At 38.6% G+C, this 144179-nt stretch overlaps 5 protein-coding genes and 4 non-coding genes across 12 annotated transcripts in view; 8 read left to right on the forward strand and 1 right to left on the reverse strand.

Annotated features, from left to right (window-relative positions):
* Positions 1 to 13557: 13557 nt before the first annotated feature.
* On the reverse strand, positions 13558 to 14505 carry LOC116408597 (lysophosphatidic acid receptor 1-A-like). Its single transcript, XM_031896216.1, has one exon. It carries the CDS (start codon positions 14503 to 14505, stop codon positions 13558 to 13560), a length of 948 nt encoding a protein of 315 aa, XP_031752076.1.
* Positions 14506 to 19650: 5145 nt separating this feature from the next.
* On the forward strand, positions 19651 to 57806 carry ypel2 (yippee like 2; the record flags this gene model as incomplete). Its single annotated transcript, NM_001102689.1, is given in 8 exon segments — positions 19651 to 19795; positions 26836 to 27158; positions 41589 to 41632; positions 45940 to 46048; positions 48096 to 51082; positions 51083 to 51236; positions 51770 to 57204; positions 57241 to 57806. Coding segments are annotated over 4 exon segments (360 nt in total).
* Positions 57807 to 70982: 13176 nt separating this feature from the next.
* rpl23a (ribosomal protein L23a) lies at positions 70983 to 76323 on the forward strand. The gene is made up of 5 exons (NM_001005109.2): positions 70983 to 71019; positions 72303 to 72483; positions 74680 to 74856; positions 75064 to 75133; positions 76260 to 76323. Exons 1-5 carry the CDS (start codon positions 70995 to 70997, stop codon positions 76272 to 76274), a joined length of 468 nt encoding a protein of 155 aa, NP_001005109.1. The 5' UTR covers positions 70983 to 70994; the 3' UTR covers positions 76275 to 76323.
* Positions 71375 to 71445, forward strand: LOC116409367. Its single transcript, XR_004221808.1, has one exon. It is a non-coding gene; the product is annotated as a small nucleolar RNA Z17 (small nucleolar RNA).
* Positions 72616 to 72690, forward strand: LOC116409368. The gene has a single exon (XR_004221809.1). It is a non-coding gene; the product is annotated as a small nucleolar RNA Z17 (small nucleolar RNA).
* LOC116409355 lies at positions 74928 to 74993 on the forward strand. The gene has a single exon (XR_004221796.1). It is a non-coding gene; the product is annotated as a small nucleolar RNA SNORD42 (small nucleolar RNA).
* Positions 75327 to 75392, forward strand: LOC116409356. The gene has a single exon (XR_004221797.1). It is a non-coding gene; the product is annotated as a small nucleolar RNA SNORD42 (small nucleolar RNA).
* A 7520-nt stretch (positions 76324 to 83843) lies between the features above and the next one.
* On the forward strand, positions 83844 to 113835 carry dhx40 (DEAH-box helicase 40). Of its 2 annotated transcripts, NM_001197226.2 has the most exon segments (18): positions 83872 to 84054; positions 85340 to 85537; positions 85858 to 86003; positions 87260 to 87379; positions 89314 to 89544; positions 91679 to 91745; positions 96290 to 96421; positions 97700 to 97799; positions 97973 to 98059; positions 98149 to 98331; positions 99253 to 99333; positions 99954 to 100111; positions 101528 to 101642; positions 102953 to 103061; positions 104277 to 104371; positions 107018 to 107087; positions 108970 to 109198; positions 112771 to 113835. In NM_001197226.2, coding segments are annotated over 17 exon segments (2235 nt in total). In that variant the 5' UTR covers positions 83872 to 84054; positions 85340 to 85353; the 3' UTR covers positions 112899 to 113835.
* A 20191-nt stretch (positions 113836 to 134026) lies between these two features.
* The window catches only part of cltc (clathrin, heavy chain (Hc)), a 64478-nt gene continuing 54325 nt past the window's right edge, over positions 134027 to 144179 (forward strand). Inside the window, exon 1 of one of the 3 annotated variants that reach the window (XM_012956840.3) lies at positions 134027 to 134567. In XM_012956840.3, coding sequence (XP_012812294.1) covers positions 134526 to 134567 — 42 coding nt within the window. In that variant the 5' untranslated portion in view covers positions 134027 to 134525. 3 annotated transcript variants of the gene reach the window in all.

The following is a 144179-nucleotide window of genomic DNA, read 5'->3' on the forward strand; positions in this document are numbered from 1 at the left end:
CACCATTGAAAGAAATGGGACCTGCTATCCATAATTCTCGGGACCTGGGGCTTTCCGGATTAGGGATCCCCTACCTATACTACATAATACACACTGATTCCTTTCGTTACTGTTTAACACCCACACGTCAGAAGCTAAGCTCTTCGCTACTTGTCCCGTCTGCTAGCCCAGCTCGACTGTAACGTGGGGAAGAAGGCATACCCCTTTACAGGACAGACAGTAGTGCCAGATCACTCGGAGAATGAGGGTTGAGGAGTATCACTGCTCTATTGAGGGGTAAAGTCAGGCTTGCTGCAATGATGATGTGTAAAGTTGGCCTTGTCACACAGGGTACTTCTCCCACCATGGGTTCCTGGGAGAAGCTTTTGCTGATCCAGGGCTGCACAGGATTCCGCAAAAAAAAAACCATGGATAGAAGTGGATATCGCTGTCTCTCCTGAGTGGTAAAGTCAGGCTTTACAATACAGGGTGCTCCTACCAACATGCAAAGGGTGTTAACAGCTTAGCATTCTGTGCTCTTTCCCATTTACTAGTTGTCTCCCTCATTTCTAATTCAGTACATCTGCTCTTCCCCAGTCTTTAATTCTGTGCCTCTTCTTCTCTTCTCTAAGGTGCAATACATTAGTTCATACACAGCATTTACAGAAAAGGGACCTGTTATCCAGAATTCTTGGGACGTGGGGTTTTTGGGATAAGGGATCTTTCCATAATTTGGATCTCCCTACCTTAAGTCTGCTAAAAATCATTTAAACTTGTTGGGTCAGTAAGTGATGCTGAATAGTTTGTTGTATGGAGTGCATCTCAGTGGTCTACATTATGACACATAACTCAATGGTCTTGTTCACTGAGTATATCTCAATGGTCTGGGTCAGCGAGTGCAGCTCAGTGGTCTCTGTCATTGAGTGCACCACAATGGTCTGTGTCAGCGAGTGCAGCTCAATGGTCTTTTCCGGTGAGTGCAGCAAAATGGTCTGTGTCAGTGAGTGTAGCTCATTATTCTGGTTCATGGAGTGCAACTTATTGTTTTGGTTCATGGAGTGCAGCTCAGTATTGTGGTACATGGAGTGCAGCTCAGTGGTTTGGCTCCGCGAGTGCAGCTCAGTGGTTTGAGTCAGCAAGTGCAGCTTAATGGTCTGGGTCAACGAGTGCAGCTCAGTGTCCTGGTCAATTCAGTATAGATTCCTGGTCTGGTTTAGTACACATAGCTCAATGGTCTGGGATAAAAAAATTTTGTTCAGTATCTGGGTTAGTGAGTTTAGCTCAATGGTCTTGAGCAATGAGTATAACTTAATGGACTAGGTCAACGAGTGTGGCTTAATGGTCTGGGATATAGAGTTGCAGCTCAGTGGTCTGGTCTAGTGAGTGTAGCTCAAGTGTCTGCGAGTGTTGCTCAGTCATCTTGGTCAGGAAATGATGCTGAATATTCTGGTGTATTGAGTTCAGCTCAATGGTCTACTGTAGGCATATAGCTCAATAATTTGTGTGTAACTCAACAGTCTGGTTCAGCGAGTATAGCTCAATGGTCTGGTTTGGTGAGTGTAGCTCAATGGTCTGGTTTGGTGAGTGTAGCTCAATAGTCTGGTTTAGCAAGTGTAGCTTAGTGGTCTGGGTCAGGGAGTGTAGCTCAATTGTCTGGTAAATGGGGTGCTGCTCAGCGATTTTGGTCTGGGTCAGTGAGATTAGCTCAGTGGTATAGTGTTTAGAGTGCAACTCAATGGCTTGGGGTGTTGAGTGCAGCTCAATGTTTTGGTTCATTAAGTATAGCTATGTTGTCTTGTTCAGTGTGTGTAGATCACTGGTCTGGATTAGTGAGTGTAGATAAATGGTCTTGGAAAGATTTTGGCTCAATGGTCTGGTTCAAATGATTTTCGCTCAATAGTTTATGCCAGTTAGTTTAGCTCAATGATCTGGAATATGGAAAACTTTTTGTTCGTAATAAGTGCTTTAAACCAAACTCTTTTTGCCCCAAATGTAACGAAACTGGTGTTCATTTATTCCACTACCTATGGTCTTGTCCAAAGATTGGTAACTTGTGGAACATGGTGGAAAGATTCTTGAACCACAGTTTGAATCTAAATATAAAGTTATCTCCTAGTTTCGCTCTATTACACATTAAAAAAAGAGTAGGTGTTATCAAGCACAAAAAATGTATAAATTATTATTTTTGTTTATGGCTGCCTCTAAAAAAGCATTATTTTACTATTGGTTAAAAGAGGAAACCCCTCCTATAACAGAAATTATTTCTTATCTTAATCAGCTTAGCTGGCAAGAGGCCATCAAAGCAAAAACAAGTGAACCTAAATCCAGGATTCCTTTTAAAAATACATGGTCATTTTTCTTTAATGCTATAGATATAAGTAATAAGGATCAGATTTATAAAATGCTGCATATATAGATTTTTTTCAATAATTCACGAACATATAAGCAAATTATCCTTGATTTTGCTCTCTAGGAAACTTCTTCGTCTTTATGGGTCGATTTTGACATCCCACGGCATTGACTGCTGATTGGACTTCAGTCCATAAGAGTGTTTTGCAAGCCATGGAAGTGCGCTGGGAATCCTTACCAAAAAGCTTGGCCCAGTGCTTTACAACATTATGGACTAACGCAGTGTTTTCAGCAAAACAAAAGCAAACACCCCTATGGGCCTTTTCAGAAAGATGTGGATCGAGGGGTACTGCAGAAGGAGTTGAGGCACAATGAGTTGCTGCTGAACTGGGTCCCTGACCACTCAAGGAAGAAGATCTTGTGCAGAGTGGAGCAGAATGACCGGTGCCTTGAGCAGGACAATGCTGACCTAGGACATTAGAGGGATCACAGTCTTCCTTTTAGTTCCGTGGGCATTGTGAAAAAGAAATGCACACTTGCACCCAGTTCAGCAGCATCACAAAAACAAACCACACCTGTGTCCTTTATATACCTCACTAATTAATTCAGATTGACGTTAAGACGTAAGCTAATTTTCACACTAAGGAAGTGAATGTTAATACGCCTGCATTCATTTCCTGCGGCGACAATTCTCATTATGATAAATAAGCGTAGTTGCTGCTAATAAACGCCTGTGGAGTTGCACGAAGTATGGCGAAGCTTCACTTCTTAGTAAATGTGCCCGCTAGAATCTTTTTGGTATAACTTTGCAGATTTTAAATCCAGCCCAAGGTGGATGCAAGTTCTCTTTGTGCATTTTGCACCCCTTCATTCTCTTGCACTCATGTCTGGGTCAGTGGTTCTTGATACGTACAGCTAAGGGAACCTGAAAACTATCTGTAGCAGCATTGCCGCTATTGAATAACCCAAATTCTTCAATTAGATCTGTAATATGACATTTGAAAGATTCAAGCACTATTCACAACAGTTTATCCCATATTTGGAAATGATAATTGGTTTTAAATGTGTATCTCTTTCTCTTTAGTTTTAGGGTGAAGACACACAGAGCTACTAGTAGAAGCTACTTGTCATGGGTACTAAAATAGACATTGTGTGTTTTAGTAGAGGCAATTCTCACTATTGTATGGCAGGGTATTTTCTGGCGTTTAATAGCTCATTGCCTCACTAGCCACAGAAAAGGGCATTATTAACACTGTATAGTATAGCTCACTGGAAATTACACCATCCCCACCCTGACAATATTAACACTGCATTAAAGGAAACAAACATGGCATTTGCATCTGAAAGTGTACTATGCTCAGAGCTGCGTTAGTAAATGAGCCTTATAATGTTTTTAATGTACTACATAACCTACTCTGTTGCATTTTGCTTATATTGCTTACTAAAGAAAGATTATTATTATTCTCCAGGCAACCTATTTAACACAATTATCTGCCACAATTTATCTACACACTACACAGTATCCATAATTTTCTGTAGATAGCAGAGCTAGTTGTGCTAGTGCTAGTTGTGGATAGGTGCTTACAGTACATTAGTCATTGAACTTTATTGCACATTAAGTACGTAAGGACCCTGACAGACGATATCATACGTCAGCTTAAAGATACTGAAATCTTTTTCTCTGCATTAAATAAGCCAAGCGACACTCAGGTTAAATTACCACATTATTACTTTGGCCTCCTAAACAAGCACAGAGCATGGACATTTTAGGAAATAAGCTGGATGAGCCATGAGTGGTGTGGCTGGAAGTTAAAATGAAGGACTATTGGTATTGTTCAAATTAATATTTTTTGCTGTATATAGGATTAATTGTGACTGTAAATAAATGTTCTCTATTATCTAAGAAAATTGCAATTTACTGGGGGTAGGTGCCAATTTGTTAGCCCAAGCCTATGCTCTTTATAAAAAATGACACCAGCCCGGGGTAATTTGCCTCTTACACTGAACTGTCATTGGTACTATTTTTGTGTGGCGAGATCGAGTGGGGCTAATGATGAGCAAAACTGGCTCATTCATGAAAAATTCTCCTGGCAAAATTTTTTTAAATACATTAGAGTCAACAGAAAAGCAATATCTATTTCAGCTTTTGAGCTCTACAGTAACAATATATGGCTCCAATTTAGAGTTAGAGAAGCTCCTTTCCGCTAAGCTATAACTGTTCTTTATTGGGCCCTATGTTGCCAATTATTTCCAAACACTGCACCTGGACAGCTTCTTAGATAGACAAGGGAAAAGCTCTGATGCCTTTGATAGATGTGGAAGGCAAGGGATGCAAAATTATTATGGCAAAATGACAAATTTTGCTACAAAACTGCGCTGAGAAAAAAATTTTCCTTATTACAAATATTTTTTATTTTGCGCAGTCTATCTATTTTGCCCAGTTTAATTTTTACACTGAACTGTTCCTTTAAGTAACAGCTAGAGGGATTGCTCTTTTATTATAACAACAAGAAAATGTGTTTCCAAGCATGAAAAAGGTTAAAGCAGAATGCAGGGAGTTGTTAAAAAGGACTTTGTTGAGGACTTTCGAACAACTTCTCCCTAAGGCTGGTGGCACACAGGGAGATTAGTCTCCTGCAATAAATCTACTCTACCATGGGCGACTAATCTCCCCGAAATGCCTTCCCACCAGCATGGATGTATATTGCTGGTGGGATGGCATACGTGTTGCTTTGGTTTTCTGAAGTCGCCTGAAGTTTCTTCATGAGGCAACTTTGGGCATCTTCAGAAATTCTAGGAGCCATTTGTCTCATACTTCTCCCTGATAGCTCTTCAGAACTTTTGACAGCTGGCTTCATGTTATTTACAAGAAATGTTCGATTCTGTGCTCCTATATGCAAAAGGATGAAAACTGCAGCTGTCTGTTTCTCATCGAAGCTTCTTTTTAAAAGCTAAACAAAGCAGTTTTTATCCTTTCAGGTGAAGGGGCACAAAGCCAAACATTCCTTATAAGCAGCATGGAGGCAGCTGTCAGAAGTTGCGAATGGCTCTCAGGGGTAAACATACATTTGTAATCACTTATTTCTGATAGCGGACAACTTTACAAAGTGGCAAAATATTTATTTTGGTGAGCTTTATATTTTTTTGGTAAGTGCCCATTAAACCTGTTAATTGAGTTTCTGAGGGGAGCACGCCAAACGTCATAGACAAGCTCATTGTCTCACCCATTCTTTCCTTTACAGCTGGATGTCTGTAAGTGCCACTGGCCCTTGGGTAAAAATGAATGGTGTATGTCCCTGTTAAACTACGTGCAAATTATTTGAAATTAAAGGCCCAGTGGATTTCCTACAGTTTTACGTACTGTATATGGGTATGAGTATGTGAGCTTGAGTGTGTGGGTATAAGAAAGTGAGAGCATGAGTATTTAAGTGTGTGAGTATGAGAGCATGAATATGAGAAGATTATTGTAAAGAAGATTGTGTGAAGATTAGTGTAAGAGTATGAGTATGTGAGATTGAGTATGAGAATGTATGAATGCAAAAATGAATGGAGATACATAAAAGTGCAAAACTTTTTACATACTTTTTTGGAAAGAGATCTGGAAGTAAGTAATAGATTCCAAAAGTTCTCTTATAAACTAATGGCACGTTGGTATCGAACACCTGAATTACTCAATAAAGTGAATTTAATTCCATTATTAATTCCAGGTTGCCAAGTTAAAGTCACAATACTATTCATCTATTTATATATTTTTATGTTTTTTATATGTTCATAAGCTTGTTACCCTCCCCTTTTTTTCTTTTCTGTATCCTTTTAAAGATAAATAATTTGAGGCAAATGTAATATCTATTGCACTGACATCATTGAACTGAAATGTGATATGTCTATGGTGTTCAATAAAGTTGAATTAAAAAAAGAGGAAGTATGACTATGTAAGTATGAAAGTGTATGTATACAGTAAGAGTATATGTATTAGTATGTGAGTATGAAGGTTTTAATGAAAATTTGAGTGTATATGAAAGTATGAGCACGTGAGTATGACAGTTTGAATATCTGAGTATGAGACCATGGGTGGATATGTAAGTATTAGTATTAGAATGTAAGTATGAGAATGTGTGTATGAGTATTTGAGTACAAGAGTAAGAGTTGAATATGAGATTAAGAGAGTATGAGTATGTGTGTGTGAAACGTATGAGAGTGTGGGTATTAGCATGAAAGAATTAGTAAGTTTAAGTATATTAGTATAAGAGTATGAGCACCAGAGTAAAAGTATGTAAGTGAATATGAGTATGTGAGTATAGGAGTTTGACTATGAGTATCAGAGGAGTATGACTATGCAGGTATGAGAACATGAGTATATAATTTTATGACAGTTTAAGTATGTTAGTATTCATATGACAGTATGAGCATGTGAGAGTATGAAAATGTGAGTATGAGAGTAAAGGACTATGTATATGAGTTTGAGTATGTCAGTATGAGAATGTGTGTGTGAATGTGTATGAAAGCATGAGTATATATTAGTTTGAGTGTATGAGTATGCAAGAGTGAATATGAGAGTGTAAGTATAAGAGTACGTATATGAGAGAGATTGTGTGTGTGTGTGTGTGTGTGTGTATGTAAAAGTACTAGTATCAGTATGTGGGCATGAAAGTATGAGTATATAATTATAAGAGTATGTGTGTAGGTATGTGAGTACTATTATGAGAGAATTGGTATGTAAGTAGAGTACAAGTATGTGAGTGAAGTATGATTATGCAAATATAAGTGTAAAAGAGTATGCAAGTATGAGTATGTGGGTATAAAAGTATGAGAGTACGAGTATAAGAGTATGAGAGTAAGAGTATGGATATGTGTGTGTATGTATGAAAATGTGAGCATGTCAGTATGTGATATGAGATTATGAGTATGTGAGTATTAATGAGAGAGTATGATTATGAGTGTGAGCATGAGACTGTATGTGAGTACAGGGGTGGCACAGCACCAGGGATCCCAAGGTATGCCCCTGGCTGCAAGACAGCATTGCTTACATCTTCCCTCAAAGGCATTAAGTGCTAGGTCAATGTGGAACTGTGTACTGAAATAGATGCACTTTCCAAAATTAAGGATGACTTCATGGTTTTGCTTTTGTACTTGTTTTATTTGAATCACAATCAATACCAACACAAGATGAGAATATGCTCTGCAGCTGAACGCTGGATCTATTTAAATAGCATTTAGAAGAAAGCATCAGAACCAGAGAAGACTGTAACTGACGAAAGATGAGGACAGACAAAAAACCAGAGAAGGACAAAGGAACCAGATAAGAAGCAAACAGAATGAGAACTGAAGCAGATATACAGACAATTAGCTTACCATGGAACGGTTTCATCACATTCTGGGAGCTGACATCAGGTGGTGAGATGTTGTGACTAGTTAAAAAGGTATTCTGACCAATGGTCATACTGTCTGATAACTTGTTTGTCTCCTGGATTTATATTACTTCCGTACTTTTTTAGATCTGAGTTGCTGCTGAGGCTTTTTTGGCAGTTAGGTGGCAGAGAATTACTTAGGGCTCTTACAAACCTTTTTAGATGTGTTCCTATTCCTTCAGAAATGCAAGAGTTAACAGAGTCTATTTATGTGGGATTGGAGCGGTACCTGGCCATCCCCTTGAATAACCACTAGTTTGAACAACATGCAAGTTAGGGATCTCTAACAGGTGCAACACAAGGTGGGACCCTCTACTTTTCAACTGCCTATGGCAAGCGTTTGGGTACAAGGCTGCACACAATGCTGCATATTGCACCTGATTCAGCACAAAGTACAAAGTGCAATTTTGAATGTGTTATAATTTAATGAAAGGTTTAATTGCATACTAAACTAAATTGACATACTGTGTTGATCTATATTAAATCCCTGTTTTCAATGCATAACCGCTAATCTGCCTTAGCACTAATCAAGCAGAAAGAGCCATGGCTTCCTAAACCTATAACACTAATCATTCTGAAACCTTTTTTTCTTTTAACCCTATCAAACCAAAATACTGCAAATAACTGTACCTGAAATTTTTAAAACCAGTGGTGTTACTAGAAGTAAAAGAGACTCACAACAAAATCATTTTAGAGCCCCTTGAACTTTTTAAATAAGAAATGAAAGCAATTAAAACTGCTTATTAGTCAGTGCCCCCTATATCTCATGACCCTTCTGTTTGGTGGTTGCAGTGTTTGCCTCCTCTATAGTTACACCCTTTCTTCAGACTGTGAGCATAGGTGGAGGGTGAATTTTTTGTTTGGGAAAGCTAAAGATGGGCCATTACAGAAGCCAGCTTACAACAAATTATTTATTTCAGCTAGTGATTCAGCCTTTAGAACATATACAGTATAGTGATTGTGGGATGAAATCTGCAGCAAAAGTACAGAGCCAGTGAGGTTCTTAGGTAAAAATTACAGCCTGCAGAAACTTCATGTCAGTCTTCCTTTTTGTAATGTCTTCCTCTCCCGTTCTGCCTACATCTGTGGCTTGATTGGTCAATTTCGCTGTCTGTCAAGAAAGCTGCACTCTGACTGGAGAAGCCACAAGAAAAAAGATCCAATCAGAGTGCAGCTGATTTCAACAGAACCGGAGCTTGCAGGAGCGCACGGACCTACTCAGATGTTAAAGTAGCAGCGTAGAGAAAGTCAAGAATAGAGTGAGGTTTTTTCCAATGTGCTAAGCAGGTTTGGGGCTTAGCCTCCCCTAGCCTTATTGAAAATCCGCCTATGATGCTACACTTAAATGATAACAATGGCAAAAATGCCTGGTCAGACATGGACTTGTAAATGCCTACTGTAGCTTTAATTCCTAATCAAGGAAAAAGATATCTAAAAATAAATACAAAAGAAGCTGTTTTAACACCTACCAAATTGGGAACTTAAATCTTTGCACTTCAAGTTTATTTTTTATCGTTAGAGGAAGCAAATTTACCAGTTCCCAAAATACCCACTACAACACTTTTATCCTTTGTCTCTAGTATGTAAGGATATGTTTTATATACATGTATAAAACTGAGAAAAAGAGACCATGATCTTTAAAATAAGTGTTCAAAGTCTATGTGAAGTATTTATCTTAATGTCATTATTCCATCAAGTTATTCCAGTCAGAATCTTGCTTTAGTGTTAACTAATGCAATTATCTTAGTGACTATAACCTGAATTGCTACTGATGTTACCTGTAATTAGGCAGGATTATATTTTGAACCTGACCCATTTAGGCATATTTTGTTGTCACTTCTGCCACCTTCACACAAATATACAGTCTGGTCACAGCTTCATGTGTGGTTTCTTAAAATTCCAGGGGACTGTACTGTTTTAAGAAAAAGTCTAGTTTGCAATCAATAAACTGTAGCAAAACCAGTTTGGTTGAAGTGCTTGCTAGATCTGGCCTCATATCTGGCAGTAGCAAAAATTATGCCCTTTAATTGCCAGTAAAGGTATAACGTCACCTAGTCCCTTACTTATCCACCTATGCACTTTTGTGTATATCATGAAACATTGAATTCTAGGTCAATATTGAAAAATAGATAATTCAAAATAAAGATATGGCAACTCCAAAAAACAGGAAAGTCAACCATTCCAGTTCACAACACTTCAGATCCATTAAAGGATAACTAAAGCGTAACTAAAGAAGTGTAATAATGTTGTACACTATGTTTTGGGCTTATGTACCATACCAAGGCAACCACAGCTACTGTCTGTTACTGTCAGTTATCTGAGTTTAGTGACGTATACACAATGAACTGTATATATACAAATGTCACAATACAAGGCTGATTAGTAAATATTAAAGATAATTACTACATGGCATCTCAGAAACCAATGCAGTTAGCATCAGAATTTAATATGCACTGTAGCATCAGATGCACCTCATTTTCTTCTTGATAATTTGCAAAAACCCCTAAGCATAGCTTCTTAACAGCTGCTTTCCAAGATGGAGAGCTCCTGTGACAAGTTTGAAGTCCGAAATCACTGCTGTTATTTAGTTGTTGAAACCTTAGGCTGATGCAGTAAGTAGTTTATAAGATATGGCATTTTTAGCCATATTCATTTTTAGGGTTTAGTTCTCCTTTAAAGTCCCACCTTTTGCTTAATTTGATCACATGTATTGCAATCCTTGGGCTCTTTCAAGTTTAGTACAGCATCTTAAGCATATCTAAGAATTATAGTTTACAAATAAAAACCCCTGGTGCCTATTTTCTCATTTAACCGTGAATTTCTCAGAATAGCACTACTCTATGATTTTCAAAAAGGTTAGATAATAATATCACAAATAGAAAAGGTGAGGCAGACAGATGCATAATGAAATGACTTAATTGGTGCCACCCAATAATTTCTCATTAAAGTATTGTAAGCAATAAATACATCATTAACTGTAGGCCTTGTTTTGTCAGGAGCCAAAAAGTTTAGCTTATGGTTTCTGTTATAGCATGCAAGTTCATGTAACCCTGTACGTTCTTGGCCGTCTCCTCCTCTTCATGTCTTTTTTAAGCCATTCACACCCACTGCTACCTCTCCGGTAAAAGCTTTATATCTTGCAGCTCCTTACCTCTGGAATTCCTTTTTTTAAATTCCTCTGTAGGAAACACTCTAAACAAACTCAGATCCTATCTTTTATAGCATTAGAGCATTATCTGGTCCAGCATTGGAACCTAAGGGCCAGTACCCAAACCACTTTTGCCTTTAGCCACCCAGGGCTGCCATCAGAAATCACGGGGCCCCTCACAACAAAATTTTCTGGGCCATCCTCCTCCCACGCCCTGCCCCCCAATGGCCCCCTTCCCAGTGATCCCTCCCATCAGTACAAAGGACACACAAACATTGGTAGCCAGGGCCCCCTAATACATTGGTGCCCAGCAACAGTGCCCCCCTAATATTTTGGTGCCAAGCAGCAGTGCCCCCCTAATACATTGGTGCCAAGCAGCAGTGCCCCCCTAATACATTGGTGCCAAGAGCAGTGCTCCCCTAATACATTGGTGCCCAGCAGCAGTGCTCCCCTAATACATTGGTGCCAAGCAGCAGTGCCCCCATAATACATTGGTGCCCAGCAGCAGTGCCCCCCTAATACATTGGTGTCCAGCAGCAGTGCCCCATAATACACTGGTGATCATTGTGCCCTTCAGCCCCCCTAATACATTGGTGCCAAGAGCAGTGCCCCCTAATACATTGGTGCCCAGCAGCAGTGCCCCCATAATACATTGGTGCCCAGCAGCAGTGCCCCCATTATACATTGGTGATCAGTGTGCCCTTCAGCCCCCCTAATACATTGGTGCCAAGAGCAGTGCCCCTAATACATTGGTGCCCAGCAGCAGTGCCCCCATAATACATTGGTGCCCAGCAGCAGTGCCCCCATAATACATTGGTGATCAGTGTGCCCTGCAGCAGTGCCCTAATAATACATTGTTGATCAGTGTGCCCTGCAACAGTGCCCCCATAATACATTGGTGATCAGTGTGTCCTGCAGCCCCCCCTAATACATTGGTGCCAAGGGCAGTGCCCCCCGAATACATTGGTGCCCAGCAGCAGTGCTCCCCTAATACATTGGTGCTCAGCAGCAGTGCCCCACTAATACATTGGTGCCCAGCAGCAGTGCCCCCCTAATACATTGGTGCCCAGCAGCAGTGCCCCCATAATACATTGGTGCCCAGCAGCAGTGCCCCCATAATACATTGTTGCCCAGCAGCAGTGCCCCCATAATACATTGGTGCCCAGCAGCAGTGCCCCCATAATACAATGGTGCCCAGCAGCAGTGCCCCCATAATACATTGGGGATCAGTGTGCCCTGCAGCAGTGCCCCCATAATACATTGATGATCAGTGTGTCCTGAAGCCCCCCCTAATACATTGGTGCCAAGAGCAGTGCCCCCCTAATACATTGATGGCCAGCAGCAGTGCCCCCCTAATACATTGATGGCCAGCAGCAGTGCCCCCATAATACATTGGTGGTCAGTGTGTCCCACAGCCCCCCCCTAATACATTGGCGACCTGCAGCAGTCCTCTTCGGCTTCTCTAATGACTCCTCTGGCATCTTCAGCAGCATCTTCGAATCCTTCACGGTTGACGCCTCTGCACGCCTGTCTCCACGCGAATGGAGACAGGCCCTTTTATAAAGTTGCGCCCCGTGCGTATGATGTCACCCGTACACGCGGGGCGCAACCATTCAGATGACCAATGACAGGGCCCGGATTTTATTAAAGGGGGCCAGAGCGACTAAAAAAACTGTAGGACCGCCAGGCCCCCTTTAAAAGTAAAATTTGCCCGGGCCAGGGACAGCTGTCCCCGCTGCGCCCCCCCTGATGGCGGCCCACACAGATGGTAAACTCTAAGGGGTAGGGAAAAGCATGTAATCTCAATATATTTATACTTGTTTATTAAAACACATTTCCTCCTGTTATGTACGTTTCTATATTGGAAAATTGTACAGCCCTGTGTATCCTAGTGGCACTTTAAAAATGAAGTTATACATACATATAAATTTACAACATTCCAGTAAGTTTTTGGGGATCATATTTATTCTTGATTACATAAACTCTCCAAAGAACTAGACAATGTTTAATTACTATAAGTATATTTTCAATTTTTTTTCACTTTTTATGCCCCCATCTAAATCTAATACTTGCTGATAACCTTCCTTGCTGCTGGTCTTTCTGGGCATGCTACTTCACTGTTTAGCACACTCTGAATATGCTTTGAAATATTACTGGGAGCCACTGGGAGGGGCTGAAGGCTTGAAATCTGTAACCTAATTATATTTTAGCCTTTAATTACCATTTAAAGTAGAGACAAGAAGTCTCCTTCACATTTATTACTTCTTTGAGCATATCATGGTTACTTTATTTGCATATTTCCATCATACATTTCAAAATGAATTATCATTCAATGAAACATATTAATACCAAATACAAACAAAGTATACAAAGGTTTTGCATTGTACATGTACAAAACAACTATCTGCCACAAAACAGCTATAATTAGCTTTATTAGTATGCTTTTTCACAATAAAGCATGACCCTACCTTATATCACTATAAAGACTATACTGTGTATGTTTTTGTAGTTGTATAGTGAATAGTAAGATCATCTTTTCAATGTTAAATAAACTTAAAACACAGTGTTTGGTCCAAAATGAATACAAGCAATTGATTGTATTGAACCTAGCTTTGAGTCAGGTCCAAAAGCAAAGGTATTTTCTTCTTTAAAGGATGATAGAATTTCACAAAATCAGATATTTGCATTTGTCTCGGCTGATATTTGATTGCTTGATTGCTTGCACTTGCAAAACATGAAACTGTCGCCTAGGTTTTTTAATTTGAGAGTGTATATAATAGGATTACCAATAGAATTTAGCGTGATCATCGTAGCACTGAGGTTTCGGAACACAAATGCATTTTTCCGCAAGTCCTCTGGACAACTTGCAATGGTGACATCCCAAATGACTCCTCCAAAAAGAGGAGCATATGATATAAGAGCTAATATCCAGATGAAGATGCAGGTTCTGGCTACCTGCATTTCTGCTGCTCTGTGGGTACCATTAAGCTGTCCATGAGCCTGCATACAGATCTTCTGCTTCCTTATCTTTAAAATGATTCCAATATAAGTAATCAGAGGAAGAACAAATGCAATGACACAGTTAGGTACAGAAATAAATAATAAATAGTCAACACAAAAAGGTCGATAAAGAGTAGACACATTGCCATCCTTTTTCAAACAATCCCATCCCAAAAGTGGCAGTGAACCAAAAAATATAGCTATTACCCAGATGATGAATGCTGCACACAAGATCTCCTTTCTGGAAACACCACAGTTGCGTCTTTTAACCCCAGACACTGTCAAATAGCGTTCTATTCCAATACCAACTAAATTGTATATTGTAGACAAAACAGAGATAGTATAAGCAACATATGCAAAAAGGACTTCCCAAGAGCCAAATATGGTGCTATCTGGATCAGTAATGAACTGCAAAGAGATCCAAAATCCAGATAAACTCACCAGAAGATCTGATATAGCCAAGTTGCAAAAAAGAATGAAGATGGGATGAGTAAGCTGTTTTGACAAAGTTATAGTAACAATAACAGCACAGTTGAAGATCACTGAGACCACATTAATAAACATTTGGGGAAGTCCTAGTGCAAGGACAACATTGGGATTCCAAATATCCGAGTTATTCATTTCATCTAAGGAGCAATTTAAAAAACGGCTCATGATCTCCCCACGTCAGGTATGTCAGACACAATAACGTAGCTTTCAGTCTTTCATTTCACCAATCCTTGGTTTAAAATGATCACTATTACTACCCAGTCTGCCTTATTTAAGACATGCTCCTAATTAAAATTAAACATTAACCACGCATATTTAAAATGTTTTAAAAATGTACTAAATGGAATTGCAATTTACAGTTGCTAAGGCAAGTGCTATTAAGCAATGTAGGTTTTATCATTTTCCCCAGCAGTCCTTATCTGAAATGTGAGTGGCTTGTTGCACAAGAGCAGGAAATTACTTTTTGCTAAGCTTCATGTTGTTATCACTCAAAGGGAAAAAACAAACTCAATTAATAATAATGTACATAATTAATTAGCAAGTGTCTACAAGTATCATTTATTTTATATCCTTTCACTTAAGGTCCCCATACACGGTAAGATCCGCTCGCTTGGCCTAGGGCGATATCGGGGATTTTGAAGTTAAAAAAAAAATAATCCGATCGTTTGGCCCTGGGGCCAAATGACCGGATTATGTAGGCGGCAATGGGGCAGTCGGTTCGGGGACCGCATCAACGAGCCGATGCGACCCCGATCCGACTGAATCTTTTAACCTGGCCGATCGATATCTGGCCAATTTCAGGCCAGATATCGGTCGGCCAGCCTGCTCGTTTCTGCCCCTACACGGGCAGATAAGCTGCTGAGTCGGTCCGATATCGGCAGCTTCTATTGGCCCGTGTATGGGGGCCTTTACAAAGCACAAAATATAACATCCCCTTATACCATTGAGAGATAATATAATGGTGCATATATACTATATTCTCAAAAGTGCCCAGACACAGAAACCTGCCTGTCCAACATCTCTTTCCATAACCAAGGGTATGAAAATCATGTTGGTCCTGCCTTTGCAGCTATAACATCTACTTTTTTGCCTAGGCTTTCACCATGCCAGTGAATTCTTCTTCCATTTTGCCACAACAGCATTAGTGTGGTTAGGCAGTCATGTTGGGGATCAGTACTGGTTCAGTCAGTGTTTCAGTGCAACAAACAGGTGTTCAGCTGGGCTGAAGTTAGGACTCTGTCTAGACTATAGTCAAAACATTCTATTAGACAAAATATTCGGAGGATCGTACCTCTTGGAGGAGTCCAAAGGCAAACAATGCCACACCATATCCAATACACATGTGAATAAACTGAATGCAAACAATTGCCTATACTTGCCAGTCAGGGAAGATACTTCCATCACTGTCACCCTGAGGCAGCCTACCTGTGAGACCTCCAGCCCACTAAACTTAATTTTTTTGTGCTCTTTAGGGGCAAGGAGGGGCCACCTCACTAGCGCAAAGAGCATAATTGTTCTCTCTGCATTTAACATTTTTTCTTTATTTTCTTGGACAACTTCTTACCAGACTAAACATTATTTCTGCACAATTTGTGTAAATGTATGTAAATTTTCTTCTGTCACTGAAGCCTTGAGAATGACATGTTAACTTGTAAGACATGTTCTGCATTTAAGGAGTTAAACAGGACCTGTCATCTCATTTAAGATTTTCTAATTATTTCATAATACACAAGTATGTGGTTAATAACCTATAAACATTATAGTTTTGCTAAAAATAAAAATCCTGACTATCAGGTTTTTGAAAGCTTGTACTTTCTACCTTGTGTGTGTCATCCTTCCTACCACTAACAGAACATGTAAAACTGACTGCCCTCATATTATGGCAGCTGCTTGATTGTACAGGAAATCTCAATTTAAACCAATCTGCTCCCTATACCTCACAAAGCACATCACCTTATCATAATTTCTAAGTCTTTAAATGGATACTATTATCCCATTTTCTTACAAAGGTATTTCTGGTAGTTCTGAAGTTAACACCATATAGGTCCATTACCTATATTTTAAATTAGCGCAAAGCACCCAAACCAATTAAATGGCTCCCTTTCCTACAGTGGTATCACTGAGCATGTTTTGGGTTAATTTCATACAAGGAGTTGCTCAATAACAGAGGTGATCAAAAATGTTTAACCTGTGTCTCAAAAGAAATAAAGTTTCGATTATATGCTGGTGGGATCACAAAAATGGTGTAAAAATGAGGGAAAACTTTCAATCAATTTACGTAAAATTGAGGTTTCATTGTATTTGTAAATGTATTGCAACTAAAAGGAAAATACAGATAATACTTGAAATAGCAAATACATTTAAAAGTAGCTTTAATACAACATTGAAAATTCTATTAATATATATATTGAAAAGCTGTTTGTAGGTATTTTGTGTTCATTATAATATTGCATTGGTTTTTGGCCTTTCATTCCCTTTATCACCTTTAAATAGGGGAGTGGAGTTTAAAAGACATGGGGTGTCATCTCTTGTACTATACTTTGTGTGAGGTTATGGAGGGCTTGCTTAGGAGATGCATTCAAACTTGTGTTTTATCACTGCAACTACTTTGATGTTTCTGCTTTCTTAGCATTTCATTGAAGAGAAAAGTTAGTAAGATAACATTGTTCTGCAGCCAAACTGTCTGCGATGCCCCCCTGTCTCTGGGTCCCTACCCACATACTGAGTAATCCTGATATAGTTAAATAAATAGCCTATTCTAAGCTACACAGTTACTTAGGCAGTAACAATGTTGGCTTTGAGAATGCACAAGAATTTGGGCTGCTGGTATGCTTTTCATGCCAAGGCGGCATTAAGTCAAAGCTAAGCCCCCATTGGTAGTTTAAAGATTAAAGCAGAACCAGGCTTTCTAATATAAAAAAAAACATGTGCCCTAGTACTTTGCCAACAGCCAAACAATTTCTGTATGGTAATAATGCTCTAAATGTTACATCAGCTAATCAGCATGATATAGAGGTGAACTTAGCTAGTACAAGGTTATGTAGATTTTTTTATGTGAAGTATAAGAAGCCAGGATGGATGCAATCACCTTTTTTTACTCCCACAAAGCAGCAGTTTTTCCTAGAATTTCAGTGTTTTTGTGGTCACTAGGGAAAGTTGCTCTGGAACCAGTTGCGGTGATGCGCCAAAATCAACACCACTACGCTGAAAGTTTACTTAGTCTAGTTGGTGTCATTTCAGTGTAAAAGTTATGTGTGCAACTGATTTTTTGGGGCATCTGCGCTGCAACTATTGGTGAAAGGCACTGCAGGAACCCTGGAGCTAACACATGGATCAGAGGCTGCCGTAGCTCCACGGTTCCCCTGCATCAGTGGTCATAGCAGCTGTGATTTGACAGAAGTTAGAAAGAAGGCAGTGGCGCAAGTGTTCAGGAGTACAAGGAGCATGTCTACCTTTAATGATAGGGGCAGACATAATCTCTGAATTCTGACAAATGCCATAGGGGCTGCTGTAAATTGCCATAGACAGTCCCTATTGGGCTGGTGGGCCTCTGTGTACTTAAAATGCCACGGCTCATTTTTAAACCCTGTCCAGACCTGGACTGATGTCTACACACAACTGACTGCAGTAAATTTTGCTGGTCTGGAGACAGTTGTAAATTACCCCTATAGCAGTGATCCCCAACCAGTGACTCGTGAGCAACATGTTGCTCCCCAACCCTTTGGATGTTGCTCCCAGGGCCAAAAAAACCCAGTATAATGCCAAACAGAGCCTTCTGTAGGCTTCCAATCAACATAGGAGCCATCAGATAGCCAATTATAGCTCTCATGCGCACCTCCAGGAACTTTATTCATGCTTGTGTTTCTCTCCAACACTTTTCCCATTTGAATGTGGCTGACGGATATAAAAGGTTGTGGATCCCTGCCCTATATGATGACACCTTTTCTGAAAAAAAAAAAAAAATACCAGCCAGGCCCAGACTAGGATTCAAAACAGGCCCTGGCATTTCAAAGTACACAGAGGCCCAAACAGCCCACCCCCACCAGACCACTAAATAGTAAATGTCTATGGCATCTTAATTAGGCTAACGTATTAGGGGTGAAATGAAGCTCTGTCTTCAATCAATAAAACCAGAGATTTTCAACTGTGAGCCTGGTGTCACATTTGATGCTCCAAGATGGTGATCCCCAACCAGTGGCTCACCAACCCCTTAGATGTTGCTCTTGGTGCCCCCAAACCAGGGGGTTATTTTTGAATTCCTGACTTGGTGGCAAGTTTTGGTTGAATTAAAACAAGATTTTCTACCAAATAAAGCCTCCTGTTAGCTGATAGGGTGCATAGTGGCTGCCTAATAGCCAATCACAGCCCTTATTTGGCTCCTCCATTAACTTTTATGCTTGTGTTGCTCCCCAAGTGTTTTTATATTTGACTGTGGCTCACGAGTAAGAAAGGTTGAGGACCGCGGTCCAAGCTATTTTTTCAGGCCTAATCTTTCTAAGGACTCTACTACAGCCTTTTTGTAAAGCAAAATCAACTTGTGTTCCGTTGTCAACAACCCTACACAATTTGTATTTTTGCACAATTCTCCCTAGTTGGGATATATTGGTGCTGACTGGCCCACAGCAGCGTGGTGGGTTCTCTTCCGCACTATATTAGTCCTAAAGACATATAATACAATCTGTAAGGCATCCATTATTTTTATAAATACGGCCCTCATGCATAGAAGGCTACACTGAATGAAACCACACACAGTTTTTGCAAAACCGTCCTATTAAATTTGCCAGCAGTGCACAAAACTGTACAAGAAGTATAACTCATCACTTCATTCTCCATAACATAGTATTAATGCGGGACAGTGAGAGTTGTGGGCGACACATAGCCAAGGTCTAAGGCCCGCCGCTCCACGCTTTGTACCGTAAGGAGCCTTAGACAAAATATCATTAAAAAAATAATTTTATATGTGTATTGCCAGTGCAACCCTAGCAGTTTCTAAACAGATGGAAATTGTGAGGCGCACGTTTAGTAAGTTCTTTCACCTCAGGGATCCCATGCTGGCAGTGCTACCAGCCCGCTCATTGGCTGACTCGCTCTACAGCTGTTGTCTCCCCGCTGCAACCTAACCTTATGTTTTGGTTTTCCGACAACTATAACAAGTAGGCGGGGAAGACACGTTTTCATGCATCCGATTGGCTCATAGTTACAATGGGCAGTGACCCCGTCTAACCAGTGGGAGCAGTGTTGCTATCCACTGTCTAATACGTATAGGTGGATCAAGGTGTCACTTATGTGGTGGCTGGTTCGGTTGTTCTGCTGCGAGAACTGCAGGCATTAGAGCTCAAATGCAGATCTAGCTGGAGAGTCACTTTAGCTGCGTGAGCGATTCTCCACTGGTTGGATACTTTGTAACATCTTCTTGCGCTCAGTAAGTTGCTGAGGCGTTGTGACGGCGTGTGCATTATTTTGCAATCTACATTTAGAGTTGATGTGCTGCTGTTGTGTGAGTGCGCTCGCAATATCATATGTATCTGGACAGTGCTGCATTCGGGTCATGGTGGAGTGACTTGTCAGCCAGCAAAACATGCGCAAAAGAATGACAAGCTTCGGCGCCCCAGCTGTTGGGAACAACTCGCCTTAGCCTGTGCCATCAGGTCCACTGTCTGGTGGGTTGGAGGGACGGCATGCTGGAAGTTGTAGTTCCAAAATAGGTCGAGCAGCGAAGCTTGTCTTGCCCTTGTGGTAAACACCCTGTTGGATTGGTTGGCATTTGCTGCGCATACAGTATATATGGAATTTATGCCCCTAGGAGTCCCCTTGGAGGGCCATGGCCATATAAAGGCAGGAGGCCGCAGGCTGAATGCTTCTGTACAGGTCGTGGGGTTCCTAAGTGACTCCTGATATTCTCATATTTTACAACAGGGGGTACGTTGTTTTAATAGAATACACAAGTTTCAGTAAGTCATGTGACACAAATCATTAGAACAGTACCTTGTATAAGGCTATATTTTGCAAAATGTATTGGCTGTTATACAGTCCTCTTGTAGTTCTCATTTCCTGTTGGTGGAAAAGTCATAGACTGGACTAAATATCAGGGAAGCATAAGAGTGTTTTGTAAGAAACTCCGTTTTTTTAGTTCTGTCTGAAGATGGTCATTTTAAGATTCAATTCAAATTAGGGTCCCAGTCACTTTGCTATTGTTACATTGTAGACAGACATTTAATCTGCTCTGTTTGTATTTATTAGCTTATATGTGGGAGTTGTCATAGTGCTTACTGTGTTATAGCAGACTACAAAGAAACCATGCCTCCAGCAGTCATGTTATTATGGAGAAAATGGTATAATGTTTGCATGGTGTTACCAAGCAATGATTTGAGAGAAGCCTCTGTTAGATATGGGAGTATCCTTGGTTTACTCCCCAGAAAAGTCATACAAAATTGAATGTCTTCAGAACAAATAATCTATCTATATTATGCCTTTAATTTTCACTTCCAGATTTAGTGGTGAATTTGGTTTGTGCCCAGAGAAGAAGGAAATAGTTACTGTATGTTAAACATATAAACTATATAAACTTACATAAACTATAAATTATTTAAGATAATAACAGTATTCCAAATAGTTGTAAGGGCTGGCCTGTGGTAAACAAGGCATACTGATTTATATGCTATTCAATTATATGTACTATTTTTATTATAATAGGATTTTGCTCAGCGATGCTGTTGCCTATATGGCAACAAGATAAAATATTCTTTTTTCTTTACATCACTTTGCATTGTTGTGTTTTCAAACACTGTTTTAAAAATAAAAGGGAAACCAGCTAGTTATGTTATGGCAACAGGGCAAGCTGACAAGAAACAAGGTAGTCAAACAAGAAGGCCTGTTCTGTAGATTACATTCCAGACATGCCAGATCAGGGCAGTTAAACTCTGCATGCTGCCCATGGCCTATTTGAAAGCAGAAGCAAGAAGGAGGAAATCTAGGGGGTTGCAAAATTAGCTTTATCCATGTGACAGTGTTATTTACCAACACATACTGAAATGGGAGGAGTTTTCCCCTGAACAGTTTTTAAGGCGGAAAAGGGTTTTGTATAATTCACAGCTTTTAGTTACAGTGGGAAGCTTGTCTGCCTTAATAAGTGTGTGTTCTTTGCTTGACTCTCAATACAGCTTCAGTCCAGTAAATTATGTGTAGCCTTTTTATCCCTTCCTTAAATAAATATAGGCGTTAACAGCTGCTTGCCTTGTATAGTAATGATTGTAAGCACTGAGCTGGTAGTGCACTCTGCATTTCAGGGTCATGACTAAGGTTGAATGTGCTTCATTCAGGCACCAAACAGCAACTGCAGCTTTTGAAGGGTATTTTGTTTGGTCAAGCAATTTGCTTTCTTGTGTGGCCCCTCAGACTGCTGCCTTTATTGGAACACTTGTGTGACATAAATGCTTTCTAAAATCTGAATGGTACAGAACAACCTAATAACCAGGTATGTGGCCAAAGTGTATACAGCTATCCGCATATGAAGCCTGTGAGTCAGACTCATTGGAAAAGAAAAGTTCTGCATGGAGGTGGTTTATTATTGATCTTTGGAATTGCTTAGAAATTCATACACTTCATGTACAGATAGTTTTTGCCTCAAGAAGGGGATGTATTATCTTTTGGGTCAAATTATCTCCAACATATTCTGCAGTGTTAGGTCTTGAACTGGGACTCACAAAGAACATTGTTGGGCTCAGTTGAATGAGAGAAATTAGAGAGTTACAGATGAGAACAAACAGCTGAGTTGCAGAAACAGATCCACTATATAAGGTATCAAATGTGTAGAAATGAAATGGGTGGCAAAGTAAACAAATAAAACTTCTTTGCAGGTACTCAAGAATGTTAAGTCGGGTGAGTGGCAGTGCCCCTGCAGGGTGTTAGGGGGCGTGGCCGGCGGGGGCACCCCCCAGTCCAAACCTGAATGTGTTATTGTATAGCCTTAACTTTTTATCCATTGTAAACAATTATCACACACAATGCCTTAACTGGTCTTCAAATAAAGGGGGATGATATACTATAGGTAGCCTATGGAGCTTCAACCTTTTCAGATCTACCACTCCCAGCATTATGTTTTATGCGGAATATGCATGAGTGAGTTCTAATTTTACTGTAGCTGTAGTGTTAGGGGTTCCTAAAAATAATTTGATATATGCATCAGCTGGAGGACCTTCTAACTGGAAGTTTATATCTGACCACTTAAAAAGGGTATTTTGAATAAGGTGGGCCTGCTTTGCTCTATTTTGTCTTTACAATAACATATTCCCACACAAAATGTGGGTTTATTTTTAGCGTGATGTGAATTTTTTTTTTCTCTTACAAAAATTCTCAGAAAGTCTGGCCACTGTTTGGGGGTAAAGTAATAGATACAGGTGTTGCCAGATCTCTGCTCCTGGTTATAGAATAAAAAGCAGCATGCCGGACTAACTATAAGTAAGCCCCTCACAGGCTGGTGGAACTTTTTTTATGTTTAGCTTTTCTATTCTGTGAAAAAGTGGCATAACTAAAACTTACTGGGTCATAAAGTGAGATAATTTAAGGCCCTCCTATACTTAAGGACTAAGTGTAAGGTCACACAGGCATATTGTGGATCAGCACAGGCTGACAATACACCCGTATACGCTGTGTGCACTTGCACCTGAGCAGATTCAGTTCTTCTGGGTGCAGGCACAATTAAACGATTTTTCAAGTGTACGAGTGAATTGTTAGTCTGCGCGTATACGGTTCAACTCAAAATTCAAATGTCTGGTGCAAAACATCGCTAACATGAATGTAAAATTTTGCCATCTAAAAGCTTGCAAATTTCTATAGTCAATGTCAATGGGAGTTGTCCTAGGCAAAGTCAAGCTATATTATCAATTCAAGATATTCAAGTTTTCAAGTTTTATTTGAGTTTGCAAACTAGAAAATTCAAGGTATTCCAGTTTATTTATTCACACAAGTTTACCACATTGATAAATAAGCAAGCATTCAATATGTGAGTTTAATCTATTCAGAAAAACAAACTTAAAAATTGATAAATAAGCCCATTAGAGTTTCTGTTGTATTGTTATTTGCAAGTGTACATACGTTAAAGCAAATAGTACTTCTAATCTTTATTAACTAGGTAAAGGTCGGTGCAATAAATTTCTCACTCCTGTCTGAAAGTTGAATTGTACACTGGCACACTGACATATTTTTGGTTTCACTTCCTGCTTCATGTTTTGTTTGTTGTAACCAAACCAAACTCTTGACACACCATGTACACAGTAAATAAAATGTAGTTTGTGTTTTTCTCAGGGCAATATTTTTTCTAAGTTCTGGCAGTTGGCATTATGTATGTAATCATATTAATCAAATGTAATTATATTATATTGTAAGAATAGTTATAATGTATTTCTAGCAAAATCATACAGTTTATTCAGTCCGAGAGAAAGACAAATGGCAGAAGACTGTCAAAAATTGGGAGTCTACTGAACAGCTGGCAACAATAAAGCCAGAAAGCACAGGGAAGCCGGATAAGTATATTAACCTCAGAAGATTAAATAGGGTGACCCAGTAGTGTGGCTAATTTTATCAGTGTAAATCTTCTTGGTGACTGGATGCAGTGCTGATCATTGTAGTTAATGCATAGACAGCTGGTGTTGTGTTCTATATTCTTACTATATTTGTGTCTGCTGAAAGGACTGTATTCTCATTAACGTCATAATATTTAATACAGTAGCTGTGTGTCCTGTTTCAGCTTACTGAAGCTATATATATACATATATGATATATAAAATATAAAATACTGATGGTTTATTATTGTATCATGGGGGAAAAGGGGGTATAAGTGTGTACATGTATACATGTAGGGGGTCATAAACCCCCTCCTAGGCAGTGTGCAAGTGCAAAAATAGGACACTGCATTCAGGACTACTAGGTGGCTGAGCTTCTACCCCCTATGCAAATTAGGGAGAATTGCTGCAAGTTTCTTCTCTCCATCTTGGTGCCAAGAAACATGTAGCTGATGAATATAGTGTCATCTGTTTGGCAAACTTTGCATGCTGCCAGTTGCTGAATTGCCACAGGCTTCTGCGCACCCTTTCAGAGCACAGAGATCTGCTACTGACCTCATGAATATAGCGCTGCCTCTGTTCAGCTGCTCTATATTTATGAAGAGCGGTAATAGGGGGGTATGTAGTTTACCCCAACCCATCCTCTACACGTACACTAACTTGTGTGTCATTCAACCACCAAGTGCTGCAGACTGCAATGGGGTGCTGTCCAGGCGGGCAGTAAGGAGAGGGCTGGCCTGCATCTGCTGTGCTGAACACCTTGCAGCCATTCACCTAGGCAGAAGGGGTAGACTGTTGTGCTTTTGCCTGGAGGATCTGTAAATGATTCCTATATAGTTTACAAATCCCAGACTTCTTCCATAATATTTTGTTATGTTGAATGATGGTTATACGTTTAGTTCAACAGAATGAGACACATGGGGGTAAAATTGGCTGGTTTGTAGGAACTATTTGTGTGCATAAATTCAACATCGCTCTAGTTTTAATTTCTGATTTTTTTATATTCATTAATTTTAAAGCCAGTTTCTATTCATCCCATGCACTGTGGTAGTGTGCAAGGTTTGGTAGGTTGTGGGTGCAGTGTAATGGGATGTTACTAGGTTGAATCGTGGTTCTGGTTATGCAAGCCATTTTTTTTTATTTTTTATTTTTTTTTAAATTCGGGGTCCTATCTTCTTGTTAGCAAGGCCCTCAAACCAGGGGACGAGGAAAGCAATAATTGATGGGGAGATCTCTGCCTCTACCTAAGTGGCATGGGGCCCCCTGATTCCTTATGGCAGCAGATGTTTTTGGAGAACCACAAGTCTTAATTAGTAGCCACATAAACAATTTAATTGAATGCCCTGGCTTGGGGTTTGTGCATGCAGAAAAGGAATTTCTGACCACAGACTTTTCAGAGACTGCACTAGAAGCCCATGATGGGAGGAAAATAAAACATATTTGACATAATGTACGCTTCCATAGTTAATGAGGCACAGACATGTAATATGATGGTTGTATCTATCTATAGTGTCTGTTAGCAATGAGTCAATGCAATTCATTATCCCTGTAAGGAAACCTATATTTACAAGTATATTGCATATGTAAAATGCAGTAAAATTAAGAAATACATTTTTTTTTTTTTTTTTTTTTTAATACAAAGTTTTCTAGATTAAATTTTATTTCTTTACATGCTGGCTATAAGAACACAAAAGCAGACGGTCTGTCTTGATCGTTTTCCTCTGTGAAGTCTGATGCTGCGTCTCCCCAACACTGCTATTGTTTGTGCTATTGTTTTCTTTTCCAGTCCCTCAAACAGAATGTTGTCCTGCATGAGGAAAGTGATTGTCCCTGAAATGAATACATAACCAGTATATATAGTAAACATATATATATATATATATCATTAAATATTGCCCTTTTCCCTTGATCCACCATTTAGTAATGGGCTGTGTGCTCCCTCGGAGATCACATGGCCAGAAATAATGCAGATCTAACTGTAACAGGAAGTAGCGTAGAAGCAAAAGGCAGAACTCTATCCATTAATTGGCTGATGTGACCTAGCATGTATGTGTGCCTTGGCTTGTTTGTGTGCACTGTGAATCCTATGATCCCAGGAGGCGGCCCTTAATTATGAGCTTGTTTATTTAATATATTTGTAGAGACCTACTGTACATTGTTTGGCGATATAGTTATAGTTTTACTTTACAATACTGTAAAACTAACATCTGACTTTATTGAACAATTTTTTTGATTGCCTTCTTTGTCTGAAAATGTCCCAGACATTGGCTGTGCCCACTTGGTATGAGTTTAGCAGACAACTGCTTACCTTGTGATTTCAGCTTCTTCCTATTGCTGTTCTTGGACTTGAATGAAAAATAGTGTAGGTAAATGGATCTATGTACAAAATAATCTCTGGAATGATCTGTTGTCTGCTGTTTTTGGATATAAATCTGTATGATTCATGTATACACCCAATTATTCTATAGCACTGCGGAACATGTTGGCATTTTAAAAATATGTTATTAAATAATAAAATAATTATTATAATAATGATACTGATAATAATAATGATAAAAATCAAGATCATAATAATGCAGGTATGGGACCTGTTATCCAGAATCCCTGGGGCCTGGGGTATTCTAGATAAGAGATTTTTCTGTAAATTGGAGGGACTAGGCTTTTCTGCAAACCCTGGTGATTAGAATACACTCTTGCCTGCATTTATAAATTCAAGGATAACTGTGCAAATCCTATATATTTTTCCCATGTAATATTAGTACTTCAATCCTAGTAATATTATATAGCATGAACTGGCACAGCAAAAATGTATTGATGGTTAAGCATTGCATTGAAATTTTTTTAAATTTAAACTTCGGTACTTGATTACTGTCAAAAATTATTTGTTTATTTTACCCTGCAGGTCTCTGGCAAACTGTACCAGTAACTGGAGAGAGTGTTGTGATTAAGAAAGATAAGTGTATTCTTCAGTGTGTGGAGCCTGCCCCCACACCCTTAACCTGCCAAACCACGGCCTTTACCTGTGTGTTCCGGTGTTTCCCGTGCGATCCATCCTGCGGAAGCGCCTCTTGGGCCACTCCAGAATTCAATCAGCGCTCAGTGGCTCCAATGGTGAAAATGACGAGGTCCAAAACTTTTCAGGCATATCTTCCCTCCTGCCACAGGACATATAGCTGCATACATTGCCGGGCTCATTTGGCAAATCATGATGAGCTCATCTCAAAGGTAAGATACTCCTGTTTTTTCTCATAATTGTATTTGGAACAAGTTGACAGTTTTTTTTGTACATCAAATTGGGCTATCCGTATCAGCGGACAAAAGTATCGGTATCCAAGAGAGTACTAACGGGGCAGGAAGCTTTTATTGTAATTATAGCTTTATCTCTTTTTATTGGTAGGTAGTTCAGCTGGGGCAATAAAATAAATAAAATTGCTGCATGGTGCCTCATCTTGCAAAATTGGCAGCACAGAAAGTTTTAGTAAATGTTTTTTTGCAGAGGTTCCCTATTTTTATAACTTGAATATTAAGCTAAATATTTGTATTGACTCAAGTTAGTGGGAACTATCTGCCAGTGATAATAAAGTATCTGTCACCTGTCACATGGGCTGTAACCCATAGCAACCAATGAGGGACTGGCTTTTTTTCAGGCAGCTGCAGGTGGAACAATGAAAAAAACATTTGATTGGTTGCCGTGGGTTAGTGCCCAGGTGCGAATTAGCCTAATGTTATAAATTAGCCCCATTTAGTATAAAATCCGTTGCCTTTTACTGTTCAGAAATACCTGAAGTATAGTAAAGATGCACTGAATAATGGATTTGGATCAAAATATGGCAGCAATAATGCATTTTTTGCAACATTTGTATTTGGCAGAATCCCTCGTGCATCATGAGCAATTATGACTCACTCCTCATAGGTTGCAAGATCTTTGCAATAGGGACCTTATTTCAACTGTGTTATGATACTCCCAGCACGTACATATTTATTCTCACTGTCTAATTTGTATATATACAGTGGAGGAAATAATTATTTGACCCCTCACTGATTTTGTAAGTTTGTCCAATGACAAAGAAATGAAAAGTCTCAGAACAGTATCATTTCAATGGTAGGTTTATTTTAACAGTGGCAGATAGCACATCAAAAGGAAAATCGAAAAAATAACTTTAAATAAAAGATAGCAACTGATTTGCATTTAATTGAGTGAAATAAGTTTTTGAACCCTCTAACAAAAAAAGACTTAATACTTAGTGGAAAAACCCTTGTTTGCAAGCACAGAGGCCAAACGGTTCTTGTAATTGATGACCAAGTTTGCGCACATTTTAGGAGGAATGTTGGTCCCACTCCTCTTTGCAGATCATCTCTAAATCCCTAAGGTTTCGAGGCTGTCTCTGTGCAACTCTGAGCTTGAGCTCCCTCCATAGGTTTTCTATTGGATTAAGGTCCGGAGACTGACTAGGCCACTCCATGACCTTAATGTGCTTCTTCTTGAGCCACTCCTTTGTTGCCTTTGCTGTATGTTTTGGGTCATTGTCGTGCTGGAACACCCATCCACGACCCATTTTCAGTTTCCTGGCAGAGGGAAGGAGGTTGTCGTTCAGGATTTCACGATACATGGCTCCATCCATTTTCCTGTTAATGCGAATAAGTTGTCCTGTGCCCTTAGCAGAAAAACACCCCCAAAGCAAAATGTTTCCACCCCCATGCTTGACGGTGGGGACGGTGTTTTGGGGGTCATAGGCAGCATTTTTCTTCCTCCAAACACAGCGAGTTGAGTTAATGCCAAAGAGCTCTATTTTGGTCTCATCAGACCACAGCACCTTCTCCCAGTCACTCACAGAATCATTCAGGTGTTCATTGGCAAACTTCAGACGGGCCTGCACATGTGCCTTCTTGAGCAGGGGGACCTTGCGAGCCCTGCAGGATTTTAATCCATTGCGGTGTAATGTGTTTCCAATGGTTTTCTTGGTGGTCCCTGCTAATTTGAGGTCATTAACTAACTCCTCCCGTGTAGTTCTAGGATGCTTTTTCACCTTTCTCAGAATCATTGACACCCCACGAGGTGAGATCTTGCGTGGAGCCCCAGAGCGAGGTCGATTGATGGTCATATGGCTCCTTCCATTTTCGAACAATCGCACCAACAGTTGTCACCTTCTCTCCCAGCTTCTTGCTAATGGTTTTGTAGCCCATTCCAGCCTTGTGCAGGTCTACAATTTTGTCTCTGACATCCTTGGACAGCTCTTTGGTCTTTCCCATGTTGGAGAGTTTGGAGTCTGCTTGATTGATTGATTCTGTGGACAGGTGTCTTTTATACAGGTGACTAGTTAAGACAGGTGTCCTTAATGAGGTTGACTAATTGAGTAGAAGTGTCTAACCACTCTGTGGGAGCCAGAACTCTTAATGGTTGGTAGGGGTTCAAAAACTTATTTCACTCAATGAAATGCAAATCAGTTGCTATCTTTTATTTAAAGTTATTTTTTCGATTTTCCTTTTGATGTGCTATCTGCCACTGTTAAAATAAACCTACCATTGAAATGATACTGTTCTGAGACTTTTCATTTCTTTGTCATTGGACAAACTTACAAAATCAGTGAGGGGTCAAATAATTATTTCCTCCACTGTATATATATATATATATATATATATATATATATATATAATAAATACTCCTCTTAGATAAACACAACTATGCAGTTAAATTATTTTGCCTGTGTAGTATAACCTCTATAGAATTTGTCATTGACCATTTATAGAAAAACTTTAAATTCCAGTGTCCAGAGCCACAGAATAGGATAGTTAGTAAGAAAAATAGCAATAAAATGGGAAAAATATTTTTATCAAATTACATTTAAAAGGACTTTATCTCTAAATTCTTGGAACTGATATATTTGTTCAGTCTTGTGGTAAAGATGTGTTTAAATCTGTCATTACAAGTGTGACGTGAAAGGGTTTGAATGAGCTTTTACAGTACCCCAGGTTGTAATGGTACTGTAATAAATATTATCAGTTTTGCATTCTTGACCTTACCACTGGTTGCATTTTATTGGTTAATTAACCAAATAATGATTGTTTCAAGGTCTTTAACGTATGATGATGGTCCTTGTTCCCAAGTGACAAGATTACATTCAAACTCACATTTGTTGATGGGTTGTAGATCCCTTTTGTGTGTTCTGAAGAACAGTCCAAAGTACAAGTCAAGTCAAATCACTGGGTGGGGCATTGCCAATGTGTTTAACTGTCTCTCTTCAGTGAATATAATTGCCTACCATCATATTTGAAATCAGATTTGAAAAGAGCAATGGCCCCAGCCCTATACCTTGGAGATGTGCCCCCATCTCCATGATCCTCTGTGCCGTCCTGAATAGCGACGTACAGTAGGGTAAAAGTCAGAACCACAGTTACTTTTTTTTACTTGTAACTATTTTAAACCATATCTTTGCCAAGAGTCTTTGATCTAACATGCCGTGGGTTGCCAGTAGAGACACATCACAGCATAGATCAGAGAACAAACCAGAAACAAAAAATGTAGTGCTGGAACTATTGTATTTTAGAACTAGCGTCATAGATTTTACAGTTTGTGGCAATTAAAGGATTAAAGACTTTGCTTATTTAAGTTGGACTTTTTAACACTGTGAAACAAAACAATCCATGATATTGTTTTCTCAACATAATTTACATTTTTTATTTAGCAGTCTATTTAAACAGCTGTTGCTATAGAGACAAAAAGACTGCGTAGGTAGGACATAGAAAAGCATGAGCTGTAAATGTGTTCACCTGTAAGATAATAGCTTTGAAAAAGGACAAATAAGGATTTTGTCGTATATATTTTTTTTATTGGACATGATACCTGAACCTCAGGCCACCCATTATCCCAAAGGTGCTGTTGGGGGAAAATGACATCCACCCTAATGTCTATATATATATATATATATATATAGATATATATAGATATATAGATATATAGATATATATATATATATATATATAGATATATATATATAGATATATGAGAGAGAGCCTCTTTAGAGTGCAAACCTTACTGATTCCTTCTCATTGCAATCTGTTCTACATACAGTGGCTTGCAAAAGTATTCGGCCCCCTTGAACTTTTCCACATTTTGTCACATTACAGCCACAAACATGAATCAGTTTTATTGGAATTCCACATGAAAGACCAATACAAAGTAGTGTAGACTTGAGAAGTGGAACGAAAATCATACATGATTCCAAACATTTTTTACAAATAAATAACTGCAAAGTGGGGTGTGCGTAATTATTCAGCCCCCTTTGGTCTGAGTGCAGTCAGTTGCCCATAGACATTGCCTGATGAGTGCTAATGACTAAATAGAGTGCACCTGTGTGTAATCTAATGTCAGTACAAATACAGCTGCTCTGTGACAGCCTCAGAGGTTGTCTAAGAGATTATTGGGAGCAACAACACCATGAAGTCCAAAGAACACACCAGACAGGTCAGGGATAAAGTTATTGAGAAATTTAAAGCAGGCTTAGGCTACAAAAAGATTTCCAAAGCCTTGAACATCCCACGGAGCACTGTTCAAGCGATCATTCAGAAATGGAAGGAGTATGGCACAACTGTAAACCTACCAAGACAAGGCCGTCCACCTAAACTCACATGGCCGAACAAGGAGAGCGCTGATCAGAAATGCAGCCAAGAGGCCCATGGTGACTCTGGACAAGCTGCAGAGATCTACAGCTCAGGTGGGGGAATCTGTCCATAGGACAACTATTAGTCGTGCACTGCACAAAGTTGGCCTTTATGGAAGAGTGGCAAGAAGAAAGCCATTGTTAACAGAAAACCATAAGAAGTCCCGTTTGCAGTTTGCCACAAGCCATGTGGGGGACACAGCAAACATGTGGAAGAAGGTGCTCTGGTCAGATGAGACCAAAATGAAACTTTTTGGCCAAAATGCAAAACGCTATGTGTGGCGGAAAACTAACACTGCACATCACTCTGAACACACCATCCCCACTGTCAAATATGGTGGTGGCAGCATCATGCTCATGCAAATCTGGCTTATGATACCTTCTATAATCTCTTTCATTCAAGGTTCTTTTATAAGCCTATTTTATTTTCTGTACCCTCATCTTAAAGGACAAGTCAACCCAATATGTATATTTTAAAAAAAAACCTAATTCTAAGAAACTTTGCAATATACATTCACACTAGTCGCTTTCTTTGACACATGTGTCGCTGTTTTTAATGTGTGCATATTTTTTGTTTACACACGCGTCAAAATAATGAAAGAAAACCTACGCAAACATCAAAAAGTGACACATGCATCAGAGAAAGCGATGCCCACATTAAAGAAAACGATTCCCACATTAAAGAAAGTGATGCACGTGCCAAGTTATTGTCACGCAGAAAATTCTTTCACCGTTTGAATTATTTTGCCCATCCCTATTTATCAGTCCTTTTCTGTTCCCTTCCCTGGTGGCTCTGGCATTTGAAAATGTTCAAAATTGGTAACAATTTTACACAGTGTACTTTAATTTGTAATACATGTAGCTATAACTTCCTGCAAACGTTACATATCATATTGACTGTGCATGCCGTTAGAAATGAATGCATTTCATTATAATCACATTACTTTTTTCATAGGATAGGCAGTAAGCACAGGGCCTTCATCCACTGCTCACTAACCTGCACATCTGGGAAACTAACAAGTTAGCAGATGGGGGTGGGGACCCTATATGCCATCCGCTCCTCATGAGTACAGCACAGCCCAAGAGTGCCAGAGTGCCAAGTCTGCAATGTTTTCTTTTTTTTTTTTTTTTCATGCAGCCATTGAGACTGACATGTTAGTTATAGTAGGAATGTAGGGCCCACATTTGCAAAACATATATATGTGTGTGTGTATATAGGGGGTCATTTATCAATGGTCAAGTTTTTTTTTTTCTCTCTCTGTATTCAAGGGTTTTTTTTTTTTTTGCACTTAAAAAAACTCGAATTTGAGTAATGATTCGAAAACTTGAATGTCTGGTATTTAATTGAAAAAAAAAATCGAGTGTAAAACTACGCCATCTAAAAGCTTGCAAGTTTCTATAGAAGTCAATAGGACTTGTACTAGGCAAAGTCAAGCCATATGTTCAGTTTGAGTTTCCGAGTTTTATTTGAGTTTGTAAACTCGAAAATATGTGTATTCGCACAAGTCTGCCACATTAATAAATTAGCAAACATTCAATATGCAAGTTTATTTGATAAAAAATAAGCCAATTATATTGCTGTCTCTAACCCTATGGTAATATACTGTGATTTGGTAATAATTTATATATAATCCATATAAAAAGAATGCAGGGTCGGACTGGGCCGCTGGGGCACAGGGAAAAAGCCTGGTGGGCCCTGGCAGCCCAGACCCGATCCCTGTCGCCACATCCCAGCTCCCCAGGTGCCCCTTCCCTGACACATTTCACTTACATGCGCTCAGGGGAGGATGTCGGGTGGGGGGCGGGGGATGCGGCCTTCTGAGGCACTTTGGGGGTGGCAGTCCCGGTGAGCCCTGCAACCCCAGTCCAACCCTGAAAGAATGTTTTACATATTTCTCAATAAAACTTGTCTTTAGAGTGCTGTACAAATCTGTTTGTGTAAAGATGAGACCGTATAAACCATCTTAGAAATATTTAAAAGCTAAAAGCACCAGTGTGAGAATGTTTAGTATTGGGAAATTTTTGGATAAGGGGTCTTTATGTAATCCAGCACGAATATTTGCAGTTTAGTTACCATTGAGTATAATATAACGTTTGATTAGTATAGAGAAAATAAATATTGTTCAAAAATAAGAACTGTTTTCTGAAAAAGCGGAAATGGCGTTCCCATAGATAATTGATCCATTTTTGTTCTGAAACCTGCCCCATATGTGCACTGACTGGTGGAAGGCTGTGGAGCAACGCTTTCTCCACCAGAATGCCATGTGTGACACTAGCCTTACTTCATTTATATTGAAGAGTTTATTTACTGTACCAAGAATCAGCAGGTACTGAGGGAAGTTACAGCTGAGTGCTAACAACAGCACTTCAAATACTGTATTATATGGATTCATAACCAAAGTTGGAACAGTAATACATAGTGGATCAGTCAACAGCTTTTTCATGCTCAACTCATCCTCTCATCTCTCTAACAAGATTTTCATCATTATCTATTCAGAATCCCTTTGTACTTTGTGTGTTTTAAGCTGCTCAGATAACTGTTCTTTCATAGGTTATTTATAAATAATAACCCAGCTGCATGTCACTTTCTCTATCTTTCCTATTATTTTCAAGTAATTGTGATTTATTTTAATTTAACAAACTAATTTTTCAAAATAGTGAATGGATAGTTTCAAGCCCAAGTTTTATTCCCATTTAAATTACTAGTAACATCTTTATTTATTGACCAGTAAAATCTTTATTTATTTCTTTAAAGATTAAAACACTTTGTCCAGCAGCTGACCATAAAGTATTTCTTTGCTGAAATAGTCTTGGACTATTATTTTGCCAGTGCATTGTGTAGATAATGGTACATGAGGTGATTTCTAGAATTTTGTCTCCTGGTTAATTTCCTACCTGGCAGGTAAGCAACAGAATCACTCAGCTTCTGTTCAGAATCGTTCATTCATTTGAATTGCAGTCATCTGGAGTGGCAGGTCAGATATAAAAGCACAAGACCACAGGTCGAGTGCTTTTATAAAGGTTGCGGGACTCCAAGAAGTACATAGTGTAAGCCCAGTCTTGTTTCCTGAATCCTGACAAGTTTGTCTACTTGCACTGCTAATATTATTCATGGCGGTTTCCTATCTACTGGGGTTACCATTTGGGCGTGTAGTAATGTTTTACATCTACAGTATACTTCACAAACTCCCTTTAATATGTTAAGTAATCCATTGAAAACAATCCAGGATAAAGGCCCTGATTAATGCTGCACTGATAGTTTGTCTGAGAAGCTTGTTTTTGATGTGACCACAGCCTTGACAGTAATGCACAGTAGAATTTTTAATAATAAGGGTTTAGTATTAATATGGCGCACTGGCAAGTTCAGCCAACAATAACTAAATTAACAAGGGTTACTGATTATAAATAGAATCAGAGAGCACTGCTCACAGGTGCATACAATCTACAGAACAGTTCCATAAATACATGCAGACTGTGGTCTGACTGGCAATACATTGATTGGAAACAGGGCATTTTTTGCCAGCCGTCTCCATTGCAGCAATCAAGGAGAGAGTTGTTGTTGACGATTAGCAGTGGCCATTAGCCTTGAATGATGGTTTGAGTACATTAACACCATGCATAAGGAATTTCACAACTGCTTCACCATGGCGCTGAGTTTCAACTTTGTTGACCTACTGTATTTCCCAGACTAATGCTACTCAGACAGATTAACAATGGTGAGGCTAAGGATTTTCCATCTACATGTCCTTGCTATAAACCTGTATGATCTAATCTGTCTGTGCAGCTTAAAGGCATGTAGTATTACTTATGAATGATGACAAGGTGCTAGCAAAGTACCTTGAGATTTTATTGACGCCAAAGAAAATCTGGCTTATGATACCTTCTATAATCTCTTTCATTCAAGGTTCTTTTATAAGCCTATTTTATTTTCTGTACCCTCATCTTAAAGGACAAGTCAACCCAATATGTATATTTTAAAAGAAAACCTAATTCTAAGCAACTTTGCAATATACATTCACACTAGTCGCTTTCTTTGACACATGTCGCTGTTTTTGATGTGTGCATATTTTTTGTTTACACACGCGTCAAAATAATGAAAGAAAACCTACGCAAACATCAAAAAGTGACACATGCATCAGAGAAAGCGATGCACGTGCCAAGTTATTGTCACGCAGCAAATTCTTTCACCGCTTGAATTATTTTGCCCATCCCTATTTATCAGTCCTTTTCTGTTCCCTTCCCTGGTGGCTCTGGCATTTGAAACAGTATAGCACAAGCCAGCAGATTGACAGACCTGCCTTGCTGGAGGAGACTGACCGTTGCAACATTGTTGGGGGGGTGGGGGGGAGGGAATGAAACTCATGTGCAGTATGAAGCAAGGAGGGAAAGGAAGGGAGAATACCTTTTTAGAGATGGCTGCCTGTTCTAGAAAATGTGAAGTAAGTGTGACTGAGTAAATATTTGAGGTGAGCCAAAAGTGTGGGGTTTTTACTAAACAATAGGAGGACTATTGGGCAGTATGCTTTTTAAATTTTGACTTGCATTCTCCTTTAAGGTAAATTTTATTGCTACCTGGTTACCTAATGGCTCCATAGACTGCAGTGTATGACACTGCAATCTGTTCTATGATCATTTAGTATGTCGGCTTATTGGCTCACTACATGGAATAAAATGGAAAGTGCTTATATTACATTTAGACAGTTTTGTGCCACTGTTTCACTGGTAAGGTTGCCACCTGGCCACTATTTTACTGGCCTAGCTGGTAAAACACCTGCTGGGGTGGGTATTCCAAATTTACTAGTAGTATTTACTAGTATGTGTTAGCTGGTAACCTCATAATATCCATTACAGCCTCGCTGGAACTCTCAGATACACTGTAATACACTGCTAGATACTGCCATTTAAACATACACTCCCCATCAGCTTAAAAGAAAACCCACAGGCCATCACAATTTCTTGCCTCTATTTAAATCACCCCAGAGTCAGGAAAAAAGTGTCATGCATGTAGGATTTTTATAACCATTGTATATGCTATAGGGAAGCTGTAAGGTATATACATAATTTTGTCAGCAAGGTCATACTTGCAGAACAAAAGGATCACAGATTATGAAGGCAACAACTCCTCCAGCACCATAATTGCAGTTCAACAGTAAAGTGTGACTGAAGTTTAGGTTGTGGCACTCTGGGAAATTAAGAATATGGCTAGCCCCATGTGAAATTTCAAAATTAAATACAAAACAAGATTTTAATGTAGGATTCTGCTGGAGAAGCTCTATTAACTGATGCGTTTTCCCATGACAGTATTCCTGTAATAAAAAAAAAAAAGGAACGATTGCTTTGAAAATAGGTGCTGTTGGCAACTAAGCAATCTGGACACATACAAATGAGAAATTTCATCCTATTAGGATAACCCCAAACTGCTTCAAATCATCATAAGGGCTCTTGTTTATAAACACATGCTAATTGTGTATGTAATTTGTATGCCTTTTTAACACAAATAAGTGCAGTTTTGTGAGTTCCAAACACAGCCCTCTATTCTTTTGCCTTCTAAATGCATGTCAAGTGCAACATGTTGCTTTTAAAAAAACAATGAAAAGCAATGCAACAAAATGCAACTCTGAACGCTCATCAGTGCAAACAATCAGAATATAATGGAATCAGTTTGCTGATGCATTTAGGTGTTCTTAAACCCAAGTCTCAAACACAAAAACCACCAGCTCTTAAAGATCTTCAACCTGTGTTAAATGAATATGAAGGTAGCTAAGAGAAGAGTGTTGGCCCAGTTGTACTTATTATATTTCTTCTGTGACTGCACCTATACTATTTATCAGGTGGAGTATGTTATTGCTTATATATCATACAGTTTAATAAAGGGACATAAGGCACATACTCTTTAGCAACATAACTCTTTCTCTCTGTGCGGCATTACTTTAAATTCTGTGAAGACAAAATAGTTAATTAAATGTGTGTTTCTTTTGAGGTATTAACTGTCAAAAATGATCCCCCTTAATTCTTTATTGCAGAAAGTTAAGTCTCTGTTAGGTCACTGATACCTGACATTTGCAGAAGATTACTTTTCTGTGCCATAGCTGAAATGGATAACGTTTTATGAGCATGACTCTTCAAGATTCAGTTAATTACATAGAAGCACTTATTACTGGCATACAGCTAGGGACTTGCTATATTCAGCATCATTTAGAGGATTTTTTTGTTACATCTGACTGCCAGAATCCATCATTGATCTTTTAATTGATTACTGAAGAAAAAGAAAGACCAAAAAATAACTTTAGAGGAAGGTAATCATGCAGTATCCACCCAACCAACCCCTTTGAAAATTTTTGTAATACCCAATTAGGTTTCAGGATTAAATGGAAAATCTGTTTTAAAGCTTCTGTTCTTTGAATACAAATATGAATTTATAGCAAACTGTCTTTTTTCATCTGCCATATTGCTTAAATTAAAACTAAAGCTCAACAAAGAATTGGGATAGAAATGATGTACCTTGCCTATGCTTTGGGGTTTTGTACTAGCCCTAGGCCTACAAAGCCCTTTAGCAGTGACAATTTGTGCTGATTAGTAGTTAAGATTCACCTGCATAGCAGCATAGAAGTCAGTTTATTCTGAATACAAATTGATTAATAATGTCTGATAGATTTAACCTCACATCCTGTTAAAGTAGGGATCATTCAGTAGCAGTCCAGAGCACCCTGCACATGTGTCACTTGCATTCAAATGATGGCCTAATATTATAAGATGTGGAATGCCCTTCCTAGTAATGTTGTGATGGTAGATTACGTTAATGTCTTTAAGAGGGGTTTGGATGTTTTCTTTAACAAGCATAATATCCAAGGCTATTGTGTAGAGGTAGGTAAGTTTATGTTTGTGTGTGCTGGGTTTACTTGGAAGGGTTGAACTTGATGGACTCTGGTCTTTTTTCGACCCTATGTAACTAGACTACTATGAAGGCATACACCATTAGCGATGTAGTGCCATGGAGCCTATGCAGTGGTACAGTAAGTTCAGCATGTAAAATACAACTTTTTTTAGCCACATTCTTTTTACGAGTACAAAGCAGCAGCTATTAAAAAATAGAAGGATTCATTTACAATGGCAGGTCAGGATGAAAAGTGAAGGTGCTGGTGCTGCTGAATACTATATGGGTGGCACATAGAGGCACATTTCTGAGCAACCTACCTTGCATGTTATTCATGAAGCGCAAGGCAGGAGAGGACTCTAGACGCAACTGAGCCCTAGGAAGGCATTTATTTAAGTACAGGATATTATTGTGCCGGTATGACTGCACTGGTAGCAAAGTCTGGAACAAGGTGCATCTGTCCCATGTATAAAGTACTAAAGGGCCCAATTCTTTATATTTTTAGAGCTCCAGCAATAGCTCATGTAGCAGTGGTAAATGGGCCCTATATTTCTGATTACTTCAAAGAGTGTGCATTTTATCTGTATATTTAGTGAAAAAAAAAAGAAGTGAGATTATATTGTGCAGTGAAAATGTGTTTTACTTTTATCTGTATAAATCACTCAGCAGAAAAATAGGGTTTTGATTTTAAACACAAGCACATTTAGTTTTACCCCTTAGGAAACAGACTTCCAAGAAACACACTCATTGTCTATAATCTGAGGGTGGAATGAGGAGGAATAAACAGTTAATGTAGCCATGAAACAAGGGTTCATTTTGTATTCTCTTATAAAAAAAATAAAGGACTCCATTCAGAGGCAACATTGTAGGCTTCATTTATTTGAAGGCGCTAAGTAGTTTGTTCATATTCAGCATTTGCTGATTAATGTACAGACAGAATTAACACTGCTGCAATATGGATAGGTGTGCTAAAGGCTAAGTGAGGTTTTCAAATAGAAATATAAAACATTTTAGCTGTATTTGCCCAAGGCATGAAACAGCGATTACAACCATTCCAAATTTCTGCCATATGTGTTATTAAAACAAGCTTTCCTTATATTCTACTGTTAGTACACCCCCACAAGCTATAATTGGCTCAAATAAACTACTTTTTAGTAATGACTAATAACATTTTGTTGCAAATAACACTCCTAGTAAAGGTACAGGTATAGGATCCTTTATCCGGAAACCCGTTATCCAGAAAGTTCCAAATTATGGAAAGGCCATCTCCCATAGACTCCATTATAAGCAAATAATTCTAATTTTTAAAAATGATTTCCTTTTTCTCTCTAATAATATAACAGTACCTTGTAATTGATCCCAACTAAGATAAAATCAAACCTTATTGAAATGTGTTTAATGATGTTTAAATGATTTTTTAGTAGACTTAAGGTATGGAGATCCAAATTAAGGAAAGATCCCCTATTCAGAAAGCCCTGGGTCCCGAGCATTCTGGATAACAGGTCCCATACCTGCACTCCATCTTTCTAGGGTCCATCTTCATTTGCTGCCAAGTAAATTCTCTTGATGAAATTTGTTTTAAATAATATCAGTTCAGTGAAATATCACCCTCTTTATAACTTCAACCATCTTGAAAGCCTGTCTTTCAAGATAGTTGGTGGTATATTAAGGAAGCACTGTCATTTACTGTAGGATAATGTTTTAGCGGTGGTCAAGGGCCTGGGAAAATTCCTATCAATATAAATTTATAATTGCTTCCAGTCTGTATATGACTTTGTGCTGACCAACCATGCCCCATTTCTAGAAAGAACCAATTTTCTACAGCAGCGAAATAGGACTGCTGTCAAGAACGGGGCATTTAACCTCAAGATACACAAGCATTTTCAAAGTTTATTCTGGGATAAGCCCCCTGCAATTTGCATGCAATAGGAGCTGAAGCAGCATTATGAAAATTGTCATCTCTATGCTCATTTGTCAACCAGCTGATCCCCTGTTGGCCTGCGTGCTGCTAGTGACTTGATGGTGCTTTACCATTTCTGTAAATGGTAGAAAATGCATTTTGTTCTTCGGCTTGTTTCTCCCAAGAGTAACCATCAGGTTTTGAGTGAAATTTCCATTATTTATAGAGCTACACAGATATGAAATAACATCTCATTAAATTGTGGATATTACTTAATGTGGTTGAAACTTGTGGAGCTTTCCTATGTCTTTCAGAATGCCAGTGCTTTTTTTTCCTTATTTTTACTCACAGAGCCAAACCCACACAAGTATACTTTTCTATATGTTCACCGTCTGCATATTCACTCTTGACGACTAATAAAGCCCCGATCTCCAGGAGTTAGGCTCACTACTAAATAAGAGTGTGTAATTAACTTCTCTCTGGGGTGTTGCTACCTAAATGCTTTTAGAGAACATTTAAGGGTAATAGAGACACACGTCATTGAGCATCTCAAGAGTGCTTTTATTACTAGCATTTAATTCAGAAGGCAAGAAGCTTTTAAGAAAACTGGATAAATGGATTTCATCTGTAGTGCCATGTTTGTGAAAGGCTGCATTTTTTCTGTGGTTGATAACACTTCTTTCTTGCCTCTGTATAGATGCTGGTATTTTTTTTAGAACTAGTTCTATAAAAGACAGAGATACATAATTCCTGCCCTAATATAACAAGCAAAATCTGAACTGTCTAACATTGTCTGGCAACATATGACATTTTTTAGATTCAAAGGGTTATTAGCACATTGCAATGTATTTTAGAGCAGCATTGTTGATCCATTACAAGTGGGTTACTTTTTTCTTTTACTGCATGTACACCATAGAGTGCAGGATCATATCAGAATGATGGTGTCATTCATAGATATCAATGGAACACTTGAGGTCACAGACTGCCGTCCAAAATTTTATGGAGGGACACATCTGGCCCGCAGACCTGCTTTAGAGAATCTTGCTACAAATATAAACCTTGCTGTAGTGTCTGTGAGGTCAGCATGCAGCTAATGCCGTAATTTTTTTGGAACTTTAACCTGCATAAAACAGTACCCTATATAATATATACAGTAGTAGGCTGAAAAAAATGTGACCTATAGAGTTTTGATTTATTACATTATATATCTGTTTTCTTTGCAGTCATTTCAAGGAAGTCAAGGTCGAGCCTATCTATTCAATTCAGTGTGAGTATTGATTTTTTTGTAACACATTTCCTTGCTTTTCAAAACACTCACTTGGGTTTTAAAGAAGAACTTGCAAGCCTACAATGTTGCTGGCTTACAAAAGGCTTTATTTTTTTTATCAGTGTATTTAGGTATTAATTTATGTATTCAATCAAACATATTTTTTCCTGCTGTAAACTGCTAAGTCAGCATGTTTCTCAGTTGGTATTTCCAGATAGCTGAAACTTGAAAGGTCAGGTAAAAAATCACAGGTCATTTATAAACACTGGGCAATTTTGCCTATATAAAATTGTTGCATTTATTCTACCAGCAGCTGGCTGAAAAAAAGCCAATCACTGATTGGTTGCTATGGATTATTGCCCATGGGCAAATTTTCCCAGTGTTGATAAATGAGCCCCAGTGTTGACTGTTTCCTTGACATCACAGTCTTAAATCTTCTTCAAAAATGTTAACTTTGTATCTGATTGAGGCCCAGCAAACATTAAAAATATGCCGTGATAACTATTTCATATCGTGGGCTGAGTCTCCTTATAACATAGGCATGCTGACATAGCCAAGGTCTGGAGGTTGCACCGCTAGAACAATATAGCTTTGGCACAAAAGCACTGGAAATGCCCTTTTAAAACTGTTTTGTCTATTTCTCAGTAGGACACATGCACTCTAAGGGGCCCTTTCATTAAACCATGATTTTTATTTTTTTTTGAGAAAAAATCTTATTTTTTTCTAACTTAAAGAACTTTTTGGAATGTCCATGATAATTTTGTTAAAATTCCATGAAAAAGTCGTATTTTTCGTAAAGACTACAACCATTTCAGAATTCATTTAAGCTTTGGTATCGTGACTATCTTTGGCCAGGTTGAAGCTGTAGAGTGCCATTGAGTCCTGTGGAAGGCTTCCAAAATCATACATTGAAGGTTTCAAAGCCAGAAAGGTTTTAGCGCCGGTTACGAACGTTCGGATCTGAAAAATTTGTGATTTGTGACCACAATATTTTTGTACGACCAGCAAAAGAATTTTCGTGACATTTTCGAACATCAGAAATTATCGAGGTTACTCCAAATGTTTTGCAATTGTGATTTTAACCACAAAAAAATTGTGGTTTAATGAATGGGCCGCTTAATGTGATAATCAACTGCTTTAAAAATATTTAGTTGAGGCTGATTTTTTGCAGTTTTAGAAGTAGGGCCTTCATGTGGTTTTCACTTAGGTCATCCGTCACTCAAACGATAGAGGTGAGATATGAATAAGTTTAACATCTTTAAAGGAGAAGGAAAGGCTACCAAAGAGTTCATCTCAAGCTGCAGGCTTACCTTCAGTTGTCTCAATAGTGCCCTTAAGTCTCCCCAAATTGCGATCATTCAAATGATCAGAAGCCAAACAGGAAAAAAAAACGCTGAGCTGGGTAAAGAGGATTCCCATAATGCATCGCTCCTGCAACAAACCTATGACCAGGACTGTAGGCAGCGCATGCTCACATGTCCCTCTTCAGCACAAGCAGGCACGCTCCCCTTCAGAACAAACAGGCCAGTTGCTATGGCGACGTGCTCTCTAAATAGTGCATGCAGCAGCGAGAGGACGCAGCCAGGCAGGCGAGTGCTGGGGGGGGAGCAGGGGGAGATGTTTTTGCTCACATGTGCTGTATTTAATTTGAGTATAATTTCCAATAGAAATGGTCGTAGAACCTGTGCAGGAGCGGGGAGCGAGGACGGGGGGGAGTTGGTTAGACAAAGACGCAGCCAGCAGGTGCGCGGAGCATGCGCAGTAGAGACGGTGAAGGAAAGGGAATGGGAATCCCTTTTTAAAGACGGCAGCGCTATTCACTGAAACCAGTATGTAGTTTGAGTGTATCTCTGTAAATCTTTCATTAGGCAAGCCAGAAATATAGCGTTTTTACATAGCAATAGTAGTACTATTTAATAGTGTGCTTAATAGATTTTGACTTTCCTTGTCCTTTAAATGTAAACTTGCTATTTTAAAGACGGATCCTACAATACACATTGTTGGTTGTTTTTGTCGGCCAGCAGATGAAAATTTTCATTAGCTGTTCCTACTATTACCTGTTTCCCAAAGATTTTCTGTTTACCTAGGGTTGTTAGGTGTGTTGCTTTCCCTGGAGAGTTTTAGGGTTAAGGTTTGTTTTGTAGAGTTAGTGAGAAAATAGCAGTAAGCTATAGCAGATGAGTCTCAGAATGACAGAATGATTACGGCCTGGTTGCCTTGCTGTTCTCAAGGTACCCAATTAGTACCAGAGAGAAGAAAATCTATATATGGAATATTTTTTTTTATTGCACAAAATTAAAAAAAAAACGAAGATCCAACAAACCTGTATCTCTGTATATTTTGTGAAATCGCCAATAAAAGTTTCTCATGTTCAAAAAAAGAAAAGAAAAAGTAGAATGGAGCAGACTAACTTTATTTTTGTCATCTGAATTGGGAGGAAGTTACTGTGTAGTGTGCAGTGATTCTTGAAGGTTAACAAAGCTGGGAAGAGGGAATTCAGGACTCTATAACCCTGTGATTAAAAAAACTGCTTTCATATAGCAAAGCTGCTCCCAATGAGAGGAGGAGTATAACCTGCATTCTGGCATTTGGGTTAGGAGGCATCTGCCATTTATGGTCATGATCCTGCCATTGATATTGTGCCCTGTACAGTGTATCACTTGCCTGTGCCAGATGTCCCAAGACTGCTGTTAAAATTACCCCCTTGCAATCAAGGTTGCAGGCTAGGATGTAATCGTAATAATTTCAGCAACATATGACCCTATTATTTCATGACTTTTGACTGTACAAAGGGGAGAGCAAATAATATATATATGGTTACATACATACATACATATATAGTTAAGTTGGTTTGATAAAAGGCCAATGTCAAGTTCAACCCCTCTAAATGAACCCCAATGCATATATATATATATATATATATATATATATATATATATATATATATATATATATATATATATATATATATAGAAACAACAACAAGAGATCCTCTGCACTCACCCATTATCAATATATAGAACATTAAGACATTCGGTGCATTTAAGCTACTAAGAAATGCCCTTCCCTTTAAGCAAAACAGGGATTGTTTGTCCATATATTGCAATATACTTCAAGCTGGCCAACTGCGTCAAAGTCATCCCTTTTGACCAGTTCCTACACTGACTTATGCGATTCATTAAGAATTCTACTGCTTCAATATACATTTAGCCAAGGGACTAAGTTTTACCTGCAACTTACTTGCTTTCAAGGTTAAAACCCCCATATGGTTGCCCTTTTATTGGCTCCACTGGGATCACCTGACTGCAGCTGGGAGGGGTGGGAGCTACAACAAGGAGCTGGCCACTGCTCCTGTATAAGCTATAGCAAAAAAAGGGAAAGTTGTGCTCAACCACTAAATTTTAAACCATTAGGCGGGGGTGCAATGAGGTTGTGACCACGAAATACATAGAAACAACAACAAGAGATCCTCTGCACTCACCCATTATCAATATATAGAACATTAAGACATTCGGTGCATTTAAGCTACTAAGAAATGCCCTTCCCTTTAAGCAAAACAGGGATTGTTTGTCCATATATTGCAATATACTTCAAGCTGGCCAACTGCGTCAAAGTCATCCCTTTTGACCAGTTCCTACACTGACTTATGCGATTCATTAAGAATTCTACTGCTTCAATATACATTTAGCCAAGGGACTAAGTTTTACCTGCAACTTACTTGCTTTCAAGGTTAAAACCCCCATATGGTTGCCCTTTTATTGGCTCCACTGGGATCACCTGACTGCAGCTGGGAAGGGTGGGAGCTACAACAAGGAGCTGGCCACTGCTCCTGTATAAGCTATAGCTTGTTGTTTCTATATATATATATATATATATATATATACACACACACTTTTAACAACCTTTCTATACACCTACATATATAAGCTATATATATATACACCAATATCTATGCTAAACTGTAGATTTTTGTATCACAATAGCCTTGGATATTATGCTTGTTCAGAAAATTATCCAATCCCCTCTAAAAGGCATTAACAGAATCTGCCTATACAACAGCACTAGGAAGGGCATCCCACAACCTCAATGCCCTCACCGTGAAAAACCACCTATGCTGCTACGCTACCACCCAGAACCATGTCTTGCCCTTCTGACCTTGTACATGCTCCTGATCAGCAAAATGCAGCTTGCAAGTGAATTTTAATGAAGAGCATCCTATCTATTTCCAGATATTTTAGAAGGATATTTCTCTGGCAGGTGACCATTTCACACTGACTAATATGTAAATGTCTTCTCTCCACATGCAGTGTAAATGTAGGTTGTGGGCCTGCAGAGGAGCGCGTGTTACTTACTGGGCTACATGCGGTGGCAGACATATACTGTGAAAACTGCAAAACAACACTTGGCTGGAAATATGTAAGCATTGTTTGTCAAGCATGCTCCTAAATAGAAAGGTATAATGCACCTAGGAACTTGCTAACGCCCCAAGTGTACATAACCTACCTTGCCCCATGCTTTCCTGTTATACTGTTTTGTGTTGTATACTTTGCAGCATTTGCATGTTTAATACAATATCCCCATATTTAATAAAAGGCACCAAGTTTGCCCAAAATCAGTAACCCATAGCAAACATTTAGATGTTTGTTGAGTTACTGCTTCTAAGCAAACCTAGCGCCATATGTGTTTAAAACAAGTGTTACACACACACACACACACATGAATATTATGGCTGTTAGCTGAAATGTCTAAAGTTACTGCATAACAGTTACCACATGTATTCCTTCATCCAAGGGGGAGGCAGCCTGTAAGGCTGATGCCAGACGTGGCGTAGGGCTAATATTTTCGGCAAGCGGAAAAACGCTTGGCGAAAATTCAGCCCTACGCCTGCTACTTGTGCCTGCACCCGATGAATGAGATACGCTTGGGTGCAGGCACATGTAGCCGATATACGCATGAAAACGCGAGAGAATGCAAAGTCTCGCGTTTTCATGCTTATATGTGCCTGCACCCGAGTGTATCTCATTCATTCGGGTGCAAGCACAAATAGCAGGCGTAGGGCTGTATTTTCGGCAAGCGTTTTTCCGCTTGCCGAAAATATCAGCCCTACGCCACATCTGGCATCAGCCTTACACAGGCAATTGTGGTGGGCAGTGGAAGGCCTAAATGACAGTAGTTGCCACACCTGCTACTTGATTACCACTTTGCCTAAATGAGTGAATTCCGACCATCCAAATGTATATCCAAACCTAATAATATAAAACTGTTCAGTCTGGGGTCAGTATGATGGATAATCAAACAACTGTCCTGTTTTTAAAATTGCACCTGATGGTGGGAACTATTCACTCTTGGTGTGGTTTATGCAATCTGCCTCTGATTTGTCACACAATGTGTGTTATTACAGGTGCACAACTTATTTTCCTAAAACTCCAGAAACCACCTTGTGTACATTGGGGATGTAATGTTTCTTTTCTTAAAATGCATAGTTCTGCTTCAAGGAATGACTTTGGTTGTTAATTTATTATTTCAAATGTATTTTACTATTTCACATTACAATGTCTACATAGAAAGGCAAACAGTAACTAATTATTTCCTAAAGTAAATAACAACTAGATCATATTTTCAAAATACCAAATAGCATTTTAGTAGCATCTGAGCTACTATCTGCTATAGTTTATATGGCTAAATGACAAGTGCAGTCAGCCCCTGCTAGGAATTCATAAGCTGCCTGTGACAGTACCTGCTTGTCCTTCATAAAGAACCCACTTTATGCATGTATCAGCTGGCAACACTGGGAATAGCATGCAGTGGAGCGTGCAGATGCAACTCACTATGGCAGAGCTATGGAAACATTGCTGGCAAAGTATGCAGTGCCATGCAAAATATCATCCCCTTGACTAGTACTTTCATTTTACTGAAATACAAATCCCACACCAAGATGGCACTTTCTGTGATATTTTAGTTTCATTCAGTAAAACAGATTTAGTTTTTTAATGTAACATTTTTTACAACAGAACAGAGCCACCTTTTGAGCAATATAAGCTCTAATTATTTTGGGTTGAATCCATGTCAGCATTGCTCACTGGCACTTAATGGTAGATTTTCTCCATGTTATTCAGGTTTGTTAGAAACTCCTGTGCCCCTCAATTTTTAAACAGTCGTAATATAACATCTTCTGAGCTTTAGTTTTTTAGCTTGTTTTCAACAATTTTTAATAAGTGAAATACAGCGGTTTGTATGAAAGTTTATTAATGGGATTGTAGGTGAAACTAAAGTATGGGTGGAGAACAAAACAAGGGGAATGGAGAAAAATCAATAAATAATGACTGTCTACACCAGCCAGAATTGTAAGAAAATGTAAATGCAAAAATAGAAAGGTTTATTACTCAATGTTTCGGTCTCACACAGAAATCTTCATCTGGAATGAAAAACAAAAATATATATATAATTTTTTTTTTTTTACTAGGAACATGCATTTGAAAGCAGCCAGAAGTATAAAGAAGGAAAGTACATCATTGAATTAGCTCACATGATCAAGGATAATGGTTGGGATTGAAGTGAAGATCCTTACGAGAAGCGAAGTCTCGGAATAACATTCAGCTGACCGTTATATCCTTAGAATGAGCGAGTTACTGAGTGCTTGGTTTCATATGATTCAGAGGCTGTGCCGCATGGAGCATCCTCTCACCCACAATCCATCATTCTTGGTGAATGGCCTCTAAATTTCTGACACTCTGTCTCTTTGCTTTGTACCCCTTTGTGAGTTGCCTTTGGCCTTGTCCTGCTCTTTTGTAGAGTTGGCTAATGGAAAGCATCAGGAGCCTTATAGCCCAATCTCTTCTTTTTACTCTGTAGAGTTTATTTGATGCTATGTGTGTAATGGCGTAAAGAAAGTGGCACATCGGGGGGTGGGTGTGTGGGGATAAAAAAAAAAGGAAGAAGTAGTAGGAAATAGTGGAAGGAACATGCAATATCATAGACGTCCTGCAAGTATGTTTGAATGTATCGAATGGAGAAATACACCTCACTGCTTGCTTTCAGCCAATATCTGTGAGTGGCATAAGCAGTGTTGTCTAGTAAATACTTACCTTGAATATAACCAAAAAATACCTGGATCTTAAATTCACTGACCAGGTCACATGTATCTGTAGCCAGGCTGCAATCATAACATAAAAATGAGAAATCATCAGCTTCTCAGATAAGGTACCCTACTAACCCTTTGGTATCCATAGGGTTTCTTTTAGGAGCAATGTTTGACGATCATCATTCTGGCTACCTTCAAGAGTAGTGTTTAACATGTTTTTGTTTTGTCTTTGATCTTTATTTCCTTTTTGGCACCTTCAACCCTGCACCTTATACTGTTAGTTTTCTGTCCTGCAGTAACAATAGAATCATGGGTAAAATATGAGGAGTTCTTGACTTCTCTATAAAGCATACTGGGCACCAACTTAATTTTTGACTTTACAACATGTATTATTTTTCTGTATATTAGATAAAAGACATACATTGAGCTATAATAATTATAAAACAGTGTGCACAACATAAAAACCCAAATTAGGACAGAAAAGGATATGATTGCTTTATAAACAATTATGGGATCAATAATAATTTATTTTTTATTGTTTTTTTTGTCATGAATCATGAACAATATAACAAATAATTTTGATGACTCTACATCTTTGCAACAACATCCAGCAATGGTCTTTGGTAAGATTAAAAAAAAGGTTTTTAAAACCCCAGCCCTTTGCAGAATTGCAACTAACAAGAAGGGGCATTTCAACAGGAAAAACTAACGCTAGTCTTAAATGGACATTAATATATTGATTAGTTAATATCCGGGGTCCCCTAATCACATTTTCTAAGACTTATACATGTGTATAACGAGATTTAAAAGAATGACATGCCTAAATGGGCAGGGGCAACACACTCCATGATAATGAATTTACTGCTTGAATCTTAAATTGGTCACAATGACTTATTTTTCAATGCCTCCAGCTAGATTTAAGCATATATATCAGATTACTAGCAACACTTGATATAAGTCTGGGTTATAATTAAGCCCTCATGGTATGTGAGACTTGTAATACTGATATAACACAATGCAGCTGCAACATTTTTATTTGGAAGTGACTTGGGCCCTTTACTAAAAGTTTTCAAAATGTCTCTTGTAGACTCCCACATATAATACATTACTTAATATAACTTTATTATTTTTGAAACTGAGAGGAACGTGAGAAGAAAACCAAAGCATGCATTTTGTTTTATCAGCAGGCCCCCTTATAAAACAAATTAGCAATCTTTATATTAAAATGTGCTTTATTCCTTCATCATTTTCCTTAAATAAATATTTATAAGCAATGAAAGAGGAGGTAGTTAAGCAAATTGTACACATTCTGCACTATGTTGTCTTTTCATTTTCTGTGTAATGTTATACATTCTGTTCCACAAGCAGTTATCTCCATCACCTGTCACTATTCTTTTGGCTCCTCCGCCCTAAGAGTGCACTAGTTCACAGAATTACAGAATTCTAATTGCTGGTAAAAGATTATTATGCTTAAGCTTAAGACAAACATATTGTCCATGCACAGTGTTAAAGTAATGTGATGAAATTGCATTATAGTCCTGATCAATTTAGGAATAAATGTATTTATAAGAGGTTACATGAACAACTTAATTCACCAGTTTATATATTTGGTAAATGAAATAGCATTATACATAAGGTTCAGTGTAATGTAGGATTTTCTACTTTACATATTGGATGTTATGGTGATTGTCCTTTTTATATTACTTTGGACTGAGGCTTATGAAGATCTCTGATACATTATGTGACATCTGAGAAACAAAATGCAAGTATAAGAATCATAGTTTATAGAAAATAATTTTTACTGTGGAGAAATTGCTAGGAGGTTATCACTTTACTACATTAAGAGATGCAACAGCTGTTAGCTTTTACATTCTTGTTGGGGCCCTAAGGAAGTGTAATTATCTGTAATGTTTCACACTGCTCTCCTTTCTGGTTTTACATGACATAAAAACTAATATGATATTATCGGCTTTACTCAAGTTTATGCTGACCCCTTAGTGCACAAAAATAAAGTTTAGTGAAAGGACAAGCCAAAAGAATATTTGGATATTAAATTTTATAATATATTATATGGCAGTTGATGGATTCCATCTGTACACTGGCATTGATGCCACACAAAGGCAGAGCTTGCTTGGTGGCAAATAAAAGGCTATTGTCTATCCACAAATATTTACATTGATTAAAGAATGTTTTTTGAAGTACCTTAGTACTTAACTTATAACTCCAAATTGAAACACTTACCTTTTTGTTTGTCTTCAGTCATAAAATTACATTGTAAAGTAAATTGCAGCACTTTATGTAGTAGACTGTGCCTTTTTAAGGACGGCAGGGAATTTGGAAAGCCATTAACAGGACCTGTCACTGTCATATGTAAAATTTACATATATGTAGGTTAGGAGATATTATCCCTGTTCAGTATATCTTGCATAATTCAGGGGACTGTGGCATTAGAATATATTGTTCTGCTGTAGCCTACAGAAGCAAACAACATTTAGTCTGGAGATTCTGAATGCCGACCCTTAGGGGCACATTTACTAACCCACGAACGGGTCGAAATAAGTCCGATTGCGTTTTTTTCGTAATGATCGGTATTTTGCGATTTTTTCGTATTTTTGGCGATTTTTTCGGCGTCTTTACGAATTTTTCGTTACCAATACGATTTTTGCGTAAAAAACGCGAGTTTTTCGTAGCCATTATGAAAGTTGCGTAAAATCTGGCGATTTTTCGTAGCGTTAAAACTTGCGCAAAAAGTTGCGCTTTTTTCGTAGTGTTAAAACTTACGCAAAACTTCGCACCTTTTACGTTTTAACGCTACGAAAAAGGCGCAACTTTTCGCGTAAGTTTTAACGGTACGGAAAAATCGGGCGATTTTACGCAACTTTCGTAATGGCTACGAAAAACTCGCGTTTTTACGCAAAAATCGTATTGGTAACGAAAAATTCGTAAAGACGCCGAAAAAATCTCAAAAAATACGAAAAATTCGCAAAATGTTCGTTTTCAAGTCGGAACTTTTCCAATTCGGGTCGGATTCGTGGGTTAGTAAATCAGCCCCTTAGTACTGCCAAAAAACGAACCCCATGATTTAGGTAGCAATTGTCCAGTGAGCAGGACAATTGGCTCAGACTTCGCTTTGTGGTTCATACATGGTAATATAAATATTGTCTTGTTCAGACTGAATTCTAAACACACTCTCTTTCTGTATGACCCCAAGATTTGCACATTCCAGACTTGAATCATTTGTGGGGAACAGAAAAGAGTATTGGGGCAACTTGTCTCTGGCTCATTTTTATTCTGAAATTGATTGGTTGTACTCAAGGCCTGCACATTGCAGCAGATTTCTAGTTCTGTCCTTAGGTTGTCAAGCCAATAATGAAATATTATATTTGTTCCAGTGTCCTTTTAATAGAAGATGCCACTTATATATAAAGTACAATACAGGAGTCATATAGCTGAAAGCATGTATAGTTTGGCCAAATAGATTTTAATGGAAGTGAAAATAAGGGAGGTTCCTTATCACTTCCTGGTGTGCTTACTATACCCGAGCTTAAAGATAGGAGACATCATCACATCAGATATTTTCTCTGTACAAACTATCTGCACTCAATGTGTGAAGCATTGGATATAACAATGGTCTGGCATGACATCAGAAAAATGATTTAGCATTTTTACAATCTGGTATGGCATAGTTTAGTTTTGAGTATTGTTTGCAGGAATCCTATCCCACAAGGAAAAGCTGTACATATAGAGGGGTTAAATGCAGTGATTGGATGAGCTGCTGCAGAACTAAACCCAGTAACCCCTAGTATTTTACACTTCGCAGAACTTGAGGGGGATGCTGGGTGTTTTAGCTCATAAGAGATTAATACCAGCCAGAAATGTTTTGTGTTTGGTCCTTAGACTGGTTGACCTTTGTATGAATTTTTATCCCTTCAATAAATCAACCCACAAAGGTATTTATATGTTTTTTAATTACAGCCTCTTTTACTTCCATCCATATCTAAATATAGTACATATATACATATACAGGTATGGGATCTATTAACCAGAATGCCTTTGACCTGGGATTTTTCCAGATAAGGGATCTTTCTGTAGTTTGGATCTCCATACCTTAAGTCTACTAAAAAATAAATAAAATTTGAATATACCCAATAAAAATTGTTTTGCCACCAATATGGGTTCCTGCAGCCGAGTAAGGATCAAGGTACTATTGTATCTTTACAGAAAAAAAACAAATCATTTAAAAAATGTAAATTTTTTGCTTAAAGCGAACTTAATAGGAGATGCCCTTCCTCTAATTTGGAGCTTTCTGAATAACGGGTTTCCAGATAAGGGATTCTATCCTTGTAGTACAAATTCTATTTCAGGATTCTTCTTCTGAATATTTCTGCTGCTGCATATCTTCGCTTTCCTTCTATCTGAACATAGCCTTGCATCCACATGTTTATTTTGGAATTCCCTGCAGACCCATCTTGGAGGGAATCTATTAAGCCCCATCAATGCAGTGTGGGGTTTACTCATTAGATTTTATTACCACTATTGATCTACATATGTCAGGAAGGGAGGTATAAGGACCTGGATATTGCTTAGCCTACCGCTGATCTAAATATATTTAGAGGTCACAGAGGGCACATTTTGAGAGCTGTGAAAGCTTGTATAAATTATATATAATGTTTATCATTTGCCTTTTTTCCTTACTAGTTATATTGGGCCGCTTTATACTCTCATTCAGCTCAAATACTGATTCCTCACTAAAGGGCATTTTTTCAAAATGTGAGTTTAGAGCTAAATACGTACCTATGTTCTATTCATTCCTATGGGATTTTTAGAAGCGTATGTATTAATGTGTGAAAGTTAGAATTTACCAACTGATGAACATGCTTATTACAATTCCATAGTAATTAATACAATGTGGGTGTGCTTTTATGTATTTAGCTCTAAATTCACATTTTCATTTTGATAAATCTGCCCCTAAATGTTTCCTTACCAAAGCTTTTTATAACTAAGTGCCCTTTAGTGAATTAGTAAGCTTTCAGCTTATTACTTCTGCGAGTGATAGATAAGAAAAATGATTTACCCTTCTTAGAAATCACGCTGCTAAGAATGTAGAGTGTGTTCTGAGAAAGTGTGGATAGCATATAACTCATTTTGATCAATATATCACAAGGCCTCTATACCATGTCTTTTTCTTTAGATAGAACAGCTTTGTTCTTAAAAGTAATGTTCATCCTATAGAGAAAGCAAAATGAGCCACACAACACAGAATGCCTCATTGGGGTGTCTCCTGGCTAGTTTTGTTTCCCTTTACATGTTTAATTTGAAATACTAAAATGCAACTTGGGCCACTACTACGGTGGCCATACACCGTATGATCCGCTCGTTTGGAGAGGTCGCCAAATGAGCAGATCTTTCCCAATCTTCTCCCGATGTGCCCACCAAGGGTCAAACGATCTAATTAAAATGGCAAGTATATTCGCTGAATTCATTTTACCAGTAGATAAAACCTTGTTTCTACCATTTCCATCACTGTAGGCCAATGACACACCACATAGCTGGATTGCCACAAATCTTCTTTGTTAATATCTACGTGATCCCACATTAAAAACCACTTCTGATGGCTTCCCATTACTGTCAATTGAAAGCTATCGGATTGTCTCATTGCATCTGTTGTTTAAAACAAAGAAACCCAAGGCTCTTGATAGTAAGGCAGTTAGTATTAGTCTTTCATGTTAAATTGCCACAATATTCCTGTTTGTGGCCCAGCAGCCCCATGTTATATATAGTAAATAATGTACTCCCTGTTGTAAAATATAAGAATATTATATTAGTCAGAGAGGAGTTCCATGACCATATAAATGCATTAGACTGATGGTAAGGTGACTTGTAAGAACCTCATATTTTACAACAGGGGATATATTATTTATTATAATACACAAGTTTGTGTGAGTCCGTGATGAGAATTAAGGTGGCCATACACGGGCCGACTATAGCTGCCGATATCGGTCCCTTGGACCGATTCGGCAGCTAATCGGCCCGTGTATGGGCAGGGCAGAGCGGCCTGGCCGACCGATATCTGGCCTGAAATTGGCCCCAGGGCCAAACGATCGGATTATTTTTTTTTTTACCTAAATGCTCCCCGATATCGCCCACCCGTAGGTGGGGATATCGGGGGAAGATCCGCTCGCTTGGCTACATCGCCAAGCGAGCGGATCTGCTGGTGTATGGCCACCTTTACATTACTAAGCACTGCTCTTGTATACCATATATAAATATATAAGCAAATTACCAGTGCACCAGATTAGTAATTTGCCTTTGATAAAAGCAAATATTCCCCATATAGATTAGCAGTTATATATCTGGAGAAAAATGTAAACAATATTTAAAAGAAAATTATATGTTAGTGATTTATTGCCTATACATTTAAATATCATTTATATATTTTTGGACACCTAGGGGCTGATTTACTAACCCACGAATTCGAATCCAAATTGGAAAAATTCCGATTGGAAAACGAACATTTTGCGACTTTTTCGTATGTTTTGCGATTTTTTCGGCGCCTTTACGACTTTTCGGAAATTATCGCGACTTTTTCGTTACCAATACGATTTGCGCGAAAAAACGCGAGTTTTTCATAGCCATTCCGAAAGTTGCGATTTTTTCGTAGCGTTAAAACTTGCACGAAAAGTTGCGCTTTTTTCGTGGCGTTAAAACTTAAAAGGCGCAATGTTTTGCGCAAGTTTTAACACTATGAAAAAATCGCAACTTTCGGAATGGCTACGAAAAACTTGCGTTTTTCCGCAAAAATCGTATTGGTAACGAAAAAGTCGCGATAATTTTCCGAAAAAAACGCAAAATACCGATCATTACGAAAAAAACGCAATCGGACGCATTCGGCCCGTTCGTGAGTAAGTAAATGGGCCCCCTAGGGAGGCATGGACCAAATGTTATTGAACCTGTTTATACATATATAGGATCCATAATCCAGAAAGCTGTTATCTCTGAATCTCTGAATTGCAGGAAGGCCATCTCCCATAGAGTCAAATTTAGGCATATAATTCTAATTTTTATGATTTCCTTTTGCTCTGTATTAATAAAACAGTACATTGTACTTGATCCCAACTAAGCTGCATGAATCCATATTGGAGGCAAAACAATCCTAATGGGTTTATTTAATGTGTGTATGATTTTTTTCATAGATTTAAGGGGACGGAGATCCAGATTACAGAAAGACCCCTTATTTGGAAAACCCCAGGTCCTGAGCATTCTGGATAATATGCCTGTACAATATGTGGAATACCAAACTTCAGCATTATCACATTTACAATTTTTCTGTAGTCTCCCGTCATTATCCTTTCATGTAATGTTTCTGCATATTTAGCAGAAAATGCTAGAATCACTTATGCACTCTTTTTTTACCCTAAAGCAGACACTTGCTGATTTTGATTGAATAAAACCCTATGTATTAGTTAAAACGGGTGGCTACTTATTTGAAAGAAAGTTCATTTACAAGTATCCAGCTGTTTCTAGTTAATTGTATATAAATCCAAAAATAAATAACTGGAATCAAATCTAAAATCTATTTTGTAAAACAGAATAGAATAGAAGGAAAGAATAGAGCGAATGAGCCATAGGATAATGTAAATGAGCTAGAGTGCCAGTTTCTTTCAGATCTAAAGGTATCCATAAGGATTTATCCAATCTCTAAACTTTCCACACGTGTTTTTCTACTAAAGACTAAACTGCAGTTTCTTTCACATTTGGCAAATTGAAATGACACTATAATCTTTGCATTATCAGAAAAGCACACTTGATGTTTGTAGGCACGTGTCTGTTGCACACAATGGAGGCTTGTACATTAGTTATAAGTATGCAGGACTGTGAAAAGCACCAAGGCTGATGTTTGTTGGCTCTAACTCAGCACAAAGCTGATTTTGTGTAAAAGCTGCCACTGTACTTAGACCTGCTAGGCAGTGAAATCTACTGCTATGTGCTTGCTGTAACAATATGAATACAAAAATCATTTCAGTTCAAACTGTGGAGCATTTTAGGAAGACTTTTACATCTCTTACATTTATTAATCCTGATATTTTTATAACCATACTTCATATTTTAAGCTTTTAGAAAACAGGTTAGTAATCCACAGCACACAGTACACAACCAAGGTTACAAATATATTTTTCTGCACCTTCGTATATGAGCTGCTTCTGCCACATGTGCATTGTAAGAAAGAAATCCCTAATCTGTTCATTGCATTGGTTTTTGTTTTATTACAAATTGGATAAAGTTAATGGTATTAAAAAAGTAGGGAATCTGACCTGTTTGCTATAACTTTGAGGGCACTCTAATGATAAAATACAACTACTTCTCAACTGAGTTGAGTGTGTGTGTGTATATACATTGTGTGTATTTATATATATATATATATATATATATATATACTTATATTTGCGTATATTTAGAAACATGCAATGTTTGTACTACACAACTATAAAATGTTCTTTACTTCACCCCCTGTTTTCTAAACAAGTAGGGTGACCCTTTGCAATTTCTGACTGCACTGCTGTACTGTGTCGATCAAAACAACTGGTTGAGACAAGAAATAGGAAATAGTTGCCTGTTAAAAACAACAATAGTCCTTAAGACAAAATCCTCTTTCATGTGAAAATAAAAGCTTTTGTATCATTAGTGTACCTTTAAATGATTGAGGGGCCAGAGGAAATGTATGTGTTGAGTATTTAATACTTGGGTTTTTTTTTTTTTAATTTTGGAGATAAAGTTGTGAGGCTCATGCATGTAACACAAGCCTTCTTTAAAAACTTTAATTCACTTACGGGGTTAAAGAAAAACAAAAATTCTATCTTACAAGAATAAAAATCAGATACCTGCGTGTATTGCTTTTGTGTTTACAATATGTGTGTACTTTTTATTTTTGCTTATGAGTTTATCAGGTCATGTTTTCAATGTAATTGTTTGTCATCATGTTTTGTGTAAATGTACATAGTTATTCAGTATTAGAGAAAAGTGCATTATTTCTGTCATTTACAATGTGTTTGGTGCTCATTTGAGAGAAAATAAAAATTTTCAAATATTCAAAAACATTGCTTGTTTGCATAATTTAACTTTAGACATTTTAATACAAGGAAATGCAGTAGTAAAGCATGTGCTGTAATTAGGGATTGACCATTGCATACACCTCAAGCTCCAATGTATTTTGACTTGCATGTTTCTTAAATACATTAATGGTTTAGATGGGGAGACAATTGTTCTGAGATTCCCAATCTGTGGGGCAAAAAGTAGTGAATGGGAATGCATCCTGATAAATAGCTTGTAGGTTAGTTAAAGGAACAGTAACACCAAAAAATGAAAGAGCTTTAAAGTAACAAAAATATAATGCACTGTTGCCCTGCACTGGTAAAACTGGTGTGTTTGCTACAGTAACACTACTATAATTTATATAATAAGCTGCTGTGTAGCCACAGGGGCAGCCATTCAAGCTGGAAAAAAGGAGAAAAGGCACAGGTTACATTGCAGATAACAGATAAGTTCTGTAGAATACAATAGTGTTTTATCTGTTATCTGCCATGTGCCTGTGCCTTTTCTCCTTTGAATGGCTGCCCCCATGGCTACATAGCAGCTTATTTATATAAATTATAGTAGACTTTCTGAAGTAAACACACAACTTTTACCAGTGCAGGGCAGCAGCACATTATATTTTAGTTACTTTTATACACTTTCATTTTTTGGTGTTACTGTTCCTTTAAGGTTGTAAATCTGTTATTGGGTAAAGGGGCTGGTTAACAAAGGCTGGGGGCATATGCCACCTGGATTGCTCAAATGCTTAGTTACAAGCAAGAAAATATAGATTGACAAAGTGAAAAAAATGAAATTAAATCCTAGTGATGGACTACAACTTACAACATTCTTCATCATAGGTCAAAGTGAAAAATTTACCTGCCACTGGTATTTCCCAAGTCAGTCGTACCAGCACTTCACCAACAGGTCACTGGAAAAGAAAGGGTAAACTCAGACTATAAGTACATGGCCTAATTACCTTTGCTCCAGGGGGTTGCTCGTTTCTTTCCCTGGTGCCTCCAAATGCTACCGGCAGGGATCACTATGGAGGGGGACCTGTGAGTGGGTCATGTTACTTGCCTGTGTCTTAGTTACTTTTATGGGCAATAACACTGGTGGTTCAGTGTGGTTTCCCTGCTATGCTGCTGTGTGTGGGGGGACATTTCAGATGCTGGCAAAATGGCACTAATCCATTACCCGAAAGCACGGCCTCGTGAGCAAAGTACTTTTTACTTATTCCTTTTCTTTATACGGCATTCTGACTTTGCTGTTGTTTAGATTCCAGCTATGGACCAGTCGACTCTAGGAAGGGATCACTGCCCGGGGATTCTGGCTAAGCTCAAGCAAATTTTTATTTGTATAATTTGTTGTAGTGGGGAGCAAGCTAACAAATACTTTTTTCTTGTGACCTCTCTGCTGAAGCCCAGAATATTGACCCCCAGCATTCTAAAAGGCAAACTACTGCTGACCCTCAGTTGGATGCCTTACTTTCACAGGCAGTAGTTCAAGATGCAGAAAGCCTCATCAGCTGTGGCCCCCAGGAGATCTAAAAGGGCCAGGGAGGTGTTATATGACTTGTCAGAAGTCTCTGAGATGGAATTATATGATCTGATTGATAATTAGTCTAATATTTCTGAAGAGGGTGGAACCTTTTTAGAAGAGAAATATGGCCTAGACTCAGCAGCAGTGGATACTTTCATTAAAAAGTGAGAGGTGTTAAATCTAAAGGAAGAATTGCTTAAAAGTACTTTGCCCAACAACTTGTTTCACTCGTTTCATTTCCAGTCCATGACTTCATTAAGGAGATCAATTCAGAATAAAAGAAGATAGAGAAGAGAGTAGTTATACAGGGGAAATTCTCCAAGAAATATCTGGTGGAGGAGGCTAACACCAAATTGTGGGCTAATCCTCAGGGGGTGGGCACAGCTGTGGTACATTTTATTTGCGACATGTACTTACAATTATGTTGGGTTGAAAAACCACACAAATGTTCTTTGACTTCAGCTTATTCTTCCGCTTTTTATGTTGGGTTGAAAACTCCAACCTACTGTTCTTCGACTTCAGCTTATTCTTCCGCTTTTTCTTATTATTATTCTTAGCGCCCCCCATTTTCTAAACGCTACTCCTCCTACAGTTTTAGGGGTACAACACCCACACTTACAGATTTGAAGCTACACCCCCCCAAACTTGAAGGTTACGCAAGGTTAGAAAAAGTGGGCGGGGCCACCAAAAGACAATCACATTTCTTTCACTGCTTTCAGTGGGGAAATTTTAACTGCTGCCATTCTCACATGTTTAATGTCAGGGTCCCCAAAGTTTGTCACTGGGTGACTATGTTCCAAGTTTAGAAAAGTGGATGAGGCCAACAACAGCCAATCAGATTTCACCTATTTACTTTATATATATATATACATATATAGACTTCATATCTTTAAATTTAAACTGCTGCTATTCTTTAAATATTAATACGAAGGTCCCCAAACTTTGCAGAGCTAGTCAGCAGGTAACTGTTGTTCAGAGTTAGGAAAAGTGGGTGGAGCTATCAACAGCCATTCAGATTTAACTATTGATTTTCAATGGAGGGTCACTAGGGGACTGCATTTTTAGGTTTTTGTGGGTGGAGCCACCAACAGCCAATCATACTTCACCTATTGATTTTTTTGGTTTAAATTTAAAATGCTGCCTTTCTCACACTATTTATGTCAGGGTTCCCAAACTTGCACAGTCAGTCACTAGCTGACTACGTATTCAGGGTTGGAACAAGTGGGCAGAGCCACCAACAGACAATCCTTTTCCACCCATTAAATTTCATTGGTTTATATTTGAATTGATGCCATTATTTAAGTATTAATTCCAGGGTTATTAAACTTTCCAAAGTTAGAAAAATGTGGATAGAGCTACCAACAGCCAATCACAATTCACCTATTTACTTTCAATGGTGAAGTGTAAAATGCTGTCAGTCTCACAATTTTTATGCCTGAGTCCCAAAACTTTGCAAAGTTGGTCACTGGGGGACTCAAGTTCAAAAATAGGAAAAGTGGGTTGGGCCACTAACAGCCAATCAGATTTCATCTATTTAATTTTATTGGTTTAAATTTAAAATGCTGTCATTCTCACACTATTTATGCCAGGGTGTCCACTGTTTGTCACTGGGTGACTCAAGGTTAGAAAAAGTGGGCACACCCACCAACCACCAATCACAATTTACCTATTGACTTTTAATAGTTTACATTTAAACTGCTGCCGTTCTTTAACTATTAATCCTAGGGTCCCTAAACTTTGCAGAGTTAGTCACTGGGTAACTGCAGTTCCAGGTTAGAAAAATTGGGCGGAGCTACCTACTGCCAATCAGATGACTTTCAGTGGGGAAATTTAAGTTGCTGCCATTCAAACACTATTAAAACCAGGGTCCCCAAACTTTTTTTATATAACTGTGGTCAAAGGTTTTTCAACCCAATATGAAGTTTGTTCTCAAAATTCCCTTTCTAGTTTTAGTTTAACACTAAGTTAGTTTAGTTTTCTATCCAGTGACCTGTAGGGTAGGGAATACCCATGCTGGAAAATGCTGCCATGAAAGATGACAAATAAAAATTACAGTAAGTAGTAAATCTTTAATGATTGGGGTTGTGGCTGCAGACACTGCAAAACTGAGCAGGTGTATAAAGGAGCATATTTTACAAGTATTATTTAGCTTCTCCTTAAAGTGATACTGACACTTAAAAAACTCTTCAAAATATTGATGTATATAAAAAGGTCATGTTACCTATTGGTCATGTTGATCGTTTTTTACTGATAGGGCTGCTTTTGTATGTGCTTGAAGTTCCTGAACCTGACTGTTCTGCCAACCTGACTGTCCCTTTTTTAGCCTGTCAGTTATAGCTTCTAATGTTAACGAACTACTGCTGCACAAATATGGCAGCCCCCTCACAAAGGAACATGAACCTTTAACAGGTAATTTAAAAGCAAATACTTTTAAGGCAAAATTATAAATGATATCTCTTTAAAGGGTATCACATATGAGACCTTTTTACATTTTTACGTGGCACTTAACATCAGCATCAGGCTATAATTGAGTTCTTGTGATTGAATTTGTTGCTTGAGTTTGTTGAGTTTGTTGCTCTCTCAACAAAACCAGACCTGCAAGAAATAGAAAGAGACAGTAGGTAGGCTTGCCATCTGTTCTTTATTATGAGTACAACATTACAGAATAAAAATAGGCAATGAGAGGTGTGAAGAACTATGTTACATTTTTCAGACTAATGTATTTACAGGTGTAACAACAGGGGGCTGACCGAGCCCTTAAAGGGGCCTGGGACTATAGAGGTTGCAGCGTGACCCTTAAGCAATATTTTAATATATGGATGGAGTCCCTCTTTGCCAAGTTAAGGGATCTTAAAAGATTTTTTTTTTAAGTTAAGGGATCTTTAAAAGTGTAGCCACCCAGATATTACATTAGACTTAAAAGATAGTTGTAAATCATCTCTATAAATAGCTTTAATAATATTTCTGTGTCCAAAACAAATAGATCTGCAATAAATAAAGGAGGTGTGGAAAAATATATTACTTTTAACTGTATATACATTTATAGATAAAAAAGAATGATTATTTATTAGTTGATTTTTCCTGTTCCCTACTGCTGCCTCCTCTAATGCTTTGCCTTTAGCATATTATAAAGCAGACACAGACAGCTCCTGAATAATTGATGGGGTTATTGACTGCTCCTAAAGAAGACTTGTGCAAAAAGAGCTTGTGCAGTGATTGTAAGAGCTGGCTCTATTATTAGCTGCTAATGGACAATGATATTCAATAAACAATGGCATTTTAAAAGCTCCAACTCTTTCTTAGCTTGCTGCTAATCATGGAGAAGATATATGATACAAGTTTTCTCTCAGGAAAGGAATGACTTATTCTAGTACAATTAAAAAGGGGTATTCTTAAAAAAGGAACAGTTATGTAATATAAAATGCACGCATAATGAATGGTGAGCAGTTGCTCATAAGTAGTGACTGTAAGTAATGTGAAGGGTTTAATCACCATATATATATATTAAAGCACTGCATAATTTGATGGCACTATATAAATAAATGATGATGATGATGATATATATATATATATATGTTTTTCCTGCTGCAATTTTCCCTGGGAGAATTTATGTTTAAAATACTTCTGGGTAATTTACATTGACCGTAATGGGGATTGCCCAAAAGCTGCCCCCAGTCAGTGATGGCAGTTTAGTTATTGCAAGAATGGTGGTCCATCTGCAGCGTCCAATGAAAATTATTGGTTGTAGCAACATGCAGACAAACATATTCAATAGGGAAGACACTTCAGTTTGTCAGGTTTGGTCACATTTTTTCCAAGGGTAAGAGTAGGAGGTAAAATGCCCAGAAATATCTTACCTGCCTTTACTCTGCCTTTTTTGGACTTTACAGAAATCAGAAAAGTTTCAGAAATGTAAAATAATTACTTATTTCTGTATTCTTAGTGGTTAACAAATGAATTGATAAAAACAATTCTATATTATCCAGGTTAGCAGATTGATATTTGTAAGATCAAGCAAACTAGTGTTATTTCATATTGAGATTTACGTGCAGTCTCAACTTATTTGCATGGAGTGTGATTATAGGCTGTGCCTATGTTTGTAAGCTATAAGTTATGGAGGGTTCCTCAAAGAGTGTGTGTCTAGATACACAGGCCCTTAGTGTACACATCAACAAACCGCGTTGTCTAGATAAAATTTAGCAAGCACTGCTGTATAATGTGAAGTGATAAGCTCACCCAGTAAATTATGTGGTCCGGGTGTATAAACCCTGTACCCTCCACCTCCAACACACGACTTCAAAACAGTCCTGGCAAAATTATTGGGAAATACACTCTCAAAGACAAATGGTGGTCCAGGTGCAGCGCCCTGAACCCGTAGCCTGAGGTATTAAACATTGGGCACCTACCGCTGTGGAGCTGCACAGTGTGTAACTTGTGGAAGTATACAAGTATCTCAGAGCGTGATCAGTAGTAGTACAGGAAGAATTTTTGGTGTTAGGCAATTTATAAACTGTAATTTGCGTTTTGTAGTTTATGTATTAACATGTCTAAAGTGTGAAGTGCAATATGTGGGCTGTACAACAAGAAAATTAAAATGTAGAATGCAAGAGCATATCAATCAGATTGTCTCCGAGTGTACAACTACACCGGTATAAAGGCATTTTAAAGAATGCAATAGTGGAGATGTGGCATGTTTAAAAATACAGGGAGTTGAGAGGTTATTTCCCTCTAACAGGAGAGGTGACATAACGTCTAGGCTCCTTTATAGGGAAGCATATTGGATATTTCATTTAGATACTCGGCAGCCAAAAGGTTTGAATTTAAAATTTGATGTAATGTGCTGTGTTTAACCAAAAGGTGGTGCTGCTGGGCTCAGTTTGGCTACATTCCCTGAGGTTTTATGGATAACGTTAATTGTATATATTTCGCAACATTGTATTTATTGATTATACTTGTATATATTTTGTTTAAAATGTAGCAATGGATGCATTCCAGTTTGAAATTGTTGTATCTAACTTTACAACTTTTATCTATACACTGACATTAGCAATACTAATTGTAGATTTTAGTACCACAATAGCCTTGGATATCATGCTTGTTCAAGAACTCATCCAAGCCCCTCTTAAAGGCATTAACAGAATCTGCCATCACAACATCACTAGGAAGCAGTGCCGGGCCAAGCCAGCCAGGCAGGGCCGCTATCAGAAATCACGGGGCCCCTCACAACAAAATTTTCAGGGCCCTCCTCCTCCTCCCACGCCCTGCCCCCTAATGGCCCCTCCCCCAGTGACCCCTCCCATCAGTACAAAGGACACACAAACATTGGTAGCCAGTGCCCCTAAAACATTGGTAGCCAGGGCCCCCTAATACATTGGTGCCCAGCAACAGTGTCCCCTAATACATTGGTGCCAAGAGCAGTGCCCCCCTAGTACATTGGTGCACAGCAGCAGTGCCCCCCTAGTACATTGGTGCCAAGAGCAGTGTCCCCCTAGTACATTGGTGCCAAGAGCAGTGTCCCCCTAGTACAGTGGTGCCCAGCAGCAGTGCCCCCCTAGTACATTGGTGCCCAGCAGCAGTGCCCCCCTAGTACATTGGTGCCAAGAGCAGTGCCCCCCTAGTACATTGGTGCCAAGAGCAGTGTCCCCCTAGTACATTGGTGCCCAGCAGCAGTGCCCCCCTAGTACATTGGTGCCCAGCAGCAGTGCCCCCCTAGTACATTGGTGCCAAGAGCAGTGCCCCCCTAGTACATTGGTGCCAAGAGCAGTGTCCCCCTAGTACATTGGTGCCCAGCAGCAGTGCCCCCCTAGTACATTGGTGCCCAGCAGCAGTGCCCCCCTAGTACATTGGTGCCAAGAGCAGTGCCCCCTAGTACATTGGTGCCCAGCAGCAGTGCCCCCCTAGTACATTGGTGCCAAGAGCAGTGCCCTCCTAGTACATTGGTGCCCAGCAGCAGTGCCCCCCTAGTACATTGGTGCCAAGAGCAGTGCCCCCCTAGTACATTGGTGCCCAGCAGCAGTGCCCCCATAAGTCAGTGTGCCCCGCGGCCCCCCCTAATACATCGGTGCCCAGCAGCAATTTTACTTCTGCTCTTCGGCGGCTTCTCCAGTGGCTTCAGCAGCATCTTCGTATCCATCACGCGCGACGCCTCTGCACTTCTGCCTACACGCGAATGCACACAGGCCCTTTTATAAGGTTGCGCCCCGTGCGTACTGACGTCACCCGTACACACGGGGCGCAACCATCTAGCTGACCAATCACAGGGCCCGGATTTTATTAAAGGGGGCCCGAGCTACTAAGAAAACTGTAGCACCGCCGGGCCCCCTTTAAAAGTAAAAATTGCCCGGGCCCGGGACAGCTGTACCCGCTGTGCCCCCCTGATGGCGGCCCTGCAGCCAGGCACCCTAGGGAACCAGGTTGCTTGGCCCGGCCACCACCAACACCCCCCCCCCCTCGTGTGCACCGTCGCATACACGCACAGGCGGCGGGGTTACCAGGACTGCTGCACAGTGGGGGGAAAGGGTCCAGAACCGGTGGTAGGTGACAGAATAGGTACCTGTCTGGCGCCCCCCCCCCACTATTGCGCCTAGGCAGGAGCCTCTTCTGCCTACCCCTAGTTCCGGCCCTGCTAGGAAGGGCATTCCACAACCTCACTGCCCTCACCGGAAAAAACAGCTACACTGCTTCAAATGAACGTTCAGTTTCTCTAATATAAAGGGATGGCCTCTGGCGCGCTGATACTTTTTATGGGAAAAAAGAAAATCCCCTATCTGCCTATAAATTTACTTCAAAAGTCTGTGTCTACCAGTGGGAGTTCATTTTTGAAATCACAAAAAAAACCAGTGGTTATGATCTCTTTGGTGCCAAGTTTTGGGGCTCATAAACCAGTAATCAGGTTTCATGTTAAAGGAACAGTAACACCAAAAAATGAAAGTGTTTTAAAGTAATTGAAATAAAATGTACTGTTGCCCTGCAATGGTAAAACTGGTGTGTTTGCTTCAGGAACACTACTATAGTTTATATAAATAAGCTGCTGTGTAGCCATGGGGGCAGCCATTCAAGCTGGAAAAAAGGAGAAAAGGCACAGGTTACATAGCAAATAACAGATAAGACACCATTGTATTCTACAGGGTTTATCTGTTAGCTGCTATATAACCTGTGCCTTTTCTTCTTTTGAATGGCTGCCCCCATAGCTACACACCAGGGTTTATATAAACTCTAGTAATGTTTCTGAAGTAAACACACAATTTTTACTAGTGCAGGGCAGCAGTACATTATAGTTTATTTCTTTAAAATATATACATTTTTTGTGTTACTGTTCCTTTAAGTTTAAACTTATCTTTTATGTGTTGGAAATTATATATTCATTTTTGTTAAAGCTGCATTATGGAATCATGTATTATTTCCCATCAATAATTCAGTTGGACATATAATACTTCTTTTATCACCAGCACTTTGTGAACTGTATTCTGTTATTAGAAACAATGTAGGGGAAACAATTTTAAAATAAACAATAGCATCAAACAGGATAGGCATCTGAAAATACTTTAATATTGTTACTCTTGCTGCTGTGTGCTTTGTGCCATCCAATTTTAAACTTACAGTTATTAATTAATACATTGCATCCTTATTAATTAATGGTGGACAAGTAATTGGTTTTGGATTGCATCCTGCCTGTTAGATGGGTTTGCAATTATGTGATTCTGGGTGCACTCAGATTGCATCATGTCAAAAAACCAGACTGACAAGAGACCCCCATTGACATAAATGGGGGTGTGACTTGCAGCGCAATTCAATGAATCTCATAAAATTTGTAGCTTGCAAACTCATACTTACAGAGCCAGGCTCACAGAGAGGATCTATTTCCCACAGAAAAGACCAGCTCACCAGAGGCCACCCCTTTAGAATAAAGGAACAGTTCTTTCATTTGTAGGTGGTTCTTCATGTTGAAGGAAGTTATGTTGTGATGGCAGATTCTATTAATGCCTTTAAAAATGGCTTGGATAAATTATTGAACATGCATAAAAATATTAAAGGCCATTGTTACAGTTAGTAATAGGTCTTATAGGAATAGATCTAGGTATAACTATGTAACTAATTATATAACTTTGTATTGCTCTTTTTTATTACAGAAGTATAGTTATGTTAGAATAGGTCTCCTTATTAATTTGTATAAGGGGAGCTATGTTACAATAATGTCAAGGGGCCAAATTACCCATAGCAACCAATCATCAATTCATTTTTCTTCCTATTTTGCTATTCTCTCCATAGCATGAAGCTTTATTGTGCAAATATGCATATTCCATTACTTACAAGAATTTAAATTAAGAAAGATTTAACAAGGTTTTTTTACACTGTTATAGACCAGGCTGCAGACAGTTAGTCAGTGTTTAACTGTGGTTAAGAATAAATTATTGATAACAGATATAGTACTGACGGATGTTTATATTTTGTTGCAGAAAAAGGGAGGATTGGGGGGGTGAAAGAAATACAGCAAAGGAAATATACAACAAGTCTGACAGAATTTAGCTCTTGTATCTGGGTGTATTGGGTGCAATGTCTGTTTCATCAGGGCACCATTCTGTATGAATATGACAGTATTATTCTGTCCCTCTATAAAGTTAAAGGATAAAGCTGTAGTTTCAATAGAGTAATCCTTGAGCTCACAGTGACCAATAATGAAGAATACATAGCTATTTCTCTGGTGTTTTGAGGATTATTGATGGTGTGCACAAAACATACCAATGATTCACACTCTGCATAGCAGGATACTTAGTAGGTTTTGTTAGTTCCTTATTGTGATTTCATTAATAAAAGAGATGTAAGTTGTTCATCCTTTGTATGGAGAGTGAGATATAACACCTATTTAATCATGTTAAACTAGCTTTTAGGGAACTGGAACTGACAAACATAAACCATGAAGGCAATTTTTGTAAGGTGGCAGTGAGTTTATACAAATAAAGAGCAGCACAGTTTCATGTTGTCTACAACAAATCTGAAGCCCTTTATATTCTGATGTTGTACTGTATGATCCCAATGATCCACAGAAATAATAATAATGTGTATACTTTACCTTAATGCCCCTACTCAAAATTCTCATGTGCAACTTCTTTTCACTCTTCTCCCACCTTTACCACTGCTTACCCTTCTAATGTACTGTTTCTTGCATTTTTCCTTTTATTGTCTCTTTCACTCTCACACTTGCCAATACCACTACCATTTCTTCAAAATCTTCTACCATTTCATTACTCTATGTTTGCTTTATTCACATTCCTTCAGTTTTCTTTATTGCTTTATATATTACAAAGCAACTCCCTTTTAACCACCCCTCTGTTGCCCTTTCATTTTTCTTCTAAGAACTGATATATTGACAATGTGTGAATTCTTTGCAAGAGTTTATATATACAATGCAATTAGATATACCCAAAAACATATTACACTATAATTGTGTGCAAAAGGGCAATTATTTATGACCTTTTTTATGTTCATCCATCTCTGTTTATGCCTGAAGGGCCAATCAAATTCAATGACAGAACCACGTGTTGACATCAATGTATTTCTTACGGATAGCGTGCAGAGCATTCTGCTGCTGTACAGATTCTTGCAGGGCTCACACACTGCAGGTGAATATGTCAACATAGATTACGATGCCTTTCCTAAAAGATATTTATGAAAACCGAATCGCTCAAAAATCACTGACACTAATCTGGAACATTATTCCTAACATGTTAAAACACCAATGCTGCCTGGCAGTTTTGTAACCTGCCCAATTGGCATCATCATTGTAGCCCTTCCTCCAAAACTTAGATTTTTTCAGAAACATATACTGAAACTGTAGGCTAAGTAATAGGGGTCTTAATTAAAGGGGACCTGTCACCCACACATAAAAAAACTGTATAAAGTCCTTTGTAAATTAAACATGAAACCCCCCCAATTTTTTTTTTTTTGTCATCCATACTTGTAATAAATGTATTTTAAAATCTAATCTGTCAGTCATATAATGCTTGCCCTGCCTCTATGCCTGAGGCAGAGAGGAGGAGCAGGCAATATATGATTAACAGATTTTTCATTACACTTACTTTAACTTTCCATTTAGCACTTCTTAGGTGTTGCATAGATGGTGAATACACAAGATTTTGGGGATACAAAACTTTCCTCAATAAAAGCGTCCACAAAATGGCTTCTACCTGTGATTGTAAATTCCAAGACTGAAGGAAAATTTAAATCATTTATATAGTGTAAGTAAAGTTTATTTTGCTGGACTAACATGATAAAAAAGGATTTGGAATTATTTCTTAGGGTAACAGGTCCCCTTTAAATCACTCCATTGCACACAGAGAACTGCAGTGATTAAAATACCCTTACCTGCTTGCTGCCGTTTCCCATTCCTTCAAATGAAAAACACAATTGTAAATGGGAGAAGCTGTTGCTGTCGGGTGGGAATAACCAAGGAATGATAATTTTAAGATTCTCAATCTTTTCCTGCCTAACTGCATCTTGGAAGCGGCTGCATGTGGGGAAGGGGTTTTTTTTAAATGCTAAAACATTTGCCACATTGCTAATGACCTCTCAGTGCTGACAGTAACTTAATTTTTCTGAGCGGGAATATGTTACATAAAACATGTATTAATTAAATAATCCATAACTAGCCATTATAATTCCCCTTTAATGATTTACTGTACTTCATATTTAGGTTTGTGGACTAAATTCTTGTGAGTGTTTTTGGTTGTTCACGGTCAAAAATCTAAATGTCTTTCAGAGACAGCAAGTCTGCATAATTCATCACATGAAGCTCATCCTGTATGACTGAACAAAGATATCATGCTAAGAGATGAATTGATTTTATCTGCAATGTATGGCATTACCTTTTAATGAGATCTCCTGTTTCAGGTAAATCTATATGCCTTTCATTCCTGCTAAGAGAAGATTCAAGCTGTAGTTTAGGGAGATACTGCAGCTTTTTAGGCACTGATAGAGTAATCTACAATACCTCTATGAAAAAAAAGTTACTTCCACACACTAATCACTGTTTTGAGGGACTGGATTTCAAACCGAATGCAGTAAACAGACACAGATTTGAAATTAATATTTGTTTATTATATAAACAACAGATATTGCCCCTGCACTGGGTTCCCCCAGCCACATTGCTGGGAGACGGATACCAGATATGATACGACCAGAGAAGCCACTCTTCAGTTATGAGTTGGTACATTGGTCCCCCTGAACTTTCATGTGCATTGAAAAACACAATGCACAACAGACGTCTGACAATCAAAACTTTGAGTTTGCCCCTCGCTGCTACCCATTCATTCATAGCCCCCCCCCAAAAAAAAAACTTCTTCTTTTAAACAGAGAAAGAGACTGCTAATTAACTAATTTGGGCACCCAGTCATTTTTCTATTGCGTTTGGATCACTTTCACGTGATCGTTTTAATTCTTGGCCAGCCTGTCACCAACATTCCCACCTCCCTGCTTCTACCTAGCTCCCCTGGCAGCGAAAACACACGTGATGTAATTAAGTTACAGAGCCCCGCGATAACACCCAGGCAACACCCAGGCAAAACTACAATTCCCATGGAGCCTTTCGAAGTGACGCTTTGCTATCGCGAGAATCTCGGGCGCTAGTCCCTGTAATATTGTGTGAGAAACCCCTCGAACTTCCTTTTGCCCAAGATGGCTCCTAAAGCGAAGAAGGAAGGTGAGGGCCGCGGGGAAACATGATGATATTGACTGCTTTTGCGGGGTAGCTTGTGTTCTTTTGGCACATTGTGGTATGTGAATGGTATGAGGGAGCCACACGGGCTATGTTATCCCGGTTTGTCTCTCGGTGAAGCGTATGTACATTACATAGCGTGAGCCGGTGGGGCCGCATGTGCATGGAGCTGTAGAGCAGGCTAGGCCGGTGCTGCCCTGCTTGGGCTGTTTCTAATTGATGGCGATAATGTGCCGCGGTCGTTAACGTAGATTGAAACACTATCGCTTAGAATAATGGCCTAGAAGCTGGCAGCCACCTTTATTTATGTTGCTGGTAAACGTGGCGCTAGAAAAGGTTTGGTGCAGATGATGTTGTAAAGCGATCAAAGTATGAAACTGATGATTCCAATCCTATTACTACTGATGCACCTGGGAAACTCTCCCACCATCTCTGTGTACTAGGGACAGTGGGGCTAATAAACCCTAAGCAAGATCTGATGTCCCTCTTTGGTATCCAGTGCTGAGACCTTAATAACTAATCACCACTTCACTAACTTTACATTGGGAGTTATAAACTCTTCTTTTGTGATTTTTGGTTTAAAGTGTTTTATCAGTGATAGTAGGCTTGGGTAAGGGCATGTAGGCTGGTAGTCTGTTTGTTGGGGCTCAAGCCTGTCAGATCTTTGCCCAGCCCTCATGCCACTGAATAAAACAGATATCAAATCACACCTATGTTAAGAATAAGAAATAGGGCCAATGAAGGCAAGTGTTATATACTAATTTGTTTAAAAATCCAAAATGTGTCAGTGCTACTAAACTGTAGTAACCTGTGCTGTATTGCTACCATTACAATTTTATGGCAAGCAGATGGGTTTGATGGGGGGCCATTAGGGTGTTTTTCCTGCCACTGCCCTCAGGCAGAAACAGCGGTGAAGAGCCTCTCACTACTTGTCATCACTCGGGATATTAATGATTAACCAAGCAACCAACCAATATTGAATGTACATATGACAAGTGAATGTGTCAGAATACTCCCTGAAGCATTTTGGTGCCCAGGTTTGCCTCTCACTGCCCCATGTGCCCTATACCTTCCATTATGCAGGGGTCAGTGAGTGATTTTTGCACCCTAATGCTTTCCAATTGAGGGTAGTGGTGAACATAATGCTCAATGTGCCACATGCCTTTAGATAATTATTGGATGAGTGCTGGTGGCATTTCCCAGTAACAAAGCTGCTCATAGTCAGTCACATAATTATCAATACTGATGTGTTCAATCTTCTATTTTAGCTGTCCCTCCTAAGATTGAAGCAAAGTCTAAGGCTCTCAAGGCCAAAAAGGCTGTGTTGAAAGGAGTCCATAGTCACAAGAAAAAGAAAATAAGGACCTCACCAACCTTCAGGAGACCAAAAACACTCAGACTGAGGAGGCAACCCAAATATCCTAGAAAGAGTGCCCCCACAAGGAACAAGTATGTATTGGTTGTGTTAATTTCTTGGAAAAGTTGCAGCAGAGACGTAGATTGCTATACACAACAGTAGATATGCTTGGCTTGTGACATTTGTGTTTATTTTAGCTTTGTCATTTACTGTTAAATATTGGGGGAACAGATGATGTGATGTTTATAGCGATCAAAGCCTGAAAAACCTGTGATTGGATATTCATTTACTGATGTGCCCCTAATGTCACAGTCCATGATGCTTTTTATTAAATAAATAGCCTTCTGACAGTATAGCCATAGAAAGATTTTGCTGAAATTCAAGTGACTTTTCTCTAGTAACACATGGGTGGGCTTCCTGACTAAATATTTTGCCTGATACAGTAGGGATCCAGTCAGAGATCATAGATTCATTGGACAGTTGGCCAGATTGTGGGGCACTGTAGTTCCAGGTCATTGGCTTTTACTGACTTGCTATTTAGGCCAAAACTGCTATTCATACCAAATTTTGATTGCTTAAAGTATTCTTCAGAGCGGAGCCCCAACCACACAGTAGCATGCAGTTTGGTTGGACCTGTTGGCGCTTATGTGGCCAGCATTAAGGCTGTGCAATGCCAAACCTCCCAGTGATACATGTAAACAAGGGGTGGTCAAGTAGGTTTTTATTGTCATTCCAACCATATACAGTACACAGTGAAACGAAACAGCGTTCCTCCAGGACCAAGATGCTACATACACGCAACACATGAATTAACACAATGTAAATTTAACAACATAAATTCAAATATTGTGCAAATAATTGCAAATTGCAAAGAGTAGTTCAGTTAGGTAGTTTTAGATCAGGTGATTTTCATGTGTGTTTGTTCAGTCCTGATGTTATTTAGTTCGTCTGAATGATTTTTGTGTGTCCAGTCCCTTTGTGATGAGAAGACAGATGGCTTGTGGGTATAAACTGTTACATAATCTGGATGTGAGTGCCCGAATGCTTCGGTATCTTTTTCCAGATGGCAGAAGGGTGAAGAGTGAGTGTGAGGGGTGTGACCAATCAGCCACAGTGCTGGTGGCTTTGCGGATGGTGTATATGTAGGTGTTCAGAACGAACTTGCCTGTGGTGCAGTGCAACTGTGGCTTGTTAAATAAAACTTACCCAGATCTGATGTTGCCAGAACCACTTCATTTGTACAAAATGTTTACTTTGTGCCTTTGAACAGTTAAAGGAGGAATATCATGGGGTAAAATCTAATTTCAGTTTTAGTTGTTTTAAAGTTAAATCTTAAAACTAATTACAACTGAAAGCTTTTATTCAGTATGTAACCTTGTGTCTAGTGTCCCTCTGATTATAGGTATAGGAAATCCTTATCCTTGTATCAGCCATGCAGTCATTGTACTCATAATATTAAAGACTGTAAGTTAAGTTTTCACCCAAATTCTCACCCTAACTGGCCTTCATTCTGAGCCCTCAAAGGAAAGCCAGTCCTACAGTATGGGAAAGACTGTAGATTATTTGTAGTTAATTTTTGGTTTTGGAGTTTTTTGATCAATGTAACTTGTGTGGTTACTAGTGACAAATTACTCTTAATGACTTGGCAGCAGTTAGGATAATTGTCAAAGCAATAGAAGCTGAATAGTAAGATAAGCAATAAAAAGAATGAAGCCTGATTTGTTTTTTGGTTGTAGGGTTCAGTGACCATAAGGCTAATGCACAGGACTGCTCCTGCCATGAGGCAAGGTACAGCCAAGGTTGCACTGCACTGTACCACAGACAGCAGCAGCCCCAGAGTTGCTGCTGCTAATGCCACAGGGGCAGATTCTCAGCCTGCGATTAAATGTGTGTGTATGTAACCTGCTAAAATTTTATTTGTAAAATTTCCTCTTTATGTTGTTGAAATGGTAAAGAGCTGTTTGTATATTTTATTATAGACCAAGATAACATCTGAAAATAGAAAATCCATAAAACTCAATGTATCTTGCCATTAAAGAAAGCATACTTTCGTGAAAAAAATAGTTTCAGAATCATTAAACTTTTATATTAGAATGTATAGGCAGGGCATTGCTTAGAGAAGCGACCTGAGTAAGTTAGCGTCAGTTCATTTTCCTTTTTTTGTAAAGGCCACATTTCCGATGTGCTATTGCAAATATAGTTCCTGATTAAATTTGACAGATTATCATAAATTAAATGCTTTGTTTGGTGTTGCCTTGACAGCTAAGTATTTTTTTTTTATATTTTAGGCTTGATCATTATGCTATTATCAAGTTCCCACTGACCACTGAGTCAGCCATGAAGAAGATCGAGGACAACAATACTCTGGTTTTCATTGTTGATGTTAAAGCAAACAAGCACCAGATCAAACAGGCAGTGAAGAAACTCTATGACATTGATGTACAAAAAGTGAACACCTTGATCAGGTGAGAGATGGCAAGATTAATATCCTGTATCGGTGCTTAAGTTTAGTAATGGGTAGCCTATGTAGTTTCTTGTGCGAATGATGGAAAACATATTAATGCTGAAAATATTGATGTTTCCAAAGGAACCACTGATGCATAAGTTAAAACTTAAAAATGTGTTTTCAGTAATTTTTTCTTTAGTATTAACTGTTGGTCATTGTGTTTTAGGCCTGATGGTGAAAAGAAAGCATACGTCCGCCTAGCTCCAGATTATGATGCTTTGGATGTTGCAAACAAGGTAACTGTTCTACTTATTGTACAGCGCTGCAGAATATGTTGGCGCTTTATAAATAAATTTTAATAATAATTTAGTACTCAATTACTTCCCATGAATGACTTTTGTAAATTCATTCCTATGGGGTCCTCTAACAGCAAATATGTATTGCATTAGTATAGCTCTGGTCATTGGCAGACTTCTGCAGTTTTAAACTTTGCAAATGATGGAAATGTTATTTGGACTGAATACATTGATGAGCTCAAAGGAACCACTGATGCACAGTATAACTGCAGACTCTTATTTATTTGGCCAATGTTTTGATGTGAGAAATTGATGTGCTTTTATATAGACCGAAGTGTCTGCTTTTAGCTTACCATGCTTAATGTATCTGCAAACCTGTCTTATGCCCTGTGTGTGTAATTGTACACATGCTCCTGAGGCTTTATGGTACACAAGGGTGCCATGTCTTAATAGAAAGCAAAGTTCATCTTAAAATAACATTATAATAAAGCCCACCAGTCAACCAAACTATTGGGGCCCTAGCCTAAAGCTGGTTACACACGATTTTGTTGCACGAAAGATCATTCCCACCCTCCACAGACGTTCAGTGCTGAATCGTCCGATATGGAGGTAGAAACAGTAGGATTTCTACTCCTTCTGCCGATTCAGCCCTGAAGGTAGATTTTGCTCAGACGCCTTCAATGGCGCCCAATCAAAATTGGCGAGTCGACTGATATCCGCAGTCTTTTGCGATATTGGTCGCCTCGCCGACTTACCATACACGCACCGAATATCGTAGGAAACGAGGCTTCGTACGATATCATCATTGCGTGTATGGCCAGCTTAACAAGGCTTTATACGCCAACCATATTATCCAAGCTTTGAACTTAGGATCAATCATTTAAATCCAATTTAACACACTGCCTAGGTTCAAAATCAGGCAAAGATTCACTTACTGGCCAGTTCAGGAGAAGATGACCAGCACAAGTCATTCTGAATGACTTATAAGTAAATATAGCTTGTTATCCATTAACCGATGGAGTTGGGTGTGCCATCATATTAAGGTTACAAAGGATTGCACTAGAATTTGTTCTTGTATAATTTGCTGTTTCTAGTTCATAAATGTGTTTTCATTTTTATCTTTCAGATTGGCATCATCTAAACCTGCATCTTCAAAAAGCTGTACAGAAATAAATGTGTTTTTCTGCCTATTTGTGTTGTCGGTGTATTGTGTTTAACAGGGGTCCCCAACCTTTTTAACCTGTGAGCAACATTAAAATATAAAAAAAGTTGGGTAGCAACACAAGCATGAAAAAAGTTCCTGGGATGACCGAAAAATGGTTATTTTGTAGCCCCTATGTGGATTGGCAAACTGCAGGAGGCTCTGTTTGGTAGTACCCATAGTCTTTTTGCCTCCAAAACTTGCCTCCAAGCCAAGAATTCACAAATAAGCACCTGCTTTGAGGCCACTGGGAGCAGCATCTAAGGGGTTGGAGAGCAACATGTTGCTCACGAGCCACTTGTTGGGGATCATTGGTGTATAAAGTCCAAGTTTTTGCAGCTGCACAACATACAGTCTACACTTGTGCAATGAAAGTGTTGCCCCCACTAGCTTGTAGGCATACATCATGCACTGCAGTGCAAAATATTAAAGGAGCCGTGCATATTCTGTATAACATGCAGTTGGGCAGCTTACCCCATCTATTGTGACTTTTTTCCTGTAACTAGCAGAATGTAGTAGTGTTTTCATACATATATGAATTTGCAGTGGGGTAAGGAGGTTCTGTTTTGGGCCATAAAGAGGCACTTGCACCTAATGTCTGGATTAATGTTACTGTTACTCTATAGTATAGTAATGAATGGGTTTTTTATGGGTAAAGTTTATTGTATTTGCATTTAATTCAGCAACAAAGCAAGGGAAAACATGGGGGGAGGCTAAAGTTAGGGTATAGTTTACATGTTGGTGCAAGATGAAGTTCTACAGTACAAATAGGTAGGAAGATTGTTTCGCAGACATTCGACCCATGACCTCGGTCCAGACTTGTGCTACCTATGGGCAGTGTCGGGTCGTATGTAGGAAGTCTACGCCGAAGTCCCCATCTGTGGGAAGAAGCTTCCGAGTTACCATCCCATTGCTCTGAGTGGCATAATATAGATTTGATATAGCCATTTAAACTTGATGCACTCATGCATGTTTACTTTCAGCTGTATTTCCTGTGGCAAAAATAAAATGCTGCTCAGCCCAATGGCAGAGCTGTTGCATTTTGGTTATCTTAAAAAAAAATAAAAATAAAAAAAACATAGTAAACAAGTGGATGCTGGCTTGCTTCTAAACTTGCATGTAGTTACATGTAAATTTAATAATCTGAATATAAAGTTTATCACAGTATTTCAGTGCTGCTATATATTTCCCATTGCAGTATATGCTTACTCTTATAAAAGTCATTTAAATTGGGTAATACTCCATTGTGCCACCTAAATTCTCTGTGGTATTCCTCTACAACTAATGTTCTGACAGTGTGTCTTCCATGTATGTCCAAAATGCGGTCCGGTCAAAGTCTTGCAATGTCCATGGGTGTCATCTGTGGTTTATGGCTTTTTGAGCCCTCATTGAATATGGGCATTACCAAGGTCTTTGCATCAAATATATCAGCCAAATGTGATGCCACTTGGGTGTCCAAATTGGAAAAGACTTGGTGGAAGCTGTTGTGTGGTGCTGGGAGTCTGAAGCAGGCTTTAAAACATTTAGCATCCTGCCTTCTGGCATTTCATATAAGATTGGCTTTTAATTCCTATAAATACTGCATCCAGATCTAAATATTGACCAGTTTTGAAAATCTGTTATTGGTGAGAAACAATGTAAGCAATATGGCTGCCTTTCCACATCTTGCCATGATTAAGTTGCCAATATTCACATAGGCAGTAGCTTCTGATTTTGCTTTCTGTTAAATCATGACATAAGGAAGTATACTAAAGATATCCAGGCATGGGCAAATTTGTTGGGCCAGTGGCAGATCTAGTCTAAAAATGCATTTCTTTTGTCTTTGGTTGACTGTGCCCTTTGTTTTGGAAATTTCAGATACCAAAAGTTGTCTGAGGTAAATAGACAGGTACGTAGGTTCTGAGAAAACAGAACAAAGATAGCACAGGGTTTATATAGACTTTGTGACATAGTTGCAAACGTGATAAAGGTATGAGCATAGGTGTCAACAGTTTGCCAGTGTATGTGTATATAAATATCTGTTCACAGCACAGAAAACAAGGACCTGCTCTTTGCCAAATAGGTGATTCTGTCTTCAAGGCCATAGTTGAAGTAACTAATGTTAGCTTGAGAACAGAATCCATCTGAGTCAGGGGTTTCTGTGGATGAACCTGCACACACAATTTATTCTTTATCACCTTAAAGGGGTTATTAAACTTTAACTCTCATGAGAAACATGTTACTCCCCAACCCCTTGGATGTTGCTCCCAGTGGCCTCAAAGCAGGTGCTTATTTTTTGATTTCTGGTTAGGAGACAAGCTTTGATTATATAAAAGCCCAGTGTAATTGCCAAACAGAGCATTCTGTAGGCTTACAGTCAACATGGGGGCTATCAAATAGTGAATTATAACTCTCATTGGCACCTCCAGGAACTTTTTTCATGCTTGTTTTGCTTGTGTTATGGACAAACATGGGAAAAATTTGCCTTAGCTCTGCAAAACTGCACACCAGGTAACCGAAATATCGAGGACCATGAAGCCAGTGGCACCTAGGGTGTTTATAAGCTGTTCCTAAAGGTGGCCATATACTGTAAGAGACACATGTTACAAGTACATTACTTGTAGGTAGTTAGGGGATGTTCTTTTTTCCCCATAAAAACAATCAGCACCAGAGGCCACCCCTTTCGATTAGAGGAATGGAACTTTCATTTGAAGCAGCGTAAGTGGTTTTTCATAGTGAGGGCAGTGAGATTGGGGAATGCCCTTCCTAATGATGATGTAAGGCAGATTCTGTTAATGCCTATAAGAGGGGCCTGGATGAGTTCTTGAACAAGTATAGTATCCAAGGCTATTGTGATACAAAATTCTACAGTTAGTATTGGTGTTTATATATGGTTTATGTATGTGAGTGTATAGATAGGTCAGTATTGGTTTCAGCGCCAGATTTGTAATCCGGGTGCCCCTAGGCCGCCCACATTCTTGGCTGACTACTTTTCATCTTTATAAATATTCCCAGGAACCATTAATTAACAGGCTGGCCACTGCTTAGTACCTAAAACATGCTTAAAGAAGGCCAGTTAAATAGAAAATGTATTATTCCTGGAGGGGATTGTTGGGGCAGTATAATAACTGGCTTCTAAAGACCCTCCTGGCCTTAACAGCCTACCAAGTAAATGGTATAAGACCAAAGTAGACCCCCCCCTATTCCTTTGATGCTGCTGGCTTCGAGGAAGAAACCCCCCTCTTTTCTTAGATATTTATAATAAACCTGGTAAAAATGTCGAGCTCTGTGATTCATGTTGCCCATTCTCCTCACTAACCAGCGTCATAAAAAATTTGGCTCGAGTGCTTGCTAATAGTGATAAGCGAATATGTCCCGTTTCGATTCACCATAAAATTCGTGGAGCAGCAAGAAGATTTGCGAAACGCATTTGTCGCCCGCCCTTTTTTTGACGCGACCACTCCCAATTTTGCTGTTACTGTGCCCTTTTTTTGATGTGACCGCAGCCAATTTAAGACGCGCCGAAAAATTTTTGCGCACGCCAATTTGTCACAGAAGTTTCGCAAAATAATTCACCAATGACGAAATGCGGAAATTCGCTTTGAATCAATGCCTGGCGAAAAAATTTGCTCATTACTACTTGCTAATAAATTCATTATAGTGATGACCTTTGTAAACAAAGCAGAACCACTGATACTACATTCTGACACTGAAGCTGAGTGCCGTTCTAGTGCCAGTTGATATTTGCTAGGCACATGACTCAATAGAATGGATGCACTTGTGGAAAGTTCTAGTAAGAAACATTTTCTACTTACAGCCACTAGGCAGGGTTAGGACCAATCTTGAATCCGTTCGGACTGTGAGAAGTGGAATGACACTGGCATGTCCTTTGTCTCTTGTCCTCTTCGTGAATGCTATGAAACCTCTGTCTAATCTTGGCATTATTTAAATAAATAAATTTGAAACCTCTTCAAGTTTAAAGGTAAACTAAATTCTTAGAAAAATAATCTAAAGCTGGCCCTACACTTAAAGATCTATTTGGTAAGTTGGTCATTACCTAATTTTACTATTCATACAGAGGACTAAATTAAGGAGATTGAATCATTTGATTTGAGGCTTCTAGGCCTATGACTTGATAATAATGTGGATCCATATAGAACTATCAAAAGAAGACTATATCAACAGCCCAATGTGGCCCAACATGAATTTAGCCTGGGTATCGCCATCTTAATTCTTGTCCCACTCCTAGAAGGCACTTATTTGTAAATATTTAGGTATACATTAACAGATGATCTTTCGTATGCACTGATAATATCCTTTACCATACAGTTTTTTAAGCAACAGTGAATAGATAGAAATGCTGGACAAATACAAAACACTATCTGAACTTTCAGAATTAAAAATAAATGTAGTTTTTGGCTCACACAATATACTTGATTTCTCAGATTGAAAGGATCATGATCGTTTGTCTCTGACTTGTAGAAACTATTTGCCCCGCCCCTGTAGGCTCAAAGTGTCACGCAACTTGCCCCTCACTTTTTTTGTGAAACGATGGATTCTAAGACTTCAATGCCTTGGGAATGGCTATGTGCATTTTTGGCAACAATTACTGAGCTCTGCTAAACTGCTGTAAATGAGCCCTAACCCATCTTTGTAATGGGATGGGTTTTGCTTACTTTTTTCATATAATTTAGTTTTATGTCAAAATCCTGCCAATGCAACTTAGTTTTTCCATTAAATAGATCACTGATAACCAGTTTATGAAACCTGCCACCACACTGATTAATGCATTTGCTCTAAAACAGTCCTGCATTCATAGAGGTCATACCATTGCTGTGATCCCCCCGCCAAGACCAGTGTCTCCTGTTTAATATGGCAATTACAAGAGATTATGCACACAAGAAACTTTTCATCACATGGACATTTAAAAGCAAAAAAAAAATGCTATTTGATTAGCTGGGGATGAACTGTAAAAGGTTTCATGTTGTTTCCTTCTGTTTTCAGCCTACCCCCTGCATGTGCAATCAGGACCAGCACAAAATACTTTTTATAATTATCAATTAGAGCTGGACCCCTGCAGCCTGTGGGTATTCTTCTTTCTTCCATAGACCCTGTAGTTTTAATTCTGATACTGCATCTCTGTTATAATGAGGGTACTTCAGGTCTGGAATGGGATAAAAAAATAGGCCCTGATATTTCTAGTGCTCAGGCCCAAACAGGCACCCACCAGCCCAATAGATAGTGACTGTATATTGCATTTTACAGCAGCCCCTCTGGCATTTGCCAGAACCCACAGATTGCCAGTCTGTGCCTGGGGTACTTGGTCCTGTAGCTAACTCTTTTATGAGGTTCATCCATCCCCATATTTCTGGAGTATAATCTGTTATGCAAAAATATATTTCTGTTGTGCATTATTTAGGACCCCTTACAAAATCCACTGAGTTTTGGGATCCCAGAAGCACAAAGTTTGTTGTCTTATTTGCTACACCCAGGCCTACTAAGGCAGATATACAGTCTAATTTTCATATGTACATGCAAATATTAATAATTTAGATAAATAAGCTATTAAGAAATAAACTCAAATATTTATTTGCACAGGTTCAAAGCAATTCAAACATACATAAAAAAGTTTTAGCAGTTTTAATGTTATTTTTACATGTAATTGCAAATTAAAGCAGCATTTGTTTTGTCTCTTTATGCACTGCTGGTTTTAATTCAATATACAATATACTGTAGGAAAAGGCAGCTATCCTCTAGATAAGTCACCAGATTCTACAAAGTTTCTTAACAGCTCTGTTAATTAGGGCGGGGGCTCTTGCCTTGCAGTGCTGATGTCCTGGGTTTGCTTCCAGGCAGGGCACTTTCATCATGGAGTTTGTAAGTTTTCCCTGTGTTTGTGTGGGTTTGCTCCAGGTACTCCCATTTTCTCCCACACTTTAAGAACATGCAGGCAGGTTAATTGGCTCCTGATGAAATTGACCCAAGTGTGTGTAATTTATATCAGGGTCCCCAACCTTTGTAACCTGTGAACCACATTCAGTTGTAAAAATAATTAGGGAACAAGACAAGAATGATAAAGTTCCTGGGGGTGCCAAATAAGGGCTGTAATTGGCCCCTGTATGTACTGGCAGTCTTAAGGAGGCTCTGTTTGGTGGTACATCAGGTTTTATGCAACCAAAACTTACCTGCAAGCCAGGAATTCAAAACAAGCACCTGCTTTGAGGTCACTGGGAGCCAAGGTGTTGGTGAGCAACATGTTTCACCCAAGCCACTGGTTGGGCATCACTGCCCTAAAATGTAAGCTCCACTGGGGCAGGGACCAGGGACCGGGACCAGACTGGCAATCTGTGGATTTTGGCAAATGCCTAAGGGGCTGCTGTAAGATGCCATAGACCAGTGGTTTGTGATCAACATGTTGCTTACCACCCCCTTTGATGTTGTTCCCAGTGGCCTCAAAGTAGGTGCCCATTTTTAAATTTCTAACTTGGAGGCAAGTTTTGGAAGCACAGAAACACAGTTTTACTCCAAGCAGAGCTAGGCCAGCAGCCCACATAGGGCTACCAAATAGCCAATCACAGCCCTTACTTGGCATCCCCAAAGAACTCTTTTCATGCTTGTGTGGCTCACCAAAGGTTGGGGATCCCATAGACAGTCTATTATGTGGCCTGGTGAGGGGGGGCTGGGCTGTTTGGGGTCTATGTACTTGAAATGCCAGAACCTATTTTGAATCCCAGTCCAAGACTGGTAGGGACCAGATCTGGACTGAGGCCCACAATAGACCCTGGGGTTTCCAGTGCAAAGAGGCCCAAACCACCACCCACTAGCCAAATTAATAACAAAGACAATTCTCACCCTGGTGTGATAGCTAAGAGAGTGCAATTACACTTACTGCACTAACAGAGCCAAATTTCCAGAAACAGAAATTTGGCTCTTAAAAGTTACCAGAAGCAGCTTTTTGCCACCCCTGGTAACTTTGGAATAATGACTATCTATGGCATAGTCAAGCAGGAACTGATGTGAATAATGTATAATCTCTGTAAAGCACTGTGTAAATTTGTTACTATTAATCACCACCCTCATGACACTAACTGCCCTCTTTGAAAACACAGGGACGCCTAGAAAATTCAGGCTGCACCAATCGCATTTAATACAAATGCAATGATTTTATCATCAATGCATTTGCTTTAGGGGTCCCTGATTTTCCCAACAATTTTCGTACTTTTTAATTTTACACAAACCCACATTTTTTTTCTCATCTTAAAGGTAATAAAACAAACAAAAACCCAGCATGTGAAATGATTGAATCGTTTCAATGGATATGGCCTTCTGGGCTGCTGCTCCTTTTGCCATGTTCAGCTCCAGCCGTGTCACACACACAGCGTCAATGAAATAGTTTTCGCTGTTGTGCCCTTATTACTGCAAGATGAAACAAATACTGATGAATTGTGCCCGGCACTCTGCACAGCGTTATTTTATTGACACACAAGGGGGCGCAATACACCCTTTGATAAACAGGAATGAGCTCACGCTTTCAGCTACGGCAACTGCTAAGGTCCAAAAAATCTATAAGCTCCAGGAAGTCGTGTTAGCTGTTTATATCCTTGTCTTTATTTTGCATGGGTTGTGTTGCCATGCGCATAATCTGTGCAAATATATATATATATTTTTTTTTAACAGTTATATATTATGTTGGTTTTTTCATTCTATCCAGCTATCAAACCACTATTGTAGCGTGCTGAAGGTAGGAAGTTTCTTTCGGCTTGTCTGTACACTGGGCAGATAGATTACGTGTAGTATTTAAGCAGATACAAAACTGAGCATTGTAATAAGTAAAAATATGTGAGTGTTAACGCTCTATGTTATGAAAAGTGGCCGACTGTGATGCCTTAATATTGCAGTACTGTGAGTGTCACAGTGTATCATTGTTGCAAAATAAATGATTCCACATTGTGCAGATTTGGTAACATTAACTTCTCTTGCCTGTTGTTTCTGCCATTTTCCCATGTTTTTATCTTGTTGTGTCATTTGTGTGGGGATATGATTACTGTTATATAGAATTTTGTCAGCACTCAGCATGCTGGTACTTTATAAATTTGTGTTAATTTAGTTAAAGATGGTTAGGATTAAATATGATTATTGGCGATTCAGTGCAAAACTCTGTGAGACTAAGTTCAGTTATTTTGTCTTGTACGTTACCAATAATAAAGCAGCAGAATAAAGAACATGACCACATATATAGCTTTTAAGGCTTTTACACATGGGCGTTCTTCCTGCTTTCCCCTGCACTACATCTTTCATACATTCCAGTGCAGGGTAACACAGGAAGAAACGCAGGAAGAAACCTGGGCCTGTATTTCCTATTAGGTTGTAATCATTGTGGCACAGGCAAGCACCAAAGCTCTTGCCCGTGCTGCAATGTGCATTTAAAAAAAAGGGGCTGTGTTTATTCCTGCGTTCCCCTGCGATGGAACGGTTAACTTTTAGTATGTTATAGAATGGTCTATTCTCAACAACTTTTTAAATGGTGTTTACTTTTAGAGTTTTTGAATTATATGTTTTTTTCTTTTACTACTTTCCAGCTGTCAGATGGTAATTAATGACCCCAGGAACCAAAAAATGATTGCTGCATGAAGCTACAGTTTTTTTGCTACTTTTTTTTTTTTTTTTCCCGTTATCTCTCTATTTAGACACTCTTACAATCATCCAGTCTTTCATTTAAACCACTGCCGGGTGTTAGTGTGTACTGGACCCTAGCAACCAGCTGCTGAACTACAAAAACTTAAAACCAATTGCAAACAGTCTTAGAATGTGAATGTCTGTATCATATTAGAAGTTAATTTAAAGGTGAACCACCCCTTTAAGATTAGAGTTAGTGTGAATGGGGTGTGTAATCCAATGCAATTTGTGAGACCAAAATTGGATTTTGTATTCTAATCCATAATTTAAAACTGTTTAGTCTGAGGCAATGAAGAATGAAAAATTCCCATGTTTCTACATAACATTGCGTTTTTTTTGTGATTTTACAGATTTTTAGATCATCATGGAAAAGAGTGTAAGATCACACAAAAGGGAAGACAGTGAATCTTTCTATAATCCCATACTTCCTATTCACAGATGGAAGGGTGAACTTGTTAAGGCTGCCACAGACAATCCATTCCTTATCGTTATGGGAGACACAGGGAGTGGAAAAACAACACAACTGCCACAATATTTGTACAAAGCAGGTAACGCAATGTTCCATTTTTTTATTGCACTTCTTACAGTTGTAGGCTTATTTATCAATTTTGACCTCTCTTTCTCTCACATTGTGCCTAGTGGCATAGGGGAATAGCAAAAAAATAACAGACCACTTAATAATGGGGGGGGGGGGGGGCTTAACACGGCAACTGCTTAGAATCCATGACATTTCTTAAAATCTCGGAAATATTTTGTGTTTTTCTCAGAGCTGCTGTTTCTTAACCAGTAGTGATTGCACAAATACCTATATACTTTAAAAAAGGCTTAGTTGTGATAACAATTGCAATATAAATCATTATTTACTTAGGGTTTGGAAAGAATGGGATGATTGGTGTCACTCAGCCGCGTCGTGTGGCTACTATATCTGTGGCACAGAGGGTAGCTGAAGAAATGAATTGTTCTCTAGGAAGCACAGTTGGTTACCAAGTTCGTTTTGATGATTGTACATCAGAGGTATGAATTATTGCAATATATATAATTTATTGTAATATTTACTTCTCACAAAAAATTATGTTCAGTACTCAACATATTGTGACTGGGGAATCTTTCAGTGTGAGGTACGGTATATAGCACATTGGGTGTTTTGATACCTAAGTTTTTAAGGGAACACCCTTCTACCCCTGTAGCTGTTTATGACTCTATTTGATAGGAACCTGCTTTCCTTTTGAATTTTATTATCAATAATACAGTATTGCTTTTCCTGTAAGAAGCACAGATTTGGCACAAATCACAAAATTGTGAAGTATAACATAAAATTCCTTAGAATAGGTTTATCTACAACATAATAAAAGCTAATTTTAAGATAGATGACTTTACCCTTGTGGTAGACTCTTTTTTATTAGACTCCAATTTATTGATTGTATATTTATAACCAAGGTTCATAGCCTAACCTGGCAGGTTAAAAGTAACAATTTACTGGTAATGAAGGAGCTACATGGCCAGTCAAAAAGTTGATGGAATACAGCCCCCAGATTAAAGGGCATATCTACAGTCCACATAAAAAATGGTATCCCAAACTTAATACAGAGTCCCAGAACTATCCCGACACCAGCTAATCCAAAGGATTAATTATATCCAATCGATGCATCAGACAGCCCTTGTGGAAGCCTCCTACGGGTGGGCAATATCGGGAGAATTCAGGCTAATTCAGTCGTACGGGTATAGGCAAAGTCGGTCCAGGGACCACATCAACGAGCCAATGCGGTCCCCGATCCGACTAGATTTTTAAACCTGCCTGATCGAGATGACAGGCAGACCTCATTTTCTGCTTGATAATTTGCAACAACCCCTAAGCTCAGCTTCCCAACAGCTGCCCAGAGCCCACTGAGCAGAATCCAAGATAAGAAGCTACTGTGACAACTGTAAAGACCTATATCATTACTACTATAGAGATGCTTTAAGCCAGTCCAGTCAGTTTATTATATAAAATGTGGCATTTCCAGTCATATTCATTTTTAGGGTTTAGTTATCCTTTAAATCTGGCTACCTTGGATACATATAAAACTAATCTCACAGCGCTCCCTGCCTAGCCAAGCATACTTAAATCATAGACATTACACTTAGCTAGCTTCACATGGAGGACATTTCACACCCCTTTTAACTTAATACATCTGCCAACTAACCCCATGCAGCTGAATAATATATAATTCTTGTCATGTTCTTGCAAGTTAATTGATATATTTTAATGGGTTGTAATATTTTTCTTCCAGAGGACTGTGATTAAATACATGACTGATGGATGTTTGCTGAGAAACACGCTTGCTGATCCCGATCTTACAAAATACAGTACAATTGTATTAGATGAAGCTCATGAAAGAAGCTTAAGTACGGTGAGTAAATATACTAAAAAGTTCTGCCATTTTTGTTTATCAGTGCTGAAAGATCTATTCTCCAATGCACAGAGTTAGGGATTTGTTTGTGAATAAATATTTTGTGCATATGCACAAGGTATCTCGACAAACAACTCCAGCAGCAAGCCTTTTTAATTGCCCAAAACACAAATTCACTTGTTATTTTGGAAATATAAAAAAGGGACTGTTTTTGGTTGTAGCGCCATACAGAATGTTACTTGTTTTTGCTGGACAAGTTGGATTAGTATAAACATATACACCTCCATGTTTGTGTCAGTGTGAAGGTAACTGAGTTACTGTATGTCATTGTTCTGTTATATTCTGTGTTAAGATGATAATTTTTGTACCCCTTTAAATACAGGGGGTGTCCTATCAGTCAGGTCTGTAGTTTCTCTGTAGGCACATGTGGGCCAGTCACTTTCACAAAAACTTGAGAGGGGCAGTGCATGGGTGCCCTTTTTATTGAAGATTTGTGTCCCCAGCCTGCCATTTCTTGCAGTTGCAGTAAAATCCAGCTGTGAATCTAGGGGTTGCCACTGTTCTGCCAAAATTCTAGTGTTTTGCAAAAAAAGCTTCATCCTTAGGATACTGATTCCTAGTGATGACATGGCTGTTTTTTTAAATAACTGTATCCTTTTAAGTAAAAATATATCAAATGTTACATACTTCTGTCCCAAATTTGCCAGTCCCAGATAGCATGATTTGGTATGAAATATCATGGGTGTGGCCTACATTTCAAAGGTTTGTCAAGTATGCATGACAAGTAATAACTTAGAAGGAGAAAAGCTTCCTGTAGACGTTTGTGATTTTATAGGATGAAGAAACCAACAATATTGTAATGTACAGATCATTTTATGTGCTGTGATTGATAGATTCTCAATGAGAAAATTGTAGGAAACATACAGATTGGACATTTTTTCTCTGAGATATTCCTTAAAGCCCAGCTGTTAATCTGACATAGGGAGATGTGGACTTGCTGACAGATATTTTTGGAACTGTGTCTGAATGACTGACGCACCAAATACTAGACCTTCAAGGGGGCTTCCTCTGCTATGTCTTGGGGCCAGGGATGAGGCAACCCATTAGTTTGTACCCATATACTGGCAAAAAATTAACTAGTCTTTACAAAACATTCATGCACTGAATATTTTTTTTACAGCATTCCATCAGGATATACACTTTGCTTAAAATGTTTTGAGGGTCAACATAACTTCAACAGGGTTTGTGCTGAACAAACTTTTTGTCTGTTGTTTTAACCACAAAACTTCTATGGTTTTTGTTATAATCTAAGATAAAAAAGAGGGATTGAAGCTACTCCGTGGTTGGGCCTTGGGAGGTAGATAATTTGAACAGCACCCCCCCGTTCATGCTTTGTTTTAACTGCAATGTTAGCGGATAGAGTAATTTTACTTTCCCTCTTTGCGCTCTTTAGCAAAATAAAGGTACTCCATGCTTGGTCCCTGTGAGGTAGGGTATTAGATTACTGATGCACAAATACCAATGCATAATGGACACAGGGGGAAGGGTGGGGGTTTTATATGGTAATCTAATTGGAGTAGTTTCAATCTCCCTGTTTGTGATTAAAACAATAGACAAAAAGTATGTTTAGTTCTATTCATGTCATGTTGAACAAGGGGTATACATTCCTTTTAAAATGCAATAAATATGGGATCTAATGTGAATGGAGTTACCCTTCCTGCACAAAGGAACAACTGCACCAGACTGAACAAGTTCTTAAACTGAAAGGGAATATTTACAGAATTATTGCAGATTACACACATCTCCTGCCAGACGTCTGTAGTGAGTACCTACTTAAACCCAGTTAATAACAGTATCTCTGCCAAGACTATATTGTACCAGTGCTGATATGACATTATATTTACTTTCCAAATTCTTTTTTTTTTGTTGCTAAGGATATCTTGTTTGGTTTGCTGAAAAAGCAATTCCAGCTAAGAAGCTTTAAAAGGAGAAAGTACCCTCTGAAGGTTATTGTGATGTCTGCTACTTTGGAAAGTCAGAAACTCTCTTCATTTTTTGGAAATTGCCCTGTTGTAACCATTCCAGGAAAAGTTTTTCCAATTAAGGAGCGATTCCTCAATCTAATTGGCCCCAGGGACAAAGACAGTACAGCTTATGTTACAAAGGTGAGTTCTGACAAATTTTGTGTGCATATGTGTATAAAGAAGTACTGAATATAATTTTTTCCAATAAAAATAAAATATAAGAGACAGTCCTGCAGATCTTGGAGTAAAATGCCTAATAATTTGGCAACTCTTTTGTATACATGTTCTATATATACAATGAGCTTCTACTTATATATATAAATGCAAAAACAGAAAGGTTTATTAATAAACCTCTCTATTTTTGCATTTACATTTTGCTCACAATTCTTTAAGTGCATTATTTTTGTACTAGCACCCAGGTTTTGTTGATATATATAGTGTTCTATATACACAATGAGTTTTGCTTTTGTATCTGCTTGCCTGTTAGGAAATAAAATATAAAAGAGACCCTGTACAAGTATTTTTAGCATGGTATTTTTACCTCTTTTTGTCCACTGCCCTTATATTTAGATTTTATAAATTATTAAGAGACTCCAAAAGTGGTGGGAGATTTTCCATAGCTTCAGCCAGTAAGGGGTTAAGGAAAGCAAAAAGACATATACAATTTGAAACACCAACCCTGATTTAAGCTAGGCTTAAAGGTAAATAGGATCCTCATATATTTCAATGATCGATTCATTTCATGTTCTTGTGAAAGGACTTTTTTCGTACTCCTATTTCATTTGTACCCTTGGGGCTGGCAGAATGCATCCTAAGCTGCAACTGTAGAAGTAAATGCTCTAATACATCATGGCTTCTTTTTTTGTTGCTTTCATGTTATCTCTTGCTTGTCTCTTTAAAGTACCTGTAACAAAGATTTTAAATTAGAAGCCTAGTAACAAAACAAAAATCAATTATTTGCTAGGGTATTTTCAGCCATGCAACCATTGAATAGGTTCAGTTCAAGACTCTCAAAGATCTCTGTACTACTGAAGCGTCCGGTTTCTCTCCCTGTAAAAGGGATGCCTTTTTTTCAAACCTGGCTCTGCAGCTTCAAAGGACATTAGTTAAAATGTAACACCTAATAATGTAGACCAGTGCTGTCCAACTTCTACGGTGCCGAGGGCCGGAATTTCTCTAGCATACATGGTGGAGGGCCGCTAATGGAAGCCAGTTTTGACCACTCCCCTTTTTGAAACCACATCCACTTCAAACCACACCTATTTTATTACAATGGTGGTAGCACAGCAAAATCCCAAATGCTTGGTCCTTACTGTGGGGATATCAACCATCATTCATGTGTGAAAGAATTATGTCATATTAAGATATACCCTTAAATTCCATATGCCTCCTCCTCCCCTGTGGATAGCAGAGCAACCCCCAGTACATAATTACACACCTTAGGAACCATTTAATGGCTATTTCCAACTGCTAACAAACTCCCACAACAAACCCCTGCCAGGTTCACCTCCCACAAGCAGCATAGGGCAAGCAGAGTATGGCACACACAGGCAGCACTCTGCCTGTCCTATGCTGTCTGTGTGTGCCATACTCTGCCTGCCCTACCCTGCCTGTGTGTGCCATACTCTGCCTGCCCTACCCTGCCTGTGTGCCATACTCTGCCTGCCCTACCCTGCCTGTGTGCCATACTCTGCCTGCCCTACCCTGCCTGTGTGTGCCATACTCTGCCTGCCCTACCCTGACTGTGTGTGCCATACTCTGCCTGCCCTACCCTTCCTGTGTGTGCCATACCCTCCCTGACCTATGCTGCCTGTGTGTGCCATACTCTACCTGCCCTATGCTGGCTGTATGTGCCATACTCTGCCTACAGTACCTATGTCTGAGGTGTGAAGAAGTGAACAATGGGAGTGATTACAGTCTGAGCATGAGGTGTGAACACTGCAGGGGGTGAATAATGCAGGTATTAAAAGGTGTGAAAAACACAGGGGATTACATGTTTAAACAATACAGAGGGATTACAGCCTGAATCTGAGGTGAGAACCATGCAGGGGGCCAGTTAATCTCAGTACTGATACCATTTAAAGCTTACTCAAAGGTAAGCCATCAAAGCAGCCAGACAGGTGGGGGCCACACAGAGGGGGGTCGCGGGCCGCCAGTTGGACAGCACTGATGTAGACTGTATTCTTTGCTATAAGAAACTTTTAAATAACATTTGTATTAGTAATAGTTCTGTTCTGTTATATAGTGTCAATTATTTTTTTTTTCTTTACTGCAGACAGTTAAAATTACTCTACAGACTCACTTAAACGAGCCTGAAGGTGATATTCTGGTATTTCTTACAGGTAAAAAAATATCTTTCTAGTATAGTGATTTCCATTTACATTCTGAATGTTTTATTCTTATGCAACCATATTGTCTAGTTTTGTCTAGGTTTAAATTTCAAAGGGGTACATGAGTTTTACTGCAGGTCTAGTATGTGACAGATATTGTATGCATTCCTATAAGCAATATAATTAGCACATGCAGAAATTGACTCAAAATGGGATGATTTTTAATTGATTGCCATGTTAATGTGGGGTCATCCTCATATTAATATTTCAGCCAAAATGAATCCATTACCATATCGAAAAGAGGTTTCTGTGATGGTTGTTATCTCAGGTGGGGAACATTTTCATTTAACTGTTTACAGCCATTTGGTCACACTCCCTTTTATTCCTATGTGCAATAGTGCACTCCTATAGTGCATCTAGACACATAGTAACATAGTGAGTTAGTTTGAAAAAAGACGTATGTCAAACACGTTCAAACATAATGCGTATATATAACCTGCCTAACTGCTAGTTGATCCAGAGGAAGGCTAAAACCCCATCTGAAGCCTCTCTAATTTGCCGCAGAGGGGAAAAAAATCCTTCTTGACTCCAAGATGGCAATTGGACCAGTCCCTGGATCAACTAGTACTAAGAGCTATTTTCCATAATCCTCTATTTTCACACTTGGTAAAAAGCCATCCAACCCCTTCTTAAAGCTATATAATGTATCAGCCCTGGTTCAGGGAGAGAATTCCACAACTTCACAGCTCTCACAGTAAAAAAATCCTTTCCAAATATTTATTGGAACCTTCCTTCTTCTAAACGGAGTGGGTGCCCTCGTGTCCGTTGGAAGGACCTACTGGTAAATAAAGCATTAGAGAGGTTATTATAGGATCCCCTTATATATTTATGCAAGTTTTTTCTACCATAACAATGTCTTTGCATGAGCTTTATAATTTTGCCATAAAAGTATTTGCCCAATGATTTTACACTACCTATCTGATCACCCAAGTTCCTCTATGAGGGGGCTGCCATGTTTGTGCAGCGGGAGTCCGTTAGCATTAGAAGCTATAACTGACTGAGGTTGAGAAGGGACAGTCAGGTTGGCAAAACAGTCAGGTTTAGGAACTTCAAGAACAATGAATTTCAAAAGCAGGTCTATGAGTGAAAAACGATCAACATGACCTATAGGTAACTTTTTACGTAGATTAATATTTTAAAAATTTGCTTTTTCATGTCGGTATGACTTTAAGTCCCCATTTATTTGCAGTTGGGTCTTGTCAGCTCTTACAGGAACCCGATGCTCTCACTTTATTGGGGTAGTTAAAAGCACCCCAAAGAGAGCTGAGAAGCCAGAAAAGGCTTTCTATAATTTCTGTGATTATTATTATGCAGTGTTTGCAAATTTGTTTTGCCTAATAAAATAAAGCATAATTCCAAGCAACGTTCCAATGTGAATAAATTAAAAATGTTCAGTGCTTTAAAAGTTATTTGTAAATGTAATTGCTATTGAAAGCTGCATTTGTTGCTACTTTTTAAACAATGTTGCAAAGGTCAGGCTCCTCCAGCAAGACAGGTCTGTCAGTCTGCTGCCTTGTGTTACATTGTTTCAAATGCCAGAGCCACCAGGGACTACCAAACACTACTTCTAATTATATATACAAATAAGTAAAAAACCATTGTAAATTTGTAATTAATGTATATTGCAAAGTGCAGATTTTTTTTTCTTCATTCTAGTCATTTTCTTCATTTCCCAGGGTGCTGCAGCCATGTGACTTTGTGTGCTTTGATAAACCTCAGTCATACTTTTGCTGAGCTGCAAGTTGGCGTGCTTTATAAATAAATGTTAATTATAATAATAATATCACCCCCCTCCCTTTCCCCCCAGCAGCCAAACAGCAGAACAATGGGAAGGTAGCAAGATAGCAGCTTCCTAACACCTGTATTGTTAATGTGGTAGATTAACACTCAGTAGTAAAAACTCCAAGTCCGGCTTAGGACTCCTCCAGTTACACTGAGCAAGAGAAACAATAGGTTACCAGGCGCAATGCACTGAGATGGCTGCCTACACACCAATATTACTATTATTAGTAATTATTATAACTAAAAAAAAACAATTTGTTGGTTCAAGAATTAAATTTTAAATGGTAGAGAGAATTATTTGCTATGTAAACACTGTAATTTAGAAATAAAAAGTACACCATAAAATCATGACAGAATCCCTTTAAATATTAAACATTTACAATTGTTTTGCCACCAATATGGGTTTGTGCAGCTAAGTTAGGATCAAGTACAAGGTATTGTTTTATTGTTACAGAGAAGAAGGAAATAATTTTTAAATATTCAAATTATTTCCTTAAAATGGGCTGTATGGGAGATGGACTTCCTGTAATTCAGAACATTATGGATAACGGGTTTCCAGATAAGGCATCCCATACCTGTAGTATGAATTGCTTACTGACAATTTAGTGTAGGGCCTAAGTGTAGGAATGTTTAAGGGCCATAATTTCACATTTCTGGTAAATTAACATATGTTTTAATATTCAAACTCCACCTTTGTACAGGTATGGGACCCCTTATCTGGAAAGTTGCTATAAAAAAAAAATCCAAATTATGGGAAGGCCATCTCCCACAGAGCCAATATTAAGCAGATAATTCTAATTTTTAATTTCTTTAAAAAATAATTATTGGTATTGTATTGGTGGTAAAACAACCCTACCAGGTTTATTAGTTGTTAAATTATTTTAAGCAGACTTAGGGGCTGATTTACTAATCCACGAACGGTCCGAAGGTGTCCAAATGCATTTTTTTCGTAATGAGCGTTACGACTTGCGCGAATTGTCGCAACTTTTTCGTAGCCTTTGCGCCGAGTACGAAAGTTTCGGATTCATTCAAGCTTCAGTATCGTGACTTTCCTTGGGCCAGGTTGGAGCTGCAGAGTGCCATTGAGTCCTATGGGAGGCTTCCAAAATCATGCAAAGTCTGAAAGTTTTGCCCGCCGTTTACAAGCGCTCAATACGAAAAAGTCGCGACAATATACAAGCAAATCGTAACGGCTACGGAAAAGTCGTGACTTTTTGCGCAAGTTGTAACGGCTACGAAAAAGTCGCGACAATTTACGATAAAGTTGTAACGACGACGAAAAATACGCAAAACATACGAAAAAGTCGCAAAATGTTTGTTTCCAATCCGAATTTTTCCCATTCGGATTCGAATTCGTGGATTAGTAAATCAGCCCCTTATGGTATAGTGATCCAACTTGTCAGTATCCCTTAAAACCCCAGGTCCCAAGCATTCTGGATAATAGCTCCTATACCTGTAATTGCTTTAGGTGCTTCCTGAATGTCAGTTTGTACAGAAAATTCTATATAGTCAGCTTTCATTTAGATGGGAAAATAAAACCCTCACAATTAAATCCTTAGCAACTACCACAACTAATTGAAGTATCTCTTGTATTAATTATCACTTCCAACTGTTTGTAAGAAAAGCAATAAGTATGCATAGTGCATAAAAGACATGTACAATTACAGCATTACAGCAAAGTATGCATTTACTCAAAAATCAAATCATTGCTCTGTTATTTCTTTCTTGAGGCTGATATTTATGCTCTGGCTCGCCCCCTGTGTCGTGTCAGAGATGGAGCAGGTTGATCTTTATTTGAGGAAGTCTGGAAAGCCCTCTGCTAAATTAATCTCTAATCTAAAAGGATGTATGTTGGACCCAGTGATTTCCATAATTAGATTCATAAAGCTCCTGGGGAGCACTCCCAGTTTGCCCTAGTAGGTGAACTGGGGACTAACTATTAGAGTACTATGCAGGTGTAAATGTGTCATATTCTGTTTAGTAGGGGCATATTCTAATTGAACCCAGACTCTCCTGTCTAGTGGTGTAAAACAATAGCCTCCAAAGTATTTGAATAAATGATAGAGGATTGTCAACAAAAAACACAAAAACGGAATTGTATATTCTTGGAATCTGAGCTCAGATAATGGGAAAGTCCAGGAACTTGAGAGGTTATTGTTAAGAAAGCATAAAACGTAACAATATACTTTTGTGTTTGAGTTGTGGTAAATTGCTGTAAATTGTATCAGACAGTAATAAACATACAGAACATGGTTTACTGCATTTTTTGATTTATGGCTTGCTTATGGGAATTATATGTGAGTGCAAAAAACAGTTAAATTATAACTAACTGGTCTTGTGTATCATTACTAAGCTTAAACTGTGTCTCGGTTTGATTTCCTGAAAATCTTTAACCAAAATTGCGTAGTGTTGCACAAATAAGATTGCTTAGATAGCAGCACACAGAAGGAAGAATATCAAAATCATTTGGTTACAACTTACAGCACAGGAACCACACACATGTATTTTCTTTTTTGTTTGTTTTGTTTACTTTTTTCCTGCACTTTAATACCCTAAATCTTCAGTTTAAATTGTATTTATACTGTGACCCAACATATTTAGCTTTGTTTCTCCCTTAAGGGTAGGTTACCAAACTATATTAATCTCCAAATTACATCCTTTTATTTTTTCATTTGTGCTACATTTTCTTATCTACCTTTTAAATTTCACTTTAGGCCAGGCTGAAATAGAGAGAGCATGCAATTTACTGTTCAAAAAAGCTGAGGGTATTGACTATCGGCATGATGTATATGACCGTTCTGTTGAAGGTCTGCTTATTCTACCTCTGTATGGGTCTATGCCAACAGGTAAGTAATTAAGGTAAGGCCAAAGCCTTCACAGGAATTATGAAGTAATATAACTAGAGGCAAAAAGTTCATCTAGCACTGGTAATCATTAGCAACCAATTAGATATTTGGTTACAAGTTACAAGCCCTTGCGCAATATTTTATAGTTGGTATAATGTTCCAAATGTCTCGTAATTAATATCTGCAGCTCCATTTACTGCAGTACATGCCTTCCCTAATTTTTCACAGGGCCACCAAGGCCTGGGTTTAAGGAATTGGCGAAATCATTAATATGCAGTGCAAAGTACAGTTTTTGGATACCAGTCCCCATCTTTTTTTTACCCACAGTGACGCATTTTTTCCCAGAATTTTCCCAAAAGAAAAAATGTGGCACACATTAAACTTTATGTAATAAGGTGGGATGAAAGTTAAAATTTACTGTGAACCTATTTTTGCACCATGTTGCTACAGTACTTATGTGACATAATTTAGGAATGACAAAAATGAAGGGACCAGTTGTGAAATATGATCTATAAATGGCTTGGGGGTCATTTATCCTGAATTGTACACTAATTGCATTATTTGGACTGCCTGCATCTCTGCCTATTTTCATTTGCAACAGATAATTGATACTTAAGGGTCACCATATTAATATGTTGGGGCAAGACTCCTCAACTCCTCTCTCATTCCCTCCTCACACGCTCGCATTCAAGACTTTGCAAGGGCTGCCCCCCTTCTCTGGAATTTGCTCCCACAAACTGTCAGACTTTCTCCCAATCTCTCTGCCTTCAAGAGATCTCTAAAAACACATTTATTCAGAGAAGCTTACCCTAATCTAGTTTAGCAACACCCTGTGCCACACCTCTCACAACTCTGGTCATGCCCATTCCCACACCTTGAGTCTCAACCCTTCTCCTTGTAGATTGTAAGCTCTTTTGGGCAGGGCCCTCTTCACCTCTTGTATCGGTTATTGATTGCTTTATATGTTACTCTGTATGTCCAATGTATGTAACCCACTTATTGTACAGCGCTGCGGAATATGTTGGCACTTTATAAATAATAAATTTTAATGTAATGTAATATTTGTGCAGTGTTGTGGTGGCTTATAGCTGGTATAGAATGTGTAGAATTTATAGTCTAGTCCTTTGTTGAGTTTATTTGTCTGCACTGCATTGCTTCTCTGTTATACTATCTGTTTTAGGCTTCCCTGCTATTGACTAGTGTGTCCCACTTCACACCATGCTATTGATGTTTGATTACAGTGGTTAGTTCAGTTGCCTGTTGGTTTTTCTTTTCCAGATCAACAGAAAAGAATATTTGTCCCACCTCCATCAGGCATAAGAAAATGTGTCCTGTCCACAAATATTGCTGCAACATCTGTAACCATTGAAGGAATAAGGTGTGACCTGCTTTAAAATGTTTTTGAATCTTTCAGTCATATTTTACATAATTTACAAGGGGGCCCAGGAAGCAACGTACAGTACTAGGGAAGTTATTGAAATTAGAAATGTCAGAATAGCTTCTATGGACTGATTATTCTTTAATAATGGTAGAATGATTTTTTTTCTTTAGGTATGTGATAGACAGCGGGTTTGTGAAGCAGTTAAACTACAACCCCAGAGCTGGACTGGATATTCTGGAAATTGTTCCTATCTCAAAGTATGTCACCAGGTGTAATGGTCTGATTATATAAAATATAATCAGGGACTTGTATTTTAAGCATTTGTGGAATTTTCTTTTTGGCAAAGGAGTGAAGCTGTGCAGAGAGCTGGAAGAGCAGGTAGAACTGCGCCTGGGAAGTGTTTTAGGATTTACAGTGAGGAATTTTGGGACAAATGTATGCCTGATCACATGATCCCTGATATTAAGAGAACCAGCCTAGCTTCTGTAATTTTGACCTTGAAGTGCCTGGATATCCATGATGTCATTAGGTAAGACAATTGTTAATTGCAAATATCTTATTCTTTGCCCATGTATTTTCTTGAGTAGTGTCCACCTAAAAGGACACTGTTGGTCATTGGTTGCTTACTATTAGCACTGTAGGTAAATGTTGCAGATTTACAGATTCAGTGTGTCCTAGAAAGAATCCCTACCCCTGTCTATGAAGATTTTCATTCCCTACCCCTGTAAAAAGCAGGCCAACAGCTGGATGGTATTGCCACCATACTTCACTGTTAGTATGGGTTTTTCATGCAATATGGACAGTGTTACAATTTGTTTCAAAGACAACGCTTTGCATTTTGGCCAAAAAGCCCTGTTTTTGTCTGAAATGAAAGAGGTTATTTGTTTTTTTTCAAACTCGCATGACAGAGTGGATAAACAGCATATAGCCCACTGAACCTGTCTGTCTAATGAAATAAGATAAAAAATGTTTAATGAAACCATGCATCTAAGGGCTTGGTAGGGCTTTATGAATATATTTAAGAGAATATTCTTAAATATTTTTTAAGTATTGATTAACTTTGCTATATGCATGTCAATGGAGAGTGCACTTAGGAGCAAATTATAGTGATTGCAAAACAAGTGAAGCTTTCCTGGTTTGCAGCCCATATTTCTGAAATAAGAGGAGAGCCAAGAGTGTGGTGAGCTCCACAATTCTTCTTTGTTTTGATGTAGTGAAGTATAGTGGTGGTAGCATCATGCGATGGGGATGGTTTTTATCAGCTTAGACATCTTATTAAATTGGAATACTGCAATACTGTTTAGTCAGGCCTGGCAGGTTATATGAGTGTCCAAGAACATGTCCACATATTTATAATAGGAATTTAGTTGTTTGTACAACCTAGTTTTCAATAGAATTTCATGACTGCCATATTCCTAAATTTTAGTATGTATTTCTGTGCCAAATTTAGATTTCCATATCTTGATCAGCCTGAAGAAAGACACATTTTAGAGGCACTTAAAAAGCTTTACCAGTGCAGTGCGATTGACAGGTAAGGATCTTTTTCTAATCCTAAAACATCATTATCTAAAAATAACTGCTAAAGAGTATGTCTAATGAAGGCAATGCAATTGACATCAGCAGTGAAGAAATGAGTGAAGATGAAAAGTTCCAAAAAGCTTAAAATAATTCCTTTTTTTTTTTTTTGTACCTTTCGAAGGCACATTTAATTACCTGGGGTTGAATCATTAACATATGTGTTAAATTGTGCCAGTGTAGTTACCCAATAATCAGTTACTTCTGATCAGACTACTACAAGTTAGAAAATAAAAGTAAGGATGTGCCTGGTTCTGTGTGAAGCTGCTGTAGTGGAATTTAACACTTATATTACTCTTTTTCACTATAAAACATTTTTATCAAAGGTAACATTAATGTAAAAAATTAGCATTGTTGAAAAATTTCAATTTAATTTATTATCAAAATTCAGGTGGAAATCTCCCTATTAAGGTATCTAGCACATTAATCTGGGCAGGAAGTGCATAAAACAAATTACATTCAGAAACAAAGATGGATTAGACTCTAATTTCATTTTGCCAAAAACTTAAAAAAGAAATCTTTTCTTACTGATTAAACAGTATTTTTTCACTGATTTTTTTCTGTTCTGTACCCAAGAACTGGCTGTGTAACAAAGCTGGGGCATTTCATAATAGAATTCCCTCTGTCTCCCAATCTGGCTTGTGCCGTTATCAAAGCAACATCTTTTGGATGTGAAGATCTTCTGCTTCCAGTGGCTGCAATGCTTTCAGTTGAACATGTGTTCATACAGTCTGGTAATATATCTAACTTTCTTTCTAAAGTTATCCAATATATTTTACATGTCTTGCCCCAAGGTATGCAGAAAAATGAAACACTTTTTCACATTTCTTGCAGATTAACTAGTGTAGGTGGCTTAAGCAATAAATACAGCCAGTGAACACTCCAGTACAATTTAATAATGTATAGGATATATGTTATGCTTATGCAATGTATTGGATGAAAAAAAAATCTGATTTAGTGGACTTAGGTGAGCTGTACAGATACAAACAAAGGGCTTACCTAGCAAAACTTGTACAGGTTAGGACTAGAAGAGGATGGTTTATATTTATGGATTAGATATCCCCAACAACTCCCAGTTTATTACACACTTATCCCAGTTTCCTAAAACAGTTGATGAGAACCCCTAAATGGCAATTATTCTGAATGCCGTTTTAATTCTCAAAAACGGTATCACCCTACATAGGTAGGGTAAAGATGGATACCTCCTTCCACATTGTAGGTTAAAGGGACCCACACTGTATTTTGTAGAATCCCCCCAATAAAGGTTTAAATCTTGGTTTATATAAGGCCAAATGTAGTTCAGACCTCAAAAAACAAGACCCGTTATCCAGAATGTTAGGGACCAAGGGTATTCCGGATAAGGGGTCTCTCCGTAATTTGGATCTTTATACCTTAAATCAATAAAACATTAAATAAACCCAATAGGATTGTTTTGCATCAAATAAGGATAATTTATATCTTAGTTGGGATCAATTACAAGGTACTACTTTATTACCACAGAGAAAAAGGAAATCAGTTTTAAAATTCTGAATTATTTGATTAAAATGGAGTCTATGGGAGACGGGCATTCTGTAATTCGGAGGTTTCTGGATAAGGGTTCCCATACCTGTACAAGAAAAATTGACATGAAATATTGTATAATTGTTTAAATCATTATAAAAGGACAAATTGGAGCTTTTGCAGACAGATTTTTTGTGCATGTTATCTATAGCAGTACTTTTTAAATAGGTAAAAATATCTGTTACTCTTTGTTGTTTGAGTTGTTGAGTTGTTTATAGTGTTAATTAGGTTTGTTTGACTGTTGTAATATTGGATTATACATAATCCAATTAACTTTTTGTGGACGAAAAAGTATTTAGAATTGTCTTTCTTTTCCAATATAGTGTAACATCAGACTTAATAGGTTGCTGTGTTTATCCAGTGTATTTTCTGTAGCAGTATCGGAAGGCAAGTATTTATATCTGGATATTTGATCTCCATTCTGCTTACATGGTATACATTCATAATACAGCCTGAGATGCATTTTAGGAATCATTAATCATTCATAACAGGAGGCAAAAAAACAGTAGGTTTTACATTTCTTTCTGCCCCACCTAGAACATGTGAGCAAACTGCAGTCTTCTCTGCTTTCATTTTTTTATTCTACTCAGGACAGTCACAAAAACAAAAGGAGGCTGGGCTAGGACATGAAGAACTATCCCAATTGGCTGGTGGCTGCAATGACTTTGCTACTTTGCTTTACATATTTGAGCAGTGCAAAGCCAGGTAAGATGAGATAAGAGCACTTGTGCTATTTTTTTCACACAACACATTGTAAAGCAGGCCCTGTGACTGGTGGCCCAGGAATGTAGAGAGACCAAAGTTTGTGTATTTTATTAGCAAATTCAGGATATATTCCCAAATATATTAACTAGATAAACATTTGGACTTTTGGTGGGCCTTAAAAAGATTTTGCTGATTAAAAACTGACTCTAAATGGTCTTTGGTAGCCTTGATTGCATAATAGTTGTGTTTTTATTAGGTAATGACCTGTAATTGTAAATTGTAAAAAAAAAAAAATGAAAATATAAAATAGGTGAAGAAAAACAGAAATGTCACGTTTTAGTTAAGAAATGTTATTTGTTCTCATCAGAGCTTTGGTAACGAATGATATATGCACTCCAACATTTATGCAGTATGAGAAGTCATGTTTATTTATTCAGAGCCAGTACCCCACACTAAACACTGTCAGTTGTCTGACACTTATAGGGTAAGACTTTGGATACATTGTGGCTTATATCTTAAGTTCCACTGAGATTCATGTACTTTTTATTGATGTATTGTTACAGCAATATTGTCTTTTACATTTCTGCTTTCTACAATTCCGCTTCACTGACATATTGCCTAACAATGACTGGTTTAGGAAATTTAAACACTAATATAGCCAAATTTACATTTAAGGTGTTGTTTGAACTACCAGCTAAAAACAAAAATACTTCTTTATAAAATAGGTTACAAAGTAAGGTCATCTTTGATAGTATCCTTTTCAAATACTGCAGCGTATTTACTGTATTTTAGTGGTGTGTCATCTTGTGGGTATCAGTGGATCTGAGTACTCTTCTTCAAGGTAGAAGTATGACCAATTGCTTTCTGGGTACAAGGTAGTGCCCAATGTCAGTATTAAACATCAACTTACCAGTCAAGTTTATCTTCCTATGTCTGGGGAATAACTGCTAGTTCCGTTGAGCTTTCCATTGATGTCAACGGTAATGACCCCCTGGCAAGTATTTTTACCCTGGTGACATATTTGTAAGTTGCAAACATTGCTTCCTTAAAATGTTCCCCTACTGCAAGACAATAATACATCAAACAACATTTCAGAATGGAATCATGGTTTCATTATCTGTGGGCTGCAAGTCAGACAACATTGTTTCCTTCTTGAGTTACCAGCAACAATTTTAACATATATTAAAGATAAACACTATGGATAAGAAGAGGCTTTTTTCTATTGATGAAATATCCCACCAGAAACAGTATTATATAATGGAAATTTAGAAACGCTACTTTATGTTACTATATATAATTTTCTTTACCAGCCCAAAACCTGCATCATGGTGTCATGAAAATGGAATTCACTGGAGAGCTTTAAAATCTGCACTGAATGTGGAAAAACAGCTTAAAGAGATTACAAACAGACTAAAACAGGTATAATGTATTTTCAACTTTTGAGCAGAAGTGGATGTAGAACTGTAAAAATATACAGTTAATGACAGCGGAATCTTCTTTCAGTGTTCTATTATATATACTTTATATGTTAGAGGGAATTCTTTATCCAGAGAAAAGGTTTTACCTCAATTTGCTGCTGCACGGCCCCTTACTCATTGACTTCTGGGTGGGCCTCCTAACTTGCATGTGCAAATGGTACCAGCACAGTTTTCATGTATATGTTTATTTATATAGCCATAGTTTTCAAAGCTAAAATAATATATAAACATGTAATATTTATCACAGATAAAAACTCAGGAGAGCACAGGAATGGGGACAGTAACATAGTGTGGGAATAGTTTCAGCAGCTATATCCCTTACACAAACACATCGTTCAGGGCCTTAGTTGCCCTTTAACTCCAGGAAACATACTACTTATGTTGGTAACATGTATTAAAAAAAGGGTTCTGGAATGTGAACTCTTCATCTCTGTTGGTTAGGCTACCTAAATCTGAAACCAATAAGGTGTGGACCCATTCTGCTCTCTTTCCATTAACACCAAATATTAATAAATAATAAATGCATATTTGTCCCTCTGTAGGCTAGCTCACAAATATTTAGCCTATTTCATGGTCATTCCCTATTTCTGTATGGAAACAAAGACACTTGATAGATGGAATAATAGAGTATATTATGTAGAGAGAAGAGACTAGGATAATAAAGAGTTTGAGGTAGAAAAGTAGAAATTGAAGTTCTGAGTGTGGGCCCATGGTCCAGGATTTTCTGGTAGGTGCCTGCCATCTCAGTCCGACACTGACTTGTAGAATTAGGCACTGGCAGCAGTCCTCCAAAATGAACATTCTTGCCACATCTCCACCTGCAGTGACTCCCAATGCCTATACAAAAACCTAGTGCTTGCTATCTTTGACTCCTTTTTATTTGTAGGGATGTAACAGCAGGACTTATGAATGGTTATGCAAAGCAGAGTCAAAAGCAAGAACTAAAACAGGTGCAGTGGGTATGCAAATAGCCAGTGGTTTTCCTGATTTTATGCATTACAAACACTGCAGAAATGCTGAACTATTTCAAATGGAATGAATGCTTGTGTGCAGGCTGAACTTAAGGAACTAATGTATTTTTTAGTCCCATGTCATGTAGGGCTTAGGGTTTTAAAGTAAGTATAAGTAATTTTGTTTTGTATTTTATGTTCTTTAGAATAAGGACTTTCCAGTGGAAAAGTTTGATGGTCCCAGAAATGAGATGCTCAGGCGCTGTCTTTGTGCTGGTTACTTCTCCAATGTAGCTAGAAGGTAAAAAAGGGCCTTTATAACAGTTTTACTATACCCCTTTTTGATGTACTACCGTATGTGCAGACCCAAAATTTTATATTAAATACAACACCTGAAGTAGTTGGTGCCATTTAATTTAATTGACCCCCCCTCCCACCCCAGAAAGAAGGGACAGTTCAGGTAGCTACGTGCTATTTACCACAAACAGTTTTAGTGCCATCAAGACATTAAAACTTTAAAACTTTTATTCTGCCAATAAAAATATTGATAATTCCTCCATTGCATCAGTCACTGGCATGGCACTGGGTCGTGCCCATAAAAAACATTTAAAATTATATAGGAGTTGCTTAAAAATAAATTCAGATAGGTTCCCCACTGCCAACCATTATCATTCCCTCAATCTGCCAAACCATTTAGTTCTGCCTGTCTCTATATGGACTAGAGGGGGCTAATCACAACTCAAAGTAGCAGCCCCACGCATTTCACCACTCACAGGTTTTCATCAGGGGCACTCCAGTGACTGATGCAATAGTGGAATAAAACACCAAAAACCAATAAGAAATTAGCTTTGAACAGCTTACTGCAAGTTATAGACATATGATTGGTTGCTATGGTTAAAGCTGGCCATACACGTGGCGATCTGACGATGTTTCGTGCGACCATCGGTCGCACGAAACATCGTCAGATCCGCCACATACCATTCAGGGCTGAATCGGCAGGTAAGGAGGTAGAAACAATAGGATTTCTACCTCCTTCTGCCGATTCAGCGCTGAAGGGAGATTTTGGTCAGGCGCCTTCTATGGCGCCCGATCAAAATTTTCAAACTGGTCCGATCGGCGAGTCGGCCGATATCAGCAGCTTCCTGCGATATCGGTCGACTCACCGACATACCATACACGCACCGAATATCGTACGAAACGAGGTTTCGTACGATATTATCGGTGTGTGTATGGCCACCTTAACTGCCCTTGTGATTGGCACTGCCATATGACTAATGAACTGCCTTTACATGCAATATAAAAGTAAAAGGGCCAATGATAATTGCCTAATTTTTTTTTTTAATAGTCAACTTAATTTTCTTATTAACAAGGGAATGATAGAAGGAAGAAAGTGAAAAGGAGGGAGGAAAAAGGGGGGGGAGTAGGGAATGGAGAGCATATTATGGTGCTTTAGACAGTTGTTGCTGGAAACTCCAGCTATGGGTTCCAAATCTTCTCAAACTTTAGTGGGCATCCTCTGGCTAGATATGTTGATAATTACCTAATTTTAATTTAATATTTTTTTTCTTTCTTAATTGTTGTTCATATAAGTTTAATAAGGTTTTGTAGTTCCGGGGTTAAACAAGTGATATTGTTTCCATTGTGTGGCTGAAAGCTGAGCAATGGACTGTATGCGGTAGTGCAAAGGTTACACTGTATATTGCAGATAATTTACTTGGTTCTACGATTCCCTGGTTATCTGCTATTAATAGCTGAAAGTATAATGGATGTCACAGATTCTTCACAGATCTTTTTTCCTGTAGTTTTAACATACATTTGAAGTATACGTTTAGTTATGTTTAAAGGGTTTCTAAGAAAATTTTGAACTGGCGTGGGTGGCCTGTTCTAGTTTTGTTTGTCACTGGACAAGGCACTAGAATACTTTGATATGGAAATGACTTGCTAATCTCCTTCAGTGCAAAATGTTTAATCATTAACTGGGTATATACCTAATGTGTAATGTCACTAATTGCTTTGGTTTTATGCAGCCACTTAGAATTTGATATCATTTTCTCAAAACAGTGTTCTGCAGAAGACTGACTACAAGTGGTGAAGGCCCCTTAGTCCTCATATTCATAACCTTTTTTTGACTGGAATTAAATTCTAAGGACCCTTTACTAACTGTTCCTGGCCGGTCAAGAAAACCTGCACTGTAAGCGATCATAACCTGGTATAAATTACATGCATCATTTGATGGATTTAACAGATCCATACAGTAAAAACTAAATAATATTATATGGCTGTACTTGCCGCACCACATTATTGAGTTAAAAGCTGTAACAAAAGTCCCTTGTAACTTGGCAATGTCCATAATATAATATAATATAATATAAAATACTTTTCAGTCACTTTGAATCCATTACAACAGTAATCTCTTTTTACATTTCCTAATGCAGTATAGTCAGGTGTTATTCCTTGGATACAAACCCTCCACCTGACAACATATGTGGTTGCTTATGACTCTGTATGAACCTAGGAACAAGCTTAGTAGCTACACATCCTGCAACTGTGTGCTTTTTCAACTCAACCTATCATATAGATTGGTGTTCTGAACCTTTCCTAGGGGTGGGTAAGAGTTAACACCAAAACATCTTTAAAAAGAAATAAATGTGATGTTTTTATTTATACTGGCTTTTTGTTATCTTCTTATGTATCACACTGTTGGGTGTTAGCTGATTTAGCTCACCAGTCATTACTTAGTTTTCTTTTAGGGATCTGTTTTTAATTACATTTATCATAAAACAGGGTGTGGTCTGTTCTGAAAATCAGAAATAAACCTGAGATATGGATCTTGCATGTAAGAGAGTCTTTTCAGTCTGGTTTCATACATAATTTTGCTGTGATTATCCATGAAATATCAGAGAATTAGTTCCAGTATAATGTAAATGGTTGAGATTTTACTTCACAGGTCTGTGGGACGTACCTTCTGCACAATGGATGGACATGGCAGCATGATACACATCCATCCTTCATCTGCCGTAAGTGTTACTATATTTACAGTCCCTTGAGAAATTGGGGACTGAAACATTTGACAATAAAATGTATTGTTTTGGACAAGGCCCTCATTACCATTTGTATTGGTTATCGGTTGGTTTTTATATGCATTCTTTAATGTATAAACATTTGTTGTAAAGAATTTTTCAGAATATAAGGTTTGTATGATGTGCGCTATGATGTCACGAATACCACTGACTGACTGAGAACCTAAAGGATAAACCTAAACTGCTGGCTTCTATTTACATATAAACAGATCACAAGCTGCATTCTAGGACTAAGTATTGTCTGTAATATAAATATTAAATTAGTAGGGCAGTCACAACCACACGCATTGACTCATGTCATGTATATAATGTTTATTTATTCTCCCTCTTTTGTATTTATTCATTGGTTTGGTTTATTCTTTAATATTAACATAGGTTAAACCCTTTAAGCGCCAGCAGAATTTTACATTTCATTTGCACTTAGTGCCAGCTATTTCTGTGTAATGCTACCTCTCCTATAACATACTGTACTCTAGATATTGTTTAAAAATGTATATTTCTTATCATATAGGGATCTATATATCTGGTACTAATTTTATTTTATGCACAGAAGTACAACTGTTTAAAATAAATAAATACATAAAAAACCCTTACCTAAACACAGTTGTATGGAGATTTCTAACTTCATAGATCAAAATCTCCAAGCAGAACACTACCACATTTTTAAAGCACTGCTCCAGAAATTGGTATATTTTACATTACAATACTTTTAAACCATGAAATTATTTAGAAAGTACATTCTGATGAATCTAAAATGGGTAAATCTGTCCCAATCTGCAATGCTTTGCTAAATTTAGCATGTTATAAAAATGGAAATTTTGCAAAATCACATTTTGCAGTAGAACACATTTAAATAAACACATTTACTGCAAAAATAAGCACCATGTAAGCATTTTATGTGTTGCAAGACCCCCTAGCAGTGAGAAGTACGCATATTGCAAACCCAAAATTGAAAATATGCCTTTCTACTCCAAACTACCAAACTACAAAGCAATGCTAAGCTTAATGATTAAAGATTTTTATAAAATTTCTGAAAATCATTATACAGCATCATATGTCCAACGAATCCTTCCATGCAAAGATAAAACATCCTAACATGAACACCAGGGGTCTTTTAACATGAACAAAAAGCAGGGAATCGTGAACAATGCATAAATGAAAGAAATACATTTTTCTGCTTAGTTAGATCAGTGGTCAGAATTGCAGTTTCTGTAGTTTTTATGTTTTATGAAAGTTTTACTGGTACAAACACACTATGCAGAGCTGAAAATGCAATCGCTAAAATGCAAGAAGTTTACTAAAAATGCTATAAAATCAACAAAATATATTACAAAGTGCAATTTGCCATTATGCTATGGAAATGAAACAATTTTTTAGTGTGTATGTACACTTGGTGAAGTTTTGTTGTGTGTATGTTTGTGTGTGTTACACAGTGTTCTAGTGTATACAGTGTGTGTGAGATTAACTTGGGGCAGGCAACCTGCAGAAAGGGGTGGGTGACGCAGGGTGTGAAGACAAGAGTAGTTGCATGGTTAAATGTTTTGTGCTGTTGTCTAGGCCGCAATTGTTTCTCACCTTTGCTTGCTGCCTACAGACAGGGTAACAAAGGAACAGTTTTAAAAGCCACTCTCCTGAATGAAAGTGCATAACGTAGAATCTACTTTCTGTGGCACATAAGAAGTTAAAAGCAAGGGCACTTATAAACCAAATGCAATTCAAAGGCAACTATTCATATAATGTACAGTCAGGGTATGTTATATATATATATTGTATATTATGATAAGTCGTTTCACACAGATTGCCTTTTTGTTCTTTTAAGTTATTTGGGAAGGAATCTGAGCTGGAATGGATTCTCTTTCACAATGTCTTGGTCACATCTAAAATATTTGTCAGAACAGTGTGTCCTATACGCTACGAATGGGTGAAAGACCTGCTGCCAAAATTACATGATATTGATGCCTATGAATTAAGCAATGTTGCCAGAGAAGAGGTAACTGCTGAAGAAATAATCAAATGGGAGTCCAAGGGAGAAACAAAACATTGTAATGGTGAGATTTTTTCTTTCTTTTTGTTTTTTGAGAAAAGGTATGCTTTCATTTTAAGAGACCTGTGAAAATAAAGTGGTTACAGTGGCAGAACTACCAGGGGGCTGTGTTTTCAAATATACCAGGGCATGCCCCTGGTATTGGGCTGTTGGGAGGGTTCTGGGTTTTATCTAGCTATTGCTAAGGAGGATGCATATGGGGCAGGAGTAGCAGGGCTCATTACAACTGTTGCACCTGGGCTTATAGGGCCATAGTTACATTACTGAGTGGTGAGAAGCTTTATTTATAAACAAACTACTCCCTTCCCTAAGATGAAGCATTTGTTCCGCTTTGAGATAAGAAGTATTTCATTGCACAGAGGACTTCTAACTGTACTGGGGATTGGTTTCTCTCCACAGAAAATTCTTAATAAAATCAACAGGCAAAGAAGTATGTTCAGCACAAGCCCTATTTAGCAGCTTGCTATCTTACTACATGTTTAAAGGAGCTGTTCACCTTTAATATAACTTTAGGTATGATGTAGACAGTGATATTGTGGGGCAATTTGCAGTTGGTCCTCATTTTTTATGTTTTTTTTAACTTTTTGTTCAGCAACTACAGTTGGGAATGTTAGCAGCTATGTGGTTGGTAGGGTCCACTTTGCACGAGCAACCAGGCAGTGGTGTGAATGAAAGTCTTGAAGATGCAAAGGAAAGGCCTGAAGACATGTAATATAAAGCAACAATAAATATGTATTATAACAGAGTAATAGATTTTGGCTGCTTGGCTCCTGGGGTCAGTGACCCCCTTATTAAAATCACTTTCTTTAACATTTTCTAGAGCAAATCTTTTAGACAAACACCCTGTGGTATAATCAACTGAGGCTATTAGGTTTCCTGAACAGTAAAATAATTTTATATTCTTAAGGTCCTTTTTTTGCAAACAACTTTTAATAGTCTCCGCATTTTTAATTTGCATACCCCAAATTTCCCATATTTTGTGAAGTAGTAGTATCTGTGTCCAGGGGGGCGGTAGGCAAATAAAATATAGCAACTGAAACTAAAAAGTGTAATGAATGGAATAAAATGGCAATGGAAAGAAAAGGCAAGGGGTGACTCTAAAGTTAAAAAGAAAGGATGGTGGTAAATGTAGGGAAAGTAGAGAGCAGAAAAAAAATGTAACAGGGAGCAAGAAATAGGAGGGAAAGAGAGTGAAATGTGGGCAAGGAGAACAAATAAAAACAATTAAATAACATCATTTTTGTGTTGGGTGGTTGACCAGTAGCAAAGTTTTTAAATAATAAATAGGTTGTATCATGTTTGTATTTATTTTGAACATTTCAAGGTACCTTCCTGAACTAATGGATTAGTAAGCTGTTATTTACTTAGTTTTGTGTCAGTGGGAAGCTAGCCCAAATCTGTGCACAGGACTCCATGCCAGCAAGCCCAGCCCAAGCTGGCAGATGGAACTGGGAGTTGCAGTATTGTGACATCTGGGATGCTGATATATCATTGTTTTTACTCTTTTTTTCCTTTAGGAGCAGTAAATCAATTAGAAATAAGCACAGCTGGTTAATTAAGCTTTGTAAAAAAAATAAAATAATAAATAACATGGAAGTAGAGAATATTGATTACTGTGAAGGACAGGGTCTTGCTCTGTGTGTTCCTTCTCCCTGCTATTTATTGTTAAGCTTCTAGAATTATATAGGTCAAGAACCAATAGAGCAAGATTGAGAGCAGACTTATGGTGAAAAGCATATTTTTTGCAACCTTTTATGGTGTGGTGTGAACTTACACAAATGCAATATCTCTGCACACAATTAAAGGAAAACTATACCCCCAGAACAAATACTTAACCAACAGTTTATATTATGTTAAGTTACCTATTAAAGAATCTTGCTGAACTAGAATATATACAGGTATATCAATAAATATTGCCCTTTTACAGCCTTTCCCTTGAGTCACTATTTAGTGATGGTCTGTGTGCTCCCTCAGAGATCACATGACAGGAAATAATGCAGCTCTAACTGTAACAGGAAGTAGTGTGGGAGTAAAAGACAGAACTCTGTCCATTCATTGGCTGATGTGGCCTAGCATGTATGTGTGCCTTGGCTTGTTTGTGTGCACTGTGAATCCTATGATCTCAGGGGGTGGCCCATAATTCTTAAAATGGCAATTTTCTATTTAGGAGTACCCAATAGCACATACTGCTATATTTTTATGAAGATGGTTTATTTAGATGGAGCAGGGTTTTACATATGCGCTTGTTTATGCAATATATTTTTTTATAGAGACCTACATTGTTTGGGGTATAGTTTTCCTTTAATAACTACATCCATTTCTGTCCAGTTCCAAGAAGTGTCCTGATTCTTCACTATACCATTGATTTATGGGCCAGCCATCATCTTCCACTACCAAGAGAAATATGAAGTGGCTACAAGAGTAAATAAGGGATTGTGTCTTTGCATAGTGGGGGCAGTGGCTCCTAGGTTCAGTTCCAGCCTGGGAACTATTGCACTATTTACAAGGAGTTTGTATGATATCATTGGGTCCCTCTTCTGGGTTTCTCTCCACACTCTATGAACATACAGGCAGGTTAACTGGTTCCTGATAAAATCGACCATAAATGTGAATGTGATAGGGAATTTATAATCTCCCTGGAGGCAGGGACTGACGTGAATGATATATAATCTCTGTAAAGCACTGCGGAATATGTCATTGGAAAAAATTCCAAAAGGAAAAGGAATGTGTAACATACAGGTATATTCATTACACAGGCCCAATGTATATGAGGGAGAAGTAATCCCCTCTTAAACAGATGGGTTTCATTTTTTTTTTCCTTGTCATATGTGTAAATTAAATGTGGTGAAAAAATTAGTAATGACTAATATAAAATCCTATGAAGAATTATTTATAAACGTGTTTAAAAACCTCCCGTGTTTCATTATTTATAAAGCAAGCCAATCACTTCAGAAGCCAAGCTTACTGCATCCCACAGAGGGTTTGTAAAATTACATCAGTGCTGATTAAAATGTGGTTAGTGTGTTATTTTCCTATATATTAAGCAAAAAAATCTTTTGTACATCAAAGTGATCTAAGACTGCGTTTTTATCACCCAGACCGCACACACTATAATTAGTTGTGTTGTGTTGCCTATGTGAGAACACATTTGTAGGAAGGTGAATAAAAATATAGTTGGTAAAGTGGGCGGGTCTTCCAATCATCACTATATCACTTTGCGCGCTGGCTGGGGGCAACAAAATATCGTAATTCTACTGGCAAGGATACAAGTATTCCAGTTCTATGCTATTGACAGGTATTTCTGGCTGATCTTGACCAGGCAACAAAATGCCCCAAGTGCCACTGGGAATTGGCCACCATTTGTCTTTTGTATGGGGAGCAAAGAGGCCACTCTGACCTGACCAGATGTGCATAGGTAATTTCAAATTGACTTCAATGTACCAGCCAATGGTTTCCTTAAATGCACTTTTATAGAGCATTTTCTCTTCCTGCTTAAACAAAGCAGAGGTGTATTTGATATTTAAGAAGTAATTTTAGCTTTTGCCTGTTTCTAATATACTGTATTGTTATTTGCAGATGGAATAGAAGAAGCCCTTAACAAAATAAAGAAAAGAAATGATGATAAATCCATATCAGATGCAAGGGCTCGATATTTACAAAGAAAGCAGCAGAAGTCTGAAATGCAGAGGACGGAGCCGAGCTGACAAATGTACAAATGCCAGAACATGTAGAAATGCAGAACATCTGCTCACACTGCTAAGTACAGAAGCTAAACCAGCCGGACATTGTTAATCCAGGGAACATCTTCATTCTGCAAATGGGAGATTTAGTACTGAAACACCTAGAGAGCTGAGGGTGGGCAGTCTTATGGGTGTAGCACTATTAAATATCACTGAAAATGCCTTGAACCAAATGTATATGATATCATGCATATCCGAACTAAGGAACTATTCTGTAATTTGTACAGTAAGGCTTTTAATGTATAATCTGTATGTGCAGACATGTCTGCTTGCATGTACTAAGGAGAAATCATTTTTAGCCTTTATTAACAAGCCTAATGAATACCATGGTATATATTTTCTAAAAAAAAAATCCAGTTCAGCCTTTGCAACAGTCTTATCAAATCTTTCTGTTATTTATGAACAATCAATTGCAAACTAAGACAAAAGGGCAGGCAAAGATACAGTTATAGGATATATTATCCAAAATATAGATATATATAATAGATCCCATACCTGTACTGGCAGAAAGGAAGTGCTATGCTGCAGACACTGCATTTACAAAAATGTTTAAAGGGGAAAATATTACAGATTGCCCTATTCTTACCAGGTATTTGGTCAGTCTTCATATTTATTCACTCATCTGTTCATGTTTTTTAATTGTAACTTAACCCTCAAGGCTAACTACCATAAGCAGACAGCTGTAGAACAAATAAAAAATTATTTGAAAACCACAAAAAGAAAAAGAATAATTGGAAATTTGTGAGCTCCCCTTTAAGGATATGCCTCTCTGGAGAAGTGAATCATAAGGGAGTGCTTTAAAGGAATAGTGTCATGAACCTTATGTTGTTTTTAATGCTGTTTTACACTGTGCTCTTTGTAAATAATTGATTCAGCTAAATAAAAGGCTATTCTTCAGACTAATCAATGTTTTTTTTTAAGTTTGACTAATTATATATGGGCAGTCATTTCAATTCATTATGCGCAATCCTGTGAGGTCCTTTGAGGCAGCTGCTCCCTCAGCCACCCCTACTGACAACCTGACATTGACAACTGATCATCATCTCCTCCCTTTGTAGCAGAGTGCGCATGCATTAGCCAGACAGACAATTTATAGATTATACTGTGTTTACAACTTACTGCTGCTCTCATATCTCACCGCCCCCAGTTAGCCAACCTGCAGTGTGGTTTGGTCAGCAGCAGCCAATTTTAGTGAGCACCATTGATTTCTGGGACTAAGAAGATGTACCGTGCTAGCCAGTCAAAATGTTTACAGGGTAACCCTTTTGAAATAAAAAATATCAAAAGTGGTATAAAGGTGATACCTTTATTGGCTAACTAAGATAATCATAGCAAGCTTTCAGATCATTCTAGTTCCTTTGAATTTCAAGCTGAGGTAATGAGCTTGAAAAAGGAACTAGAATGTTCTGAAAGCTTGCTATGATTATCTTAGTTAGCCAATAAAGGTATCACCTTTATACCACTTTTGATATTTTTTATTTCAAAAAGGTTACCCTGTAAACATTTTGACTGGCTAGCACGGCACATCACCTTTTCGGAGCAGCTTTTATAAACAATGTTACAGCAAACACAGGGAAAGGTACAGACCAGATTTTGCTGCTGTCTACTACGTCCCTTTCAGACCCCCTGTTGAAAATATAGCAGTGGATTCAGTGACCCATACTCTCTTCTTCACCTCAGCATAGCTATACTGTTAAAAGTATGTGTTATACAGCTGAACATTGACTGCAGCTGCGTCACTCATACTTTTAAAATCACATCTGGTATACATGCAGCAAAATGGTGCATTATAGTAAAGTTCAAAACAAAGTTCAAAACATGTACTTTTCTACAAAAGAATAGCCCCATTGCATAGTATCCGAGAACTAGTGATGTGCGAGTCAGGAAAACTTCAACACACAGCCTACCCTAATCTACAAAACCTTAACCCGGACCCGACCTGCAATATGTTCCCATTGTAGGATCCGCACCCAAACTGTACCCACATTTTTCCTTTCTGTGCACTACATCTACAAGCTCCTTCAGGAGCAGAGGATGAGGGTACTTCTCCAGTTTGACCTGCACCCAACCTGCAGTGGTCACCCAAATTGCAATACTAACCTGCCTGACTTAAGGCTAAACCTGTGAGTCCCACATGTTGTATTCACCAGAATATTGTAGCAAAAGAACAAAACCTATACCTGAAATATTTATGGGTCCTGTATTTCAGTCTGATGTCTGGTTATCCTAAAGTCAGGCCACAGGTCAGATTTGGGTTCTTTTTTTTTGTAGGCCCACACAACAGAAATCATACTCCCTGTGTCCGCATACAGGCCAACATCATGCCTGTTAGTGCAGATGTCAGAGTTTGGCAAGCAGCTTGGCTTTTTCTCAGCCTGCATTTATAGCAGGCCTAGAAACAGTTACATGTCACCAACAGCCTAACAGCACAGTAAACTCCTATCAGTTCAGGCAGCTGATTCCGTCAGAGACAGGTGTCAGGGGAACTGTTATCTCATTATCTGTTTATTGTTCCTTTGACAGGCTGACCTGACAAGGCTCTGTTTACATCAGCTGGTTAGTGAGGTGGTAGTGGAGTAGTGACATCACTCCAATATGGAGGGCAGCAGTAAAGAGAGCTTGCAGTTTTATCAAAGCTCAATCCAGCAGGCAGAGGGGAACATGGGAACTGAAGGAAAATGGCTTGCCTAATGCCTCAAGTAAAATGCTTGCATAGTTAAAACAATAAGTTCCTCCATGACCATAACCCTTTAAACAGGATATTGTTGCCAAATTAATTAGCCACAGCGGCACATATTGCATTAAAGGGGACCTGTCCTTTGCAAATAAACATGAGACCAGTTTTTTATTAAAACATCCACAACTGTAGTATTTAAAAATCTGAAATGTCAATAATATTTTACGGTGATACAAAACTTGCCTTGACAGTTTTAAAAAAAAAATGGCACCTGCCTGTGGATGGAAAGGAATTTGGAATAATTTCTTAGAGTGACAGGTCTCCTTTAACTATCAGTCATTAAAGGAAAACTATACCCCTGAACAATGTAGGTCTCTATAAAAATATCTCACATAAACAAGCTCATATGTTTTTTTCAGGAAATTAAATTAGGCATTCTCTCTACCTTAGCTGGAAAACCTTTGGACTGTGTAACAACTAATGAACAGAGACTTCTGCATTATATCTTAATAGCATCCCAACTGGCAATTACACAAACCTGGAAAAATCCCATACCACCCTCAAGAACAGAGGTGATCTCTAGAGCAGCAAACATGAGAGAGATGGAAAATACGACGGCAAGGCTGAGAGGGACGATACTAAAGTTTACCAACATCTGGTGCAGATGGAATCTCCACGACTTAAAGGGGCATAGATTTCCCCAATTAACATAAAATCAGAATGTGTACTATTCATTTAATCCACTACTGCTCCACAAACTACACTGTTCTTGCACTCCCTCTGTTCTCTCTCTCCATCTACTTTTTTAATATAGATGCACAATATAAGGACAGAGACAAAACATCTGGGGTCATGAGATAACAATTGACATTGTTGTGTACAGCAAATTTTAACCATATTGTTTAACTAATGCATCACTGACTGTAACTCTATCTAGATGGTAAAAAATCAATAAAAAATTTTAAGTTGAAAAAAAACCAAAAAACAAAAAAAAACAAGCTCATATGTAAAATGCTGCTTCATCTAAATAAACTATTTTCAAAAAATAAACTTTTTAAGTATATATACAAAAAATATATATACTTTTTCATACGATTCACTGTGCACATAAACAGACCAAGGGCACACAAACATGTTAGGTCACTTCAGCCAATTAAAGGAGAAGGAAAGATTAAGTCTCTTGGGGGTACCAAAATGTTAGGCACCCCCAAGTGATTTTAATCGCCTACCTTGCACCCTGGGCTGGTGCCCCTGTTAGTAGAGAACAGCACCAGCCTGGGGTAGCTGCAGCGAGCGTCTCCTTTCCTTTGCTCGCTTGCACATGTGCAGTAGAGTGAAAAGCCGAACTTTAACAAAAAAGTGCATTTCATTTCATATGGGGGAATGTGAATGTTCTTAACCATTAGCACAGAGGAATTTCATATGAATATATAAATATATGTATATATTTTTTACCTATTTAGTTGTTAATGCTGTATGTCATACCCACTTTTCAGTGTTAGTCTTCTAATGCTTTATCCCCAGCCCAGATTCACTTGTACAGGTATCTCAAAAATGTAATGGCTTTTCTTTGTAAATAAAGGATTAGAGGCATATGAAGGATTAAAAGTTATGGCATAAAGAAGAGATGATTAGATCTGACAAGCAAAGGCTGTTACTACAGCAGGAAGTATATCTATCACCGGAGAAACAGCGAAAGTGGTGGAAAACGTATGCCAAATACTGTGCTGGGTAGGGGCCCACATACAAGGAGAGAAAAGAGCAATGTGCGACATTAAAAGGCAAAAAACAAGAAAAGCTGGAGAAATGAGCATCAGAAGAGGACAGTAATGAGTAACAGAAAATAGTGGGGAGTGGAATGAGAGAAAGAAGCAAGAAGAACGACTAGTAAGGGAGAGGAATGGTACAAAAGGTGATGAGCATCATGCAGCTACTAAAATTACAAAACAGAGTGACGGGATATATTGGAAGCCACTAATTAAAAGGCATTCTTGTCTGTGGCTTGCGCTGCATCATGCTTCCAGTTACAGTTTACAGAAAGGCAAATCCATATAACATTATTATCGCCCTTTACCAAAGAGTGGAATACATACGATAGGGGTTATTTTATGACTGCAAGAGCAGCTGCAAGGCTGCTAAGTTGGCCCAAGCCAGAGGCAGAAAATTCTCATTTCAATAGGCACTTCTTGCACCTTTCTCCTTATAGTTGCACTTGGTGCTGCTAACTTCTTGCTGGCATCTGTTCTGAATTAAGTGCAAGCACGTCTATTAATGTAGGGAAAACCTGAACCTCGCAGTAGCTTCATGACCAGAGTGGGCTGCGGCAACTGACATAGCAGACTTGCTCCTAAAGAATCGCCAACATGTCATTTTGACTGAAGTGGCAACAACTTCATCCAATTCGCATCAAATTGCAAGTGCAACTGCATCCATTTTAATGCACCTGCCACAACTGTGTCCACCTGGGGAATGCAATGATGTTGGAATTATGGTTAAAAAAAATTGTATTGTGAGTAAAAACATGGTGATTGTGCTCAATAATGCACTTTGCACACTACAATTCTGGTTATAAATGACCCCCTACTGACTAGGGCAGTGTTTTTCAACCTTTTTTGGGCAAAGGCACACTTGTTTCATGAAAAAAATCACGAGGCACACCACCATTAGAAAATGTTAAAAAATTTAACTCTGTGCCCAGCAGCAGTGCCCCCCTAGTACATTGGTGCCCAGCAGCAGTGCCCCCCTAGTACATTGGTGCCAAGAGCAGTGCCCCCCTAGTACATTGGTGCCCAGCAGCAGTGCCCCCCTAGTACATTGGTGCCAAGAGCAGTGCCCCCCTAGTACATTGGTGCCCAGCAGCAGTGCCCCCCTAGTACATTGGTGTCAAGAGCAGTGCCCCCCTAGTACATTGGTGCCCTGCCTACGGCACACCAGGCAACATCGCGGAACAGTGGTTGAAAAACGCTGGACTAGGGGGTAATTTACAATGCCTCAAGCAGTGTGGGAAGTGCAAAAAAGGCTGAAATTGTCAATTTTTTGCACTTTACCACTGTGGGGGCATTGTGCGAATGTTTCAGAGCTTCAGACCTTACAGACTGCTCTTTGAATCAAGTAGGCTGCGCTATATTCAAAAGAGGCACACGGGGGATGCACGCAAGTGACCTCCCTTCCCTACCTTGCACATCATTCTGAGAGGCGAGGCAGGAGTGGCAGAACGTGTAGCCCACATAGGGCTCTGAAGAATCACTACACTCTGCTTCTGTCTTACTTTCCACTCACTACCTTATTTACTTTCTCCAAAGATTTCACAAATACACTGGAGATCTCGGTGTCTAAAAAAACCTCCAGAAATAAGTAGACATGGTATTTTCTCTCTCTCATATTTTACTTTATCCTAATCACTTCACCACCAGCTATCACTGGGTTCTTCAATGGTCTTAATCACTTTCCTCCAATAACTCCGTCATCCATGTTGGTCAAACCCTAAAATTATCTCAGAATTAGCTATTAAGAAATGAAGTGCTCCTCATATTGCCAAATGAATCCACACTATATTACTTTTTAATTTAGTTATTTCCTTACTAATTACTTGATAAATTCAAGTAGAATTGAATTAAAATAAAATGAAGACTGTAGCACTGTACTAAGTGGTGTAAAGGTCCCCATACACTATAAGATCCGCTCGCTTGGCGATCTTCACCCGATATCCCCACCTACGGGTGGGCGATATCGGGTAGCAAGTGGCTTGAAAAAAAAATAATCCGATCGTTTGGCCCTGGGGCCAAACGATCGGATTACATTTGCGGCCATGGGGCAGTCAGTTCGGGGACCGCATCAACGAGCCGATGCGGTCCCCGATCCGACCGGATTTTCTAACCTGGCCAATCGAAATCTGGCCAATTTCAGGCCAGATATCGGTCGGCCAGGCCGCTCTGTTCTGTCCATACACAGGCCGATTAGCTGCCGAATCGGTCCACGGGACCGATATCGGCAGCTATAGTCGGCCCGTGTATGGGGACCTTAAGGGTATGGGACCTGTAATTTTCAGATAAGGGATCTTTCCGTAACATGAATCTCCAACCGTCTGCTAAAAAAATAATTTAAACATATTTGAGTTGGGATCAAGTACAAGGCACTGTTTAATAATTACAGAATAAAATTGTTTAAATTATTTGATTGAAGTAAAGTCTGTGGGAGATGTCCTTTCCGTAACTTGGGTCTTTCTGGATAATGGGTTTCTGGATAACATATCCCAAACCCATATTTCTGATTGTTTAAAGCTCTTAGTTTGGGAAATCCATGACTAACGGTCATCTTCTCTAATAAACAGGCAATGGCCATAGTTCATGAATGAATTCCTACAGCTTACACTGTTATTAACTGACTGCAAAGCCTTTAGATCCGTAAAGCCCTTGCAGAAGTATTTAGTTCAGGAGATAAATGCCCGCAGTATATCAGTCACTAGCACAAAGATTAGTACAGAAATGTGGATAATTTTACAACAAGTCAATTTAAGCAAGGGATTAAATGTAAACAAAGCTTTAAAAAAATGTAATATTACCCTTAAAATCTGGGATTTTTACCTGCTACCCCTTAGCTGTTCCAGCTTCCAGCATCAGTCTTCCCTATTAAAGAATGATCACAAATTCTATTTAACAGATGATTCAAAAAGCAAAGTGTATATTCACACTCAGCATAGTGATCCTGCAGTAAGTGTCTGCCAACTATTTCATGTTCAGAACATCCTACAATTTTAGTCTGAGTGTTAATTTTAGATCGTTGCATTTACATATACGATCGGTATCGGAACATTTGTCATAAAAAGACTAAAGTCTGATAATATATTGCCCCCTTAAAGGAACAGTAACACCAAAAAATGAAAGTGTATAAAAGTTACTAAAATATAATGTGCTGCTGCCCTGCACTGGTAAAAGGTGTGTGTTTACTTCAGAAAGTCTACTATAATTTATATAAATAAGCTGCTATGTAGCCATGGGGGCAGCCATTCAAAGGAGAAAAGGCACAGGCACATAGCAGATAACAGATAAAACACTATTGTATTCTACAGAACTTATCTGTTATCTGCTATGTAACCTGTGCCTTTTCTCCTTTTTTCCAGCTTGAATGGCTGCCCCCGTGGCTACACAGCAGCTTATTATATAAATTATAGTAGTGTTACTGTAGCAAACACTCCAGTTTTACCAGTGCAGGGCAACAGTGCATTATATTTTTATTACTTCAAAGCTCTTTCATTTTTTTGGTGTTACTGTTCCTTTAAGGGACCATTTCTGTTTCCATGAGACTTTCCCCTCTAGTTTCAGTGTGGCAAATTGTAGCATTACATACTAATTAGAACCGACAGGCATTTAGTGGAGAGTGTAAGGAATAAGATCAGGCTAAGTTATTTTTGAACAAGGTCATCTACTTATCTTGTGCTCAGATAAGATCAAACATTAGTGATTAGGAAGGCTAGACCTATATATGAGGTCATGTGGGCAAATATGGGGACAGCTTCTCAAGCAAAAGACATCACTCATGAACGAGTCTGCTTCTAAAGGCTTAAATGAAGTATTCATAAGATTTTAGACATTCCTTTACACTCACATGATGCAGTGCAGTTACCAAAATGTATGGGAAAATCATTATTGCATAAATTAACACCCAAATCTGTGCATATATGGGCAGCTAATGCATGGATAAATCCCTTTCTGTGTTTCCTGGGTACTTTGCCTTTATATCTTATTGCAATGTTTAACTTGTCTTCTAAAAGCACATGCTCCATTCACTTCATTGTTTACACATGTTTCTGAGGTGCATTAGGGATCCTTACTGGCTTCATTCTGGAACTGATCTACAAGCTGTACTTAAGCTATGGACTGGAGGGGTGAGAATGTGGAAAATCCTTTTCACATAAACACTTAAGGGGGCATTTACTACTATCAGATATTTTTTTCACGTTTCATAATTTTTTGCACAAAATTCAGATTTTCCCACAGAAAAAAAAACTTTTTTGTGTGATTTATTATGTAACAAAACTGTGACAAATATGAAAGAAAAAAATGTGCCATCTAAAAGCTGTCCAGATCATGTAGAGGTCAATGGCAGGTATCCTTTTTTACAACTAGAAGATCTATCTTTGCTTCGTGGTTTTAGAGTTTTTTTATTTGAGTTTAGTTGTGGTTTCAAACTTTATGTTAATAAATCTGCCCCTTATTGTTCAATATAACAGGTAATTTTTTATTTCCTGTATTTATATAGCGCCACACATTTTTCTCAGCACTTTACAGAGATTATACATCATTGACATCAGTCCCTGCCCCAGAGGAGCTTACAATCTAAGGTCCCTATCACATTCACACACACTATGGTCAGTTTAGTCAGAAGCCAATTGACCTGCCTCTATGTTTTTGTGTGGGAGGAAACGGGAGTACCCAGGGGAAACCCATGCAGTAACAGGGACATACAAATTCTTTGCAGATGCTTATATGATTTGTTATGTAAGAGAAAAATGCACTGAAGGTCTACCCACATATATAATATATATAAGCACTGCAAAAATTTTAGTCCCATCCCTGGACATAGCCACAGGCACAATGGCTTATAAAGTCTTATACTATTACTAAAAGTATTTAGCTTACCTTTTATACCAGTAACAATATTCATAAAATATTAACTCATTGGATTTGAAAGGCATCATTCATTACATTAAACCCAGCTTAATGAACCAGGAGCTATAGCTTGCCCCATGCACACTGCATCTGATGATGGTCCATAGTACAGTGCACGTAAGCCAAATTCTAAGGTATAGTTAATATGTGTTAACTATTAAGTTGACATGAAACTCTAGTTTATCCACTGAAAGTCCTCAAATAACCTTTTAGGCTTGTATCCAATATATTGCAGTATTTTCCATATTGTTACTATGGAGTTGTTTTACATAAATCCATGAGTGTAGAGAGACACAAACATATACTTAGTGCCACTCTGTCATCACCTTAATCATGTTCTCTTTGGGTTGTGCCATGCAAGCAATCTGAGGTTGAATTTTTGAATTGTAAGAATGCTAAAATAGTTTAACTCGTCCCCTATGTACTGTGTGCCCTTCAAAATGTAGTCAGTGTTGTTGCCCTATTCCTAACATGAGACTTTTGGCATAGCGCCGAGCTAGACACCATACCACATGGGTGGACAAACTGTCAATATGGTCATTTATTCAGCTATAATGAATGGAATGTAGGAACAGTTATGGGTCATATGATGATTACTTTTACTGGTGAAAGTTATCAGATTTTAATTCTTAATTAACTGAGGGGGCCCCTAAGCAAATCAATGGTCAGATAATTGTTGATTTATATATTTCTTCATTTATTTTAAGCTTAAATGGGTAGTTTACTTTAAAATTGAGTTTTAGTATGCCATTAGTTTTGCCCTAGAGCAAGCAGTAAGGATAGGGCAGCCAAGCACCTGCCACTGGTGTGAGGTGCAGAGTGCAGCCAATGTAAGTGCATCTTGAATGAGCATTATGGGATGTGATTTTTTTTGCATTAAGTCTCTCTGCAATGTGGAAACATCCTGCATGAAATTTATTGTCTTGCACAAATTAGAATCATCAGCATAAATACAGAGTGCTTACTAAACCAGTTACTAACCCTAACAATAATTTTAATGGGGAGGCCCATTGACACGTTTTTGAAGAAAAAAAGATAAATGCAACTTTTTAAATTGCTACAAAGTTTTTTTTCCTCAAGATCCCGGTCTCAGCTCACTATTCTGCCTTTCCCTTACGTCCCATACGGCAGCAACCCTGAGATTTATTCTCCTTCCCTTTTTGGTAGGACAAGTGAACAATAAAGTTAATTCAACCCCCTCCTATAAAAAAGGGTTACTGACAACAGCCCACAGTGTTTTTTTCATACCTGCGGTAGGCAAGGTGGCTTGTATCAACCGACAGGGAGGTACCAGATCAGTTATCCTGAACAAGGAGGTGTACAGAATTCTTGCTTGGGCAGAGAGGAATGTTCCCAAGATTTCAGCGGTACACATAAGAGGGGAACTCAATACTCTGGCAGACTGATTGAGCAGGAATTTTGCGAAGCCAGGGGAATGGTCTTTAGACCCGAACATATTCCGGGAGATCTCGAGACGTTGGGGTCTCCCACAGATCGACCTCATGGCAACCAGAAGCAACAGGAAACTCCAGACCTTTGCATCCCTATACAGGAGGGACCGGCCAGACTTCCTGGATGCCATGTCATTCAAGTGGGATTTTCCCCTAGTTTACATCTTTCCTCCATTGCCTATGATTCCCAGAGTCCTGCCGAAAATCCGGCAGGAGCAGGTGAATGCCATTCTAATAGCTCCCTTCTGGGCCAAGAGGAGCTGGTTTTCTCTCATGTGGAGGATGGCTCGGAACAACTTTTGGATTCTGCCACAGACTCCTTCCTTGTTGACACAAGGGTCCCTAACTTGTCAAAATCTGGAGCTTCTTCGGATGACGGCCTGGAGACTGATTGGGCCATTTTAGAATCTCAGGGTCTGGCACCAAATGTCATTAACATTCTGATCCAGTCCAGAAAGAAGACCACTAACAAGGCCTATTCCAGAGTTTGGAGAACTTTCAAAAGGTGGTGCTTGAAGAATCAAGTAGAGGATCAGTCTTCTGTTAACTGTGTCCTAAAATTTCTTCAGGAGGGGTTCGATAAGGGTCTGGCAGTTAATACCATCAAGGTTCAGATTTCTGCCCTTTCAGCACTATTAAACAAGTCCTTGTCATCTGTTGCCCTTATCAAGAGATTCGTGAGAGCTATCTCTAGGATTCGTCCCAGAAGACTTCTCTCCTGTCCTCCTTGGGATTTACCCTTGGTGTTGAACTCTCTGACCCAGTGTCCCTTCGAGCCTCTAGAGCAGTGCTGTCCAACTTCTGTTGTACCGAGGGCCGGAATTTTTCCGACGTACGTGGTGGAGGGCCGATAATGGAAGCCAGTTTTGACCCCTCCCCTTTTTGAAACCGCACCCACTTGAAACCACACCCGTGTTATCACATGACCATACTCATATTAATGGTTGTAGTACAGCAAAAACCTGCCATACTCTGCCTGCCCTACCCTGCCTGTGTGTGCCATACTCTGCCTTCACTACCCTGCCTGTGTGTGCCATACTCTGCCTGCCCTACCCTGTCTGTGTGTGCCATACTCTGCCTTCCCTACCCTGCCTGTGTGTGCCATACTCTGCCTTCCCTACCCTGCCTGTGTGCCATACTTTCACTGTGTATGCCATACTTTCACTGTGTGTGCCATTCTTGGCTGGTTTGTGCCATACTTGGCCTGTGTGTGCCATACTCTGCCTGCCCTACCCTGCCTGTGTGTGCCATACTCTGCCTTCCCTACCCTGCCTGCGTGTGCCATACTTTCACTGTGTTTGCCATTTTTGGCTGATTTGTGCCATACTTCGCCTGTGTGTGCCATACTCTGCCTGTGTGTGCCATACTCTGCCTTCCCTGCCTGTGTGTGCCATACTCTGCTTGCCCTATGATGCCTGTGTGTACACACAGGCATCCTACAGTGACACAATGCTGGCACTGCTCCTACAGTCTGTACAATAACTATATATTAAAAAACTTTTTAATTGCAGTACCACCTCAGTATATGTTCTTTTTGTAGTGTGCAGGGATTATTTGTGGGTTTCTACTGCTCCTGAGGTGTGAACAGGGGAACAATGGGGGTGATTACAGCCTGAGCCTGAGGTGTGAACACTGCAGGGGGGCAGTTAATCACAGTACTGATACCACTTAGAGCTTACACAAGAGTAAGCCATCAAAGCAGCCAGACAGGTGGGGGGCCACACAGAGGGGGGTCGCGGGCCGCCAGTTGGACAGCACTGCTCTAGAGGATTGCTCTTTGAAATGCTTGTCATTCAAAACCCTGTTTTTGGTTGCCGTTACATCTGCAAAGAGAATTGGGGAATTACAGGCCTTATCTGTAAGGGAACCTTACCTTTCTTCCAGATCGTGTGATCCTCCGGCCTCTTCCCTCGTTCAGGCCCAAAGTGTTCTCTATGGCCAATATTAATCAGGAGATTGTTCTTCCATTCATTACACAAACAACAGACGAATCCTCTAATCAACTTCTTCCCTTGGATGTGGGAAGGGCAATCAGGATTTATGCAGATCGCACTAAAGAATTCAGAAGAGATGAAGGTTTGTTTGTCTCCTTTTCAGGGAAGAACAAGGGCTGTAAAGCTTCCAAGACTTCACTAGCTAGATGGATTAAAGAGATCATTCAGATGGCTTATATCAAGAATGACCGTGTGCCACCTCTCAGTGTTAGAGCGCATTCCACTAGAAATGTTTCCACCTCGTGGGCTGAAGTTGCGGTTGTCTCGATGGAGAACATATGTAGAGCGGCTACCTGGAGTGCTCCAAATACCTTCATTCAACACTATAGAGTGGATGTCTTAGCCTCTCAGGAAGCTTCCTTCGGCAGAAAGATTATCCAGAAGGCGGTGTGACCGGATCCCGCCCTTTTGCTTGCTAAGTCTCAGGGTTGCTGCCGTATGGGACGTAAGGGAATTAGTAAATTTATACTTACCGAAATTTACTTTTCCCTTAGTCCCTTCGGCAGCAAAATATTCCCTCCCAAAATTAAATTCTTATGCATTATTGGTGTATTCTTGTTATTCACTGTGGGCTGTTGTCAGTAACCCTTTTTTATAGGAGGGGGTTGAATTAACTTTATTGTTCACTTGTCCTACCAAAAAGGGAAGGAGAATAAATCTCAGGGTTGCTGCCGAAGGGACTAAGGGAAAAGTAAATTTCAGTAAGTATAAATTTACTAAATAGCCACCACCTTTGCCTTCGGGAGGAGCCCTCAGCTACTTGGATGCTGCCAGGTGTTAATATCGAGAGAAACAGGATGAGAGTTCTGGGCTAGCCAAGGGGCCAAATCGTAGCAAGTGGGAAGGCAGGAGGAAATACCAGTGTAGTGGAATACTAGGCAGGGATCAATTAGGCAGAGTTCAAACACAGTCAAATACAGGCAGAGGTCAGTCCAGGCAAAGTTCAAACAAGGTCAAATAACAGGCAATGGTCGGTCGGGGCAGAGTACAGGTATAGGACCCATTATCCAGAATTCTCGGGACCTGGGGTTTTGTGGATAAGGGATCTTTCTGTAATTTGGATCTCCTACCTTAAGCCTACTAAAAAAATTATTTAAACAGTAATTATACCCAATAGGATTGTTTTGGCTCCAATAAGGATTAATTATATCATACTTGGGATCAATTAGAAGGTACTGTTTTATTATTACAGAGAAAAAGGAAACCATTTTTAAAAATGTTAATTATTTGATTATTATCATTATTAACATTTATTTATAAAGCGCCAACATATTCCGCAGCGCTGTACAATAAGTGGATTTTATACATTGGACATACAGAGTAACATATAAAGCAATCAATAACCGATACAAGAGGTGAAGAGAGCCCTGCCCAAAAGAGCTTACAATCTATTAAAATAGAGTCTATGGGATATGGCCTTTCTGTAATGCAGAACTTTCTGGATAATGGGTTTCCAGATAATGGGTTTCCAGATAAGGGGTCCGATACCTGTATAAAATCAAATGTCATGCAATGATCAGTCCAGGCAGAGTTCAAACAAGGTCGATTAACAGGCAGAGGTCGGCACATACAATATATTGCTGCATCGACGCGCCGAGGAGGAGAAGGCTTGTGCGCACGTCCAGAGCACATGAGAAGACTGTGAGCATCCCCACAATAGACCACCAGGTAATCTTACACTTATTTAAAAAAAAAACAAACAAGAAAAACACAACTGAATATTTGCAGTTGCATTTTTTTTATGGAAAAAAAACTTGCATACAAGTGGGAATCAGTGTTCCATTCTTTTTTAATGAGGCTGTATATCTTGACTATTTTAATAAACTGGGAAAATAATTAAAGTTGTCAGAGACAATTCCCATTGACTTCTATAGAAACTCGCTGGCTTTTACCTTTACCTTTCTGGTGACTTTCATTTTTTTTCGTTTTAATAAATACTGACTATTCAAGGCAATAGAAAATTATCTCATGTATATCTGCATTTTTTCTCAAACTGTAAAAATACATCAACTTGATTTTTGATAAATCTTCCCATACGTGTAACTGTAGTTGCCACAAGGCACATAAATCAGGTTCTAAAAGTCCATCCAGTCTGCAGCTTTTTACTTTTTTTAGTTATTTGCTGAGGTTTTTTAACCCTTAAAGATGAAGGGAAGGTAAAAACTAAGTAAGCTTTATCAGAAAGTCTATGGAAATACAGCCATAAGCACTTACAGAAAAGCTGCACTGTGTCCTCTATCAAAAGATTTTTTGTCTTCCTTTGTGTAAACATGTTCTTAGGTATCAGACTACCTCTCTCAGAAAAATCTTTCATTCCTGGGCCCAGGTCTGCTTAGCTCTCTCCACTCTCCCCCCATAAGAATTCACTCCCCCTCCCATCAGAATGTGCGATCTGAGCTACCAGGGGCTAGAGCTTCAGCACAGAAGCTATTGAGACCAGGCTAAAATGGCAGCTGCTAGGGCTTCTAGGGCTGTTTATTCAGGTATGGTTAAGCTTTCTACAGATTAAAGGACATGTAAACCCCACACACAAACATGTAATCAATGAACAGCCTCTTTGAAATCTTTCAATAACTGCCACTCTGGTTGTCCAGAGGTAAGGCTGCAGCATCCCCTTAATCACTTAGATTTTCTTCCCCTCCTGTAACCCACTCGGCCCCCTACCTCAGGAATTTGCTTTGGCTGTTGGCTTGTGGGCATGCTCAGTTGTTCTAAGCTCAGATTACTAAACACGCCCCTAGTCTAGCAGCCAGTGAAGAGATGGCATTGTTGGTTCCCATAGAAACTCAGCTCTAGCTTCTCTGCTTCAATTTTTTTCTCCTAACTTTCTCCTGAGCTCAGCTCAAACAAAGCAGAACTTTTATCAGACAGTTCTACCTGTGTGAGGTTGCGTTCTTGATGAAATGTTTACTGAATAAGGGCCTAGTGTGTGTGTATGCTGTTTGCAGATTTAAATGTAACTGATTATGTATCAGAGGAAAAATGGCCACTGGGAGACGTTCCCAACTGATATACATTGTAGGCAAATGTAGGCTTTACATGTCCTTTACATATAGCGTTCTAGGTGGCACTAATATGGCAAATCTGTTGGCAGTAGAATTCCAAAATTCCTTCTCCTTTAACTGCATTGTCATTAAGATTGTGTTTCTTAGGTCAATTTTTACCCATCAATTCAATCAAATAGTTTTTTTTATCCTATTGCACTTTTTTATCATAAGTCACTTTGTAAATGGAACCTTAAACTTTACCATGGTTTGCACTTTTTTTTATAAAATGAAAAAATCCCATAACATTTTACTGATTTACTCGGAACCATTCATGGAATTAATTACTGCAAGTGTGCGACAAATAGGTGTTTATAGGTATATAAGTATGGGACCTGTTATCCAGAATGCTTGGGACCTGGGGTTTTTCCAGATAAGGGATCCTTCCGTTATTTGGATCTCCATAAATAAAGTCTGCTAAAAATAATTTAAATATTGAATAAACCCAATAGGCTTGTTTTACCTCCAATAAGGATTAATTATATCTTAGTTGGGATCAAGTACAAGGTACTGTTTTATTATTCCAGAGAAACAGGAAATTATTTTTAAAAATTAGAATTATTTGCTTATAATGGAGTCTATGGGAGATAACCTTTCTGTAATTTGGAACTTGCTGGATAATGGGTTTCCAGATAAGGGGTCCGATACCTGTATACTAACTAAAGGCGAACTGTCTCTTTAAATTGAAACTAAAAAGTGGGTAATAGTGTGGTGTACATGACAACAAATTAATTATATATTAGTTTTGACATGGTTTTGTCATTATAAAATATTTATGATATTCCTGCTATTGTTTGTCAGTAATATGTATACTGTATGTTTTTTAAGCACTATAGTAACATTTTCTGAATTTATTATACCAAACATGCAAGTCTAGGTAGGTGGAATAGGTAATGGTGGTTAAAAAAATGGGGAGCACTGGTCCAGAGAAATAAACATGTTTTGCATTTTGTTTGTATGATTTTACAATTTATAGTGATCTTTTCATTTTCAGCAATACAAAGAAGTGATGTTGTAGAGTTCTTGTAGTGCAAAGATCTATGCTTGCATAAATAAAACACTGCATATTTTTTTCTAAACTGTATCACTTACCATACATTTGAAAGATATTTCAACTCTGCCCAGTAGCAGTCATATGATATTTAATAACTATTATTGTATTTATGGATATAAGATTTATACATTTAAAGGCCTATTTGTCAAAATTTGAAAACTTGCAAACTGCAACGTGTGCTTATTTATTTAAAAAATCTTATCTTGAAAACTCGATTAAATACGGAGTTGAGAGGTGGGGGTACATGAATCTCCATGATTGTTGCATATGCAGTACAACAGGTTCTTCTGCGTTCTGGTGCCTAAGGTGGCCCCAATCTGTGGTCTTCTACCTTTGCATGGTGACAGGACTCCTAGTTAACTTACATCTTATTAATAAATAATCTTATAAGCACAAGAAATATCATGGGAAAACCCAGGATTTGGGTAGTCAATCCTGGTAGATAGTCTCATTTACCACAGGGGTTCCAGAGGGATAAATGAAAACAAATACGAAATGGTAAAATAGTTATAAATTGGTTATGCACTACCTAATAAAAGGTTTCTCATGTAAAGATGCAATACGGTTTAGTATAGCAAGAGCTGTGAAGTTGTGGAAAACTCTACCTGAAACAGTTGCTCTGGCAGATTCATAAGGCAGTTTTCAAGAGAAGGTTTAATAATTTTTTCAGAAAGTGGGAAATACAAGGTTACTTATGGTTTAAGGACAAAAGCTAATGAACAAAATATATCACAAAAACTATGATGAGAAATAAAATATATTTGTGAAAAAGAAGGGTTTAATATCCACTTAAATGTGAACAATGTGTTTGAACAATGACAATGTGTTTAAAAATGTTTTTTTTAAAGACAAAAACAAATAACGTTGCCGTAGCTGTAAAGTCAGAAATGCCACACTTTGAAAGTACAAACTAGGTACCAAAATTACACCAGGCACACCCAGAAAAAATGACAAGCCAAGAATGCTAAGAGGCATTTATGCAATCCTGTTACTCCAAGGGGGCCCTAGTTTAATCCACCACTATGGCAGTCACAAAAGCCCAGGTGTCAGATAAAGACAACTACACATTGAATCCATACCTTAAGGTAGGCCCAAAATAAAAAAAAATATTCTTAACAATTACTCTTTCCAGAGCTCAGAAGAGAGAAGAATGTAAACAAAAACAGGGAGAAAGTCAAAGAAGTCTTCATAGCATGTAAAATTATACAGGCAGACACACATGGGTATTTCTTTTGAATATTGAATTTTCTTTTGAATATACTAAATACAAACCGGATTCCAAAAAAGTTTGGACACTAAACAAATTGTGAATAAAAACTGAATGCAATGATGTGGAGGTGCCAACTTCTAATATTTTATTCAGAATAGAACATAAATCACGGAACAAAAGTTTAAACTGAGAAAATGTACCATTTTAAGGGAAAAAAATGTTGATTCAGAATTTCAAGGTGTCAACAAATCCCAAAAAAGTTGGGACAAGTAGCAATAAGAGGCTGGAAAAAGTAAATTTGAGCATAACGAAGAGCTGGAAGACCAAATAACACTAATTAGGTCAATTGGCAACATGATTGGGTATAAAAAGAGCTTCTCAGAGTGGCAGTGTCTCTCAGAAGCCAAGATGGGGAAAGGATCACCAATTCCCACAATGTTGCGCAGAAAGATAGTGGAGCAATATCAGAAAGGTGTTACCCAGCGAAAAATTGCAAAGATTTTGCATCTATCATCATCAACTGTGCATAACATCATCCGAAGATTCAGAGAATCTGGAACAATCTCTGTGCGTAAGGGCCAAGGCCGTAAAACCATACTGGATGCCCGTGATCTCCGGGCCCTTAAACGACACTGCACCACAAACAGGAATGCTACTGTAAAGGAAATCACAGAATGGGCTCAGGAATACTTCCAGAAACCATTGTCAGTGAACACAATCCACCCCGCCATCCGCCGTTGCCAGCTAAAACTCTACAGTGCAAAGAAGAAGCCATTTCTAAGCAAGATCCACAAGCTCAGGCGTTTTCACTGGGCCAGGGATCATTTAAAATGGAGTGTGGCAAAATGGAAGACTGTTCTGTGGTCAGACGAGTCACGATTCGAAGTTCTTTTTGGAAAACTGGGACGCCATGTCATCCGGACCAAAGAGGACAAGGACAACCCAAGTTGTTATCAACGCTCAGTTCAGAAGCCTGCATCTCTGATGGTATGGGGTTGCATGAGTGCGTGTGGCATGGGCAGCTTGCATGTCTGGAAAGGCAGCATCAATGCAGAAAAATATATTCAGGTTCTAGAACAACATATGCTCCCATCCAGACGTCATCTCTTTCAGGGAAGACCCTGCATTTTTCAACAAGATAATGCCAGACCACATTCTGCATCAATCACAACATCATGGCTGCGTAGGAGAAGGATCCGGGTACTGAAATGGCCAGTCTGCAGTCCAGATCTTTCACCTATAGAGAACATTTGGCGCATCATAAAGAGGAAGGTGCGACAAAGAACGCCCAAGACGATTGAACAGTTAGAGGCCTGTATTAGACAAGAATGGGAGAGCATTCCTATTCCTAAACTTGAGAAACTGGTCTCCTCGGTCCCCAGACGTCTGTTGAGTGTTGTAAGAAGAAGGGGAGATGCCACACAGTGGTGAAAATGGCCTTGTCCCAACTTTTTTGGGATTTGTTGACACCATGAAATTCTGAATCAACATATTTTTCCCTTAAAATGGTACATTTTCTCAGTTTAAACTTTTGTTCCGTGATTTATGTTCTATTCTGAATAAAATATTAGAAGTTGGCACCTCCACATCATTGCATTCAGTTTTTATTCACAATTTGTTTAGTGTCCCAACTTTTTTGGAATCCGGGTTGTATATATTTAAGTATTTTTCATGTCGAGAACACAGAATACAAGGCATTTCATCTCAGGAATTTTAAGGCTATATGAAGATGATGGCACTGCCAACATGAATAAGGATACTGTTTGGGTCTAAATCTATTACTAAGCCTATGTCATTGTGGCTTTTTATTTTATTTATTAAATAAACTACAAACATTCCTTAAACCTAAAGTTTAAACAAAACAGAAAAAATGAAAACAATAAGGTTATAATAAGTCAGCTGGACTTGACACTAGTGAAACAATTACACACTGGGCTTTATTCTTATAGCAGAGAAGTACTTACATTACAGTACTTTACAACTGTTTGCTTCACCATCTGACATGTCTGACAAAGAGGCTTGCCCCAAAAAGTTACATGGTTTGCACTAAGTAAACATGCTCCCAATTACCTTGTTGTGCCAGTGTGTACATCTGTTCCACTTTGGTACCTACATCTGTTCCACTTTGGTACCTACATCTGTTCCACTTTGGTACCTACATCTGTTCCACTTTGGTACCTACATCTGTTCCACTTTGGTACCTACATCTGGATCTGGCCCTATCACCTGACATTAGCATATACACTGACTAAATGAATGGGGGCTATTCACAGAGCAGGTGTAGTTTTTTTCTCCAGGTAGTAACCATTCAAAACAGATAACAAATTTCCTGTGGACAAATCAGAATTAAATGTAGATTGGTTGTTACAGGTTATTACACCAGAACTAAATTTACAGATGTTCTGTTACATTATTCTTGAAATCAAATAAGCCTAACAAGACCCAGGGCACATACAATGATACATATATGATGCATACATGCACCACATAATAAATCGGCAGCTTCAGTGCTCTTTATTATAGGCAATTATAATTTCATTCCCATGCTACTTTATCGAATCCCAGTAAAATACAGGTTGCTGCCTTTAACTACACAACAGTGCCAAAATAGCCTTGCGTTTTATCTAGTACAGCAATCGGATATGGCAATGATGACTGGTAATGTTAATAATTAATTTTGCGAGCGCTTCTAAAGAGCTCAACCGATATACACAGCCTCCATCATTAGTGTCCAAAGCTGCAGATTCCTAGTGTGCATACGCGGGGTGCAGCAATGACACAAGGAGATTAGACGAACCCGCCCTACGGAGGAGGATGTAAAGAGCAAACATACAGGGTGACATTCAAAATCCACCCACAGTGAGCAGCACTCTCAGCTCCAAATTGAACCAGCAGCCTGCGTCATGTGACCAGGAAACCAAGGCCAAGGTAAAAATTTTCCGGAAATTACATCACGTCACACAGTCGCATGATGTGGCAGAAATAAAAAGGGTAGGAGAAAAAGAATCCCTGTCTCCCTAAGCAAAACATGAATAAATAAAAGCAATTGTTACGCGGACTGCTCTCCTCATTTCATTCGTTAATGTTTTTGTGGTGGACTTAAATACATTCTCGGTTAACATCAGTAATAGGAGGGACGAAATTATTGAAACATTCCTGTTGTATCCGTCCGCCTAGTGTTGGGAGTCCCTGAGTGTGGTATTCGTTCGCGTGGAGGAGGCGGGGCGCTGGCTGTGGGCAAAGCTGTCGCTCCCGATTGCAGAAGCTGCTCTCTCCGTTTCCGCCATTGCGGCTCCTACCTGAGGGACACCCAGAGAGAGCGACAGAAAAGGGGAGCAGACGGTCTACATCCATTGCTTAGAAAGAATATAAAGAAAGATTAGTGCCGTCCCTTTCTGGGTTTTTCTCCTGTCTAGCCCATTGAACGTACGAGAGAAACAAGGTGACAGTGGGAGACGGTGCAAGAGAAGCGGCAGCAGCGCTAACAACCGCCATGGCTCAGATCCTCCCGATCCGCTTCCAGGAGCACCTGCAGGTAGGTAGACCCGTATGCTTTCTTGGTTTAACCATTACCTCTCCCTACGTATCTTCAGCTAGAGAATTTTGCGTTTTTAAACTACAATTGGCAGTTTCCGTCGGCCTCCTATGGATGGGGGAGTTGCAGCTTAATGGCTGGAGAGCGGCAGGTTGATGATTCCTGTTGCACTAGGTCATCAGTCACAGCCCTGTCCACTTCGCACATTCGCTTGTTACGTTCGTATACGGGGTTGTCAGATATGCCTCCGCCTGGGAAGGGAAGAGCAGGCCCGACAGTGAGGGGAAGGTGTGTAAGATGTCAGTGACTAGCCCTGCCGCCCTTCCCCATTCATCCCTCCTGTGACCTCAGTGAGAAAGCGCTGCCGTGTCTCTCGGCGCCTTCCGCATCATTCATTCGATAGCCGCTAGCCTAGCATGGGATCTTCCGGTCTAACCGGGTCCTGGGTAGCCTTGCTATGGATCACTAGTGTTTGTCTTATCTAGACAATGACTATATATCATAATATGCTTACCTGATTTATTTATACTATATTCTAGTCACTCCTTATTAACGACCCCTCGGGGGTGTGTTTGCCCACTCGCATATTTATTATTTGTGAGAGGATGTTTTTCATTCAAAACATCCTCTCTATAAAAGCTGACAGTTAAGATCAGAAGCTTTCAGACTTTCTGGTTGAAAGCTTGTTTTTAAGATCCAGCATTTTTTAAATTCCTCTCCTTTGTCCCCTATTCCTTAACCTTGACCCCCAGAGGTTGGCAGATTACATCTCCCAGAATATTTCAAAATATAATAAAGGGTAAAAGAATGGCATCTGGGGGACCAAGGTTATGACAAAAATGCATTGTTATGCGTTAGGTCAGTGATTCTCAACCTTCCTAATGCTGCAAGCCCTTTAATACAGTTCCTCATGTTGTGACCCCCAACCATAAAATTATTCCTAAAACCATCGGAAATATGTGTTCTCTGATGGTCTTAGGCAACCCCTGTGAATGGGTCATTTGACTCCCAAAGGGGTCTCGACCCACTGGTTGAGAACTGCTGCGTTAGGTATACAAGGATATGCAGAACAGAAAATAACTATTTACCTCCAAATATAACCCTAATTGCATTCTGTGAGGGCCCGTGGGAAGACAGCCACAAATTGTATGTATTTATGTAATATATACATAGACTGCATAGGTATTTGTCTCCTGCTGTCATCCACGTTAAATGTCTCTGTCTTGCTTTCATTTTTATTACCTTATATCTATAAAGTGACAAGCATATTTTCAGTATTTAAATATGTTGTTCTGTTCATGCTGTAACAGTAAAAGCAAGCTGCATTTTTCGTCTAGAGGCGGGTCCTTCTGTGCTTAGGTCATCAACTGAAGCAGAAAGAGACACCTCAGCAGGTGTAATGAAGAAGTGAGTTTGCAGGCAGGTGTATTAAGGAATTCATGCATGTAGACGAGGGAGTGTCAGCTACAGCTATTGTGCAACACAGATGTGACAAATGAATGAGTTTACGCCTAGTAGTAAAGGCCATGCAGTTTTTCAGTTGATACATACAATCAGCAATAAATGTTTTATTTGTCTGTCTTTATTATTGATTATTGTCCTTCGCAGCAGATTGTATATCTTCTTTATTTCTATAAATTGAGTAAAATGCATGACTTAGATTCAAATTAGCCCTCGGTTTAATAAGCCTGTTGTATGTATGTATGTATAACTTTATTTATAAAGGGTACGCAGCGCTGTACAGTCTTACAGAATACAAAATTACACACAGGGAGGATGAGTGATATAATAATAAATAAATATATATATGATAAGTGCCATGTGGTATGAGACACAGTAGGAAGGAGGTCCCTGCCCCGTAGAGCTTACAATCTGAGTGGTTGGGTAACATACAGGCACAAACTGGAAGGTACGAGTGCATCAGGTATGGGCATTTGCCCTTAAGCGCAGGACTGGGCAAAATAATGTCTTAGTGCTCCAGAAGGTAACAGCTGAGTTTTTTCTTAAAGAGAGTTAGTGAGTGTTCCCTACGGAGGGATTCAGGGATAGAGTTCCAGAGGTAAGGAGCAGCGAGATAGAAAGGTTTAAGACGAGAGAGCGCAGTGGGTGTGGATGGTGTAAAGAGACGGAGGCTCTGAGAGGAGCGGAGGAGATGACCAGGAACATGTAGGGAGACCAGTGAAGAAATGTAGTGAGGAGCAGAGGAGTGAAGGGCTTTGAATGTCAGCAGAAGGATTTTGTAAGCTATCCTTTGCTTGACAGGCAGCCATGCTAGTGAGCTTAATTGAGGCTGAGCAGGATCCCTCTTAGGAGAGAGCAGGAGGATCCTGGCAGCAGAGTTGGCTACATTTTCATTAAAAAAATGCATACTTGCTCACTTTTACAGATAACTTAGATCTGAATACAGAGTCTCAGTCATGGTACTGCCTGTGATTTGAATTGGCTAGAAGCATTGAAAAACAAGTGGATTTCTTTATTGATTTTTTTTGGTTCAGGCACCCTTTGAGTGCCAGAATTTGCTTAAGTCCGTATTTAGTAGGGATGCACCGAATCCACTTTTTTCGGATTCGGGTGAATCCTTTGTGAAAGATTTGGGCAAATCCCAAACCAAACCATAATTTGCGTATGCCGATAAGGACAAGGAAGGATTAAAGAGAACCATGTGCTTTGCGTACGGTAAGAAATGTTCAACTTCTGTGTTTGTGACAAACAGTCACGTGATTTTAAGGATTCGGTTCAACCAGGACCATGGATTCAGCCGAATCAGATTCCTGCTGAAAAAGGCCAAATCCGACTCCCTACTATTTTGTCATAAGGTTACAGATAAATAAATACGTAGGTGTATTGGTAGATCGGCAATAATTCAAAGAACAATTAGGGCAGGAAATTTTCACAAAGTTAAACATATCAATATAACAAACTTATTTATCCTTAATCTCATCCTAGCAGGCGTTGCTTCCATGAGTATATTGGAGAGCGAATAGGAATTCTTCCCATGTCTAATTCTTAAAGGGTTTCAGGCTTGGACCCTTTGAGTTGATCCAGGCCCTCAGTTATCTATTAGGTCCCTTGCTGCTTAGCTTTCCCAACTTGGCTAATGCTGGATAATATATAACCAGGCACAGAGAGACAGGAAAAACAGCACATCCTTCATCTTTCCTGTGTGTGAAGTGACAGGAGTAAATGAAATTCGCTGCACACCTGGAGGTTTTGTACAGAAAATGTGTTCGCATTTTGTGATGGAAATTCACCTCGAGACGATAATATATTTAATTTTTCATACTAATAAAAATATGTATTTTAAAATGAAGGAAATTCAATAGACCTAATTTGTGACAAAGGGGAAGCCTTCTTGTGGCCGCTTTTATCAGTTTACCGTAGTCATTGGTATTACTCCAAATCTATCTGAGAAGATTGCTTTCCAATATAAATCTGGCAGAAGGCGGCTTTATAACAGTATACTTGTGGAGCCAAATGTTGTTTTATTTCAGTTTTTAAATGCAGTAAACATAATTTTTGATAATGTCTTAATACTTGATTGTAACTTGCACGGTTTTGTTTCTTATAAAATAATCCGTTTTCATGAAGATGGGCAGAGCTCTTTTAGCCAGTAAAATGATTATACTGCCATTTCTGTTAGATAGTTTCACTATCATTTATATCATTGTTATATATCAGATCTATGGGGCTCATTTAATTATGCCAGGCAAATTTACCCCAGTGCAGTAGCCTATAACAACCAATCAGGTTTTATAAGTCTACTTCAGGTAGAATCATTTTTTAAGTGGTTAAAGGATTCCAGCTTTGGGAAGCAGCGTTCCAACTACCTGCCATAATGGATATGAAAATTACGATTGTTGCAGACTTTTGTTGTTGTTTAAAAGCGCTGTACAAAAGAATGTTTAAGTAAAAATACTAGAGATTGCTAATTTTGCAGTACTATACTGCTTCCAAGAAGTAAAATGTACCAAGCCCAGGCTTGAAGATGATGTTCTTGTTTTTAATGAAGAGATGCACCTTGAGGTATTGGCCAAAAGCACTAATTTTCTTGGGTTGTTCCTTCTCTTTGTAGTCAATGGGAAACAACTGGTGGCAGTCAACAGTTTATTTGCTTTGCTTTACCTAAGTAAAACGGCAATGGCAACATTGTCACTGTGTGACCGCAAGAGGGAAGACAACATGTTGACACCGATGTATTTTTGTTTATCTGATTTATAAAACTGTATCATGGAACTGCTTGGGACCTCTGAACCAACTGAACCAAATGAACCAAATTCTTTGAAACCAGGTTTAGAACTCTAAAAATTATATATTCCCCTGTGTGGCAGAAGTGGTGCTTAGTACTTCATTAGAGTAGCTCTAGAGAGGTATGACACCACCAACACTTTAAGAACCCATTCATTTGGACTTTCTGGTATGAACTAATGATAGATAAAAAGTTAAGCTAAACTTAATGTAATTTCTAGTTTCTCTCTAAAGCATTGTGCAACACCAGTTCCTCGGTACACTCAAACAGAGCGTTTTCTATACGTTTCTTTGGAAACAAAGGGGCATTTTTACCACCTTTGTTTTCTGTCTGAGCACAGTGGTGAAAATGCCCTATGTACCGTAAGGCCTTGAAGAATGCATAGAATATCGGCATAAAGGTAAAATTAGCTTTTTCCACATACTGCCACTCACTGAACTGGGCCCTAGTTAATGATTTCAGGGAACATGTCAGGGTCTGCTAGAAGACCTTTGGCTTTGACCTTTTGTAAAGCAGTAATGTGTCATGAAATGATTATTCACACAGAGTGCTATCATGTCCCTGGGTGGAATGCAATAGGGATGCCTACACACAGGTACATATAAACTAGGACTGTTTGTCCAAAAACATTTCATATGCATTTAAGGGGTTTGGGGGCTCCTCAGGCAACTGTGGAAGTTTTGTTGTGACACTAGGAGCATGCTGGATAAAAGATAATTTTAAAATGAAAAAAGTACAATGTCTAAGGGCAGTATCAAATGAGACTTTTTGATTAATGCTATTGCTGTATGTCCCTTCCCAAGGGCAAAAATTGCTCTACGTTTTAGAGTAAAAATTGTGCAGTACTGGGGACCCCAGGCAAGTAGTGTGATTTTGATCAAACTATAAGTTGCTGTGGTGTTTGCTTTTTTTATGTAGCTTCTTGTCTCTTTTTTTTTTTTAATATGGGACAGCTTCCTGGTAGTGATTAAATTCAGAGGGAAGATGCTCTTTGACAACTCTTTGTAGACAAACTCTGTTGTCACTGGCAAGATCCTCTATAGCATCCAGGTGCAACCTGCCTTGTTTGAATGTTAAAGGTGGTTTACATAAAATGTATAAACTGCTTTGGTCCTTCAGTACTTTGACTTTATGTGCTTTTTTCAACCCCAAAGCTGTCTGAAGGCAGAGAAGGAAATTTATTCTTATTATTAACATTTATTTATAAAGCGCCAACATATTCCGCAGCGCTGTACAATAAGTAGGTTTTATACATTGGACATACAGAGTAACATATAAAGCAATCAATAAGCGATTCAAGAGGTGAAGAGAGCCCTGCCCAAAAGAGCTTAAATTTATAATCTAGTTTTGCAGTATATTATCAACACTGCTGTACAAAGGTCTTATCGACAAACATACTCCCAGGAAAAGTTATGAGCAAAAAGTTATAAATCCTAATTTTGTTGCTTTTATAGAAGGGCAATAGGTGGCTCGTTGCTAAGTATTGCTATGTACACGTAAACATTAAGATAAACGATTTTTGAGGCAGCATGTGTGTTGCATATTTCTGTTAGGTGATTTTTTGTAACCTGATAATAGGAAATGGAAAGCGTTAGGCAGGGATGTCCATGTTTATAATATAGTTTTAGTTGATTATTCTTAAAATGTGTTATTGCAGCACTGTAAATAACATTGAAATCCATCTTGTAGAAATAGAGCCTTTCTCATTCCTTTAGTACAGACAGCATACATTATTGATACAGTAGTTCAGGTTACATAGCTATTGATTTCTCTCTTCATTAGTGGAAATAAGGGTACATTTGTGCATTTTAGTAGAGGCAGTAAATTTGTATAGCTGTTTCAACTTTATGTAACAATGTTTTTTTCTTTAAATAGTTGCCTCCAGAACAAGTGAGCGGGCAGGAAAGTTATCCAGGGTGGCCATATTTGATCTTTCCTGTGAGCTACTATATAGCATCCATTTTATATCCAAGATAGCTAGTATAAATTATAATCTTGTATAACATATTTTGGTATGACTAAGGTCTAGGGCTGATCTCTTACCAGCAGTGGAAATTGCTTCTGGTAAAAGACAAAATATTTACTAAGGTGTTGCCCTGTGCCTGCAGTTTCATTGTACAGATACCTCTTTGGTTACAGCTTCCCTAAACAATGTGTTGCTAGTGTTTTTAGAAGCTTTCATGCTGCACTTCACTGCAGCAGTAATTGTACATGTAGTCATTTTATTAAGCTACCTGTTCTAAATTGTGATAGTGGCCAGTTGGTGGGCAGCTTTTTACCTGCATGGTGTCTTTAGGCACCATTCATCTATAGCATGAGGCTTGCTTTATGATACCTATAACTTGGCAGAGGTAAGTAGTATTCACAGGTATTGTGCACAGAATCCTCAACTGCAGTTTGCCTTGGCTGAAGGACCAGTAGTTACATTAGAATAGTACCTGTCGGCGGTAAAGGAAAAATAAAAAAAAAATTGCAGCCTTCAGCTAATTGCAACATGTTTTAAAAGTTATTAGAAAGTCCTATAACAAATAATCTCTATGGATGTATATACTGGTTTCCCCTTTAGGTTTCCAGTATATATCCTGTTTCCAGGCCAAAGGTTTGTACTATACAGTGATAAGATACTAGTGGAAGTGAGGCGTGAAATGAACACTGTTACTCCCTTCCTGCTAAAATACTGCATATGCAATTGTGTATACCTTTCTGATTCTCACCTTTTTTAGAAAAGCTTTGAATTTGTAATTTGCTGTCTTCAAGAAAAAAACATTGTTTATTTGCCTACAAGTAGTTGTATTCCTTAAGGTGGCAATACACTGGCTAAATCTGCCTTAAGGGCTGAATTGACAGAAGGAGGTAGAATTCCTATTGTTTCTGCTTCCATATCTGACGATTCAGCCCTGAATGTCAGTGGAGGGTTGGAACGATCTTTTGTGTGACCGATGGTCATCTGGTCCTGGGTGGTTCCCTGGTGGCAAAATTCCTATACCCACACATAATACTGAACTCTACATCTGGAACTTACTTCTCACCAATGCAAAGGAGAGACAATTGTCACATATATCAATAATAGCCATTCTGTTGTTGAATTTACTGCTTTCTTTTGAAGCTTTGTAATTAAAGATTTTATTGTGGAATACATTTGTTAGCTTATTGGTAGTGTCTGTATTATAAAGTAGCATTAATATTCACTTTTTTTATTTATTGAAGGACAAAAAATATGGGCTCAGTTACTTCTGTGATATGTACAAGTCATATCATTGTTTTGACCTAATTTGCTTTGACATGTAAAGCTATTCTGAACAAAAAGTGACATCTCTGTATATTACATCTGGTTTCCTAGTATTTTTCAGTCCTTTGGATCTAAGTTTAGCTACAGCTGCTGGCTATGCAGCACCCTTAAATTACTTTTACGTTGGTTATACACGCTACAGTTACAATCTTTCCCAAGACCATTGGTCGTAGGAAAGATCGTTCGTCCACTCTACTAACATTAAGAGCTGAATCATTAGATATGCAGGTAAAATGATTTTCATTCCCTGGAAGTAGACAAGCTAAAGGAACATTCAGTGTAAAAATAAAACTGGGTAAATAGATAGACTGTGCAAAATAAATAATGCTTTCAGTTAGTTAGCAAAAATGTTATCTATAAAGGCAGCTTATCTGCTCCTGTATAGGACCCCCCAATCACTAACTGTCTGGCTGGGAAGGTTTAATTTTCCTGTTGCATTAGGGGACACATCAGCTCATTGATGCAGTCCTCAGCCTGACCACTCCTGTACCTGTTGTTGTAATTCTATTGTTTGATCCTATTAAAACAAGCGCATCTTAACATGCATGGCCACCTTTAGAGAGAAGCAAAGGAAAAAGTAGTGTTCTGGCTATTTTAGACATTTGTTTACTCCAGCCTTTATATATTACATTTTTGGCCAACTAACTATATTGCACAGCTTATCTATTTATCAAGTTTTATTTTTACGCTGAATTGTTCCTTCAAGACTTAAAAGGACTACAGCTGTTTTTCTGCTTAAGTGTGTGTCTGCCAGTGGTACTATCGTTGATAGAGCCTGTGGGCATAAGATGCATTTATTATGGCACATAAGAAACATTTGTAATAAAAAGCTACACCAGTCAGCAACAAGCTGTCTTATCATCCGTTAATTGATCTGAAGCATGCCCATCCAAAGACTGCTGTTGGCTTAATGGTTTTTCAGTGTAGAATAAATAAAGGCATCTTAAAATATGTCTTAATATATCTGTGTAAGTGTAGTGCATTCATTAAATCCATTGGTAAGACATATACAATGTGGGTCTGCAGAGACTTTTGTTGAACCTACAGACTTCTGGAGTTCATAGCATAGACAGCACACTGAGCTTCAATAAATAATAATAATCCGCTTAAATAAATTACTTACAGATATGTAGACTGTCATTTTACGTCCGTTCATGTGTTAAAGAACAAGTTCAGTGTAAAAATGAAACTGGGTAAAATAGCTGGACTGCGCAAAATAAAAAATGTTTTCAATATAGTTAGTTAGCCAAAAATTTAATCTATAAAGGCTGGAGTGAGTGGATGTCTAACATAAAGGCCATAACACTACTTTCTTCTTTACAGCTCTCTAAGCTGTTAGCAGTCAGTAACCAATCCGTGACTTGAGTGGGGGCCTGTTTGGTTAGTTTGCCTTTGAATCTGACCTGCATGCTTACAAACTAACTGAACAGTTATGTCCCATGTGCCCCCCCCCAGTGTCACTGACTAATTAAAAGGCTAGAGAGCTGAAAGCAGGAAGTAGAGTTCTGGCTATTATGTTAGACATCCACTCCATCTGTCCACTCCAGCCTTTTTAGATTACATTTTTGCCTAACCATATTACAAATATTTTTGTTTTGTGCAAGTCTGTCTATTATACCCAGTTTCATTTTTACACCGAACTGTTCCTTTAACACTTCACTTAGGTTGTGGGAGCTGTATCTTCATCTCCTACCACACACTGAATTGAAACTACACCTTGTTGACAGCAAAACAATCCTACTTACTCAGTGAGTGCTCCAAAGCCTCTGGATGATCAAAACCTAACATATGTTCTATGTTTCACCATAGGGGGAACTTACGAGGGTACATATCTGTAGCAGTGTTGTGTGCCACACGGAATGATATTGGTATCTATGTACCTTATATGAAACCTATTTATCATGCACTTGTGTGTCTTTTAGAGCTGGGCGGTATGACCAAAAATTTATATCACGGTATTTTTCAAAATTATATCGGTATCACGGTATTTGACGGTATATAAATAAAAAATAAATAGTAAATATTGGTGGCCCCCCCCCCAACCCCCACAACCCCAATTCAATTTCTGGTTTTCCAA

This window comes from Xenopus tropicalis, chromosome 2 (assembly GCF_000004195.4).
Source record: "Xenopus tropicalis strain Nigerian chromosome 2, UCB_Xtro_10.0, whole genome shotgun sequence".
Lineage (NCBI taxonomy): Eukaryota > Metazoa > Chordata > Amphibia > Anura > Pipidae > Xenopus > Xenopus tropicalis.

Bases quoted from the DNA above. Each gene is read 5' to 3' on its own strand.
- LOC116408597 (XM_031896216.1), bottom strand. From the start codon at position 14,505: ATGAATAACTCGGATATTTGGAATCCCAATGTTGTCCTTGCACTAGGA.
- rpl23a (NM_001005109.2), top strand. From the start codon at position 70,995: ATGGCTCCTAAAGCGAAGAAGGAAG. The intron at 71,020-72,302 runs GTGAGGGCCGCG...CTTCTATTTTAG, and splicing joins TCCTAAAGCGAAGAAGGAAG to CTGTCCCTCCTAAGATTGAA. The intron at 74,857-75,063 runs GTGAGAGATGGC...ATTGTGTTTTAG, and splicing joins AAAGTGAACACCTTGATCAG to GCCTGATGGTGAAAAGAAAG.
- dhx40 (XM_031896076.1), top strand. From the start codon at position 85,354: ATGGAAAAGAGTGTAAGATCACACAAAAGGGAAGACAGTGAATCTTTC. The intron at 98,060-98,148 runs GTATGTCACCAG...TTTTTGGCAAAG, and splicing joins GAAATTGTTCCTATCTCAAA to GAGTGAAGCTGTGCAGAGAG. The intron at 98,332-99,252 runs GTAAGACAATTG...TGCCAAATTTAG, and splicing joins GATATCCATGATGTCATTAG to ATTTCCATATCTTGATCAGC.